The sequence below is a fragment of the Populus nigra genome, chromosome 15 (genome assembly GCF_951802175.1).
Source record: "Populus nigra chromosome 15, ddPopNigr1.1, whole genome shotgun sequence".
Taxonomy (NCBI): domain Eukaryota; kingdom Viridiplantae; phylum Streptophyta; class Magnoliopsida; order Malpighiales; family Salicaceae; genus Populus; species Populus nigra.
This window is the reverse complement of record NC_084866.1, coordinates 2655547-2772291: the sequence shown is the minus strand read 5'-3', so window position 1 is coordinate 2772291 and position 116745 is coordinate 2655547. Positions and strand designations below refer to the sequence as shown.

General features: G+C 31.6%; 8 protein-coding genes, 2 long non-coding RNA genes and 2 pseudogenes across 19 annotated transcripts; 6 read left to right on the top strand and 6 right to left on the bottom strand.

The window, feature by feature from the left end:
- The first annotated feature begins 13725 nt into the window (after positions 1-13725).
- LOC133673745 (protein ANTI-SILENCING 1-like) lies at positions 13726-21320 on the top strand. Of its 5 annotated transcripts, none has more exons than XM_062094626.1 (13): positions 13727-13982; positions 14933-15333; positions 16257-16425; positions 16515-16717; positions 16941-17315; positions 18126-18152; positions 18548-18640; positions 18909-18987; positions 19162-19267; positions 19697-19802; positions 19939-20055; positions 20187-20317; positions 20928-21320. In XM_062094626.1, exons 2-12 carry the CDS (start codon positions 14989-14991, stop codon positions 20235-20237), a joined length of 1671 nt encoding a protein of 556 aa, XP_061950610.1. In that variant the 5' UTR covers positions 13727-13982; positions 14933-14988; the 3' UTR covers positions 20238-20317; positions 20928-21320. The 5 variants fall into 5 exon arrangements, with proteins under 5 accessions (XP_061950612.1, XP_061950613.1, XP_061950610.1 ...); XM_062094624.1 differs by having other exon boundaries at positions 13727-14044; XM_062094627.1 differs by having other exon boundaries at positions 13728-14044; positions 19177-19267.
- Positions 21321-30754: 9434 nt separating this feature from the next.
- LOC133674561 (protein ALTERED PHOSPHATE STARVATION RESPONSE 1) lies at positions 30755-35075 on the top strand. The gene is made up of 4 exons (XM_062095742.1): positions 30755-32014; positions 32608-32783; positions 33092-33315; positions 34050-35075. Exons 1-4 carry the CDS (start codon positions 30937-30939, stop codon positions 34849-34851), a joined length of 2280 nt encoding a protein of 759 aa, XP_061951726.1. The 5' UTR covers positions 30755-30936; the 3' UTR covers positions 34852-35075.
- Positions 35076-37732: 2657 nt separating this feature from the next.
- LOC133673800 (uncharacterized) lies at positions 37733-38671 on the top strand. The gene is made up of 2 exons (XM_062094692.1): positions 37733-38277; positions 38380-38671. The coding sequence occupies exons 1-2, from the start codon at positions 37852-37854 to the stop codon at positions 38395-38397; spliced, it is 444 nt and encodes a 147-aa protein (XP_061950676.1). The 5' UTR covers positions 37733-37851; the 3' UTR covers positions 38398-38671.
- Positions 38672-44601: 5930 nt separating this feature from the next.
- Positions 44602-47030, top strand: LOC133674205 (uncharacterized). 2 transcript variants are annotated; one of them, XR_009835155.1, is made up of 4 exons: positions 44602-44882; positions 45001-45104; positions 45793-45877; positions 46009-46169. It is a non-coding gene; the product is annotated as an uncharacterized LOC133674205 (long non-coding RNA). The 2 variants fall into 2 exon arrangements; XR_009835156.1 differs by lacking the exons at positions 45793-45877; positions 46009-46169 and adding an exon at positions 46978-47030 and having other exon boundaries at positions 44608-44882.
- Positions 47031-47821: 791 nt separating this feature from the next.
- Positions 47822-48739, bottom strand: LOC133674666 (putative CCR4-associated factor 1 homolog 8). Its single transcript, XM_062095877.1, has one exon. The coding sequence runs from the start codon at positions 48737-48739 to the stop codon at positions 47822-47824; it is 918 nt and encodes a 305-aa protein (XP_061951861.1).
- Positions 48740-55879: 7140 nt separating this feature from the next.
- On the bottom strand, positions 55880-59501 carry LOC133674665 (putative pentatricopeptide repeat-containing protein At3g15130; annotated as a pseudogene).
- Positions 58383-61616, top strand: LOC133673781 (pentatricopeptide repeat-containing protein At2g20540). The gene has a single exon (XM_062094669.1). It carries the CDS (start codon positions 59514-59516, stop codon positions 61155-61157), a length of 1644 nt encoding a protein of 547 aa, XP_061950653.1. The 5' UTR covers positions 58383-59513; the 3' UTR covers positions 61158-61616.
- A 216-nt stretch (positions 61617-61832) lies between these two features.
- On the bottom strand, positions 61833-63127 carry LOC133673782 (uncharacterized). Its single transcript, XM_062094670.1, has 2 exons — positions 62940-63127; positions 61833-62608 (listed from the first exon to the last, which is right to left on the bottom strand). The coding sequence occupies exons 1-2, from the start codon at positions 63088-63090 to the stop codon at positions 61947-61949; spliced, it is 813 nt and encodes a 270-aa protein (XP_061950654.1). The 5' UTR covers positions 63091-63127; the 3' UTR covers positions 61833-61946.
- A 2851-nt stretch (positions 63128-65978) lies between these two features.
- LOC133673961 (DDT domain-containing protein DDR4-like) lies at positions 65979-70261 on the bottom strand. Of its 2 annotated transcripts, XM_062094909.1 has the most exons (11): positions 69949-70261; positions 69736-69846; positions 68894-68980; positions 68783-68820; positions 68601-68682; positions 68197-68303; positions 67964-68123; positions 67801-67893; positions 67550-67670; positions 67116-67158; positions 65979-66911 (listed from the first exon to the last, which is right to left on the bottom strand). In XM_062094909.1, exons 1-11 carry the CDS (start codon positions 70066-70068, stop codon positions 66344-66346), a joined length of 1530 nt encoding a protein of 509 aa, XP_061950893.1. In that variant the 5' UTR covers positions 70069-70261; the 3' UTR covers positions 65979-66343. The 2 variants fall into 2 exon arrangements, with proteins under 2 accessions (XP_061950893.1, XP_061950894.1); XM_062094910.1 differs by lacking the exon at positions 69949-70261 and having other exon boundaries at positions 68894-69561.
- A 13711-nt stretch (positions 70262-83972) lies between these two features.
- LOC133673722 (potassium channel KAT3) lies at positions 83973-92623 on the top strand. Of its 2 annotated transcripts, XM_062094594.1 has the most exons (13): positions 83976-84355; positions 86985-87200; positions 88245-88406; positions 88480-88537; positions 88641-88958; positions 89241-89480; positions 89641-89739; positions 89820-89852; positions 90748-90933; positions 91061-91138; positions 91646-91715; positions 91898-92047; positions 92369-92623. In XM_062094594.1, the coding sequence occupies exons 1-13, from the start codon at positions 84174-84176 to the stop codon at positions 92476-92478; spliced, it is 1902 nt and encodes a 633-aa protein (XP_061950578.1). In that variant the 5' UTR covers positions 83976-84173; the 3' UTR covers positions 92479-92623. The 2 variants fall into 2 exon arrangements, with proteins under 2 accessions (XP_061950579.1, XP_061950578.1); XM_062094595.1 differs by lacking the exon at positions 90748-90933 and having other exon boundaries at positions 83973-84355.
- On the bottom strand, positions 89540-93841 carry LOC133673723 (uncharacterized). Of its 3 annotated transcripts, XR_009835046.1 has the most exons (6): positions 93703-93840; positions 93051-93102; positions 92757-92901; positions 90767-91018; positions 90283-90372; positions 89540-89760 (listed from the first exon to the last, which is right to left on the bottom strand). It is a non-coding gene; the product is annotated as an uncharacterized LOC133673723 (long non-coding RNA). The 3 variants fall into 3 exon arrangements; XR_009835047.1 differs by lacking the exon at positions 89540-89760 and having other exon boundaries at positions 89917-90372; positions 90767-91006; positions 93703-93841; XR_009835045.1 differs by lacking the exon at positions 89540-89760 and having other exon boundaries at positions 89917-90372; positions 93703-93839.
- Positions 93842-97296: 3455 nt separating this feature from the next.
- Positions 97297-98364, bottom strand: LOC133674664 (L10-interacting MYB domain-containing protein-like; annotated as a pseudogene).
- Between the last annotated feature and the right edge of the window lie 18381 nt (positions 98365-116745).

Sequence of the window (116745 nt, the reverse complement as noted above, 5' to 3'; positions counted from 1 at the left end):
TATAAAAATATTCGTTGGCCGACAACTATCATTTTGGCCATTTCTACAGTTAAATGTAGAAATGGCTGTTAAGGAAACAAATAGCCATTTTGGCTATTTGTTTAGCTCCTCTTTTGGAATGCAAACAGTGAAGAAATAAAAGGCAAAGGACGTTTGGCTTCTCATTTAGCTGCTCGGTTGGAGTTGCTCTAAGAGCATCTCCAATGCATCGCATGAGACAAATAAAAAGGCAAATACTAAATATTATACTTTAGCTTTTATTCTTTCAGCTTTTTCATTCCAACACAGCACTCAAACAAATAGCTATTTTGGTTATTTGTTTGCTGGCCAACCATTTCTACATTTCACTGTAGAAATGGCCAAAATAAATAATTATTGGCCAACGGCTATTTTTATAGCTATTGCCCAACAACTTTTTTTTTTCTTTAAATGCAAGAGGAATTTTCTTTAAATGCAAGAGGAAAGAACTTGTAGTTTTAAAATTTTGTATTGTGCCTCAGCCTTCTCTCAAATTTAGAAAAACAAGAATCAATTATTCTCCGGTTAATTAATAACATATGTTGTGTTAATTAGCTGAAATTAAAAGGTATACTTGTTTAAAAACTTTTTCTATTTTCTTTTTTATATCTCTTAATTTTTTAGACCTTTTGTTGTTAATTTAATATTTGTAATGATTTTTATTTCTTTATTATTTTATGTTTTTAATATGGGTTAAGGAAGATAATTTTTATTTATGTTGTTATCTTTGATAAAATTAAGAGGAATTAATAATGGTAGTTGATATTGATAAAAAGATAGAGTGACATATTTAAAATTTATTTTTGATTGTCTGTTTTAATTTGAGGTCAATTATATTTTTTCTTGTTGAAAATGCAATTAAACTGGTATATCAATTCTCTTTTAGTTCCAAAAAATGGTCAAATTGTTATGTTAGAACAAGTAGGAGGCAATGCTTATTATTAATTCGCATGTATGAAAACTACAAAATTGCTAGACATTGAATGTGAGCTTCTTTTATACTCTCTTATAAGGTTTTAACTTGAGTTTTTTTTTTTTAATGTAGATGGATTCAAATTTTCCAAGCTCTTTTACCAACTTTCTTATGAGTGAGTCAGAAGATATTCTCTCTCAACCAAGTGATTCTAATCAATTAATTGATGACTTAACATACTCGAATTTAAATGTCCATTCGGCAAAAAAATCACAAAGAAGTAAAAATTTCTCACCAAATGAGGATTGTTTACTTGTCTCTGCATGGCTAAATACAAGTAAGGATCCAATTACAGGAGTTGAACAACAAACAAAACAGTTATGGGCTCGCGTACATGCTTACTTTGTATAGAATGGAGGAAACTTGAATAATCATTCTCAAATAAGCATCTCAAGTAGATGGCAAGAAATAAATAGAGAAATCAGTAAATTTGTTGGATTTGTTACTCAAATTGAAAATCATCAGCAAAGTGGAATGGCCGAAGAATCAAGTGTAATGTTAATATTCATTTCTATGTTAAATTGTTTAACACATTTTAACATTATTTAATTTATTTATTTTTTTACCAGATTAATGATGCTCGGCAAATGTATGCTTTTTGCGTTGGCAAACAATTTCAACTAGAACATTGTTGGGTTATCTTAAGAAATGAACCCAAATAGCAATTTGAGTGTGTAAGTCAATATCAAATGTCAAACAAGAAACAAAAAAGTCATGTCAATGCAAGTCCGGCTTCATCAACTCTATCTACCCCTAAATCTATTATTTTAGGAGAAGATAGTGAACCATTGATTTATCAAGATAGACCAATCGGTCAGAAGGCTGCAAAAGAACGACTTAAACATAGACAAGGAAAAGATAAAGTTGGGGAGGTATCTGTAACGAATCTCTTACAACAATTCAGGGATACTCTAGTTAAAATTGAGGATCAGAAGAAACAAGATAGTAAAATTATGTTAGAGCAACAAGCCATGATGATTCAACAAAGTCAAGAGAAACAAGAATTGGACAGGATTGAGAAAGAAGAACAAATTATGAAAATTGATATTTCTAATTTGGATTCAATTTCTGCAGCGTATTTTCAAAATAGAAAGTTAGAAATTATGCAAAAGAGGGGTTTTAATTTTTAATTAACTTTGATTGATTTATTGTAATATAATGTATTTTTAATTAAATATGTAGAAAATTTTTAAATATATTGTTATGAAATTGATATTAATTCATAATATTTTTTTGAAGTTCCTTTAACACTTAACAATAATAAGTAGGATTAATTAACTTAAAAGATAACAACCATAATGAAAAACAAAAAACATAAAAAACTTGAAAATTATGATAACATAAGAAGTTCAAATCTAAAGATTATACTCGTTGTCATATTGTTCCCACAAATGTTTAATCAAATCTTCTTGTAGTTGAGAGCTAGTTGCTCTATTCCTAATTCGATTATGAGGTTGAAGAAAATCATGTAGTTCTGGTATTTCACCATGTGACACTGATATAAAGGAATTGACTTCATGTTCATGGTCAAATCCAAGGTTCATTGCTCCTTCATCCTCAATAATCATATTATGCAAGTTTTCATAATATATGCAAGCGTTTCTTCATCCCAGTATCGAACAGGTCCACGTACAATTGCAAAATGAGATTGGAGCACCCTTCCACATCTTTTCTTGCAGACTCTTGCTTGCTTGCAAAATATTTTCTCTTTGCTCCTAATGGTCTTAGGATTGTCTTAACAAAGGTTGACCAGTTAGGATAAATCTCATCTGTTAAATAGTATCCCATTGTATATTCATGCCCATTAATTATATAATTGACATAAGCAATACGACCTTCAACAAGTGCAGCAAATATAGGTGACCGATCAAGAATATTAATATCATTTAATGATCCAAGCATTCCAAAAAAGGCATGCCATATCCAACGATCTTGTGAAGCCACCGCCTCTAGAATTATAGTTGGTTCACGACAATGACCAATATACATCTCATGCCATGCAATTGGGCATTTCTTTCATTTTTAATGCATACAGTCAATGCTCCCTACCATCCCTGAAAATCCAAGATGCTCTCCAATTGATAATAATCGACAAATATCGGCCTCGTTTGGTGCCTTTAGATACCAATCACCAAAAACTTCTACGATTACTTTGATGAAAGTTCTAAGACTTTTTATTGCAGTGGTTTCTCCAATTCGAAGATATTCATTAGTAAGATCTACAGGAATATCATATGCAAGTATTATGTGAGCTACGGTTACTTTTTGAAGGAAAGATAAACCAAGAACACCAAGATCATCTGTCCTTTGTTTGAAATATGGATTATAAGCTTCTACTGCATTTACGATCTGAAGAAAAAGACGACGACTCATCCTAAATCTTCTTCGAAATTGAATTTCAGTGAATGTAGGATTTTATGCAAAATAATCATTATATAACCTTAACTCACCTTCCTTTCTATTATGATTGACAATATTGTGACCAGGAATAGAGCCACGATACCCTGTTCTCCGCCCTTGATTATTCGATTCTTCTTCAACAACCACAGTGGTAGCAACTTGAAAAGCAAACACAGGAGTGTCATCATCAAAATCAAAAGCATCATAAAAATTAAAATTAGAATGATTCATGATGAATTTTAATGAAATATAACAAAGATTGGAGAGAAGAAAATGACAAGAAAAAATGTTAAGGTATATGAGAATATTTATAAATGGGTTATTTTTTCAAATTGTAAAATCTTTGAATGTTGGCAGTAATTTTTTCAAAATTTAAAATTTTAAAATTTAAAATGTTGGTGGTTATTTTTTCAAAATTTAAAATTTTAAAATTTAAAATGTTGGCAGTTATGTTGGCGGTCATTTTTTTAAAGTTTGAATTTGAATTTACTTTTAAAAAAGTAAATTTTTAACAATAATATATAAAACTTAAAATTAAAAATATTCATATAAATAAATTTTAAATTTAATTTTAAATTATATCTTTTAACTTTCATATTACTTCATTAATTTTATATTACTTTTATAAATTACTCATATTAATTATATAATTAATAACATCATAATTATATTATATATATAATATCTAAATTAGTTATATAATTATATTAAAATTAATTTAACATGAAATATATTAAAATATAATTGGCTTTTCTAAATAGCTTTTTACCATTGGAATGCACTTAATCAAAAAAGCTATATTTACACTATTCAAAAAGTTATTTTCTCTATTTGGCTCTTCAATATAGCATTTCTCATTGGAGATGCTTTAATGATATATCAGAAATAAATTAAAAAACAACCACCACTATTACAATAATAAACACTACTTATATCTCTACATATCTATACTCACGTTGTGTTTTGTTACGGGGTGTTTATGAATTTTATTAGAATAAAACTAAGGCTTGTTAAGTTCAAGCAAATGAATCGGCCTCGTTTGTTTGGTGTAAAGTGGTTTTCTGGAAATTATTTTTACAAACTTTCATGTGTTTGTTTGTAATTAGAAAAATTGATCAACGAAAAACACTTTTCAGTAAAGGAAAAATTTGGCTTGGTTTCTAGAAAAGTGTTTTCCTTTAATTTTGGAAGGAAAATATTTTCCAAAAATTATGAAAATTTTAAAAATATTATATTATTTACTAATTATAACAAATTTGGCCCTCAAACTTTTTATTGCTATATATTTTATTTTGAATCTTTTTTTCAATTTTACCTCTTAGAATTTGATTTAATTTGGTTTTTATATTAGCTTTGGTCTTCATTATTATGATTGTTATTTTCTTTTCTCTTATTATTTTTTTAATTAAAATTTTTATCTATCAAATTTAGTCCTCATTCTTTTAATTGTTACTTATTTTATTTGAAATAATTTATGAAATTGTTATTATTATTATTATAATTTCATCATCTTTCAATTTTTTTATCTGTTGGATTTAATCTTCATTATTTTGATTGTTGTTTATTTTATTTGAGATAATTTATGAAATTAGATTTTTTTCAATTTCATTCTCATTCAACTTTTTAATTTGTAAGATTTGTTCCTATTTGTTTTAATAAATTTGAAAAAAAAATTTAATAAGTTATTTTCCAACTCATTTTCCATGATATAACTAAACACTGGAAAAAATATTAGTTATTACAGGTATTTAGATCTTATTATAATATCTATTAGTTATTATTAAATTTATTAAAGATAAATAAATCTTTTTCTATTTTAAATACACAGTAAAATAACCAAAATATCATTGAAATATAAATAAATAAATTAACATCAAAAGGCAATTTTGTATTTTTACAGTGATTTTTTCGTTGTTATCAATTCAGTAGAGTGACAATTTAGTGTGTGTGTGTACATATATATATACAACCAAAATGTTCTTAAAAGCAAAAAAATTTAAAACTAGTATTAAGAGGTTTTTTTTTGTTATTGTCAAATTAGTTTAAGGGTAATTTGATATATGACCAAATATATAAAAAAAAAAGGTTGGGACACTGTAGTACAATCTCCAATGCGTGGGAGGCGTACACGCCCTTTCAAGAAGCACATATGACACCTTCCAACATCAAAAAATATCCTTTCATTGTGTCATTGAAAGCATCACCACATCATTTTCTTGGTTGTGCAGTGCATGTCGACGATGAGCCTTTCTTTTTCTTTTTTTCTTTCTTCACTCTTAAAATTACAATTTGATTCTCTTTGTTATTGATATTTCAACCTCTATCTTTATTCTTTTTATTTCTAATTTTTTTCTTGGTTTATTTGTAGAAGTTTTATTTATTTTTAATTTCATCACTCAATCCTGATTTTTTGTAAATTATTTTTTCCAATTTGATCTTCATTCTTTTGATTATTTTTTAGCCTTTTTTTAATTGATTTTTCTTTTCAACTTCACCCTTTAATCATAAATATGTTTGTTATTTTATATTTCAATTTTAATCCTTATTCTTTTAATTGTTATTCTTTGTTTTGGATCCTTTTATGTAATTGATATTCTTATTCCAAGTTAATCCTTCAACATTTAATTGGTTGGGATTGGACTTCGTGGTTTTTACTTTTTACTGATAGGGTGTTTTTGGTCTAATGACATGGGCCATAGGTTTAAAAAGTTAACGTGAGTTGACGTTGTTTTTTATTTTTAGTTTTTTAACTTACTTTCTTTTTAGTTTTGTGATTTTTTATGTTTTCTTTTCTACTAAATTATTCCAGTCTCGTGACCTAGGTTGTAGGTTTAGCGGGTTAACTTAGGTTGGCTTGCCTCTTATTCCCAGAGTTATATTTGTCATGTTAATTCGGATGTATTCGAGCTTTTTTTTTGTCCTATTTTTATCTAATCTCGCTCTTTCATATGTAATGGTCTAAAAATTAAGTTACGTTGTTTGTTCTCTTTTACATAAAATATTTTCACAAGTTATGGTTATCTTTTTTTTTTAATTTGGTCCATTTACTATCACTACTTATTTTTTATCATCTAATTAAAATAAAATCAACTTATTTGACATAATCTAGTCTATAACTTGAGTAGTAGATTTTTTTGCCTTATGTAAAGCTCATTTGCACTACTTGAACGTGATTTTTAACATAAAAAAAGCCTCACGATGTAGTATAGGTACGCGACTAGTAAAACCTAAAACATAACAACATTACAACAAAAGCATAAGGACGCAATCCTTTGAGAATGAGGTTCAATGGTGTAAAAGCAGCAATAGTGATTGTTAATTTATATATTTTATGTTTAGCAAGCAAAGAAAGTTTTGCCAGTTGCAAACAAAATTATGCAAGTCTCTGGGTTTTCATAGAAGACATTTTTGATATTGTAGTAGTTGTCCTTAGCAAACAAGAAAATGTGAATGAATCTACGTTAATAAAGTTATCTAGACCTCAAAAGACATGCCTTATAGGTTTTAAACCCTCTCGCTGCAAACAAAACCAACTGCAATTAAGATTGACATTTAAGTAAAAGGCAATGAGATAAAAAAAAGTTTCATCATCAATATGCATTAGGAAAGAAATAAGAAAAAAAAACATGGATTATAGTTATGGGTTGCACCGATGAAGGTGAGGATTGATGTTTATAAAGCAAATATTTTATGAGCTTGGAACTAAAAATAAGGCAGAAATTGACTCCAAAAAACAAAAACAAAGCCAAACTTTATATAGAGTTTCCACAAGCTCGTGAGAAATGCCAAAACACCAGCTTTGGTGTTAATATAAATAGAGTTCCTATAAGCCTGGTTTCTTTAAGCACATTTCATAGATCAAGCTTGTTTAAACATACATTTAAAAATATAACAAAGATATGGTCATTTAGTAAGAGCATTGTGTCGCCACTTGACAATAGATTATCGAATGGTACAAAAGACATCTCGTGATTTTGTTGAGCCCTAGTTAAGTGGTGAGAGTTACAATTCTTAAACATGTGGTGAAGTAACTTTAGCATAGGTTGCATGGGACCATTGATAGAAATTTTTTGTTTTGTTTTGTCTAAGACTATCAATAAAAATCATGTGAGCAAGATTGATGTAAACATGTTTTGTGTCAGTGGGAATAAGAATTATGATGAGTCTTATTGTAAATACATTTTTATTATATTATGCAAGTAATATTATAAGTTGTCTGTGTTAGCTATCTATATAGGTAAAATGTTCATTGAGTTTACGGTTAAAAAAAATAGAAAAATAGTACGCAAAGAGTAATAACAGAAGCAAACTCTAAATAGAGCTTCCACGAGCCTATGAGAAATGCTAAATATCTATTCTAGTGTTAATATAAATAGAGTTCCCATAATCCCATCTTTTTTAGTACATTTCATAAGTCACGCATACTGAAATAGAAATTCAAATATGTAAAATATAATTGATTGTAACGTCAAAGATCAAGGTGAGAATTTTAATAGATCATAACGATGGACCTATTAATGGGCAAGAAAGAGCTAGCTATTTGGATAGAAGCTATAAAATTTAAATAAGATGAGCTAGTTGTTTGGACGAGGGTTATAAAATTTAAATTAAACAAGTCAGTCATTTGGACGAAGGATATAAATTCAAAATATTTAGTTGAATGTATGAGCGGGGGCTATAAATTTTAAACAAATAGAGCTGGTGATTATTTTGAACTAAAAGGTGGTGTAATGAGTCAAGAATGGGCATATGAATAATTGAGATTTCAAAAATTTATGAATGAGCCAAGAATGGGTATAATAAATATTTGAGGTTTAAAAATATAGGAACGAGCAAGAATGGCAAAATGAATATTTTAAACTAGAAAAAAACAAGAATTAGCCATAAAATGGCTATTTGACAAAAATTAAATAAATGTATATATGGAAAGCTGAAATAGCATAAAATGTGTTAGGATGGAATAAATGTCTTGGGCTAAAGTGAAATAAATTTAAGGGAAACTTAAAGGGCATAATTTATAAAATGAAAAAATTAATGTTTTGATTAAATGAATAAATTAGTGGCTAGAAAAAGAGGCATGATGAATATGTAAATTAATGAAAGAATGAGTTAAAAAGCCCATATGAGACATAATGAATGTTTAAAATGAATTAATTAAATTTAGTTGATCAAATGGTAGAAAAGAGGTTGAGATTAACTAAATAAAATAATTAGCTGAAAAAAGCATAATAAACATTTGAATTAAAAGAACATGGTCGGTGAATCAAGATAGCTTCTACGATGTTGAAATGGGATTAAACAATTAATGAATCCAAATTTAACTAGATCATAAATTTAATGTATGACAAGATATTAAAGAATCCCTAAATGAATTTAAGTATAATTTAAGAATAGTGAAATGGAAAGTGATATGATGGATTTGATATACTTATGTATAGAAATACATTATAGATGATAAAATGACAAAACACGTGTAATTCAAGGAAGAGAGGCTCATTAAATTATGAATAGAGTGAAACAAGTGAGGATTATGGTATAGGTAAAAAAAAGTTAATGAAATGATACTCGGTGTTTATTAATTCTAGAATTTGATAAAGTGATTAGTTGTAAGGGATTTTAGAATAAAAAAAATCTTGTTTTTTGTTCTATGTGTTTTATAGGTGTATCCATCCAGGGTATCTTGAGTTCATGCTCCAAATCTTTAGTGGTTATTTTATTTTAGAAGAGATTTTGTAAAACTAGTTAAACTTATAGAGTAAATTATTATATGTAATTAAGCCATAAATAATATACGGATTGAAATAATAAAGAAAAAAAGGATGAATACCTTGTTATGGAAATAATGTATCTAGAAGGATATCATAATTTTATTATCTTGTATTTAAAATTATGTATCTTTATTATATATTGATGAAAGTGTGAAATTATGAGACTGGGACTACCAATATGATATTGTGAGTGTGTGTATAAATTTACACATTTCTCATGCATATTATAGCTAAGATTTACAAGGCATTACAATTGTAGTTCTGTATGCATTTAAGTTATAGTTTAGTATGTAAATGTAAGGTATACTTACATGTGTTTAATTATTGTTTACCTTATTAAGTATTTCAAGTCCGTCTTATTAACCACCATCTTATCCAACTCTCTAATTTTTTTTTCAACCATAAGGATTGTAAAGTGATGAAAATAAAATTTTGATCCAAAAAACAAAAGCTTCAAACTAAAAAGATCAAAAATAAAAATGAAAAAAATCATGCTGACAAAGCTTTGTAAAAGGGCACCTTATGAATAACATTAAAAAAAAATTGCATTTTTTATCACAATCAAAATTAATCTATGCAGTTTTAATTTTTTGTAAGCAACAAAACTGACTTTTATCTTGCAAGATAGAACATCAATAAAATATTGAGAAGTTTTTTTAACATCACAATAATCCCATAACATGCAAATTGAAACAATATATCAAGCCAAAATCCTTGTCAAAACAACACACAATGATGAAATTGAAAAAAAAAGTAATTAAATCATAAAATTCTAAAAAAAAAGACACTATTGAAATCCACATTGATTTCACTCACAACACACAATATATTGTTAATGAATATGTCTTGTAGCTAATAGTTGGTTACACGTATCACTGATTTTATTAATGTAAAACATATTTATTATTAATAAATATTTTATTTATCTTTAATATTTATTTATATTTGATTAATAAATCTAATGTATAATTAATGAATATAGAGTAAAGATAAAACTCATGGGACAAAAATACTTTACAAATAAAATTATAAAGTTATTATAATTATAAAATTCTTGTTGCATCAAAGTATTGTTCGGAACAATTTGTTTCTAAATGTTCATGGTCAATGTTCTATTAAGATTGGACATTAATTAGAGTTGTTGAGACTAATGCATATTATATTCCTTTCTTTATGAAAGGAAACAATTGCTCTCATAAACTGAGGTATATGGGATATCTAAAACTGATATACAAGTGTTTGTTAGATGACATAGACACAAAACTGACTCGCAAGAGAATTCTATGTGGAGATCACCTTGTCTATGAAAATGTTCTTGTGATAGTCGTATAAGTTATTCTTAGACTTGATATCACTGAACTATTTTATATAGAGAGTGTTATGCTTTGATCCCGACCACACATTGTTATAATCAAGAGTAACAAACTAGCAAAGATTGAGTATAACATAAACTATATGAATATATTTAAGTAATTAAGAGATGATTCACCACCCTAGGTGAATTAGGAAAAATGTTACATTTGTTTTCAAATAGTATTGATTGTGAAATTCTTGGCCATTGCGAAAAGAGTTTCAAAATTGTATTCAAAGAATCAATGCCTATAATGTTGAGAACTAAAATGATTTAACAAAGTAGACATACTCCAGTCCATGCTATAATGTTTAAATTGAAACATTCATGGTGAAACGATAATAATTACACTAAAAAACTAGTCGCTAAAAAGTTAAGTCAAATCGCTTATGACTTTCCTAATATTTGGAGAATCATGACATGTTACTAGACATTGTACTTGATCTTCAAATATAAATCAATTAAATATTGAATTGGTAATAAATTAAATTGTTTAATTAATTTAATCTTATTTTATTTAGAATTATAATTTATATTAAGGCCAACTTATTAGGGAACCTATTGGGTTATACACACAAGAACCATTGGTCATGAATTAAAATGGAATAATTAATCAAGTGTGACTTGATTGTAAATAAATTTTAGAAATCAAGGACTATAATATAATTAATACAAGAGATTACAATTATATACCTAGAAATAATCAAGTAAGGACTTGATTTGATAAATTTCTAAAACTAACCTAAAATAATATATGTGATATTATTTAAGAGGCAAATTGATATTTTATCATTTATATTATTTTTTAGGTTTTCTTATAAATAAAAAATTATGCCTTTTATTTCCAACATGTAGAGAAGAGTGAAAAAAGTACAATATATAAACACTTAAAATACAAAAAGAAAAAAACTAGTACTCTAAGTTATAATAATTTCTATCTTCTAAAAGGGTTTAGGAGTTTTCACTAGTGGTCCGTGTGGATTATTGTTAGTGGCCAGATATTTGAACGATTTGTGATTTTTGACAACTCAATCTTGAAGCAAATATTCAATATCCAAAGAACAACTGATTTCTAGGTAATCTTCGCATAAACCTTAAACAACTCTAGACATGTCAAACATGATCATTTGGAGTCTTAAAAAGTTTTAAATTTATTATTTCCGTTGCGTATGTGTTTCAGGAAACCCAACATATACTCCAAAATAAACTCACCACAACAATTTGTTTTCTTCTTAGAGCGTGTTTGGCAGTGTGGTAGTGGTTGCTTTTCAAATAACTTTTCATGCCGAAATACATGCAAATGATGTTTTTTCATTTTTTAAAAATCATTTTTGACATCAGCACATCAAAACGATCCAAAAAGTACAAACCACACTCAATTTTAGCAAAAAAAAAAAAATTGAAATTTGGTCAAACGCAAGTTCAACCGCAGAGCCAAACAGGCTCTTAATCTAATATGGTGTGTTTGGTACTGCGGTAGCTTTTGCGATTGTGATATGAAAAAAATAAATTTAGAAAACTCACTTTTAGTTATGGTTGTTTTGATTAAAATATGTGTTTGATTAAAATTGTGGTTGAAGATATTGTTCAATAAAAAGCATGTCCAAAATGTTTGGTTAAAATAATAGTTGAAATTGATGACGATAATAAAATAATCTAAAAGTATAAGTATTAATTTTTTATTTTACAGTTACATTAATGTGCATTTTATTATTAATATATTTAAAAAAACAATCATGCGAATTACAACATTAATTTTATTGTTCTATTAAATTTACTGTAATACCATCACAAACATAGTCCATATAAAACCACTAGTTTTAATGAGATTGTGAACATGAAACCACATCAATAAAAAAAATTCTTAGGAACAAAATCAAGATATGGATCAAATTATATAAATAATTGGTGAGAATTAATATATATATATAAAATTTACAGATATAAAAACTTAGATCTTGGCAAATTTTTAACTTATACAAAAACTATACAACTTTAGTTTTTTGTTAATTTGGTTTTTGTAGCAAATTTAACAATAATAAAACACAGTTTAATGAAAAATAGAGAAAAAATATAGCAAAAACATGTAGAAATAGCTTTTCATAAACTGAATTCAAAACACATTTAATAGTAGGGCCCATTAAAAAATAAATTTAAAAAATAAAAAAATAATATTTTAAAAAATAAAGAAATAGCTTTTCAGATAATTTTCATATATTAATATTAAAAATAAATTTAAAAAAAATAAAAAAATTATATTTTAATATATTTTTAAATAAAAAATATTTAAAAAAACAATCAAAAAATTAAATATCAAATAGAATTTTTATACGAAAACTTTTTTAAATCCTATAAAAATCTAAGGGGGCGTTTGTTTGCCCGAAAAATGATTTTCTGGAAATCACTTTCTAAAATTTCCTGTGTTTATTTGTCATTAGAAAAGTTGGTCAACGGAAAACACTTTTCAATCAAAGGAAAATTTGGCTTGATTTTCAGGAAAGTGTTTTTCTTTTATTTTAGACGGAAAACACTTTCCAGAAGTTGTGAAAATTTTAGAAATATCATATTATTTGTTGATTATATTAAATTTGGTCCTCAAACTTTTGATTAATATATATTTTGTTTGATTTTTTTTTAATTTTATCATTTAAAATTTGATTTAATTTGATTTTTATATTAACCTTGATCCTTATTTTTATGATTATTATTTGCTTTTTTCTTATTATTTTTTTAATTAAAATTTTTTATCTATCAAATTTGGTCCTCATTCTTTTGATTGGTACTTATTTTATTTGAAATAATTTATGAAATTGTAATTATTATTATTTTAATTTCATCATCTTTCAATTTTTTTATTTGTTAGATTTAATATCCATTATTTTGATTATTATTTATTTTATTTGAAATAATTTATAAAATTAATTTTTTTTCAATTTCATTTTCATTCGAATTTTTAATTTGTAATCTTTGTTCCTTATTATTTTAATAAACTTAAAAAAATAAAATATTAATAAACTATTTTCTAGTTCATTTCCCATAACATAATCAAATACGAAATTTTTTTATCTAATTTATTTTTCAAAATAAGAAACCATTTTTTTTTAATAAAAATTACTTTTAAACGGGCCTAAGTGAAACATTACTAAAATGCAGGGAGAAAAACATAAATTATGTAAAATTTTCAATTACCCGTATGTCCTGAGCCACATTCAAATCAAATCAACAAATTAGAATTAAAAAAGAAAGAAAGAAAGACCAAAAAAACGCAGATAAATTGAGCGGGCTTTCGCTAGGGTTTTCACAGAACAAAACCTCACTCGCTATCTCTTCTTCTTCTTCGAGTTTTTCCCCTGCGATTTACTATTCTCATTTGTCACCACCATTGCGGTTTTGAGCGAGCAGACGCATTACTCCGTGCACTAAACAGCACCGTTTGCTTTCCCTAGAACCTATAATACACAACTGGACTCAGGTTCTGTTTCCTTTTGAAATTCTTTTGATGATCATGTAATCCGAAGTCCGAGAAAGTACACAGTATGTTTTTGAGCTGTTTTTTTATATTATATTATTTGAATTTAATTTAGTAGACAATTTTTATTTTTATTTTTCACGGAAGGAGCTGCTGTTTACTTTATTTTCGGGTGACATGCATGAATGCAGTGTTATTTTGCATAATTTTTTTTTCGTGGTGTCAATTTTGTTTAATTATGCATAAATACAGAGAATTACTATGACATCGGTATGCCATTATGGAATTAGTTTTTGTCTCTAATAATTTGAAACATATCAGCTCTTGAGGTTTTTTCTTGCGATGTTGTTATTATACCACAGCAGCATTTCATTTCACCAAAAAGAGGGGGGGAACCTAAAAATTGATTTTGGAAAATCAGGGAGGGGTTGTTTTACCCCCCAAAATTGCCGCACCGTGGCGATATTCTTGAATGGAATTTAATAGTTAAGGGACTAACGGCGTACAGTTCAAACTCTAATGTTGTGTCCCTGCACTGTCGGATTATGTGGTGTAATGTTTGTCCAAGGGTTTTTTTTTTTTTTTTGTCAGAATGCTTAGAGTTTAAGTTAGACAAGCTAACCGGCAAATTAATGCGTGATTGCAGGGAAAACTAATTATGCATGGTGAATCTTGATGAATAAGTTACCTGTGGATTGGAAATGCTAATGTGTTTCCAACAGAAAGTGTTACATTTAGATGTCCTCTTAGAGCTTAAAATTTCTCGAAGAACATGTATGTTTATCGATGTCGTTAATTGGTGTCTACACACTGTTTAGAAATGATTAAAGTGTTCTTACGTATGGCTGTCCTCATGACTCTGTTTTAAAATACTGTAGCTATCTTCTGATATGGCTCTAGCTTCCTCGCTTATTTTTGAAATTTTTTTCCTCTTTTCTGTTTTTTTTTTCCAGCTTGATTCTACATGTTTTACTGAACACAACAATTTGGAATAGCCTGTTATCTGAGTATGGTAGAAGCAGAAAAAGTTGACTGCATTGAATTCAAGTGGTGTAAAAAGAGAGGAGTTGGTGGGAAAAAGAAAGATGTACAGTTTTATGAATCTTTCTTTTATGATGGTGTGGACTATACTCTTTACGATTCTGTTTATATGTACAAGGAAGGTGAGCCAGAGCCATATATTGGTAAGCTCATAAAGATATGGGAGAATGCTGACAAGACAAAGAAAGTGAAGGTTCTATGGTTTTTCCGTCCTCGTGAGATTTCAAATTATCTTGGAGATGAGAAGACTCTCAAGAATGAATTGTTTTTGGCCTCTGGTGAAGGTGTAGGCAACGCAAATGTTAATCCTTTGGTAATCATTTTAGATTATACCTTGTTTTATTATAATTTTGGCTTGTCTTCGGTAGTGACTTGTTATATGACTGTAATGACATATGGTTTGGATGGTTTATAAATTTCAATGGGGGAGTGGAGAAGCATAGTATAAATTTTGTGACACAATTGATATTGCAATAATGTCCATGTTTGGTCAAATGTACATAAATATATGCTGCATGTTGAAGTTCTACATGAAGCACTTTCATAACATCATACTGATCTAGTTACCTTGTAAGTGCTAAAAGGAGAATAGGTTTCATGGAGAAAAGAAGAGAAAACTAGAGGGTTCTATATTTGCAAAGACATGCTCAATTTTTGTTTTAATGTTTGGGCCCTATGTTCCTCAGACCTTCCATTATATTTGACACACGAAGTAGAATTTGGACATAACATCTTTGAGGGGCCTTGCCTGATCTCACATTGAGGGGAGAGAAGGCACGATGAGGTTTTTTTCCCTTTTTTAATTCATTTCTTTGATTATGTTGGGCTTATAGCAGTCCTCTATTTTTTCTCTGGATTGTTTTACTTAGGGTTCTTGTCAAGGAAAATAAGGTCATCCATTCTTAAAATTTAATGTATTGTTTTCAATATTTCCTATACTTTTAATTACATCTATTTCATTCTTAATTTGTAGCCAAATCTTCAATAGGTCCTTCTGGCATAATACGATGTCCACTGACAATCATACATACAAAATGTAATGCTTTTGAATAGAAATGAAACAGTGTATTTCTTAGCACCTTAAAACATCATCTTTGGTGTTTTCTGTTTATCTTTTACTGAAATTTAAGAGATTTTCGTACTGGACTTCAAATTCAATTTTTTTGCATTGGAAACATAATTGGTGCTTTCGAGCTGCTTGTTCTAGTCAGGTTAATTTCTCATGCATCAAATCAGGAAGCAATTGCTGGAAAATGCAATGTGGTATGCAGTTCAAAGGATAGTAGAAATCCACTACCATCAGATGAAGAACTTCAAGAGGCTGACTTTGTATTTTACCGTGCATTTGATGTTGGGAACTGTAGGATCTTGGATAAGATAGATGAAAAAATTGCTGGGATTGAAGGTATGTGTTTTTTTTGCCTTCAGTACTCCTGTACTATTCTTTTATAAATTGATTAACCTGTATGTTTGCTGTGTCTTCAATTGTTGCAGTGAAGTTCTTATTGAACAGAGTTGGTAATCAGAATTCCAGTGGTGTTCCAAAACTTGATTCGAACAAGAAAGAAGTCAGTGGAAATGCTGTGGTTACTGATGACACAAGGATTTTGGCCAAGAAAGAATCTTATCTTGGAGAGAAAGCTGCTTCTAGTTCAGGTGTACAGTTTGATGAAGTAGCTAAAACCAATGAAAGGCAGGTAGATATTTTTGGCGAGACTGGGAAATTTCAGACACGTATAACCTTCATTGGTCAAGAACAAATCTTCACTAATAGAAAATTCTGTATCTAATTTAGGCGCAGGGTTAGGTGAAATTACTAAAGATAATAAAAAGGAAAGCATATTGATTGACATCTCTTCAAGATCTAAAGATGATGTTGGCGAGAGTGACAGTAAAGTTGGTAATGTCTTTGTTGATCAGGTTTTAGTTGAAGAGAAATTGAAAGTTGCCAAGGCTTCTGGTGACTTGGATGACAGATCATGTAAGAAAGCAAAGCTTGATGACTCGGCAAAAGCATCTTATGATAACAAGGTGAAAAGCACACAGAAATTAAGACATGATTCCAATGACAGTAGTTCCAAGGCTGTGGCTCAAATAACCCCTGCTGCTGAAGATAAATCAAGGCCTAACCTTACTAAAGATCCCCAGGAGACCAACAATGCACTTTCCGAGAAGCCAAAGCCTGATGAGAAGCTAGCTAATGGCAAGTTTCCTGAAGCATCTCTAAGACAGCCTTCAGAGGAGGGCAGTAAAACTACCTATAAAATACAGGAACCCACTCGAAGGCCAGCAACTGTAAGTTGCATTGCCAGAAGTCCTTTTTTTCCCTTTATTTATCAAGGTCTGTTGTTAAATAACTTTAATGTTGTACATCCATTTACTTAGCATCGATGCTTCTATTAAGCAAAAATAATGCCTTTTGACTTAAGTGAAGAGCTAGAAGGATAAGAGTACTAATGCTGAACTGAGAAAAGATGGAAGACGAACAATAGGAACCTACCCCTTGAACACAAGGAGTTTTCTTCAACACACTGAAATACACTTGAGAGTTGAATCTGATTCTCAATTCATTATCATAAATAGTTGTCCTTAAAATACAGCTTAAGGTTTTTCATAGGTACCAACCGTAGAACAGTTCTAAAGAGAGTGGGAAAGAAATAAAACTTTCTATGGTTTACTGTTTAATTAACAAGTTAAATAACAAACTTCTTAAACAATAATAAAATTTCTAAAGTAATACAGTTACAGAAAAAAAACCTAAATAACCGATCCCAGATTGCCTTGAGTAGCTTCTGCATGGTGCCAACTATAATTTTTTGGAGTGTAACAGACTACTGTAGTGATGTTATAGAAAAGAAAGGGTGAATTCTGGAAAAAATATGTGCTATATATGTTTGAGATTTGGATTGCAGCAAAAGGAATGATGTGCTCAAGCCTCATTGGTTTCCTGTATCTCCTTCATTTTCAGCTCACTGATGTCTTGCATTCCCTGCTTTTGATTGTGCTCATCGACCTCTTATAGTGCCTGCTTTGTTGTTCTTGATGAGTAACCTGTGGTGAAAGTTAGATTTAGTACTTACATCTTTGTTATTGATATGTTGACAGGATAGAAGCAAGTGGTTTCGGGGACTTGTGAGTATTCTTTCTCAAATTTGTTTCTGCTCCTGATTTCAAGTGATTTTACGATCCCTACATTTTTATTGTTGATATTTTGCTTTCTTTCTTGAAGGACCACTAAACCAATGTGATTTAACCAATGTCTGTCAATACTCTTTAAAGGTTTAGAATTCAATGCCCACTGACCACAAAAAAAATCTATTGTTGGCCACTTGCTTAGCCTGTAGTTGAATGGGCACCATATATAGGGAGGCTCTAGCCCCAGAGGTAGACTAGTTGGGAGGCCCAACCAATAAAGCAAAGAGTGATTTTTAAGCTAGACGCTATTGTAGAATATTGATGTGATAAAAAATAAGTCAAAATGGGACACGCCATAATAATTTTTTAATCGCCTTGTATATTCTTACCAGCCATGGGAAGAAACAATGCAAACTGCTCATGAGCAAGGAACTCTTGTCCTGCTACAGAATTTGGATCCGTCTTATACTTCAGCAGAAGTAGAGGTGATTCTGATTCTAAAATTCATTTTCTTTACTAGCTTATCCTCTTCCATCCCTTTCTGTTTCACATCACAACCATGCTGTAGTAAAACACTTCATGTGCAGTTTTCCTACGGTAAAGTGGATATTTCAACCCCCCCTCACTCTTGGCCTTTGTTTCTAGGTTCCATGCTTGCTATGCTATTTTCTGTCATGTTCCAAGTAGTGGTTTCTTCTCGTTACGGTACCTTGAGAATGCATTGAGGCTCATAATTTCCTTGCCCTGGATCAGGATCTCATTTGGCAAGCCTTCAAGCAAAGTTGCACTGCGAAGATGATTCAAAGGACTGCACATTCCAGCCCTCACTCTGGTACAAATGAAAGTGGCTAATTACTAGTTAAATATCATAAATTTTTTAATTAAGGGCAATGTTTTTTCTTTTCATTTCTTTTTTGTGTCAATGTGTGGGTGGGGGGAGGGAATCTGGACACCCCCTATTCTGCCATACAAAGAATCACCTGTTACTGGATTTTGATTTTGTTAGTTGTTTATGCTCTAGGTCAGGCTTTTGTTATATTCCAAAAAAGGGAAGTAGCTGAGATGGCAGTTGCAAAATTAGACGAAGTTTGCTTAATGCTATCAAATGGGAGGTATGTTTTCTCCCTCTTTCAGCACTGGTGCACATCAATTAAATATTTCCTGCTTAGTGGTTCTACTTTACCAGTAGAAATTCCAGTCAAAGCCTCACCGGTTTTATCAATAGTAATGCCCTCCTGCTGCTCAGTCTGCAGTGTTCCCCACTGGTTAACATGGTAGTGTTAGCTTATATTTGTTGGCATTGGAGTGCCCGGGATTTATTTTCTTTTAATTGTTTCTGTATGTATGCAATGCTTGCCCTGGCCTTCTGGACATGTAAAGCACTTATTTTGACAGTTATGGGCTAAAATCCATAATTTGTTATGCATCAAGTCTGTTGTTATTTTTGATATCTGCTCTGTGAACTTTTAGTTTGCTTGTTATTTGACAGTTTATACTTTTTAGATTCCCACTTATTCTTCTATTCATGTTCATATTTACAGGCCTCTGGTTGGTAGCATTGCTGCTCCTTGTTTCCCAGGAAAGCAGTCAACCTTTTTTGGTCATCTCACTATCAATAAACTTAGAATCCACATGCAGCGTGAGATGGTAAATTTTATTCTTGCTCTAACCATGCTTGCACACACTACAGGCAATGTTCAAGAGTATAAACTTGTCATGTCGCTTCCCTCCTTCGTCCTTTTTTCTTCCCATTGCTGTGATTAAAAGATGTTCTTATGCACAGAAAGAAGCAGTATCTACTTCACATTGTTCTCAGCCCAATACACTTGAGTATGATATGGCAATGGAATGGTGCCTACTGCAAGATAGATCAGATCTGGCTTTGAGAAAGCTACGCCAGGTCTCTATAATTAATTTAACTATGTCTCGGGATTTAGTAATCTCTTAAGTTTTTTTAATATCAACAAGAATGCTGGGAAAAAGATTTTTGTATACTTTTTTGAAATGGGCATTTTGATTTTTTTTCCCCAGCAACAAGAGCAAGAGTTGAGAAAACTTAGGGCTACATTGAAGTCTAAATGAGCTGTGATGTCTCAGTTTATTGGCACTTCTTGACACATTTTTCAGAGAAAAGGGCAGGCTAAAAAAATTGTTTGTTTTGGGTAAGCACTCACAACATAGAAACATTGTGCCTTCCAATTATCCTTTTAGTTTATGCAAATATTATTAGGCCCATGCATGTTATTTTTCAATCTTTGGTCACGAATTCTAATTTTTCCTTTTCAAAAAAAAAAGAAAAAGAAAAATAAAACACCCATTATACCCTGTTAGAGGTGAGCCCGAAATGGACTTAAATTCAGTCAATCATCAGAAGTTAAAGGGGAGTTCACGTGCTGTGTGAGATTGTCCATTACACTGGATTATGAGTTAGGTCCCACTTTTTTTTAGCAACTTCTTTCCGTGTTGGACCCACTTCCTTTTGCGTACCTCCATAGCCATAGCTTAGTCTGATTCAGTGAGCTGCACACTTGCTTGTCTGCAAATATTTAAGCTTGTTTTTCCAATAGAGTGGTTGTGAAAGCATCAAGATCAAGAGAAAACAATTGCCAATTTTTGTCCCCTCCCCCTCCAAAAATTCTCATGTGGAGCCCCATGTCATCACGAGTTTATGTCATTGTCTACTATTTTCTCTAGTTCCTGCATGTTGATTTTGGCATTTCACAAGGGTAATTGATGAATTCTGAAATGCTTCTCTTGGCGACTTCTTTGCAGAATGGATGGAATGCATGTGGAAAGCCGGAACTCCACTAGTTAGATAACAAGGCACTACTTTTGTCGTGCGCCAGTAAATGTGTTGGATCAGTTTCGGGCATTGTTGGAACATGGAAATCAGGTCCCATTCACAACTACTACTGAGCTGGCTGGTTCACCTGATTTACATATGACTGATGTAAATGTTACCTTTACCAGCTTGGAGTTTTGTAAGTTACCTCGGTAACTTTTTTGCTCCAGTGGCTGGATTACATCAGCCATCAGGTGGTAATTCTTCCTCCCAGTCTCTCTTATCATGCATGAGTGCCATTTTATGTTTGGTCTCTTGGTCCATCACCTAGCGACTTGATGATCAAACTAATTGCCATCTGAAATTCCTGTCTGTTTTCTTCCTTTTGGGTTTCTTATTGGTTCTATACATTATGAAACCATCCCATTGCCCCTGGTCATAGCCTCTCGTGTTTCATAAATTGCGAGATGTTCTAGGAAAGAACAGTAGCCTGATAATCCGTAAGAGATGAACTCGCGAGTCTGGCGTAGTTGGACCAAGCTAACTAGCCGCACAATCAATTAAAATTATACTTGAAAATAGAAAATGCTATGGGTCTATGTAAAGATTTTCGTTCGCCTGATGCTCGCGTGTGGGATGTTGAATCCTGCAAGAACTTAACTAGGCATTTAGTCTGCTAAGTTATCAATCAATTCGATGCCATTTTAGAACAAAGGTGAGGGGGTGGTTCTTTCTCCACTAAACTTGGGATTTTTGCTTTAATGGTTCCTTTAAGAGTTGCTGTAGAAAATCCACGGGAAAGGATTTAGGTTTTGGCAACATTAACCTTTTATCTGCTTCACTCAAATCGGCTTGGGGAAAAAGCATTTCCACTTGTCGAGGTTCAATTGATGTTGGCCCTTGTACAACCAAGCAAAAGAATAATAATTTATTTGAGTCTTGTTTCTTGCAATGATGTATCCACCACCTTGGCCGAAAGCTTGAGACTTAGCTTTTGCGATAAATTGGGTAATTATTGCATAAAATACAAATAAATATTAAATTAAAACATGATGAGACTTCTTTTGGGGTGAAATAGCAGTTTGAAGATGTTGCAGTTTAAACATTTCATAACTGTGATATTTGGCTAGATATTGTGGTTTTAGAATTGTGACATTTGATTAAATATTGTGGTTGTGAATCGTGATATAAATTATAATCTTATCATGATTCTAATATTTTAAAAAATATTGTGGTTCAGAGGATATTGAATCAAATATGGTGGTTTAAAATTGTGGCATGTGTTAGCATATTGCTTTGAAAAATAGCTAGACATTTTGGAAAATGTTGGATAATAGTCGATTGTTTTGATATACAATTATATTGTTTTGACTATTGTCTAATTTTGGAAAATTTGTGTTTTGCGCTTGAAAAAGGTTTATAAAATTAGTTTTTATTAATCTGAAACTTAATTTACTTTATGATTTTAGAGAGGTAAAATTTTTACAATTAGAACAAAACTTGGACGGAGTTTTTTCTATATAGTAACTATACTCAAAAAAAATTCCTTCTTAAATTTTTTTGCAAAAAGCCATAATAATCCCACTCAACAAATTATAACTAAATTCAATAAATTTTCACATCATAATAGGAATGTAAAACACACACACACACATATATGCAAAATGAATAAAAAATAATTTAATAATACAATATTCAATTTAAAATATTTAAACATAACTCATGTATCTACGTCTATATCGTTTACTAAATGATTTGGGCTCATCAATAGCACAAATGGATCCAACTTCTGCACTTGCCTAAGTGGACTTGTCCTCTAGCACGACTTCATTAAGAGGTAATCTCTCTTTAAAGGTATTAAGTCCAGTGCAACAAATATTTAACCACCAGGATGCAACAGTGTGAACTTTGCTTTCTTCGTCAGTATTATGAAGATAAGATACGACTTTTTAACTATCTTGTAGCATGAAGCCAATTTAATATTAATAAAATATTAATGTTAAATCAAAAGATCAATACATAAAACTCAACGTTTAACAAATATTAATTATGAAAAGATTTGATTACTTATAAGATTTTGAATTTGTTGGGCATGTTGCTCGTAATACATGTATTGAGGTGGAGGAACTTGCTCGGGATCTAGAGTAATGACTCGACATGTGATACTTATGTATCAAATCATATACTTCTCATATGTAATCACTTGATACATCTTTGTAAATATCTCAATTTTTTTGTGTTATCTCATTATGATACATAAGCTTTATGTTGACTTAATCAATTGTAATTATCTTTTTTTACCTCGACGAGTTATGACGTACAATGCATTACTTGTGTCGATGTCAATTGAAATGTGTTGTCTGTAGTAGAACTGTTGCATTACCCGGTTTAGACAATGTAGCTTAATCATCTCAAAAAATATCAGTAGGACCATTTATGTCTATACGTCCATCCTATTAACGCAAAAAATCAGAGTAACTGTCAGTCTTTTATCTAAATAAGGCGTCCATATGACATGTAGAATATAAATTTTTTAAATATTAAATAACAATAATTCGGTGAACTTTAATGAATTTTATTAAATCATTGATTGAAAACAAAATACTTGGATAACATGCTACTTGTGTAGCTCATTCTGATAAAATCCCAACACGTTTTGGATTATTTTCATATACTCTATCAGCACACCACCTATCATTAAAAATATATCAATTTAATTGCATTTTATAAAGTTACAATTACATAATACAAATGCATATAATTGCAAAATAACATCGCAATACCTGCATCTGAGTGAGAGATAAGGTTTAACCCCCATAGCCTGGACAATTATAAATGACAATTAGGGTATCTGTGGTCTTCTTATATGAAGATGTTCCTACGACTATAATAGTTATTCAATAAAAATATTTTTGATCCTTTTTATACATATAAGACATAAATGTATGATGTATGTACAAACATGCCAAGACAATAGATCCCCAACTATATATAGTGATAACGTCAAAATCATCCAGGAGTGTTAAATAAATTAAAAGCATATATTTATCTATTAGGTTAGTGAATAATACACTGCCAAACAAATGGAGTATATATGTTATGGCATGCAAACATAACACATTAGAATTATCATAATGATTCATGCAAACTTAACAAATAATCAACACATTAGATTCATAATTTATTTTGTACCTCTGCAAGACCTCCTCGTTTGCATCAACTGGTGGTGTCATAAATGTCTCCTCAATCCACTTAAGATGTATGTTACCCCTTTTAATTTCAGGAAGGGGTGCTAATCCAAATGATCACTTGCATAACATAATTTTGTTACGAACACCAGAAAACGTGATTGCTCATCCATAAATGGGTAGTCCAAGCAAAATTGCCACGTCCTATAGTGTCGATGTCATCTCTCTATGCCTAAGATGGAACGTGGGTGTCTAATGTCTCCATCGCTCAATCAATGCATGGAACAAGCCGTGATCAAGTTTGATATGGTCTAGACAACTTATGTACAAAAAACCTATCTGCAACACATGGTTGGACTCACTTATCTAGTCTTATTTCCTTGTCTATACGACAATAAATAATGGTCTCATCCTATATAATAATTTAAATTATAAATACATACATACATAACTAAATTAAACATAAATTAAAAATATTTTGAAATTAAAAACTATCACAATGTCAGCGAATACGCCCTCTGATTGATGTCGATCCTGCAACCCCAAGATATAAGTGTTGGAGGGTCTGGTAGGCATGTACTGTGACTGATACTCTTAATGATCATAGCCATGCTCCCCCTGCTCAAAGTCATGCTCTGCATATCAATACTCATGTTCTCCTTGATTATCGTCCAAAAATAGATGCTCAGTATAAGCATAACGATCTGCCACTTCGAGTGTGTGACATCCTATCGAATAATATTTGTGATTGATGTGAAATTATATAAGTTTAATATGCATTAAAAAAATATAATAATATATCATAACATGATAAAAAATAAAAATAATAATATATATTTTGCATACAATTGTATTGTCATACATACTTTATTGATTAGAACATGTTTTTCTATTATGGCTTGTATTATTGCATATGTCATACCTATAAGGTGCATGACTTTCTCTTGCATCCATCTCGTTGTGCAAACGAGTTAACATTTATTAACCACACCCGAATTTCCATCTAGATGAGTATGCTTCAACTTGAGGTCTAGTGTAATTAGTCCAATCTAACTCGTCTGGTAATGGATGAAATGACATGCAATATACTGATCTATAACTCTGAATTATGTAATGATCATTAATAAACTATGTGAAGTCTATGTGATTCTCGGGGCACAACATGCAAGAACATGTGAACATAGCCATTGGAATGTCTACTATTTACCACACGTGTATGTTTTATCATTTTAATTGATTGATGATCTATAGCTATAAATCATGTAATGATTATCAACAAACTGTATAAAGTCTATGTGATTTTTGAGGCACAACATATGAACATAGTTGTTGGAATGTCTACCATTTTACCACATGTGTATGCTTTATCATTTAAATTGATTGCTTGTCTAACTTCTTTAACAACACCTGGTTTGATAGAAGTGTTGATGTAACATCCCACATCGGCGGGTGAGGAGTTGATAGATGTTCTTATTAGTAGCATTGGTTGCTGACTTGTTAGACGTATTTTAAGGCTATGTGCAGTCACCAATAACAAATCCATAAGGATAGGAAGGCCCAAAGCAGACAATATCTAACATGTTAGGCTAAGCTATTATATTTGGTATCAGAGCTAGCTTCACTGGCTGTCCGATTGTGCTGATAGGGTCATTGGGTTCATTGAAGAAGGGTGGATTGTAATATCCCACATTGGCGGGTGAGGAGTTGGTAGCTAGCCTTATTAGTAATGTTGATTGCTGACTTGTTAGACACGTTTTGGGGCCATGTGTGGTCATTAAGAACAAATCAGTGAGGGTGGTAAGGCCTAAAGCAGACAATATCTGATAGGTTGGACCAGGCTTTTACAGTTGACCTTAAACACTTCTTGCCGAAGTCAAATAACATTGCAGTATGATCTCTTGATCTATCCCCGCTCACTGTCAATTCAATCTTAATTGGCAAGGTCAAATATCACCATGTTGAATTTTAGCATTAGCTTTACATCTCCGCATAACCCAATAACTATTACACCTGTAAAATGTTAATTGCACTAGAGCTGAAATAGACATTGCACGAGCACTTTTGAGAAGATGATTAAATGATTTTAAAAGATTAGTTATCATATTACCATTCTGATGAACTCCATCATAACCTAAAGCCTTTTTTTTTTGTTCTTGTTCAAGCCATTTTTTATATGTTGAGTCTAGCTTACATATTCTTTCATACCACAAATCAAATTTGAACATTGAAGGTTCGTAACACATCCTTATCAAATCTTTTTTCGTAGCTGGGTTTTTGAATTTATAATTGAAATTGCTAATAAAATATCTGACACAATACTGATGGTATCCTATAGGTTAATGCCAAACTTATGCTACTCCATTATTGATGTCTGCATGTCTATCTGATGTTATACAAATATTTGTTCTAGCACCAGTAATGTATCTTTATAAGCAAAACAAAAAACATCTCTAATAAAAAATATTTTCATACATATGTGTGTCATAAACACTGATGAATGGTCTATAATACTTGACCTTCAATACAAGATTCAAATGACCAAACTACTTTTTCAAAAACCATCGCACTATCATCAAGATTTTCTTTATGCGTCTAATCAACAAATGTTTTAGAATTTGATTCCTTTATTGTCGATAACAACCTAGGTAATTTTTCAAAAGATTCCTTGTGTGAACTAAAAAGATGCTCAATGACCTTCTGTTTTGCAACCCATGCTTTGTCATATGAAACTTTATACTTGTAATGCAATTTTATTTCATCTTGTATGCTTGGAATTGTCATTGAAAACTTATTCATCACAAGGGTTGATATAACATTAGCAATAAATTTTACATCAAACTGATAATGATCTATTTTTGACAAACGTCGAAATACATGTGTCGTCCTTTTAACTTTGTTATCCCAAATGAATTTGATATTTTAAGATACCCTTCACGCAAATACTATTTACATTCAGGTGCTTGCATACATTGGAGCAAATGTAGAGTTCGACTGTTGGACATTGTATTTAAATGAATGTGCAATGTGTCATCATTTAACTGTATTAACCAATTTATTTTTACTGCTGAATGTTTGTCCAACCTCCCACTCATATCCTCCTAGCATACATATATGACTAAATACCCAATCACTAAAAACAACAAAATTAGACCCATTAACTCTTCAAATTCAGGAATAGGAGGTATGATTTCATCATCATCATCATCATCATCATTTAACATCACATTTGAGTTTAACGTCTAGGCTCTGAATAGTCAAATCTATGTTGATCAACAAATGGATTGTCAAACATAGTATCATCTATTATTTGCAGCAAATCATCTGACAATACACTGTTTTTACCTGTACTAATTGAATTTGAAGGATTGGCAGAAGTTGAGACATATATAAATTTTGGTTAACTATTCACATACAATACCAAATTCGTCAACTTATTAACAATTCAATGAAACATTTAATTCGTCATGATTTTATTGCATTCATGCTCTCGTCTATGAAATCATCAAGCATAAATAATTATATTATTAATTAATTCCAATAATACATACAAAATCCCTAATTCGAATTAACATCAATTAAGTGCAACACATATTTAATTGAAATTATTATTTCATCATTAATTTAATTTTTTTCATTATCAACCCTGATTAATGATATTCTTAACTAATTTCACATTTATTTAACAAACCTTAAATTCACCATAAATCATAAATTCAACATAAACAATTATATCATATTTAACTAAATAAAACATAAATTTTTAGCAATGTAGTATGTTTACCTTGTTTGTAGGACTAGAAAAAAGGTTAGGGTGGTGGCAGCAATGACAACAAAGAGAACGATTGATTTTGCACACAAAAAAATGTCCAATGATGCTTACAAACCTTTAATTGGTTAAATGAAGGTGTTTAATGAGTTTTTTAGAGAGATAGTGAGGGCGTCGGTCAGTTTAGGAGAGAGAGGTTGTGTTTGTGTTTAAGTTTGTGTTTGTTTTGTGTTATTCGATATGGGTTTAAATTTTTATTGAAGTCGCGCTTTAAAAGTGCGACATCTACTTTGTTGTGCTTCTAAATTGCGATAATTATTAAATATTGCCCTTTAGAAGAGCGTCAATATCAAGGTGTGTTATTCTGTCAATATTTTTTTTAAAAAAAAAACCTAGGTTTTGCTATGTGGTCTATCCCTTTGTTGTCATTTAGAACAAGAAAAAAATGAATGATTTTAAACATGTATTATTAGTTCATTGTCATCAATTTTCAAAGATTGAATCTCTAGCGTGTTTGATATTGTAGTAGTGGTTGTTTTTCAAAGTATTTGTTGCTCATAAATACATTCAAATAATGGTTTTTAATTCATTTTTAATATTATTATATCAAAACAATTATAAAAAATAAAAAAAATTAATTTAAAAGTTATTTCTTAACATAAAAAAAATAAAATGTTTGTAATGTCAATTAGTTTAATTTTTTTTATTGTTATATGGAAAGCTAACATGCATGTTTAATTAAATAAATAACAATTATACAATCAAATAAATATTATAAAAAGATATGGACATAAATCAAATACTAAATAAAATAATAAAAAATAAAAAATAAATATGGATTAATATATTCAATATCATGTCATGTCGAGCTTAAGAAAATAGTTTGAATAAAAATTATTAACATATAAAAAAGTATAAAAAAATTGAATTTTCCAACATCTAAAGAAAATGTTGCTTGCAAAGGTAAGCGTGCTTGATTTTATTTTTTTCCTTGTCAAAAGAGATGTCTACCTCATTTATTACATAATATACTAAAAGAGCTCAGTGCCTTTTTTACTGTTTACCTAGACTCAAAACATTGTGGATTGGAGTGGTGTAATGATAGTCTAGCCATTGCCACAAAGAGTTGAAAGTGTAGTGAGAGAGGGGTGGGGTTGGCTTTTCAGTGGGATGCATTTGGCATTGAATAAATGGGTGAGGAGAAAATGGTTACTTCAAATTTTGGTGGGGTCGCCCTGGGCGTTAGTCAGGCCCGCGCCCCCATGCGAGGACATCTGGTGCTTGGGTTGACCTGCCTTGCGCTTGGTCAGGTCAAGTGCCAAGTGCCAAGTGCCATGTGACGCTGGGGCTGACTTGCCCTTGCTTTGGCGTGAGCCAGGCCTGCTCCCCCACGTGGGGACACCTGGCGCTTGGGCTGCCTTGCCTAGGGCGCACAGCCGGACTCGCGCGTCACGTGGCGATATTTGATATTGATGCTAATACTTTGAACTCTAATGAAATAATAATCTTTTTAATACTAATACTTTGAACTCTAATGAAATAATAATATTTTTTATATTAATGCTTTGAACTATAATAGAAATAGTAATATTTATACTATAAATAATAGTATTTTTAATATTAATATCTTCAATTATAATAAAAATGATAATATTTATGGCACAAATATAATAATAATTATTTTTAATTTTATCATTCAAATTAATATATGGTTTTTTTTTATGGTAGTAACATGTTGGACCTCAACATGTCCATACCCAACCCCATATTAGATCTAGATGCGATAATATCCACCTTCATATTAGACTTGAACTTGAACGCGTATGCATTCACACCCAACACACTTTGAACCTGAATCATGAGTTTCTTTTCACTTTTTACAGTATTTTTTATAAAAATAAAAATAAATCCATCACATAACACGGAATCCAACTAGTTTTTATTAAAAAAAACAGACGACTCGTCGTATGCTTGCATGGTGTCGATGACTTCCATTTACATTGAAATAGGAGAGAATGTTGTACGGTGGAAATGGGTATAATAAAAATGCTTCCTGTTTTTATTTTATTTTAATTAATTTCCGAATGGAGCCTCGACGACTGAAATAATTGAGGGAATCAAGTTAACGTTTGAACACGAAAAGCTCGGCCCTTGTACTGTTTACCAACAGCTCAAACGCACAAAAATGCCTCGTGAACGAGAAAAATAAAATAAAATAAAATAAAATAATATTTAATAGCTATGCTTGCGCCTACTCATTCAAACGGGAGGTGTCCTTTTAATCATTATTATATTTTAAAACGCTTTAAAGGAATATTACTTTATGAGCTGGTACACTTCCTATGTGTTATCATTTAGAGTTTGAATATTGGTAAAATAATTATATTCTCCTAAATACATTAATATTTAAATTAAAATAAATAAATAAATGAGCTTATTCTTTATATTGTTTTTTTTTTTTAAAATGTTGTACGAAGAAATTTATGGATGCAAAAACACCATCTAAGAAATATAATTAAAATAATAAGAACATAATAACGTGTGGGCTGGCAAGCATTCTGTCTTCACCCGGTTAAGGTTTTAGTATTTTTTAATATATTGATATTAAAAATAAAAAATATTATTTTAATATATTTTGAAATAAAAAAAAAAACACATAAAAAGGCACAGGGAAACACTAGTTACACTACTGCTTAACTGCATGCTTCTTAAAACCCCACCAAACGACATAGTTTCCTTTTTAAAAAAATGTGACCGTTAATTTAGAATACAATACAGAACAAGCACACCTGTTCCTCCAAACCCAGCGAGTACTCCCCATTCCCCTACTCTCCTTAAGTACCCAAAACGAAACACACAAGAAGAGAGATAAACTCCCTGCTCTTCTCTTTCTTCTGCACACTCTTCACTGACCTCTCTCTCTCTGTACTACCTTGTCAGTCTCTCTCTCTCTCTCTCTCTCTCCACATGCTCTCCTCCATTATTATGAACCTTTTCTCTTCCTTTTAGAAACCTGAACTCGTATTCTTGGTTTCTTGAACTGTAATGGGGTGTGCACAGTCTAAGGTGGATAATGAAGAACCGGTTTCAAGATGCAAAGAGCGGAAAATCTTGATGAAAGAAGCAGTCACGGCAAGAAATGCTTTTGCTGCTGGTCATTCAGGATATACTATTTCCTTAAAGAATACCGGTGCGTCTTTGAGTGATTATGGCCATGGAGAAGCTGATCAAGAATCCCAGTTTCAACAGCCTTCTACCCTTGACTCTACATCTCAACCGCAGCCTCCACCGCCTCCGCCGTCTATGGACAATTTTCCTCCGCCTCCGCCGCTGCCTGACTTCTCTCCCAGTCCGATTAAAAGGACTCTGAGCATGCCTGAGATTGTGATGAAAAGGAAGGAGATGGGTGACTCTGTTGCGATCGAGGAGGTGGTGGAGGAGGAGGATGAGGAGGAGGAGGAGGAAGAGGAGGGGGAGGAGTTGCGGAATAGGAATCTTAGTAGAAAGACCAAGAATTATGACAATATCGAAAAGGTTACGCAGCGGGGCCCGCAAAGTAGTGGGAATGTGGGACCGGGGGAGGAGGATACTCGGCCGAGGACTCCACCAAGGACGGTGGAGAGTCATTCCTCGGTGGTGCCTCCGATGCCGGAGGCGAAGAACATGGCTTGGGATTATTTCTTTATGATGGATAATGTGCCGGATTCATCCTTGGAACCAGAGGAGGATGCGAGTAGGAACAGGGGTAATTTTGGAAATGTTGAGAATGTGGGTGTTGGGTTCGGCGGGGTTGGGGGTTTGAGGGGTGGGGTTGATGGTAGTGGTAATGAGATTGATGGGGTTGAGCCAAAGACGCCGGAGAAGGCGGAGGAGAATATGGAGCCTGTGTTGAAAGAGGAGGAGAAGGGTGGGGAGAAGAAGGAAAGGAAGCAGATTGAGCATTCGAAAACAGCACCACCGGATTTCAGGGTGGTGGGAAGGAAAGTTCCTAGTGTGAATTTGATGCAGGTTTTGAATGAAATTGATGATCATTTCTTAAAATCATCAGAAAGTGCACAGGATGTTTGTAAGATGCTCGAGGCCACCCGCTTGCATTACCATTCTAATTTTGCCGATAATCGAGGTATAATTGGCTTGCATTGGCTGCTTGTGTTTAAATTTTTTGTTTACTTGATGTTGTGTTTTGATTATTTAACATGTAGATACTTGACTGTTTATGTTTTAATAGTAAATTTTACGCACACTTGAACTTGCTTTGCTACGGGCCCATCAAATTTGCTAGCCATTTTATATAATTAAAGCTTCTAAAATGTGTATACTTGTTGTTTGTGGAAAACTGAAGCTGAAAGCATCTGTGCTTCTATTGAATTGATATGTAATTTGTCGGCATTTTGGATTTGTTATTCTGAACGGCGGCATCTGCTTTTACACCAGTTGGACTTTGTTATGGCATCTTCATCTTTTGTGGAAGCTTTTTTTGAGAACCTCAGGCTTCTTATTGGTTTTTTTCTTTTCAAAAGCAAGAAAAAGTTTATTTATCAACAATACTAGAGCCCCCTTTCCAATCACTTGAAAATTATGAAATACTAATGTGCTGTGCCTGTAGCATATTATTACTCTGCTAAGATGTTTCCTTGACATTTTTGTTTTCCTTTTGTAATTGATTTGTTTTTATTAGTATCTTTATTTTGCTGATATGGTATTCAACATTTGCAGGACATATTGATCATTCCGCTAGGGTTATGCGTGTTATCACTTGGAATAGGTCATTCAAAGGTGTACCTAGTGCTGAAGGTGGAGAGGATGAACTTGATTCTGAAGATTATGAAACCCATGCTACTGTTTTGGATAAGTTACTAGCATGGGAAAAGAAACTTTATGATGAAGTAAAGGTATGCCGCATCATTTATTAGTTTGATTTCTTATGTTTGCCCGTCATTTTGAGTTTCTTGTCCCAATTATTAGTTGTGCTGCTCAAACCTACCAGAAAACGGTCAGTTTCCTTATATGATCAGATTAAAAGTCTAAAGTTTCTAAACAGACTTTTATAGATGCTTGATACTTTCTTGTAAATCTCAGCCATGGTGCGAAGTAATCTTTTTTTTCTTTTGTTTCCATTTGTTTTTCTGGGGCAATGCTTATTTCATTTTGCTATTGTCATGTGCTGGGGTCTTAGTGAAGTTTGCTTAATGTTGATTAGCAAGGGGAGCTTATGAAGCTTGAGTACAAGAGGAAGGTTGCTTTGCTAAATAAGCAGAAGAAACGTGGTGCTAGCGCTGAATCCCTGGAGAAAACAAAAGCAGCTGTGAGTCATCTTCATACAAGATATATAGTTGACATGCAATCCATGGACTCAACCGTTTCAGAAGTGAATCAGATACGTGATCAGCAGTTGTATCCAAAACTCGTTGATCTTGTTGATGGGTAAGCTTTTGTTCTGAAAAAAATGAAAAATTGAAATTATACTTTTATCTGTTCTAGTTTCCTGACATATATCCCTCAAAACTTTACATGGTCTATTTGTATTCTTGTTTTTCTTTATAATTCGTGCCAATAATCTGCATACCAGCATGTTTATGAAGTGAACACTCTATATCCTGGCTAGAACAAGATCATGTGTGCAATTTATGACATTAGCTTCTCTTCTTGTATTGCTCTCCTAATGAAGTGGGCTGTATGATGTGGACTGAAAAGTTTGACATCTTAAAAGTTTGACATTTATGAACTGTTTGGTGGACTAGATAAAAACCTGGATTTGATTATATTCCTTTTAATCTTTAGGGGTGGGGTGTCATCCAATACTGCAATATAGATGTTAAATGCTGAACCACGTATGAATTTGCCCATTGATTTGTTGTTCTATAGCTATCTAATGTCTAAAGGAGGCAATAATAGGTGGTGTGTGTCCCATCATGTTGGCTACATGCAGCTTCTTCCTTTTTCCTGGTATTCTTTACTTTTTAATTATCTTAGTTTGTTATCACAATACCACCAAGTCTCAGTATTCTTTAGCTAGGTGTCTGAAAGGTAGTTCTTTTTAGTCATGGGAGATTGGTCTTATTGGAGAACCCAACAAAAAGTAATGCCATGATTTCAATAATGATGGCATGCCATTTCTCTACTTATTTACTAGTAAAACTCTGAATGCAATGCTGCAGGATGGCGAAAATGTGGGCAAGTATGTGTATGCATCATGACAGCCAATTGAAGATTGTCACAAACCTTAAATCCCTTGATGTCAACCATGCAATCAAGGAAACAACCAAACACCATCATGAGCGCACAATCCAACTTTTGAAAGTTGTCCAAGGATGGCTTTCACATTTTGAAAAGCTTGTGACCCATCAGAAACAATACATTCACACTCTTACTAGCTGGTTAAAGCTAAATCTGATCCCCATTGAAAGCAGCTTAAAAGAGAAAATATCATCTCCACCAAGAGCCCAGAATCCCCCTATCCAAGCCCTTCTCCATTCATGGCATGACTATTTAGAAAAGCTTCCAGACGAGCTTGCCAAATCTGCTATCTCATCATTTGCAGCTGTGGTAGAAACCATAGTACATCATCAGGAAGAAGAGATGAAGCTAAAGGAAAAGTGCGAGGAAACCAGGAGGGAGTTTATGCGCAAAAACCAGGCATTTGAGGAATGGTACCAAAAATACATGCAGCGGAGAACCCCTACCGATGAAACAGATGCTGATAGAGGGGAAGATGCAAACCCCAATCCTGTTTCTGAGAGGCAATTTGTAGTGGAGAGTTTGAAGAAGAGGCTGGAAGAGGAAATAGAAGCTCACGGGAAACATTGCCTTCAGGTAAGAGAGAAATCAGTTGGAAGTCTTAAAATTCGCTTGCCTGAGCTATTCCGTGCCATGTCAGACTATGCTCATGCCTGTTCTGATGCTTATGAGAAACTAAGGTCCATCACACAGTTGCAGAAATCAGATCGTAATCGTGCATAATAAAGTAAGTACTGCTTAAGTTAATCCTAGCCAGATGTTGCACAAATGTACCTTTTCTCCGAGACAGTCAGGTCTTGTTGCGATTGGCTAATGTTATTTTTGCTGTTTTGTGAAAAAAAAATTGGTTTTATATTCCTCCAAATGCATCTATGCACCTAGGGAAGGGGTGATTCTGTAGAAGAACACAAGTTATTTCATGTTTAATAGTCGCTAATGGTTACAAATGCCTCCTGCTTCAGTGACCTTTCAGGGTTCTGATATGATAGTATAATACTGTAATCTTGGCACTAAAGTCTTGCCACCACGTGCAGCTAGGATTTTGCAACAAGTTAGTGTTGGAATTTGGAGAGTCCAATATTTCTGCAGGATCTCCAAGTATGAACTTGCAATTCCAAATGACCCTGGGGAATGTTGCATCTAGTTTAGGTGGACTTGTGGAGATAAGCTAAAAAAGGAAGGATAATCTGTATTTTAATTCCTAATATAGATTAGGATAAGCAATATTTTAGTAATTGTTCATCTAGTTAGGTGAACAATTACCACGTTGTTAGTATTTTATTTTATTTTTTTTTGTTAATGTGAGTGTTCCGGTTAACTTGTGTATATATCGATTAATCTTACGAGCTTTAAAATTAATGGTTATATAAATTTTTAATAATTTCTTTGTGAGACTCAAATAATTTGTGAGAAATAAATTTAAGATTTAATTAGTTTTTTCAAGTTAATTGGATGATGGTAGTACTTTCTTTCTTCTGGTATATGAAAAACTTGAACAAGGAGCTCCATTGGTTACGAGATAGTGCAGGCACGCGGGTAGCAGATTTATTACTAAACTCGTATCTGTACTTGCTATGTTTGTGGTAATTTTGGCAGCTTTTAGTTAGTATTTTGAAATAGAAAAAACATGGATGGATAATTCAGATATAAGTATATTTGGTTGTAGAGATAAAAAAATAAAATATAAAAATAAATTTGTTTTTAAAATAATTTTTGTATTTTTAAAATAGGAGTTATAAATGAGACTTGTCTTCTTAAACAATATATATATTACTTTTGATTTTTAAAATATTATTACAAAATACTTTTAATTCTTAAGTTATCTATATATTTTCTTTTTAAGTAAAAATAACCATTACTATTATGAGTTAGAAATCACTCATTTTCTTGTCTTCTCAATCAAGAGCTCCTTTTCAAATTAGATACATGCTCTTCTTCTTATTTTTTTTTTTTAATAGATATATATATATATATATATATATATATATATATATATATATATATATATATATATATATATATATATATATATATTGCAGATTGGGGAAAACAGTGTGGAAATTCTAATCTAACCAGCAAAAATCAATAATGAACATTGTATCTTCATGAAAAGTGATCTTATCCATGTAGCTAAGGTTATCTTTTTTTTTTTAGTAGAGGGATAAAATAATCATTTCACTAAAGCAATTTATAATAATTTGTGTTTACTGTTATAGTGAAATAGCCACGCTTTATAGAGTTTTTGTTTATTAAATGGAAACTAGTTTATTGGCTTGCGTTGCACTGCATGTCAAATCATTTTTTTTTAATTGTGAAAAAAAATATAAAAATGTTAGGAAGCATGAAACCTAATATATATTGGATGATACATTTTAAAAATATTAAGATTGTGATATACCGGTCTCAATATTTTTTAAAAAAATATTGAGACGGTTATACATTGGATTGATAAAGACTGACCAATATAAACTTGTAAAACCCACGACTTGAGTCTTGAGACCATGATATCTATATAAAATACAAATTGAAATAAATTAGAAAGTCAAATTCCAATAAATCAAAATTTGAAGGATAAAAAAAATATTCAATTTAAAAAAAAGAAAAAAAAATAGCTCGAGTAAACCTAGACAAACATGTCAGACTTATGAGTTAAGTTACAAAATAGGATTATCCATTAGAAAACAAAACAAAAATACAAAAGTCAATTCTTAACCAATCCATTGTTGAAGTATAAAATTGAAAAAAAAATTATTTTTAAAAAATCAATGAAAAAACACCCGAGTCAACCTGTGTTGACTCGTCAAATCCGCAATTTGTCTTGTAAGATTGGATAACTTCATAAAAAAAACTTTGTTCATAGGGTAAATAATGATAAATCCGCAACTTGGCAAAAAAAAATTATCCTAAAAAAACTTATAGGGTTTTGGACGGAGAAAAAAAGTATTAAAGTTGTGAAAAGGTTAGCTAGCAGTGGCATGGGCTCCCTCTTCTAGACTTCCACTACCTTAATTCTATGGCTTTACTCCCAATTCAGCCACTAGCAGGTTATCGTCTCACTTTTCTTCCCTAAATAATTTACAACCGTCAACAGTAGAATATCTCCATCCCTTTGCTTTACAAGATAATATAATGGGTTTAATTATATTTTAAAAAATAAAAAAATTATTTTAATATATTTATAAATAAAAAATACTTTGAAAAAAAATTATTACCACACTCCTAAATATCCCATTAATGCATAATAGGATTTTTATTCATTATATTATAACAAAGAAAAAGTATAGTCATTGAAATATATGGATGAAAGTATGCTTTATTTTATTTTTTAAAAAAATATTCGGTAATCCACCAAGATTAAAATTCATGAACCATCCAAGATAATACTTAAACCAAAACCTTTTTCTATCTTATGCCAAGATTCATTCACTTATACTCTTGTAATTTATATATATATATATTTTATTAATATAAATATCTAGATTAGTTTCCGTATATCTTAAATAATTTCATGAGTTTTGAAATTAATAATTATATAAGTTTTCAATAATTTAGACTCCTTTTTTAATTTATATTTTAATTCAATGCATGCATGTATTCTTCAAATCGTGTCCAATATCTAAATAGAATAAAGTCAACATTTTTATGTATTTTTAGGTGATTATACATGGCATGCTCTAAAGATAGCATTTTGAAAGCCAGTTTTAGTTTTAGAGCCAGTTGTCAATGAGAGTCAAGCCGTTTGCACTTCGTAGTTTATCCATTTGTTTGACTATTTTAAGCATCGATCTCATCATTAAGCTCCATGATCAAGATCTTATATATAACCTTTTGGTTCTCAATCTTTCTAGGGAAATGACGATGTTCCATAAATGGGGTGGCTCTGGAAGAGAAACTGTCTGTTCAGGTAGGACTCGAAGCGTCAAGGAAGGTCCAAAACCCAGATGGCAAGTGTTCTGGAGAAAAATAAGCGGAGGCAGGAAGAGAATACTCAATGCGGCTCTTGTTACATCAGTACAGGCTTCTTATGATCCGGATGAGTACTCTCAGAATTTTGATCAAGGCACAGATTGGACTAAGCCAGAAGACCTTTCAAGATCCTTTTCTGCTAGATATGCTGATCCTTCAAGAGCCTTGCAGAAGAGTAATACTGTAAGATAATTCACCTTGCTGTTCATACATTTTCCATGCTGCCCTGTGTTCTCTCTCTTTCTTTTGTTTCTGACTTTGTTGATGGATTCTCTCTATCACAAGATCGAAACCCTAGTTTAACAGTGGGATGATTGATGGGAGAGGCAAACTGATAGCAAATGGGATGATGAAATAAGGCAGATACTTCTCCATGTAAGCATTTGGGATTGTTGTGTAGAAATAGGCAGATCCCTTCTGTCCTACTCCATTATCTTGCTTTTGGTCGAGCTCGAGCTCGATCCAAGGCAATAAGACAAAAGGAAAGGATAGATTGCTTCACCTTTTCCTAAATCCTACTTACTTTACTCACGAATTGGTCACGATGCCTTTCTAGTGGCAGCCCTTGTTTTTTCAACTTTTCCCTGTTCTCGAGTGGTCAGCCAGCATTCTTCGGGGTGTTTGGTATTAAGTTTTAATCTGTTTTTTTTATTAAATTTATTTTATTTTGTTTTTAATAATTTTTTAAATATTTTTGAATTGATATAAAAAATAAATTTGAAAAAAATATATTATTTTAATATATTTTCAAATAATTAAATACTAACATTGAGAATCTTGCAGCATCGCTGCTTGTTTTCTTCAAATTCCAGGCATAAATAATTCAAGGCACGCTCTCAAATTCCTCCTCTGTTCTATCACATAGATTTCGGTGATGTGTATCCTAAGATTCGCTGTCAATTAATAATTATTTAAGGTATTATTGTTTATTTTTATGTTTTAAAAAGATTTTAAAAAAATTAACATTTTTTATTTTTTTTTATTTAAATTAATATTTTTTAGTGTTTTCAGATCATTTTAATGTGCTGATGTTAAAAATAATTTTTAAAAAATAAAAAAAATATTATTTTGATACATTACTGAATGAAAAACACTTTGACAAAAAACCACATTCTCAAACACACTTAAAGAATAAATCCTGACATCTACGGTTAACGCATCTCTAAAGAGAGGAAAAAAAGTTTAAAGATAAAAAATATTTTAAAAAAACAATTATCAAATAAAAATTCAAAATGATTTTTTTCAAAGAAAAATCATTTCTACATATCTATTAAAAGAGTTAAAATTATTAAATTAAATTATTTAAAAATTTATTCTTTCATCAATTAAATATTTATCAATGGTTTCTTTTAAGTCTACATACCTATTATATCATACTTTTATCAAACTTGTTTTTATTTTTTAAAATTTATTATTAATCTAGTTGGAAGTTGTGTAACTACATGATAGATTTGTGTCATTTATAACTTAATGATTAATAAATTAAATTTTAAAATGTAGACTCGAAGCACAATTTTTAATTATTGTAATTTAATGAATTCCAATCATCACACTAAATCTTGAATTGTTTTAAATCAAAACTTCTTTAAAATTTTATTTTTTTAAATCAAGCATCAACTAGACATAAAAAAAAAATTTATACACAATAAATACATAAATAAAATAAAATAAATCATAAATTTTAATTGAAAAAAAACATAATATAGAAGGATTACTCAACAATGAAACCTCAACCTCTTTTATCGTATTTGTTATTAAGAGTGCAGATTACTCAACAAGATTCTCCTCACATTGTATGAAGTTTAGCAATGATCACCCAGGGACTAATAATATATCTTCATTTTACTTTTTATAAATGAACGAGAATTACTATATTATTGCTTGCGTTACACTCAGGTTTGATAAATTTTTTATTAAACTTTGAAAAAAATATTCAAACATTATTAATGTGTTTTTTAATGTAATTTTTTTAATTATAAACTAAAAATCTGAATAATTAATAATATCATATTATTTAATTTTTATAATTTATTTTTTAAAAAAATTAAAAATAAAAAAAAAGAGAAATTCTAGGTGGGTAAGATATTTTTATAATTTTTTATGGTCATCAATTCAATTTTTTTCTCTAATTCTTGTGTTAGTTTCTTTTTTTTAAGTAAATTGAATAATTAATTTAATTATTCCATACACCATGAAATCTAACCAAGTATCCATTTTAATCATATTATTAGACACCGTTTGGAAACGCGGTGTAATCTGCATTCCTAAAAAATTTTAATTTTAATTTTTTGCTAAAAATTATTTTTTTATGTGTATTTTGGATTATTTTGATGTACTGATCTCAAAAAATAATTTTAAAAAATAAAAAAATATTATTTTTATATAAAAATTAATAGCAACTACGCTTTAAAAACAAACTTTCAAAACTTTTTTTTTTTTAACAGAATTGATGTCGTGACAAATCATTTTGGCCAAAGGGAGACGAACCTTTGCAACCAAAAATTGGGCCTAGAAGCTTGTTGCCCGCCAAGAAAAGGTTGAAGGCTTGAAGCTAAAGCGACCATGGCATCATTTCTTCAAGGCTAAAGTAGTCTTTGAACACTAGTACAAGCCAGCCTCTCATATTTAAAAACCTATGATTGATCATTTTCGACTACCATCTTGTTATAATATCCTTTGTCTATTTAATCAAAATTACCCTTTTAGGCCATTTTAATTAGAATAATAGAAACTGAAATATTAAGATTTAATAAGAAAACTGAATGATCAACGAGAGTATTCGATAAGGGACTAATTTATAATGTTTCAAAATAAAGGACTAAATTTGTAATTAACCCTAGAGACTATATAGAGTAACTTGCTCTTTCATCCCTTGGTTCCATTCAAAGCAACTTCCGATGAAAAGAAACTAAAGGGAGTGGTAAAATTACTGTAGCATTGGCACTGCAAAATTATAATTTTACTTCTATCAACAAAACACAATTCACCTTGGAAAAAAATAATCATAGAAGTCTTTTTGTTGTTTTTACGCAATAAAATAACTAATATGCCTTAAGAGGCAACAATTAAGGAGCTAACGAGCATGATTATTTTTATTTTTATATATTAAGATATATATAAAATATTAATTAATTTTAAAAAAAAGTTAGTTGCACATGATAATGATAATCATGTAGACACACATGGATGCTCATATGCTCTTTGAACGACACGTTGCTTTCATGGTGACATTTTAATCCTCGTGATGTCACCTTTATTTCTAGACAACATCTATGACAAGAAGAGGGTAAGGTTTTGCACCCGTGATCGTTTTTTTTTCTCATTTCTTTTTTCCTTTACCCTTTTCTATTTCAGAATCTTCTCTTATATATTTTCAAAACAACCCTTTGATTTTTGTATTTTTTTAGATTTGATCTTTATTTTTTTATTGTTATTTTTTATTTTAAATAATCTATAAAATTAGAATTTTCTTTTGATTTAACTCTCCTTTGATTTTATTACCTTTCAGATTTTGTCCCTATTATTTTGATTGTTAATTTTTTTTAATCATTATCTTGATTAAATTATATTTTCAATTCATCCCTCAATATTTTATACAATTCTTTTAATTGAATAATTTTCTCAATTGTGTCTCTTAATATTTTATTTCATTTTATTTTATATAAGATTTGGTCCTTATTTTCCTTATTGCTATTTATTTTGTTTTTAATATTTTTTTATTGGAATTTTTTTTTCGATTTTATTTCTCAATATTTTATTGATAAATATTTTTTTAACCTTTTGAGTCATGAATTTGAAAGATTAGAACATGTTGGCTTAGATATTTTTTAAGGTTTTTTTTTACAGATGAGTTTTTTTATATTTTATATTTTTATAAAATTATCTCAATCTCATGTTTCATGTAAAGAGTTTTGCATTTGAACCAAACTTAGCCCAAATTAATATTTTATTTGTTTTTTTTATTATATTATCAAATTAATCAAAGTTTAATCTACCTTTCATATTTGTCTTACTATTCTATTTTAAGATAATTTTCGCCACATAAACTTCTTTTTCTCGCGCTGGAAAACAATTTAGTTGGGCCCGCGCGCGTGCCAATCTAGTTCTCTCCTAAAACGAAGAATGATTGCCTCAGTGGGGACCACAGTTTCTCAACCTTCCAGAAGGTTGTTTCAAAAATAATTTTTAAATCAATCAACCACGCGACGGCCACAGGCATCCTAGATAGCGGTAGATGTAAATCACTTGTTTCTTGTTTCTTGAAGAATCTCTGCTTGTGAACTTGACTTCGTGTACTTCCGGTCTTTACAGGCAATTTCTTGTTTTTATATCTAGATTTAATTTTTTATGTGTATATTTGTTATTCTCACGGTATTTTAGCTGTTTATTAAACTTGCAGGGTATTTAATAGATTCAAAAATTAATTATAGTGCATGTAAACTAATCCGGACACCCCAAGTTATATATATATATATATATATATATATATATATATATATATATATATATAAAATCTCTGCTTGTGATTTATGGTTTTAAAAGGGTTAGTGTTCGACAGTCATTAGCAATTAAATGATAATGGTGGAGGACAACTCGTGATTTGTTTTCTTTACAGTATAGATTCAAGGAAAGGATTTCATATATATGGTGTTAAAGATTAATCCAGTGGATTAATTAGTTTGTTCTCTGCATGTTTAAGTTGATTGATTTCTAGTGCAATAATTAATAAAAACAAATAGTCTGTTGAAGCTGTTGTAAGAAAAAGCTTTTAAGTGTTGATATGTGTTGGGTTTCCGAGCGCAAAATGAGCCTAAGTTGGCCGCTGCTAATTTAAAAAGATAAGTGTTCGAGAATGCTAATTTAACCATACAAAAACATTAAAATATTTAATTTAAAGAATTTTTTTTCAAATTTTAACATAAAAACAAGTTAAAACTCACTCCCCCCCCAACTGTGCCAGAATTCTAATTAAGTATGTGCCACTCTGTGACGGGTTTGCACAAGGAAGCTCATATAGATAAGTTATTTCATCCAGGCCCAGGACCTGGGAGCAGCGGTTGTTCTTGTAAGTTTGACAGGTAAAACCCATGTCTAAGAATCGTTCTTTGATTTTGGCAGGTCATCCTGCGCTAATCGGACGCCATCGACCATTTCCTGTCTCGCCCCAAGCTGCAGAGAGGTGGCTGCGTACATCACATGCAGAAGGCAATGGACAGCACCCCGGATATTGATGATGACTCGAAAACCAAAATGATGATTTATTTCAGGCATGAGTTTCACCAAATTGCTTTATTTTCAACGCTCATTGAATCCATCTCTTAGCTGTACTTGCCATTTATTTCCCTTTGCTTAACTGAGGGATTGTGTCTCCTATTGTGGCTCTCCAGGCACACTGCATTCTTTCTTGTGGCTGGAGATGAATTCAAGAATGAAAATGGGCGTGTTGCTTGTCAGCATGGTGCCAGCAAGTGAGCTGCTGTGTAAAGAAAGGATTCATCGTGACAAAACAATGGGAGATAACAATCCTTTTCAAACTTCTTAAAGATATCTCAGTTGTCCGTAGGCAAAGCTTTCCTCCAGTATCATCGATAAATTTTGAGATTTTCATATTAGTTCTGCTTGTGTTCTGATGAAGCCTGAAGTGAACAGACTTTTACAGAGTGAGACTGTAATCTAGAAACAGATGCAACCACGAATTCAAAGAGAGCCAAGTTTTGATGCATGAGAATACCTTCTAGTTCCTTAAATTCCTCTTGTGCGGTGGTGTAATTTGATTTGGTACATGGTAACTGAAGAGCTCCTAGTTCAATACTTTCCACTAATCAAGTATTCTTTGTAGATCATCTTTTCTTGAAAAAAGAAGTAATATTTTTTAAAAAATACATGCTAATTCTGCATGATGATCTTACGAATCTCTTTTGAAAGAATCCAATGAAAAAAATAGCAACCATTGATAGATTGAAGAACTATTAATCTCAGTTTATTCATCTTCTCTTTAGATTTTTTTTTCAGTTTTATTTTTCAATATTAAATTAATTAAGAATTGAGTTTTGTAATTTTTTTCGATTTATTTTATATAAAGTTTTAAGTCTCATGAAATTAGTTTTTTTTTAATTTAATTCTCAAGCATTGAGTTAGTTGAGAATTGGGTTCTATAATTTTATTTATTTATTTTCTATGAGTTATATCAGTTTTATAATCTAAATTATAAGTTTGACAAATTAACTTAAGTTGACTTAAATTGTTTTTATTTTTTTTTCTCGAATATTTTTTTTAATTTCATTTAATATGAAGTTGATTGAAAATCAAACTTTATAATTTTTTTTATATATGATCACAATCTCGTGATAAAAATCGAGGATTTGCTAAGTTGGTCCTGATGAATTTGACATGTTTACTTGTTTTTTAAATAATTGTCATTTTGTAAGGACATGAAATTTTTTATGCCGTTTCAGAACATTTAACAAAGCTATATTAAAAACTTAAAAGACAATCTATGTAGAGTGGGTTATATATACATGAATATAGATTATAAAAAAAGAAATGTGAAGTATGGTATAATTATTTTATATCGAAAAACAATTATATATATATAACGTAGGCTATAAAATTTAAAGTTTCTCTGTTACACTCTAAACCGAACTCTCAGCCGTCAGTTCCTTTCAGCTCTTCCCTCTCTCTCTTCCTCTCATTCTCCTCACCAGCCGGCTGCAGACCCGCTGATGGCAGCAGCTCCAGCAGCCCGTCTTCCCTCTCCTTTGTGCTTTGGATTTGTCAACTTCTAGCTAGTAAGTAACTTTCCAACACTCACATTTTAGTTTAATAATTATTGAATATTTTTGTTTATAATTGTAAAAATATCTCAGGTTACTTTTGATAAATCGGAAATTTGTATGGATTGATTAGGGATTTCTCTTGTTTCTATGCATAAGAGGAGGGCGACTAGCAGAGAGAAGAAAGCTTAGAGAAAGAAGATAATGTCTGAAGTTGTTCCTCTCTTGAGGCATCAGGTTAGGAATTTTTCTATAAAGTTCAGCTCTCTGTGGGTGTAAATAACGGCATAATTCTACGGGTTTGGTGTAGAGTAGTTAGGGATTGGAGATATTCGTTTTACTAGCAATGAAATAAACAGTTGTTCTATGCACTCCCAGGTGTTTGAAAATATTAGAATTCGAAATTTGGTTGCGCCAGCATCTTTAATAGTATTAGAAAGGAGGTTTTTTTTGTTTATAGCACCCGGAACTGTGCATCTGCTGCTAGTAGCTGTGCATACACAATAAAATAATTAAAAAAATAATAGTTTGCAATTATAAACATCCCTGTGCTCATCAGATATGGGAGAAGTGGTCGTGCACAGATTTCAGGGAATCACAAATAATGGTCCTATGATAAAATAATGCCCTGTCATTTCTTTTTTATGTGCTCTGCTCATAAACCTAAACTTTAAAATATTCTGATGTTAAGTTACTGGTTACATTTGCTAACAATCATAACTTAAAGTACTTTTGAAGTTAATCACCATGCTTAAATGGATAGGTAGTTTGTTTTAATTTTTTCATTTAGCTAGCTTTGTCACTACCAGCCTTGTCAATGAGCCAGCTCTTAAATCTTGGTCAATTTGGAGCATGCATCTAGTAGCATCCCATTTTGATAGTATGTGTTGCTTATTGTAAATGGGCTAAATTAATTCTGATCAAGGTTCCGGTGTTATCTACTGTGGTAAATGGAGGATACCTTGATCTCAAAACTCAACACGTGGCTACCCATTGCCATCCTTAGTTCGGTGGGTTTTTTTTCCGCATCGCTTTCTTCTACTATTCAAATTTCAACTAGAAATTTAGGGTGATGGTTCTTTTTTCTTTGAATAGTTGTTTTATAGCACTATTTTTTCTTTCCATGTCGAAAATATAGCAGATTTTATCGAGAATATGACGAGCAAAGTTCAACAATCAGGGATCCATAAGGATGATAAGAGCCACTGCATGCTTAGAAAGGGTTGTTTTTCTAAGAATTTTATTTGGGCCTATTTAATTTCTGGCACATATAAATTAGTGAGAATTGCAATATATATATATATATATATATATATATATATATATATATATATATATATATATATTGTCATTGTTTGCAGTTACTCACTTTGAATGGTGATTTTTACAAGCATTCATTGTTCAAGTTGATGTAATCATACATGGACAGCTTCGATACATACACTGTGGGCAAAGATGGATCCATAATCTTAATTTGGTGATACATCTTCTCTTCACTGCTAACTGATTTGTGTCCGTACATTTGCTTCTCTTTTTTTTTCAATTTTATTAGTAATAAGGAAATAACAAATTACTTGTAAAATTGAGATATCTCTTCCACTATACAACATCTGTTGGTCCTTGCGTGGATAACCACCAATCAAGCAAAGGAACTCCTCTCTCATACATCTATCCCAAACAACTTTTAGTTGTTTTTCGGGGGGTCATTGCTAGTTAGCAAGAGTAGGGATTGGAGATCCCCTTTCCATTTAGACAAGTTTCACCTTAGATGTTGCACTTTGGGTCGTTCGCAGCTGTTTTACAGGTTTATGGTCTAGCAGCACATGCATATGATTGTTTCACAATGGCCACGATGATACCATAACTGGGATCACAGGCTTGTGCATCCTTATTCGAGCTCCATTTTAATCCATCAAAATGTGGTATCAAAAACAAAACATGCTGTTGTTCAGGAAATTCACGTGATATGAGTCCTATTACACTTAATTTTTTAGTTTTATTTTGGAATTTCCTCCTTTAACTTGCTGTTTTGAGACACTAGCTGGAAAGACCTGACCGATAGCAAACTTTTTTTCTTTGCTGCTTTTCGGGCAACTGGATTCCATTACAGCACAAATCAATATATTGTTGTTGATAAAGGATTTCTTCCACAAGACTTAGAGGCAGCAACCCCTCTCCCCATCCTTGCATGAGTTTTTTTCCATTGTCCTGTTTTATTTATTCCTGAGCGCAACCTCACTATCTTTACAATTTAGTCATACTCCTAGAAGCATGAATGTTTTTACGAGTTCATTCCTGGTAAATCAATCAAGCCAATCTGTCAGCTTCCTTTATGGATTTCTATAGAAATGGCAGCTGATGGTCACAGACTACAAACACTGAAGGGCAATTTGGATCCCTCAAACTCTGTCTAATCTTTTCTCTGCTTTCATTTGTTAACCAATCATAGGTAACTACTGCATTGTGCTGCCATTGCACATACCATCTCTTTCTCATAAGCCCTAAATGTGCAGGATGAGGATTTGGAGGTCAACAAACAGGATTGCGGTGCCAACAAGAGCAGGGGTGCTGATGGCTTGGTGATAGGAGCCAACAACAAATAACTGACACGGTAAGGGACTGGTGGTAGCATAACAAAGAAGTTTGTTAGGAACCTTTCGTGTTTTTAATTTTACTTGCCTTTTGTTTGAATATTTATTTATGTGATAAATGGGAAAGATAACAGTCATCAACATGTGATGAAATCTGATTCTCTTCTCTTGTCAATTTGCATTGCATTTAGACATTGAATTAGGTTTATTTAATATTCTTATAATTTCTTCAAGAATGATATTGATAAAAGATAATAAAGGAAACGAAGAAATATATTTTCTTGAATAATCAAATCATAAATGTTTACATTTTGAAAGCATTTATCCAAATTGCAAACACCAAATTCTTACAAAAAAGATATCCTACAGGACATGACTAAAAGGTGGAGCAGCTTGCATGAAACCATAACAATGGGGAGGAATGCAACGCTGGAACGGTGCTGGAGTGCTGAAGTATGGAATAAAGCAGCGCCCATTGGTATTAGGCACAGCAATCGGCTTGCAAATTCTAGCTGAGATGCCATACAAGCAGCCCATGCAAAGAGTCTCATCAATTTTGTATACCATCCTCATCTTTGTGTACACACGAGCCGTCAACAAAGAATCAGATCCTGCTTGATGTGCCCCACCAACTCTTTCCACGTTCAAGATTTTAGCAATGGCTGCCAACCCTAACTCACCACCACGTAATCCCTGGCAAAAGCGTGCCTTGTATTTGATATCCACCACGTCACCGAACACAATACCAAGTAGAGACGTAAAACCAGCCAAAGAATGGGGCAATGGCCTGTTTGTCACTGTCCTCAATGTGTGTGACAGATCATACAAGCCATGGAAGGTAACCCAACAAAGGTTTCGATGCTTGGCAACAACACGTGACAACAACTGTGCGAACATGTCGAAATCAATCCCATCTCTTCTCAGCTTGTCAAAATCGATGCCATTGTCTTGCAAGAACTGTATAGACTGAGAGACAAACAAATCCTTTGACAAATCGAACCGCAAATTGAACTCCCAAGTGCCCCCGATTTTGCCACTTGCATCTGCAACGGTGATACCAAATTGGATTAACCTTAATGGATCAACATTATGCCTCAAATCCTCGTAACGAGTCAAGTCAGTGGCGTCTATCGGAGTGTTTCGAAAGAAACCAGGAAACTCTGTATCAAAAGAGACAACTGGAAATCTGAACAGGGCAGCGTCCAATCTGAAAATCTCTCGCTGAAAATTTTGTCTCCACACCGCAGTGATTTTGGCGGCAGCACCAACACCAGCAGCCATTCTTCTTTATTCACTCACGTTTCAAGATCTGAGAATTGATGTTTTTGTCAAGGAAGTGAAGAGTGAAAATTAGGGCTTGCTGTTTCTTACATATATCTTAAAGGAGTCCGAATGGATGGAGGATTGTTTCTTTGTACCGACTTATAACGGCCATTTTATTTTTAGCGCGTTCCTTATTGATTTCGGATTTGTTTGGTAAACTACATTTTCATCCGTATAGATTCATAAATGATCAACCTCTACCCCTATACTTGAGATTTTCCGTTATTAATCCAGAAGTTTTGAAACTAAAAGTTTCGATTTCACCTCTTACCGAAAGTCTCCCCACTTTCATTGTTTCTTTTTGATTGTCCGTGTCTTCATATTTTTTTCAATTAAGAGTTTTTTTTTTTTTTGAATTGTGTGTCCGTTAAGCATGTATATGTTATTGTGCGAGAATGTGTTTCTAAAAAAAAAAAAAAGATGAAGATGTTAATCCTGTTTTAGGAAGGGAAATTTTTGTTTTTATTTTCTTAATATGAAATTAAGAAATCCCAAAACACAATAGTTCTAAAATAACAATAAAATAGGAGAAATCAAATCTATTTATTTCTATGAAATATAATTTTACTCTATTTCTATTATTTAATGTTATCATGTGTATGTGATTCAGGCTTTCTTAATAACATTACAAGTATAAAATAATAATTAAAGTAGAAAAAAGTTTCTTTTCTTCTTTTTTCTTAAATTGTGATTTTCATTTTTTTTTGTCCATTCTTTTTAAGCATATGCATAATAGGTCCCACAATAAATAAAGTATATACAACAGTGGAGCTGAGAAATATTTTTGAAGAGGATCTGGGCTGAATTGGTCTGAAGGAACAGTTCCTAGGGAAAGTATTAGAGCTGAGCTTGTTTTTAAACCTTTGTGTTTTTCTAGAATTTCATGACAGGGAATCTTGATATTAGATTATTGATGATCAGCACAGGATATGATATCTCAAAACACAGACAACTCGAGATCTTCACTCACTGAACTGTTGCATGATCTGTTAAAACATGATCCATCTGAACGTCCAACAGCTTGGCCAGCTCTCAGTCATCAGTTCTTCAAGTATCCGAGTTAACTGCACTTCAAAGCAAATTTATGGTGAAGAGTTCATCTTTGAGGGTTATGATTTTGTTCGTTGTATAAAGACGATGATTTGTCAAATCCAAAACTTGTTTCGGGAGAAAAAAAGTGTACAGAAAAAAGTACTGTAGTGGGCTTGATTCTCTCCTTATTCTTTGCTTTGATAAAATGGTGTTGAAGAGCCTTCAAAAACACTTTTCAATGTTTTCAGGCTACAAGTCTTCACCGGGTGCTGTTGCTCGCACCCTGGAAGATTCCTTGCTCAACAGTGGAAGCTGGGGAGGGGAGAGGAGGCTAAGCCTCAAGAATTAAGGTCCCTTTTTCACTTCAATCCAGTCTGTAAGCTTGCTCATCTCTCCATAAAGTCTATTTCATCTCTCCATAAAGTCTATTTCAAATCCCATCCTCGTTCCCTCTCCTAGCTGCAAAGTGTTAATTTCTGTTGGGAAAACTCGAGACAATTAACCGGATTAATTCAGTGGAATACAATTTGCAATTCACAAGTTCCAATCCTTTTTTCCTCTTTGTGCAGTAAAAAACAGAATTAAAAAATGAACAAATATAATGCAACAATCACACAAATCAACACCAAGATTTTTACGTGAAAAACCCGATGCGGGAAAAACCACAGGACCGGAGTCCACCTAAAAACTTCCAGTATCACAAATAATAGGTTCACAACTGTTCTTCCTCAGATTCAACTAAGGGCTACAACATATATATATCATCAAGAACAACTTATTCTCGGATTATAACAAGATTAAAGAGAGTAATGTTAGAGAAAAGCTCACAACACTGACAGCCCCGTTTTCTGTCAAAACGACCAGCTTCCATACCACCAATCTTCAATCCAACCGTTCAGAATGAAGAGGAACGTGTCTAGAAGCTGCTATCAAAATCTCAGCCCGATCCAATGGTGAACGAACTAGAAATCGAAGAAAGAAGACAGACTGTTCTGCTGCCTCCTTTTCTTTCTTTCTCACATTTTTCTCCTCTGTTTTTCTCTTTCAAATCTGTTCTCTCTACTGTCTACAGTAGCCGACCATTTGATTTTAATTCCAAGAGACAACAGCTGTCTCTTGACAATTAATGTGGTGGTCCCACCATCACATGGTGCGGGACCACACACAACAAATCTCCCCTCATGCACCATGTGAGGAATTCGCCATACTGGCGATCAACATGTAAGCTTCAATTTAGGAGGCTCTGACAAGCCTGCTTCTTTTCTACAAAACTCAAACTTCTCTCTCGGTAGAGGTTTAGTCATCATGTCTGATACGTTGTCATCAGTATGGATCTTCTCAACAACAAATGACTTCATCTCCATAGCATCTCGAATCCATTGATATCTAATCTCAATATGCTTTGATCGAGAGTGAAAAGTAGGATGCTTACTGAGATGGATTGCACTTTGACTATCACAGTGCAACACAAAGTTCTCTTGAACTAGGCCAAGTTCATGTAAGAACTTCTTCATCCATAACAACTCTTTGCCCCCTTCAGTAAGAGCAATATATTCAGCCTCTGTAGTGGATAATGCAACATATTTTTGCAGCCTTGATTGCCATGAGACTGCTCCCCCTGCAAACTTCATCAAGTATCCTGATGTGGACTTTCTAGAATCAACATCACCAGCCATATCTGCATCTGTGTATCCATCCAACACAGGTTTATCATTACCAAAACATAAGCTGAAACTAGAAGTACCTTTGAGATACCTGAGTATCCATTTCACTGCTGACCAGTGTTCTTTACCAGGATTGGAGAGGAATCGACTAACCACACCAACTGCATGAGCTATATCCGACCTTGTGCAAATCATGGCATACATCAAGCTACCAACTGCGGATGCATAAGGAACCTTTTTCATCTCATCTCTTTCTTCATCACTTGAAGGACACTGCTTAGAACTTAATTTAAAGTGGCTTGCAAGTGGAGAACAAACCGGTTTGGAATTGCTCATGTTGAATCTCTCAAGTACCTTTTGAACATATCTCTCCTGAGATAGCCAAAGTTTCTCCTTCTTCCTGTCACGTGTGATCTTCATGCCAAGAATCTGTTTTGCCGGTCCTAAGTTTTTCATTGCAAAAGACTTGCTTAACTCTTCCTTCAACATCTGAATCTTCTTAGCATCATGGCCAACAATCAACATATCATCCACATACAACAAGAGAATAATAAAGTTTCCATCTGGAAACCTTTTCATAAATACACAATGATCAGAAGTGGTCCTGTCATAACCATGATCCACCATGAAAGAATCAAACTTCTTATACCATTGTCTTGGAGCTTGCTTTAACCCATATAGGCTCTTTTTCAACTTGCAAACTAACTGCTCTTTACCTTTTGCTTCAAACCCTTCAGGCTGTTCCATGTAGATCTCCTCATCTAAATCACCATGGAGAAAGGCAGTTTTCACATCAAGTTGCTCAACTTTAAGGTTCAAACTAGCAGCTAAGCCAAACACAACTCGGATTGAAGACATCTTGACCACTGGTGAAAAGATTTCTTCAAAATCAATACCCTTCTTCTGACCGAAACCTTTCACAACCAATCTTGCCTTGTACCTTGGCTGTGAGCAATGTTCATCAATTTTCAACCTGAACACCCATTTGTTCTTGAGTGCTCTCTTACCTTTAGGAAGCTTCACTAACTCAAAGGTATGTTTTCATGCAAGGATTTCATCTCTTCTTGCATTGCTTTCAACCACTCACTTTTCTTCTCATGTGACATAGCTTCATCAAAGCATTCTGACTCTCCCCCGTCAGTAACCAATACATACTCATGAGGAGAATATCTGGTGGAAGGTTGACGAGATCTAGTTGACCTTCTCAATTGTGGCTCATCTGGAGCTTCCTGCATAACCTGTTCAGGAATAACATCAATATCATCATTAGCTGATTCAGGATCACCAACTAATGGCTCATTAAGAAAACCATCATTTTCATCATTTTGCAAGTCTCCCCCATGATTAACAGGCATCAAAGGTAACTGTGGAGTAGGTCTTGGATTTGAATTAGATGGAATAAAAGTAGTAGACTATGTTTTCTCCTTCAGTTCAAAGTCTTCAATGGTTTGATATTCAAAGAAGATAATATCTCTGCTTCTCACAATTTTCTTCTCCTTTGGATCCCATAACATATAACCAAACTCATCATCTTCAGAGCCCAAGAAAATACATTGCTTTGTCTTGCTGTCAAGTTTAGACCTTTCATCCCTTGGAACATGTACAAATGCTTTGCATCCAAACACTCTCAAGTGTGCATAGGAAACATCCTTTCCTTTCCAAACTCTATCTAGAACATCAAACTCAAGAGGAATTGATGGAGAAAGGTTGATCATGGCAACTGCAGTCTTCATTACCTCACCCCAAAAAGGACTTGGGCAGCTTTGCATGAGAGAGCATACACCTAATTCTTTCAACAATGGTTCTGTTCATTCTCTCAGCCACTCCATTATGCTATGGAGTCTTAGAAACGGTCTTCTCCAACTTGATATCGTGTTCCCTGCAGTACTTCTCAAAAGGACCCCTGTATTCACCACCATTGTCTGCTCGAACACATTTAAGCTTTCTACCAGTTTCTCTTTCAACTCTGGCATGGAAATCCTTAAAGACATCAAGCACCTGATCTTTGGATTTTAAACAAATAGCCCAAATCTTCCTGGAGTGATCATCAATAAAACTAACAAAGTACAATGCACCTCCAAGAGACTTATCAATCATAGAGCAAACATCAGTATGAACTAAATCAAGAATATGTGACCTTCTATGTGAAGGTGATCTTTGAAATGCAACTCTATGTTGTTTACCAACTAAACAATGAGTACATGTGTTCAAGTTTATACCTTTTAAAGAAAGGTAGTTCTTCTTGGCAAGGATGCCAAGGCCTTTCTCACTCAAATGTCCAAGCCGCTTATGCCATAGATCAGTAGAGCAATCTTCAATTGCATTCACCTCCCCTTTGATCACCTTGGCTTGTGACATGTAGAGACCCATCTTCTTTCCTTTAGCAACAATTAAGGAATTTATGGAGAGCTTCCATTTACCATCTCCAAAGTAATTGTGATAGCCTTCTTCATCAAGAGTACCAGTAGAGATCAAATGTAGGCGCATATCAGACACATGCCTAACATCTTTGAGTAGCAACTTGCACCCAGTATTGGTTTCCAACCAAATATCTCCAATGCCCACAACACTAGCCATCCCTTGATTTCCCATCCTAACTTGACCAAAGTCACCAGCAGTGTAGGATGTGTAAAAATCATGTCAGCGTGTAACATGGTAAGAAGCTGCTGAATCTGCAACCCAGGTGGTATCTTGACATGCAAGATTAACACAGCCATCATCACACACAATGACAACATCACCATCAGATACAACTGCAGCTGTACCATTCTCTTCATTCTTGTCTTCATCTCTACCATTTTTATCTCTTTTATACTTTCTGCAATCTTTTTGCATATGCCCAGGCTTGTCACAATAATAACACTTAAAACCCTTCCTTGACTGAGATCTTCCTCTTGGCTTCTATTTGCCTTTTCTATTGCTGGATTCTCCATCTTGCTTGCCGTGAGAGAACCTGCTTTGACTTCTCCCTCGACTTTTTGTAACAAATGCATGAGACTCGGAAGTGTTTGTCCCTTTCCTTCTCTTCTCTTCATTGAGGATAAAATCTTTCACTGTTTTCAAAGTGAGCTTTCCATTCGGAGTAGAATTGCTAAGTGACACTACCAAAGTCTCCCAACTATCCGGCAATGAACTCAATAGGATTAATGCTTGCATTTCATCGGCTAACTCAAGGTTCATCAATGACAGCTGATTCAAGAACCCTTGGAATACATTTATATGTACTGAAGCATCTTCACCATCTCTATACTTCAAATTCATAAGGTCTCCAATTACAAAAACCTTGTTTTTTGCACTCTCCTTGGCAAATGTTTCTTCCAACATCTTCCAAACTTTATAGCAATCATGTTCTTGAGAAATATGATTAGTGGACTTAGAAGATACCCATTTTATAACATTAGCGGTAGCCTTTTTATTAAGTCCATTCCATTTTGCATCATCCATATCATCGGGCTTTATTCCTTTACATTCAACCAGCAAAGCCAAATCATTGCAATATAAGTGATCCTCCATCATTGTTTTCCATAGAAAATAATTTGAGGAAGTGAGCTTTATCATACCTGAATCTTCCTTTTCCATTTTAACTGCACAAGAATTCAATTTACACAACTAAATGCTCTGATACCACTTTGTTGGGAAAACTCGGGACAACTAACCGGATCAATTCAGCGGAATACAATTCATAATTCACAAGTCCCAATCCTTTTCCCTCTTTGTGCAGTAAAAAACAGAATTAAACAATGAACAAATATAATGCAGCAATCACACAAATCAACACCAAGATTTTTACGTGGAAAACCCGATGCGGGAAAAACCACGGGACCGGAGTCCACCTAAAAACTTCCACTATCACAAATAATGGGTTCACAACTGTTCTTCCTCAGATTCAACTAAGGGCTACAACATATATATATATATATATATATATATATATATATATATATATCATCAAGAACAACTTATTCTCGGATTATAACAAGATTAAAGAGAGTAATGTTAGAGAAAAGCTCACAACACTGACAGCCCTGTTTTCTGTCAAAACGACCAGCTTCCACACCACCAATCTTCAATCCAACCGTTCAAAATGAAGAGGAATGTGTCTAGAAGCTGCTGTCAAAATCTCAGCCCGATCCAACGGTGAACGAACTGGAAATCAAAGAAAGAAAACAGACTGCTCTACTGCCTCCTCTTCTTTCTTTCTCACGTTTTTCTCCTCTGTTTCTCTCTTTCAAATCTGTTCTCTCTACTGTCTACAGTAGCCGACCATTTGATTTTAATTCCAAGAGACAGTAGCTATCTCTTGACAATTAATGTGGTGGTCCCACCATCACATGGTGCGGGACCACACACAACAATTTCACATAACCATTATAGGAGGCAAGATGATTGTAATACAGAATCACTAGTAATCTCCGCGAGAGCATGGGTCATCCCTGTGAAATTTATTTGCTTCTCTCACCACAAATACCACTCTCAAGATCTTAGATAAACCTTTGATGAACTCGTGACAATCCCCACAAACTCTCGAATCAGCTTTCCTCCATCTTCAAAGGCCCTACCTCCAAACTCATCTTCAAAGCCCTCCCCTTCATCCTCTTCTCTATTTCCTTCAAGATGTCATGTATTTTCTCTGTGAGGATGTGTATCATCTCTACTATAGAAAAGGCGAACCTCCTTGTTAATCTCTACCCAACCTACGTCTTCCTTTAACTTCTTTGACTTCACAAATCTATTATCCTTTCACATTCTTTCCAATAGTATGCATCAACATAAATGTTGGACAGTACCATCACATAATTAATAGGATATTCTCTGTATTCTAACCTCAAAAGAATGTCACCTACTTCTCTGCCTAGTCCCACACTTTCTCTTATCCTCTCACATTCTTTACAATAGTCTCTATGTACTCTGCAAGCACAAACCAATGTCTTTCATGTGCCTACATTTGCCTTTTAAGTGCCCAGCTCGACCAAGAAGATCAACCATGCATGCATGGTGTTGTTTTTCTAGCTTTGATCCTATAGTCGTTACATGACCTTGAAAAGTGATGGGATTGAATCTTGGCCCATAGGCCCACACACGAGATGAGTCTGCAGGCCCTCACTTTACAAGCAGGCCTAAGGCCTAGTAGACAGCCTATAACCTCAGGTGGCAACCCTGTATCTTCACCGTAAGTTGCTCCCCTGTATCTTCAACCTTCATGTGATTGCCCATGATGTAATATTCCCCTGTGTAGGCCTTTAAAATGTTAAACTGTAATAGTGTAATATTCCTTGTGCAGATGCTGAAGAATTGAATTGATAGAATGATTTTATAATGTTTTGCTTAGTATGATGAATTGAATTGATGGGATGATTTTAATGATTTTAGTGTAAAGCTGATGTTTTTCTTAGTATCCTGATTAAAGTCCTTTCACCGAAATCCATCAGTATTGCCCTGGATAGGATTCCTGATGATCTTTTGTAAAACTGTAAAAGCATTGAGTTCGTTTAGTATGATGAATTGATGGAATGATTTTAATGAAATGTGTTTGCCTGATTGAATGTGCCTGTGGAATGTGGAAATTAGAATGTCTCTCTGCCTGATTTTACAAAAAATTTAATTGTATAGTATATGTACTGAACTAGATTGAAAGTATTATAGTTTTGTAAATTGTAATATATAACAAAAAGTTTGTTAATTATTAATTAATAAAAAGTTATTTAAATTATGTATGAATTTTTATTTGAAGCATGTATTTTAAAGTGCTATGAATTTTTATTTGAAGCATGAATTTTTTTAATGTATTTTAAATTTTTTTACAATTTTATGATTTTATAATCTATTTTTACAATCTAAATTTATTTTGTATTTTCTACGTCATGTTAAAATCATGATTTTAAACATTTTGGGTGGGAACATGTTTGGACGGGGACCCTCAATCATTAATCTCGTCATGTTGGACGGGTATACCCTCACAAGCCTTTTCCTCCAACCTAAACGACCTGGTGTCGAGAGGGAAGACTTGTTTTGCTGGTTCGGCAGTTGTCCGAGCCTAACATTCTTAATTTCCCAACCCATTTCAGCCTTGAAAGACGCGTTACTTTACTAGTCCTGAATGACTGCAGCCTAAGAGCACTGCCAAATAAATCAAATCATCAGGCTCGGTAATAGGATTTTTATTATAAAATAAATTACACAGTTTAGTAAAAACTTTGGAAGAATGAATGGTAGGTTGAAAAAGTATTTGTAAATATCACACAATATAATTGTTTTTTTGAATATTGATTTTGTTATAATTGCGGTTGTTTACTCAATGTATTTTATAAATTCATTAATTTTAATAATAAAATAATTTAAAACTTTATAAAATTTTAATAATAAAAAATAAAATTTAAAATTCAATAGTCAAGAAAAAAAATAGATAAGATAATGTAATAAAAAAAATAAAAAGAAAAGAAATGAAAAGAAAGATTGAGAACACATTGGGAATTTTTTTTATACACTTGATATCATTAAAAACATCTTAACAAGATAATTCTAATTACATCTTAAAAAACATCAAATAAAATTATAAGGTATAGTTAGAATTGTATCAAGAAGATAAAAAATAAAACTTGCTCATAATAATTTTTTTCTTCTTATTTTCTCTCATGATATGTCAACTTTTCTTTTAGGCCATTAGATATTAAATCTATCTCTTGGCATTAAATCTTTCATTTTATTTTAGGATGATTTTTATATATGTTAATTAATTAATGATATTTAAACTGAGTTTTATTAATTTGTGTAGGAATGAAAAAAGACTCCGTACTACATCATTGCATTTCATTGAAGCGACGAATTGCCTTTTTGCCAAGACCATGCTTTCCATAGCCAGTGATCATAAATGTCCAAGAAATCACATTTCTAGCGGGCATTTCACCGAAAAGTCTCTCTGCTTCATCTATCATTCCACACTTCAGATACATATCCAAAACTTCCTTGCATACTGAGATGTCTGCGCCAGAGGAGAATTTAATGGCATGTGCATGCATTTGCTTGCCTTAATGAACAAGCGGCAAACCTATCTACTTGAATGCCGCTCTCTCTAAGCTGCCTAAACGAGTCCATGGAACTCTGCTAAGTTTCCTTCTAGAGCATTACCATGAATGAGTACCGTCCATGATATCACATCCTTCTCTTCAATACGACTAAACTCCTCGCCTCAAAAAACTTCCCACATTTCACATATAGAACAACAAGAGCGCCAGCAATAGCAGTATTAGCAGAATACAAGAACCCGCTAGCAATCAAGAGACCATGAGTTTGGTTTCCTTTTTTGATTGCACCAAGACAGTGCAAGCCTTCAATGTGCTTGCAAACGTAAATTCGTCAAGAATTTCCCCACCTTCTTTCATTTTTTCGAAACAAAAGTAGAGCTTTCTCATAAAATCTTGCAAGAGTATATCCTGCTATCACAGCATTCCAGCTTACAAGGTTCCTAATAAGCATGACTTCAAACATACGGGCGGCTTCAGTGGTTCTTCCATAGTTTGAGAACATGTAAGTGATAGAATTCCCTACCACATTCACCATATCAAATCCAGTTTTCACACGAATATCATGAGTTTGTCCTCCGATGTCAAAGCTATTCAACAAACCACGGGCTTTGAGACTCATCGAAAAGGTGAAATCATTCGGTGTCGCACCCGATAAGCCCATTTTGGAGAAGAGTAATAATAACTCTAGGGGGCTCCCAATTTGTATGTGCCCACGCATAAGAGCTCTCCATGAAACCACATTTCTTCCAAGCATTCTATCAAACACATCACAAGCATCATTCACTCTACCTCATTTTCCATACATAACTATAATAAGATCATTGCTTAACGTCAAGTCGAACCCAAACCCCATTTTCACTAAAGCTCCGTGCACTTGCATTCCTTGATCAAGAAACAAACTTTTTGAACAAAACCGCAAAAAGTTTACAAACTTCTGCCTCGCCTAGCACTGAAAACAACCCTCTATTCATTGATTGCCAAATAGACTAAAAGCTCCCTTCTTTACAGTCAATAATGGCAACAAGAATTGGTGCCTTGAAAATCAGAGAACTAGAGAATTTCTTTGTACCCATTTTGCAAAACTGCAAAAACATTGTAGAGTTGAAGAGCATCCATGCTCATGTTATCAAGTACTCACTTTCGCAGAGCAGCTTCTTGGTGACAAAAATGGTAGATGTGTGTGATAAAACTGAGGATCTTGGTTACGCCAGCTTGCTTTTTAAGCAAGTGAAGGAACCAAATGGGTATTTATACAATGCAATGATAAGAGCTCACACACACAATAAAGTGTATACTTTAGCAATCTTGTTTTATAAGGAAATGCTAAGGCTAAAAGACCCGGAAAGTGAGAACCCAATTTTCCCTGACAGATTCACACTCCCCTTTGTTATTAAATCTTGTTCAGGGCTTGTATGTTATAATCTAGGTAAGCAAGTCCATGCCCACTTGTGCAAGTTTGGGCCAAAGTCTAATATTACTATGGAGAATGCTCTAATTGATATGTACACAAAGTGTGCTAGTTTGTTGGACGCACATAAGGTGTTTGATGGTATGGTTGAAAGAGATGCAATTTCGTGGAATAGTATTATTTCTGGGCATGCTGGGGTGGGTCAGATGAGAAAGGCAGGAGCTTTGTTTGATTTAATGCCTTACAGGACTATAGTATCTTGGACGGCGATGATTTCTGGTTACACGCGTCTCGGATCGTACGCCGATGCGTTGAATGTGTTTCGTCAAATGCAAATTGTGGGCGTTGAGCCTGATGAGATTAGTATTATTTCTGTTTTGCCAGCGTGTGCGCAGGTAGGAGCTCTTGAAGTTGGGAAATGGATACATATGTATTGTGACAGAAATGGGTTGTTGAGGAAGACATCTATATGCAATGCTCTTATGGAAATGTACTCAAAATGTGGTTGCATTGGTCAAGCTTATCAATTGTTTGATCAAATGTCCAAAGGGGATGTGATTTCTTGGAGTACCATGATTGGAGGGCTTGCAAATCATGGGAAAGCTCGCGAAGCCATTGAATTGTTTAAAAGAATGAAGAAAGCAAAGATTGAACCAAATGGTATTACGTTTCTTGGTCTTCTATCAGCTTGTGCTCATGCTGGTTTTTGGAATGAGGGGTTAGCGTACTTCGATTCCATGAGTAAAGATTATCATATAGAGCCAGAGGTTGAGCATTATGGCTGCTTGGTCGATATTCTTGGACGTGCAGGGCGCCTTAGTCAGGCTCTTGATGTTATAGAGAAGATGCCTATGAAGCCTGATTCGAAGATATGGGGTTCATTATTAAGTTCTTGCAGGACTCATTCTAATCTTGATATTGCTATTATTGCAATGGAACACCTTGAAGAGCTTGAACCAGATGATACAGGAAATTATGTTTTGCTTTCCAATATATATGCAGATCTTGGCAAGTGGGATGGTGTGTCAAGGATGAGAAAGCTTATCAAAAGTAAGAGCATGAAGAAAACACCAGGGTCTAGTTTGATTGACATCAACAATGTGGTTCAAGAATTTGTATCATGGGATGATTCGAAGCCATTTTCAAGAGACATTTTCTGGTTGCTAGAGTTGCTGACTTCTCATCAGGACACAACTGATCCTCATTTAATTGAAATAATGCTTGAGGATGGGAGTGAATGTCTGGGTTAACACAAGAACCTCCAATGGGAAATGTCCACGTAGCTACAGCTTAGAATTGGTGCTGGACAAAGAACAGTTCCTTGGCAAGAAAGAAGCTCTCGATCTCATACATAAAATTCATGATCCCATCCAAAGAACAACTGGGATTCATAAAGTTTATGGCATCTTGCAGAATCAGAGCACGCAGCTTGATGGGAATCTTTTCTTCTGGTGAACGGTCTCATCTGGAAGCCTTTTGAATTCGTATGATAGACAAACTCGAATATTCATTGATTGATTTCAAAGGTGTACGTGCAACGTCTTTGTACACGCTCTACTGTGCCATGTTAGCAATATGTGAAGTGCACCTTGACCAAAATGTCTTTGATTCTGATTTGTAGCTTGCCAATAGGTTTCACAGTGCCCGAACAAGAAAGTTATAATTCGTTATGATTAATGTTATCAAGGCACAAAAATGCATAGGTCAAATGGTATGTGTGAATGGGATCGTTTACCAGGTTCGTGCAACAAATCCAGACAGCTCGTGATGAAGTGCAAAACCTGCACTATGAAATTGGAGCTTCCACCCCCAACCCACTTGAATTTCAAAGCACAGTATAGCAGGATAAGAGATGTTTTGCAAAGCAGGATCTTTTTTCCATAAATGCATGTCCCATATGCGGATCAAATCACAGAGAGAAGTAGTGAGTGCAGAAAATAAAATCATCATAAATTTATTCAGAAACCAAAGGTTGTTCCAGAAAGAATGAACTAATACATGTTAAGAGAAATAACATATTTGATCAAGTAGCTAAATTACTAGACCAAGGCAAGGCCGCAAATGATTATTACGGCATACACACTGCAATCCATAAATGCTGCATCCATGGCCCTTTGAATCACCAAACCTACCTCCATCACGTTACCTGCTTGTTCAATCCAATCAGAACCATCAGTTGAAGGAAACTTGTTTTCTGCATCTACAGCCCTTTCAAAACCTCTTTGATTGTTGAAGAGAAGCGGCACTAACACAAGGGTTAAATTGGTTAACAAAAGTAGATAAAGAGGCCTAAAACCAATAATGCTCCTCACAAAGTTGCTGCCCAGTAGAGGAAATCCTAAATACGATAAGACAACCAAAAGGCCTACAACTACAGAACTAAGAAGTCGGGATTTCTCTGATGCTGCGATGGCGGAGCTTATTTGATTTGAAGTCACAAAACTACTTATATGTGGTCGTGGTTTTATCTTTTGCTCTGTTCCTGAAGATGACCTGGTCGATTTCTGAACCGTGGATGTGGCCAAAGATGATTCTACTTTGTTGCTTGTTTCCACAGAAGGAGCTAATGATGCTCCCACACCTGTCTCAAATCCACGTAAAGATATTTCCACAGTGCTTCCATCGCTTCCAGAAGCAATCGTGGTGGGCTCACTATTCACCAACGTAGAATCAGAAACTCCATCTTTCCCGTCAGGAGAAACTGCAACAAAAATCAAGTTCCGAAATTTAGAATCCTGAATAATCTATAGATATAAAAGCACGATAACCTTTTAAATTCTTCATAATCCTAACCCGTAGATCCCTAAAGTAACTGTTAAACAGATTACATTCATTGTCTGGCAGCAGCAACTAAACCTTACCTTTCAAAACACAGCCTTCGGGCAATGTTTAAACTATGATATAATGATCAAGAAAGCATCAAAACAAACACAGCCTTACCGCTTTCGTAGGCTCTCAGAATCTACTAAGAAAACAATGGGGCAATTAGATTTGACATATGATATGAGACGGGGAGAGAGGGAGCACCGTACCGGTGATTTCATCGGAGATAGGAGGAAGTGAGTCCTCGGAAATCGACTTTTGGGATGGGATGGCTTGGATCTGACCGGTGATGAGGGCTAAACGGTCAGATCCTCTATCGACGATCTTTCTCCTTCTGGATTCTCTAGTTGTGGATGCCATTATTCGCCGTCCTGTAATGCTTGACGGATTCGCTTTGATTTATATTTATATTTTTTTTTCTCTTCATGTTTTGGTTGCTAGGTGGGATTGTTTGGGCTAGGATGGGTCGGGCTAACTGACGCTTAGGTTGGGCTGGTCTAGTCTGGGCTGGGTTGAATGAAGAAATCTTTTTCCTATATTGGGCCTTCTAATTTTAGGTTTTTGTGCCATAAAAATCTTGTTACGTATTGTTGGACTGCGAGAATTTTTGGGTTGTGATTTTTGTTTTTAAAGATTTGGAAATAATATTTTTTTTTTGTTTTATTAAAAATCGGATATGATACCAAAAAGGCTTTAATATTTTTTTTTTATATTTAAATATTTTTTAAAAAAATTATTTTTGATATCAGCATATTAAAATATTTTAAAAATATTTTAAAAAAATTCAAACTTTAAAAAAAAAAATAAATTGAAATTCACTCTAAAATGTACTTCAATCTGCAAGGATGCTATTTTATTCTACGAGATAATGCTTTTTAGGGAAAAATTGAAACTAGATTAGAGTTTTTATTACATCAAGTAATTTTTTATTCTAGAATTAAAAATATTTTGTGTCCGATTTTCGTTATAGATTAGGATTATCTTCATATAGTTTTTTTATTTATACAAATTTTGGGACACGATTAGTTTTATGAGATTTAATTAATTCAGAGATTTATTTTTATTTCATGAAGAATTTTAGTGCAGTATGTTAATTTACCAATTTAATTACATGTGTTCTGATTGTGAAGCATCATATTAACATAGAAATGGTCAATATTTATATTTATATGTTTTTTTTTTCATGCAGTTGTAACTTAGACATGAAATACATAATTATTAATTTAGAATCAAATTATATATAGAATTCAATTTAATTTCATTATTTGAATTGAAATAGTAATCTATCATAATTTTTAATTTTAAAATAAAATATTAAATTATAGAATTAAATTCAATCATATAAAATTTAATTGAATTAAGAATCTTAACTAATCTCCTCCTTATTTAAAAAACAAAAAAAATTACAAGTATTCTTATATTTATTTTGCCATTAATTCCTTATTAAATGTTAGTGGTGGAATTAACCGTTTCAAATGTTCAGTTGCAAATGCAAAACGCTCCACCAAAGTAGTTTTACATTAAATTAAATGGTTCAAATACATTAAACTACATGAACTGCTGCTGTTCTATGTCCAGACAGATACAATTCCCTCTGCAAACTGTTTCCGTGTTCCTTAAACACCCTTGTTTAGTTCCCCTAAATTCCCTAACTTTCTCTATGTGAATTCACACTTCCATTGCTCTCTGATCCAGATTTCTGTATCAAGATTTAATCTTTCTCTCTCTAGAGATCATGGAGAAAGTAGAGAAGGCACAGGGAGAGAAGAAACTGTAGCCATTGAGCTTATTCTCTTTCAAGTCTATGAATGCTATGTTTATTTGGTAACTTTCTCTCTACATGTCCTTAAAAGAAAATTGAGTTTTCAGCTGTATGGATAGGAGAACAGAACTTAGATTTGAATTATTGTAGTTGGTTGCGAATTGGATTTGGGTTTTGATCATTTTAGCGGGAAGAAGAGACGGAAAGAGAGTGGGAAAGAAGAGACAAGAAAATAAAATTTCTCTGCAGACGAGTTATTATTATGGCTGAAAACCTTGAGACATGGAATATAAGCTCGTCGGATCCATATTTATATGAACTTCCTTCGGCAATTTCTGCTCCCAAAGTCAAAGACTTATGGTGGACTGGAGATCCTGTAGATTTTAGTTATTTGAATCCAGGCATGCTGTCACTAGTGAAGGCAAGTTTCTAATAATAAACCATACTTGTCAGCATGAAAGCGAGGAATCTGCTCGTCGGCGCAAGCATTTGAAGAGTTTAATATATTGTGCTGCTAGGTTCCTTCAATGTCTAAGTGAAGCCAGATTCTTGAGGATAAACACTTGCGTATTGAGGTTCTTCCTGATATCATTCGTTCCCGTTCCTGTTTGTTTTGTTTTTTTCGATGACCTTAGGCTTTTTGTTGCCGCAGATTTTCTTTACGCAAAAAGACTTTCCAATGGTTTTCAAGAAGCTACACCACTTGGTTCTGCTAATCGATGGTTCATATGCACACCAAGTTCCAATCATAGCCTCTTTCCTCAAAGGATTGCCTAATCTAAGGAGACTAATAATAAGATTGTGGACAGAAATCCCATGAACTTTCTGATCCATACGTTAGTTTTGCACTCTTAATCCAGACCTCTGTTTTCCACTTGGGAACACATTTTTGGGCTTTAATCTGAGACGTCAGCCAGGATTTGAAAAAAGTAAAGACAAAAACAGTGCAGGCTGGCTCAATGGTGCATGCAGAATGCTGGGAGGAGAAGATTATTGCTATCGTTTCAAGATTTTATTTGAACTTAAAGCAGATATTTGATACTGCATTCTTCTCTTGGAAACTTCTGATGCATCATGCACATTCCCGGAGTAAAATTTAATTTTATTCTTTTTTTATTATTATTAATGTAGATATCTTGATCAGCTTATATGTATCTTAACTACTTTCACAGGTCCTGAAATTAACGACCATACAAACCTCTAGTATCCTTAAGATTTACAGAATTCAAATTGATAATTTCTAAAAAATAAACAATCTAAACAAACAACCTGATCAGTTGAGGGTTTTTGAAAGGTCATTTTGACCTTATAGCCATACAATGGAGGTAAACTTTCCTTCTATAACCCCTCGCAATTAAGAACCAATTTATAGCACTGCAAAGAGTAAAACTATCTCTATGAGGAGCGGAATGAGTGGGTTCAAGATACGTTGGGTACCCTGTCAAAAAGAGCTTCGCGATGATTGTATCAGTTTGTAGCCCGGAAATTAGCGAAATCCCATGTTTCCAATTATCTGACAACCTCTTTTACAAGCCTTTAATAAATTAATTATACATATGATTCTTCCATGCTAGGGAGGAATTCCATTTAAACAGAGCAAACAAAAGATGTAAATCCGTCGGTGCCTACTTAGTGGTAGCTTTACAACTCTGTACAGGACATCTTTCTCTCTATAAATCCTAACAAATCAGGATCTCAGAAAGCACAGGGCAGGGGGTGCAGATTAGAGTTTGGATTCCTAGACGGAATAACAGGGATTGGCACATTTTCAAAACTTGCTTCAAGATATGTTTCTGCATCGATATCTCCTCCCAGCAAAATTCTCAAGGATAATCACTTGCACAAACAGGTTTACAAACTGTCACTCGCCCCTTCTGAATTACAAACTGGAGACAAATCTTCATGTCCAGATATCTCGCTGTCGCTATGTTTTGATGAAGTTTCATCATCTGAATCAAGCACATTAATAGAGTCCAGGGCAGAGTTACGCATGGGTCTTTGCCTCAACCTATTCTTTGTGCCAAAGTTTCCAGCTTCCACAACAGGATGGCTTGCAACTCCAGCAAGTCTTGAACTCCAACGAGAACCAAACTTCCGAGCAATGTTCTTGCCACCAAAAGTTTCATTTTCTTCATCAGATTTGCCAGATCTATTCCCGTTATCATAATCCATTTTGTCATCATAATCATCATCGCTGTCATCATCATCATTACCTGCTTCATCAAGCTTGCCACTTTCTTCACTATCCGAGAAGTTTCCCTTTTCAATAGTACCTTTGGAGTCTGCACTCATGTCTGAATCACCTTTTTCACCAAGACTTTCTGTTGAATTTATGCCCATGTTTGAACCCCCATTAGAAGTAATTTCCTGCTTAACATGTTTCCTGTCATTGCTCTCCTCTTCAATTGTGTTCCTTTTCCTGGATAATAAATTGAAGTAAGCAACTAGAAAAGGTTATGTATTGTATTCTCAATAAGAGGGACAAATTGCATTCAAGGTATTAAAGAACTTCAGAACAGCATTAGCAAAGAATTTTGTTGGTACATTCAGAATATAGAAATGCAGTTCACAAAGCAACAACGACAAAAGTATATTTCATATAGGGATAACAGCCAACTCTTACTTTGTTATTTTTATAGCCTCATCAATCGCACGGTCATAATCATCTGCATATTGGATCCCAAATCAAAAGGTTAATTGTAAGTAATGCTCAAGTACAACCAAGGTTCTCGGATCAAAAAAATGTTTGAAACAAGCAAGAAACTATGGTAAATTGAAACTAAAAAACAAAGAAAAATATTGGTTAGCTTGTGACATTTCATGCATGACTTTTTTCTCCATCTTAATCAGAATTTGAGATCCCGTAGAAGTTTAGTAATGCACTTGACCACAGGGAGGCAGTTATAATTCCAAAAATGTTCTGCTGGTCTGTATGATTATTTGATATTTGATGTCATTCAGCAAGACAATGAAAATGAAGCAAAAACACCAACAAATATTGATTATATGCCCCACAAGCAGGCCACAGAATGAATACAGATGAGATGCACATCATACCAAATGTATAACTGATAGGTCTGCGACTGCGGCAGGAACGAGTAATCCCAGCAGTGTAGGATCTAAAACCGTTCAGGAGCTCTTCTTGCCTTTCTTTTTGTTTGAGGGCCCTATCTTTCTTCTATTGAATACAGTGACAATGAACAGATTACTTATCATCAACATGAAAGATTAATAAACTAGCACGTGATAAAACTGTGACAACACCCACACTATTAAGACATGATTATAAAAGAAATACATAAGCATACCTTCTGAAATTTTTGAATAATAGGCAGGACATCAGTTTCAATAGTCTTGCCAGCTGCAACATCTGCCACAACTTTGCTAGAAGAGAGTTCATTCTGCCATTACCAGCAAGAAACAAAGTAACTAAAATTTCCAGCAGTTGAATAAGAAGAATGCTAAACTTACCACAACTTTCTGAAATCCCTCGAGATTGGTTGCAAGTATTTCCCATTGCAAGCAGGTAGCTGGCAGATTTTTTGATGCTTTACCCTTCATTCTATTATTAGCCCTGGTCATGTTTACTTCCTTGTATAATCTATGGCCAATGGTAGAACTTCCATCATACCTGTACGTACAATTAATATTATCAACACTCGCACAGCAAATTAAATGAAATTCAGAGCATGCACAAGAATTACCAGTAAGAGATTGCAGTTCCATCTCCCCCAACCTTATCTTTCCGGAAAAAAGAAATTTCAGTTCCATCTTTCAAGGAAGTATTAACATATGATGCAATATCATCTTGCTGTAAACAGGGTGAATGGGTTACACCAAATTAACAAGGAAACACAGAAAAACTACAACATCTCATTCATCTTAAATATATCCACCCAGATAGAGAACGTGATTTTCCCCAAATACACATGATCACTAAGCCTTAAACAAACCAAGCATGCACAAAATAAAAATACTCTGAAAAACAAACGAATGCAAAAGTACCAATCAGAAATACAATTATCTAGAACATCATCCAGTTAAAAACAAGATAAAGAACTGCCGACATTTGAGAAAAATGTTGAATCAGAAAGGCAAGGCATATTACTTCAGCTCTGATTTCACAGAGTGCTTTCAAAATCAGCAATCTATTAGTTGGATCTAGTTCCTTGTATTCAGATATCTCCCCTCTGCACATGCCACAGTAGCAAATGATCTGAGTTAGTCTAAATGAAAAATGAAAACATATCTTTTAGGAAATGGCATGAGACAAATTATCGGTGATTTTACCCTTTGGCTTCCTTCAGTGGTAACTCGCCTTCAGCAACCTGTAATAAGCAGTGCAAATTTCAAATTCTATGAAAATCCTCACTACACAGTTGAAAGTTGAAAGTTGCTTACCCATGGCCACCACGTGGCTAGTTTCTTACAAAGTGCAGTCACCCATGCATCAGATGCTTTCAGTTTTTTACTCACAGGTGGTATCCCCTGTTGAAAATTCCACATTCATAAAAACTTATAAAGATATTATCCACTTTGAAAAATTTCCAAGGAAATTGAAGAACATTGAACATGAACTACATGAGGGCAAAGCTATTCCTTCTCGCTTTGCAAAGTGTTATACACACAAACTAACGACACTGATCCCTTCGCAGAAGGTCCATAGCCATTGGATTTTTGGTCTCCGCTGGGACCCAAAGGTGTGTCCCACGCATCCAATGGCGCTGCATCCGTTCAAGTAGGATTGGTTCCATGTGACTACTTTCATGTCATGTAGCATTATTCTCTCGCTTTCTACAGCATCTTATATGAATCAATTACCTTTCATCATCCATACGCATGATTTTCAACTCTAAAAATCAGTACAGCTTCCTTGATGCATCAAATCCAGTAATACAAGAAAACACAACACATATCATTTAAACTAGAAATAACAACGCATAAAAACACACTTTCGACAGGAGAGAAAAAATAATCATAGCCATCAAATTTGTGAGCCCCCACATGCAGGTTCCACAAAGCAAGAGCTGTGGTTATCTCTTGTCGCGATCCGTGTCTTTGATTTCCACCTATTTCTTAAAATATACATCATGATAAGAATTTCTAACCCCAGAAAATTACTTCAGTGATTTTATTTTTAATGAAAGCATTCTTACAGTTGTTTTATATATAATAATAACTGCATTCATAAAAAAAGAAGCAAAGCAAGCATAGATAAATAAAAACTGGGGGGAAAAAAGAACCTTTAATAGCTTAACGTGAAGCTGAGCAAGTGATTTATTAGGCTTAACAAGACCACTCTCAATCTCCTCTGCTGTTAACTTCAAATCAACCCCAAGGACTGGCTCAAATATCTGTAAAGAAAACCCCAATTTCAAATCTTTAAATAAAATTATACACGAACTTATTTAAAAAGGAGGTTTTTTCAAAAGAAGAAGAAGGATTGTTGATTTTACGCTCAAAAAATTAAGAATCGAAGCGAGTTCCCAGCGGCCACGAATCTTGTCGATTTCCGATTCGAAATAGGAATCGTCGTTCAAAACGACAACGTCTTTTGCCTTGTCGCCATGGATCATTTTGCAGAGAGAGTGAAATGGAAGAGGGGATTGGCGGAGAGAGGGGATGGGAAGGAGGTAATATTTTGGGGATTTGTTTCCCGCCTAAATGAGTTTTACTGGCCTGACCTGTTAACTGTAAGGATCGTGGTTGGGTTAATTTGCCTTTTCTAGGGTTATTGATTAGTTAATTTCAGGCCATCTCTTTTTGGACTAGGACGACTCCCTTTTTGTAAGGCGCAGCGTTTTTGTTGTTTTGCAGCTAAACGCAATCGTTTTGGACATTTGCTTTTATACCACCTTTGTTTGTGTTGAAAATCGCGAGTAACCAGTGTGCAGACTCATTTTATTAATCTTAATATGTTTTTAAATCTAAATTTTACTTATATATATATATATTCAATTATTTATTGTGTGTGTGGATATAATAAGAAAATTTTAATATATGCATATTTATATATATTAAATATACAATTCAGTATTTTTAATCAATTCTAAACCTTTATTAAAAATATATTATTGAAATTCCATATCTTTTCATCGCAATTTTGTAAATAAAAAAGTCTTTTAATCACATTCATTAAATCAATTACATTATTTGGATAACTTCACTGTTCTCTCTTCTTCTTCTTTTTCAATTCAATCCTTTTTTTATTCTTTTTTTTTATCAACTTCAGCCCCAATTCTTTTTTTAACAACCATTCATGTTACCTTTAAATTCATCAAATCAATTAGATCATATTAAAATAACTTTTATACAATTTAATTTTAAACTCAAGATAAATAAGAAGTCAAATTAAAAAGTTTATTTCTATTAATTTCATCATCAGTTTTTTCTTAATAATTATTCATGTTACCTTTAAATTCATCAAGTCAATTGAATCACGTTACGATAATTATTACATGGTTTAATTTTAAACTCGAGATAAATAAAAAATCAGATCAAAATGTTTATTTCTATCAATTTCATTGTCAATTTTTTTACAAGTTTCCCCCGTTACATGGAATCTATTAAGTCGACTAGATTACATTAACACAACTCTCACATAATTTAATTTTTAACTTAGATTTGATATATTAAATCATGTTTAATAATAATATATTAAATAGTTATCTGCAACCTCTATATTTTTTATTATACTCAAAAAAAGAAAATTTATTCTACACGCAACAAGTTTATAAACTAGTTATATTTATATAACAGAAGACAAGATTACATTGATAGTGTCACGCATGGAAATCTTTTAGCATTTTTATTTTGTAATTTACCGAAAAAATAATTTGCTGCGAGTGGTTTTTTTAACACGTAGACAAATCAAAACAATATTAATTGTGGACATAATCCTTATTTTTTCGTCCTTGTAAACTACCTAATTTATTGCACTTATATATTGTAGCATTAAAAAATATAAACTACCTAAAAATATACAAGGGTGGGAAATTCATTGTAGCATTAAAAAAGAATTTATTATAAAATATAATAGTGAATTAATGTTTCTGCCCTACATCAAATCATTTAATAAGACTAATATAGCGGTAAAATAGTTTTCTCCATGTGATCTATTTTTTATTTTTGTATAGATATTTTTTTCTATTTTTTAGAACACTAAAATATTTTTATTACCCTTAAAAGCAAAAAAAATCAAATAATTGGTTCCCAAGGGCTTTTTTTAGATTTCACACTTTTTAGCAAAGTAATTTTACTAAAATAACCTTTATTTCAAAATTAATTCAAGCTTTTGTTGGGGGTAATTTTGTATTTTCAAGGAGGATTTTTAGTTATAATAAGGTTGTTGGGGAGTAAATTAGTTTTTTATAACAATTAATAAAATATAAAAAAAACAATTAGGAATGTTAGAGGACGCCGCAGTGGTTCGGCATCAACTGATGTTATAAATTTGTTTGGTTTGGTCGAGCAAATTGTTGCTAGTCATTTTTTTTTCTTTTTTCTTTTCTCTTTTTTCACTCAAAATTTGAATCTGACATTTAGAATTCTAGGTTAATCCCTTTAGTTAAGTATATTTTAGTATTAGTCCTTATTTTTTTAATTTTTTTTATTCTTAGCCATATTCTAAGTTTTTTTTTCAATTGCTTTATTCAATCTAGATCTTTTATTTTTTAAATTTGGTAATGATTCTTTTTTTTCTTCAATTTTTTTCTTGCCTTTTCTATAAACTTCAATTATTTTTAATTTTATTTTTTAATAAAAAAATTAATTTTTTAAACGTGGTCCTCGTTCTCTCGACAATTTCTTTTCTAATTTTTTTATTAAATTATTTTTTTTCAATTTAATCTTTATATACATGACAACAAACAGTACCGTTGGATTATGGGGCCCTATACTTGAGATGGCCTGGAGAGAATATCCGTACAAAGCTAAAGTCAAGGGATTTTTCTTTGGTTTTCTTTTGTGCTTTCTAAATTCTAGCTTGAGGCCTTCTTCTTCTTCTTTTATTAGAAAGTAAATTTATTTTAAGGTCTTCAGGTATTGACAATTTTCTCCCGGGGCAGCTGTGGACCGCCTGTTTATTTTCATATTTTAAAATTATTTTTAAAAAAATTAAAAAAAAATATTTTTTTTATTTTAAATTAATATTTTTTAGTTCTCATGTATATATTTTGATATACTATATTAAAAATAAATTTTAAAAAATAAAAAATTATTATTTTAATATATTTTTAAATAAAAAAATAGTGAATACCAGGGAAGGGAGAGGGATTTCACGATATATTGAGGGCTTTTGAAACCTTCGTGAGCTGGGCTTTGGGTTGTTTGTATTAGTTGCAGTTTAAAGTTTTTTAAAAAATTTATTTTTAATATTAGTTTATTAAAATAATTTAAAAATATAAAAAATTAAAAATATTTTTAATATCACCTCATTAAAACTTTCGTGAGCCCGGCTGCCTGTGATTAGCCTGGAGAACTGGTGCTCGTAGGGTTGCATCCTCTTTCATGCTAGTTCAGTGTTAAAGGACAGCGATGGACTTGACTTGCCGCACCTGCCATCGTCTTTTTTTCTCTGTGGATTTTTATTAGGATTGGAATGATTAGGTAGAAGACCATAAGAAAATAGAAATCAAGCACGCACAGCGCGTAATTTATGTGGCTCGGCAAATTCGCCGACGCCCATAGGGTTGCAGAGATCTTTTACTCATCTGGGAATAAAGTTTACAGTAGTTTTTTCCTGTCGGCAGCACTCTACACCTTTCTGGATTACACCACACTAGCTAATCCATATTTATTATGATGATATACATACAAAGATGGGGGCATGCATGCATTTTAAAATCGTAATCCGAAAGAAACTGAAATCTTAAGGAAATTTAATCTTTCTTCTGCTAAAAAACTTGACTTTCCTTGTCAGTTGCAGAATAATTACTCCAATAAAGTAATTTTAAAATTTTTCTGGGAAAAAACCACTGACACTGACATGCATGCATTAAGGAAGACTAGAAATACCTGTAATTAATGGCGGTCTTGCCAGAAACATGTGAATTTTTAACTAATTAATTTAATAGTGATCAAATAATATCTGGTGAGTCATCACATGACAGCTTTTTCTTGAACTTTTTTTCTTTTTTTTTACCTTCTTTACGCTAAAAAGATGTTTTTGAAGAATGTTCCTGAAGAAGTGATATCGACAAGAGTAGCGTCTGCAGAACAACAGGATGTAGCAGTAAACCAGCATACTGCTGCAGCCCTTGCACGTATTTGCTCCTATTTTGAAACTCATAAGCATTTCAATTATCCATACCAGTTTCAGGTAAATGGAACTCTCTTTTTCATGCTCGCTTCTCTCTTCTTTTTTTAAAAAGGATAAAAAGAACTTCTCGGGCATCGGATTATATCTGGAGGGCATGATCTTTCACCACATGAAATATGTTTATTCTTTCCACTCAGATGTGAATCTTAGTTTTCAACATGATTCTACATTTCAACATGTCTCTGTTAATGCTGTCAGATTTTTTTTTAAGATAAAAAGAACTTCTCGGGCATCGGATTATATCTGGAAGGCATGATCTTTTACCACAGTTACCTTTCTTGTATATGAAATATGTTTATTCTTTCCATTCAGATGTGAATCTTAGTTTTCAACATGATTCTACATTTCAACATCTCTGTTCATGCTGTCAGATTTTTTTTTCTTTCTCATTATTGTCGTTGACAAAAACAGTTGCTCAGTAAGAGAACATGAGGTAACCTAAACCTGACATGAAAGTACCTTCAGAAAGTGATATATAGCACCTGAAAAACAGAACATGAAAAAAAAGTGGCGGCCCAGTTGGAGAGACAGGAGGAGGCTTCACTCCTTTCAAAAGTAGAAACCCTTAATTTCTTTGCCATATTGTCAACTTCGCATCAGCATATTGATGCACCGGGGAGAAATTCGAGCCAGCAGTACGTACTATGCCATAGCTTTGGACTATTTCAAGGGTTTGGTGATATATTGTTGACTTTATGATTTTGATTCAATCACCCTTCAAACAGGCCTGTGGTTCACTTTGGTTCAGGTAAATCAAGAAGGATGATCATGACGTTGCTGGACTGTGTTGTATTCAGTTGTTATTCATGAATTTTTCTTCACAAGAGGAAGCTGTTAAACACTTAGACAATGCGAAGGTAACTGCACGATATTTCTCGTCACAGTACCCCCCTTGTTAAATTGCAGAGTAGAAACTGCCTTGTGTTTGAGCAAGAAAAATTCCATAAAGACGGGGATCTACAAAAGCAAGATCTTATGGCAACTATCGAGGAAAGTGACACGAGTAGAGGCGACTTCCAATTTGAGGACGCAAGCTTTCCAATAGCATTCAAATGAAGAAAAAACCTCATTGAAAGGAACATATTATGAGAGAGAAACTTGTAAGAAATGTTCCCGTAAGTTTAGTATATTTGACTCTCTAAGCATGCTATGAAGTTTATTTGACAACCAATCAGCTCTCCGAAGATCTCTGGCATGATGGCTATATTTATTGGCGCAAACTCTACGCAACTATGACGCGTATGGATACAAACCTTGAAATAAAAGACAATTCTAAACAAGTCAGGTAGGCGCGCATGAGAGAAATTGCACGTGTTGGAATTTAGGTGGTGGCGCTCGATGGTAATGATACTGATGAGTGTGATGTTTTGATTCATTTGAAATTTAGGCTATGTTCGTTTTTGAAAAGTAGCTGTGGAGAAATTATTTTTTAAATATTTTTGTATTTGTTTATTATTATAAAAGGTGGTTAACGAAAAATATTTTCTAGTAAAAAAAAATTTAATTTGATTTCTAGAAAAGTATTTTTTTTTTAGCAGTGTTTATTTTTTGAAAAGTGGTTTTCGGAAAAACACTTTCCAAACTTTCATGTGTTTGTTTGCCATTAAGAAAGTTGGTCAACGGAAAATATTTTCCAGTCAAATAACAATTTAGCTTGGTTTTCAGAAAAGTATTTTCCTGAAAAATTTGGGTGGAAAACACTTTACGGAAGTTGTGAAAAATTTAAAAATGTCATTATTTGCTGATTATATCAAATTTGATCCTCAAACTTTTGATTGCTATATATATTTTGTTTTGAATATTTATTTTTTAATTTTATCTTTTAAAATTTAATTTTTATATTAACTTTGGTCCTTATTTTTATAATTGTTGTTTGCTTGTTCCTTATCATTTTTTTATTGAAATTTTTTATTTATCAAATTTGGTCCTCATTCTTTTGATTGTTACTTATTTTATTTAAAATAATTTATGAAATGTTTATTATTATTATTTTAATTTCTTCATCTTTTAATTTTTTTATTTTTTATTTGATCTCTATTATTTTGATTATTATTTATTTTATCTGAGATAATTTATGAAATTATATTTTTTTTCAATTTCATTCCCATTCAAATTTTTAATTTATAAGATTTGTTCCTCATTATTTTAATAAATTTGAAAAAATAAAACATTAATAAGTTATTTTTCAGCTCATTTTCCATAATATAATCAAACACTATAAAGTGTTTTCCAACTTATTTTCCATTACACTACCAAACATCGGAAAATACTTTCCCGGAATTCACTTTCCAAAAAAAACTACTTTCCAGCGAACAAACGAGGCCTTAGCTCATTGATTGAAGCAAAAGCTACCTTTCAGTTCCTCAAGTAAAACATAGGGGTGAACAAAAAAAATCTAACTAATTAAACCAAAAAAAATAAAAAAATAAACAACCAAAGAAACCAAATAGAAAAACAATAGAATTAACCAATTAAAAAATTACAAAAAATTTCCGGTTTGATTCGGTTTCGGTTTTCAAAGTCTGAAATCGATTGAACTGAACCGATTCAACCAAGCCAACACTTAAAAAAAAAACAAGTATAAATAAGATATTTTTTTATAACCCTAAACCTAAAGTAGCATTCTTTAAAGACAATCAACCGCCCCCTCCCTTTGTCCTATGCGTCTCTCTTCTCTCTGATTTTCCTCTATACTCTACATCCCATAATTGTTAGGAATTGTTAGGCACCTGCTGCTCCATGCTTCTCTATCCTCCTATCAAAGGCACACCTTTCTTCACTTTTGATTTTAATTCTTTTAGTTCTCCTAAAAGGCACGCACCTCTTTACTTTTACTTTTGCTTTTAATCTTTTTATCCTTTTTCTTTCTATTTCTCGCATAAACTTGTAACTTTTATATAATTTTTTATACCCATGTAACCGAAGAAGATTATTATGTCAAACTAGTAAAAGACTTTTCTGTGCTTTTCTTGATGTTGGTCTTGTGAGGACAACAATTGGGCATCGAGTTTGGTTATTAATTGAAGAGATCGAGTATAAAATACCACACTTCAATAGATGGTGTGGATCTATGTAAACTATTTGTAATTGGTTTCCTCTCGTTCTGATTTCACATTTGAATAATTGATATCTTTTAATCTTCCCTTTTTTTCCAGTCAAATGACTTCTTTTCTTTCCTTTTGTTTTGTGTATCTTTTGCGCAAAGTTTAATTTTTAGGTAAGGATCTAACGAAAAGAAAATTAGGATTGGATTTCTAGATATTATGCATGCCTAACCGATTTAGCTTGTTAAGAAAATAGGCACAAAACTGTGGAAATAGAAATAAGACGAACCAGTTTAAACTGGTTTGGAAGAAGGAAAAAAACTGAACCAAACCGAACATGATCGATTTGAACTGGTTTCGATTCAGTTTCCGTTCACAAAATTAAAAAATAATAATTTCGGTTTGGTTATTTATTTTGGCCCAAAACTAGACCAAACCGAAAATGCTCACTCCTAGTAAAACATGACTCATGTATTGGCATTGCCTGAATTCTACAAGTTATTTGAGGTAAATTGTGATGTATTTAAGATAAATAAAGAGTTACTAGCCAGGATGAACGATCAATTTTCTTTTTCAATGAGAAGTTAGCTGACTAGAAAAAAACTACTTCATATATGATTTGAAATTTATTATCATCATAGACCATGAAGCTTTTAAATATATAAATAGGCAACATAAGCTTGGTAGTAGGCTTGCAAAGCGAGTGTTATTTCTCCAGAAATTTATTTTTTCATTAAAACACCAATTGGGTAGCCTAAGCAAAGTGGTTGGCACGCTCAGTGCATGAATTGCTTAACTCATTACTACATGTACACAAGTGACATGATTTGATGCTTTTCGAGAACTATATTTAAGTGATTCTTCGTTCAAACAAATTTATGCAGAATTGATGGATGAATGTAAGCGGAATAATTTAGTGCTTGTGAATGGATATGCATTTCAATATTTATGGATGGATGGATGTAAATATGTTAAGTTGTGTTCCCTCTATGGAGAATCGATATTTATCTTGAATAAGATTACAAGTTAAGCATAGCTCCTATAAATTAGCTAACCTACCATATACATAGTATCCTAACAACTAGCCTACAACTAGTATCCTAACAAGGAAAAGAGTAAGATATCTACAAATATAAAAGGTAATTGCCAAATCTTTTTTTAAATAGACAACAAATTTCTTTGACATCCCCTCTCAAATTGATGTTGGTAAGTCCACGAGCATCAATTTTCTAACAAGAAAATGATGGCGCTAACAAGTCATGAATCTTGTGAAGATATCTGAAATCTAGAGAGTAGTAGTGATATGCGGGAGGGTAATAACCTGATGGTCAAAGGCCTTCTGTATGGAGTGACAATCAACCTCTATGTGTTTCATGTGTTCATGGTAGACATGATTGATAGCAGTTCGGATGGAACTTGTGTTGTTAACATGCTGGTGTGTAGGTTAAAAAAAAAACCAAGTTTTGTGAGAAGACCATAAAGCCAAATAATCATAAAGTAAGTAGCAGATATGGCACGATACTAGATCTCAGTAGATGACTTGGAGACAATCATGTTTCTTGCATTTCTAAAAAAAATACATCAACTAGTAGTAGATTTTCTAATATTTGGGTAACTAGCCTAATTAGTTTCATTGTACGTGTAGAGCTAAAGTAAAGAACCAGTAGGGAAAAATAAGTCACGACAAAGTGTGCCAATGAGATATCGATGGATATTTATACAGAATTGATGGATAGAGGTAAGTGAGATAATTGAGTGCCTGTGAATGGATATTTATTTTGTGATTTGCAATTATATATTTTGAATTGCTCCTTACAGGAATATATCATCCCCGAGTTGCACTGTGAGGGACACTTTAGGTGTGACTGACAAACTTAGAAAACTTTGAGCAAGAAAAGTTGTGTTACTTCTTTAGAGAATCATTATTTATCTTAAATATGATTCCAAGCTAAACTTTAGCTCCTATAAAATATCTAACTTACCATATACATATTTTCTTAACAACTAAAGTACAACTAGTATCCTAAAAAAGAAAAAAATAAGATATTTACAAATATAGAAAGTAATTGTCATATTTATCTTTAAATGTACTGCTAATTCCCTTGACATGGACAATACACTGGCCCCAACATCATCATATTACTATTTACGTAAGTTGTAAGGCTAAGTATCTAGTTTTGTGAAAAGATGTATTAATTGTCAAAGATCCAAGAAGTTCTTATGGAATGTGATGATGTACAACCTGTTACTGGTTGTGATGCTTTGTGGCTGGATGTTAGCATGGACTTTATGTTAGGCTTACCTCATGCCTAACAAGCCATGGATTCTATTTTTGTTCTTATGGACATGTTCTCGAAGATGATCCATTTTATAGCATGTTCGAAGACCATGGATGCATCCCGTAAAATCCATATTTACTTTAACTAGGTGGTTTGCTTACATGGCATCCCTAAGCCTATTTTATTAGATAAAGATCTCAAGTTTATGATTAACTTCTGAAAGATTTTGTGGAGAAAGCTAGACATCCAATTGAACTTTAACAGTTTTTATCATCTTTAAACAATGATGGTTAATTGTAGCCTCAAAAACTTATTGTGAAGTTTGGTGGAAGATAAGCCAAAAATAGTAGGATATGACCTTGCCGCTAGCAAAATTTGCTTATAACAAGTCTTAGAATCAAATCACCCAAATGAGTTAATTCGAGATAGTCTATGAGAATAACATTTCTATAATGCTTAAGCTAGCACCCGTTTCTTTCATATTGAATGATTGAGCTTTCAAGCTGAAGGTATGCTAGGCAACTCGTAGGAAATTCATGAGCAGGTCAGGAAAACAATTGCATACAACAATTCCAAGTATAAGGCTTTAGCTGATGCTCATTGCCGAAGAGTGATGTTTGAGGTGGGTGATCTTATGTAGGCAGTACTCATTCATGACACGTATTTAGTTAGAGAGCACAATAAGCTGAAGGAAAGTAAGATAGGTTTTCACGAGGTGTTGTAGAAGACAAAAGATAACACATGTATACCTCGCATCCCTAGTCATCTGAAGACTTCTATGTCTTTAATATACATCACTTGACGTCTTTTATGTACTAGTGGGGCAAGGTTAGGCCTAAAAGGAGGTCTAGTCGCTCTAAAGTAATATAGTGACAATAAGAGGTCATAACTTTTGATTTTTTATTATTTTTCTTTTTGTTTAGGGATTCTGATGTTATTACCTAATAGAGGTCAATTTTGGACTTATTTAAGAAGATGTAAACCTCTTAAAGAAGCATAATACATTAAGCTTTTATTTTAGAAATAAAACGACTTAGGGTGCTCGTGTTGTAACCCTAGTCTCGACCAAACTCAGTTTTTATATGCTTGTTGTTAACGTAATTATGTTTTCGCCTGCATCATAGTGTTCTGTCTTTTTTTGCTAGTTATTTTTTTTAATTGTCCTTACAAATTGGGTTAAATGGGGTTTTGAGCTCATAATTTATTTTGAATTGCTTCCTATAAGATTCTCAAGGTGTTGAAAAGATTTTATAGTGTTAAATTAATGTTTGATTTGGCAAGATAGGTTTTGGTTTTGTTATTTATCAAAAATTAAAATTTCAAGGGACTAAATTTGACATAAAAATAAATATATATAACCACCTTTTTTATTATGTTGTCAATGCCTTTTCTAAAAACATTTCATTGGGATTTTTTTAATTTTTTTTTGGTCCCTTAATTTTTCAATTATGCATTTTAGTCCAAAACTGTATTTTCTTTAATCATTTACTTTACTGCTTATACGAGCCTCCGTTAATTCCTTTGTATCAGTCCTTAAGTTTGAGGCAGAAGAGAAAGGGTTGTCGAAAAACAGTAGAGAAAAGAGAAAATATTTGGTTTTGCCATTTTTTGGCACTGAAAACAGTATTTCTTAATGGGTTTGTCTTTTTTAGAAGAGATTAATAATGGTAGTGTTTTTGAAAAAGTAGATTGGGATCCGTTTAGTTTTTTTCTAATTCAATTGATTTTTGTTTTTTAGAGTAATTTTAGGGTGTTTGGGGTTAGAAATGCGTATTAAGGCTTATAGGATGCTTTTGAGATATTTTCATATAAAAACAGGTCAAAATAGGTTTTTAGGGTCCAAAACGTTACACCCCAATTTTCCAACCACACTTTTGTAGTGATTGAAAACTTGGTTTCAAGATGATGTGTTGTTTTATTTATTTATTTAAAAAAATAAGATGATTGACATATTATCTGTTTCTATGATAAAAATAAAAAAACAAAGAAATCAACCTAGGCATTCAGGCTTGGTTTTATTTTTTTCCTTGAAAATGGAAAATGCTATGATCTAAATCCCATGTTGAGTTGGTTAACTTGGTTTGACCTAGATTTATTCAAAATATCATCATCCCAATATTCTTTTAAAGAAAATGTTAGATCGATGTTGTTTTAAGCTTTTTTCTTAAGAAGCAAATCGAGTTTGCCCTAGTCGACCGAATAGCTAGGCAACACCTGAAGACCCGGGTCCATTCAAAACATCATCATATTAATATTTGTAAAAACAATATTAAAACAACGATCTCTAGAGTTTTTTTATAGTAAAACTTGATTTTGACCTGGTCAACCAAGTTATGGTTGGAGGCACCAAATTGATTAGGTCATATTAGTTTAATTTCCATGCAATTTAATTTGAAACCTAAGCCAAGTAAGAAAGCCAAATTGAGGTGACCCACACAATTTAATAAGATAAAAAAGTTTTAACTAGAAATATACATTTTTATTTTTATTTTAAAGTGTCTAAGATTTTTTTATGTTTAGAGTGATTGTCTTTTATTTTCATTAAATAAATGATATAAAACAACAAAAAAGTATTTATTTGTAAAAGTGATCGATATTAATGAGAGTTACACTAAAAAATTATTTTGTTTCAATAAAATTTAAATTATTGTTTTTTTCTTATATAAAAAATGTTATCATATAAATAAATAAATAAACTTTGATGGGTACTCATAGACATGATTAAATGTTTTATTCAATGTCTATCTTTTAGATTTCCGACTTTGTATATGGTTAAAAAAAATAGCATTTTAATAATAATGATATTTATTGGGGCATTATTTTGAATTTATAATCATGATTAATCTTCTTACCCGGTAATGATTTTTTTTTTTTGAATTTTTTTTATCTGACCTAAGCAAAGCACCGCCTAGATAACTAGTTTGCAACTAATTGGGACTTTGTTATTACTGTAAAAAAACCTGAAGTTAAAAAACATAGAGTAATTTATTGGGAACATTAAAGGTTATTAGTTTTAGGGTTTTTGTTTTTGCACAAGCTGAGCTGTGCATGGGATTGATTTTCCTCTACACTCGTCAATAGAACAAGTCTTCTAGGTTTCATGTTTCATGCAGAAGGTCGTAAGCAATAAAAATAAAATAATATTGCCCGCGCATGCATATATATATATATATATATATATATATATATATATATATATATATATATAAATCTTATCCACACCTAACATTTGAATATATGGTTAAAAAAATGGGAAAATATATATAATTGGGCTTATTGTATAATTTTTGAACAATAATATATTTAGAAAGTCAACTTTATCCTTTTGAATATAAAATTTAATTAAAATGTTGATATGATCAAGAGCATGTAGTCAACCCTTTTCTTTTTTTTACAAGTTTTAATTTCCTTTTTTGTTATCCTCCCTCGATAACAATTAATATATTAGTATTTTAGGCATGTAAGCCTTTCCTTAGATTCAATGTCTGGAATGTTGGGTATTGTTTTCTAAATTCCACCTAGTTTGGGTTCGTGGGTTTTAGATAGTAGTATTAATTTTTTTTAATTAAATATTTGTTGATGATACCTGGATATCAATTGAAAATAATAATTTTATGTAAATTTATTATAATAATTCATTGACGGCACGTTAAAAATATTATTTCTTTAGAATTTCTGAATGTTTGTGTAACTAGATCTTGAATAAACCTTAAAAATTTATATACCTTAATCTTTTTAATTATGTGTCCCTAACCAAGTAATTAATTGTGTTATCATACCCCATGAACACAACCTAAAGTTGTTTGTCCTGAAATCTTCCATATCATATATGTTTTTAAAATTAATAACCAAGTGACGGCGTTTCTGTAAATAATATTTAAAAATATAATAATAATTATTTTTTAAAGTATTTTTTATTCAAAAATATATGAAAATAATTTTTATTTTATTTTTTAAAATTTATTTTTTACATTGACCTATTAAAATAATTTAAAAATATTAAAAAATTAATTCAGAATTTGACGAAAAAATAAATTAAACAGCAGCTAAACATGCACTAAAGTGTGGTTTACTAGTGGAGTCCATTTTGTCAATGTTTGGTGTTATTCGGAAAAGAAAAAAGTTTAGTGAACTTGCGCACGGGTGTGTCCTAGAGCGGGAGAGTGCCGCCACTACAGAGTAGAAAAGCTATGCTGTGATTTTCAACGCTGCTTTCGTTTTAGTTATGTCTCCACCCAGTAAAATTAGTGCCGGTAAAATTAGAGTTACTGGCAGGCTATTGGTTTAATATATTGCCAGGAAGCAGCACTAGTCAATAGCACCATATAATAATAATAACAATAAATAAAGTAACGATTTAGGCGGTCTAGTGATAAAAAGTTAGGATCAAAAAATTTAATTTTTCTGTGATTTCAGGTTTGAGCTCTGTGGTTGCTTATATGATGATCACTGGAGGCTTACATGATTGTTAACTTAAGGACATGTGAGATTAGTCAATGTGCGTGCAAACTGACCCAGACACTCACAATTAAACTAAAATAAATAAATAAATAAATAAAGTCACTTATAATTGCTTAGACATGGCGGTGGAGCTCCAATGATGCCAAGGCGTGCGTGCCGCTATAATTGCAAGGAAATGTATTACTATTAATTTATTACTATTGAATATTGATAATAATAATAATAATAAATGCCATTGGCGCGCTTGCCGCTATAATTGCACGGAAATTTATTAATCGGAGGCTAAGCCTTGTCAACTCTCCACATTTTATTTAATAAAATAGTTTTCAACGTCTTGTACATATATAGAAAAATCCAAAATTAATAAAAAAAAACAATCTTCCCAGCATACAATATTGATTATTATTCTATGAAAGGTCATCACCACCCTCCTCGCACTATTTTTTCTTATTCAGAGTCCAAGACACAAATGGAAGACGTCTTGTACATACAGAGAACGAAGTCCTCTTTCTGAGCTTCTCTCCCTCTCTCTCTCTCCCCCCCTTTCGCCTAATATTTACGCAGGGGTCCGGCCAATAATGTCCGGATCGGAAAGAAGGTCACCGTTGCCATTTCCGTTTCGAAGGCGTTCGAGTGGAGACGTCACAAAGAACTTAGCCTCAGTTTCCAGCAGCCTCTTACCGGCTTTTGGAACTGTTGTTGATGATGGTTACTTACACCTGAAGAAGTATGTTATCGCTCCATATGATAGAAGATACCGGTGAGTTTACTTGCTTGATTTCTTCTCCGTTTTAGTTTTATTTTTTTCCGGCCACCTTCTTTAATTCAGTACGATTTCTTGTTCATGAATATAAAACTCCATTCTTTTCAGCCAGATATTTGTCTATATATATATATATATATATATATATATATATATATATATATATATACTTTAAAGGGACTATATATATGTATATATGAAAATAGCATTAAAATTGATGTGCATGACTAACGATTTTAATTTGAAGAAGAATATAAATAAATGAAAATAGCATTAAAATTATAGGATAAAAAAAACTATATATAATTTACTTCTATATTGAGCGGTACTGGGCATAGCTTGTAGTTGGCGTCCGTGAGTGTTCATGGTTCATCCGTGAGATGGGGTAATAGGGGCTAAATTTAAATTATTTAAAGCGTCGGACCTCTTAAATTAACACATTTTTAATTTATTTTTTTTATCGGGAGGGGAGGAACTTGGTCTAGTTCGTCGCTATTAATACCTCTTGCTATCATAAATCCAAATTTCAACGAACATTAAATAGATGGGGACCAAGGAGTACTCGGGTCAATTAAATTATTTGACTCTTACAAGAGTGTAGAATACTCTTACAAGCTTAGATTTGCTGGTAGGGATCTGGTCTCGAGGTATCCTGTGGAATATTATATTATATGTATGCTTCAAGAAAATGATTTGTCTTATGAACACATTGATTCGAAGCTCAAGGTGGACGATGATTTACTTGAGATTTTATGGAAAGTAGCTGGGCCTTAAGGTATGAAAATGGGCTATACCCATTTTCTCAAAAATAAAAAATTTCATTTTGATTATTTTTTTTTATAAAAATTAAATCGAATAAAAAATAAAAAATAATAATTCAAATTGTATATTGCATAATAACTCACGAAATAAACCTAGCTCGCTATCTAAGATCATGCACCAACCAGCAAATTTATTACAAAACTTTAAATTTGTCTAATCATCAATTTAGTAAATTATATTTAAAATGTGAATATTTTCATATTTAATAGTATCATGGAATGAAATAATTAACAATACGTCAATCAAGAAAATAATATGGACAAATTTAATAATATGTAAAAAAATCATTAGCTTCGTCATGATCTAGTTGGTGAACTAGGGTTCACGTGATAATGTCTCCACTCACATAATCATAAATTCTTTTTTTTTTTTTTCAAAATAGGGATTTGAGACTTTTTAGAGATAGGAAATACTAATACCAAATGAATCTCTAACTCAACATGGACAAAATTCCTTGTTTCTAAGAAAATATGGTTTTATTTTTGATAATAAAAAAGAAAAAAAACAATTTGATTAAAAAATTTCCTGATTAGTCATGCTAACATTTCTAACTTCCATGTTCCAATGAGTCCATCGAATGCACCGAGCCAAAATTGATTCACCAATTCGAACATTTGTGGAACAATTTTCATGACATGAAAAATAATAAAATTCAGATTATTAAATTATAAATAACTTTTTAACTAATTATATAGATAATCTTAATCAAATAATAAATATAAATATAAATATTAGTATAACATAATTAAGATAAAAATAAAATAAACAATACTAGAACAAAGACAGTCATTAGGAGCAGGCTTTCGTTTTTCCGGTATGGTAAAGCAGTACAAAAATAAGGAATCAAGGTATCAGGTGTGCCTATGAGAACAAAGACAATCATTAACACATTGTTTATCAGAGAAGAAATGATAATTTCAGTTATAACCCCATATGGCAACATAAAACCTCAGATGCAGTCAAATAATTAATAAAATTAAGAGTCTGTTTATTTTTATTTTTTAAAAACATTTTTTTTAAAAAAAATATATATATATATATATAATAAAAATTTATTTCAAATTAATTTTTTTTATTATTTTCATATCGTTTCAATGTACTAATATGAAAAATAAATTTTAAAAAATAAAAAAATATATTAATTCGATATATTTTCAAGCAAAAAATACTTTAAAAAATAACCACTACCACAATACCAAATAAATTTTAAAAAACCACATAAAAAATGGATATCAAATTACCGGTAACCCTTAAACATGTCATTTACCAAGCTTTTTGATCTTAAGACGCAACGGGAAAAAAGAAAAAAAGAAACAAAGAGATTGGTGTTGGTGATTGGAGGGGGAGAGAGAGAAGTGGGCTAAGGCTTTTTTTGTTTAGTTTAAGAGAAAAATATGTTAATTAATGTAGAATATATACTTATGAAAATTAGTAAAATTCACAAGTTTACATTGAATTCAATCCAATTTTATTGGTATTTGAAATTTTTAATTGATTTTGCATATTAAATATAAATTAAATTGTAAAATCATATAATTTTATAAGTATTTTAACAACATTCAAATTTTGTCGTTTCTCTTTTTTTCTAAATATACTTAATAACTTGAATGGAAATACAAGTCATGGAACTGATTGAGAGTAAGAATATACAAAATTAATTTAATAGGAATTTCTATAGGAACTTCGCGTCATGCAAAAATAATTTTTGACAAGTACAAATGCTACAATGTTTATCTAAAGCTTTTTACCGAGTAATTAATTATATGCTTCATTCGTGACAAGAATTAATGTTAATGTGATGCAGGTGGTGGCAAACGTTCCTTGTGGTGTTGGTGGTATACTCAGCATGGGCATCTCCTTTTGAACTGGCTTTTAAGAAAGCCGCTACCGGAGCACTTTTGCCCGTAGATTTGGTGGTTGATGCCTTCTTCGCCGCTGATATTGTCTTAACTTTCTTTGTGGCTTATTTGGACAATTCGACCTATCTTCTTGTGGATGATCACAAGAAAATTGCAGCACGGTATGATTCCAAATCATAGCAACACATTCATTTAATTTCACAACAAATTACTCCAGTTTAGCCCTAAAAATAGAAGAAGCTGTCATAAATTTATGACAGAACTATCACTGGGTGGCTTCTAACGGTAGGGTATTTCTGTCAAGTGATCAAAGGTTGAAAGCATCTGAATCTTTTTTCTTTTCTTTTTTTGAAAAAAAAATCTATGCGTTCAAACAAATCATGCTAATGTCGAGTTAAAAAATAAACTCTGCTTGAACCACTGGGTTCAAGATATCCCTATGGCTCGATAGTCAATTTAATTTGCAATGACTTGAATTACAACAATTGCACAGTACTCATTGCAATGCGTAACCACCATTACCTAAAGTTATGCTAGAATAACTCTCCTTGTCGCCAAAGAATATTTTCATGTTTCTAAACCTTTTCTAAAAATCTTTTTGAATTTAGTTTCTAAAAATCTTTTTTACATTTCTAAGAACCTGTTCTCTGACACTATGCAATCATGGATTTCTTGTAGGAAACAGTGAAGTAAATGAATAAAAATATTGAAAAATAATTTAATATCGATATTAAAAATAAAATTCAAAAAATAAATGTACTGGTCGTGGCGTATAAATCTATTTTTCTTAAAAGTAGAGTGCATTCTCTGAAGAAAATTTTTTAAAGCAGCAAGTTAATGGTGATAGACTCTCGAAGATACAACTGCTGATCCTATACAAATGTGAACTAACAATGCATGATCTCATATGAATACTCAAACTTATAACAATTATAGAGGGAGAAAGCAAGTTAAAAAGTTGGAGGAAAATATTATTTAGCTCGAGGATCCTTGAAGATGTACTCCTAATTATGGAGGGATTTGAGATGTCTATTGTAAAATAAACCCTAAATTAAATTCATAATAGAATCGGCTAAGATTTAATCTAATGATTTGACACTTTTTCCGTTATAATCTTTATACCGAATAATTTTTTTTAACATTTATTTTCCTAGTAATAAATTTGTTTTGAAAGATAACACTTCTCTTCTCCCATGTTTTCTCAGGTATATCACCAGGTTATTGTTCCCCATGGACGTAGCCTCAACTCTACCATTTCAAATCATTTATAGAATCATAACTGGCGAAATGCACGAAGGAGAGGCCTTCGGTTTCCTCAACTTGCTTAGGCTTTGGCGACTCAGGCGTGTGGCTGAACTCTACAAAAGGTAAATCTCACTACTGTCTAACAGAGAGGAGGGTGTGCTTATTCTACACTAATCATCAACTTATTTTCTACAGGCTAGAGAAAGACACACGCTTCAGCTACTTTTATACCAGATTAATGAAACTAATCACTGTAATAGTCAATTCCTTCACCGCCACTACAATAACTTTTGAGTTTTATACGCCCTGCGCCATTCATTCATTCCCATCAAGACTTGATCTTTCATCCATGGCAGGTTACACTATTTGCGGTTCACTCGGCAGGATGCTTCTACTACTGGCTTGCTGCCCATCATAAAACAGCAGGCAATACATGGATTGGAGTTCAGGTTAAAGATTTCAAACACAGAAGCATTTGGTTGGGTTACACTTACTCCATTTACTGGTCAATTGTCACTCTAACCACTGTTGGCTACGGAGACTTGCATGCAGTAAACACAGGAGAGAAAATTTTTAATATGTTTTACATGCTATTCAACATTGGCCTCACAGCTTATATAATCGGAAACATGACAAATCTCATTGTCCATGCTGCGGTCCGTACTTTTGCTATGGTAATTTCTCTTTTACCCTGCCTATATGTTGTATCTATGCAACAGATTCTGTCAAAGGTTTCTGCAGGACTCTGAATATCTATAAAATTTGGAATCTTCTAGAGTTTAATCCACTTGCTTGCTAATTTTACTTAACCAAACACGCCTTAACAACCTAAAACTGGAACGCTCAAGTCACGGTCGAGTCTTCCGTCTATATAACAATCCTACAGCTAGAACAATCAAACAGAACACAAATGCATTGTGCTACTTAATAATCTACTATTGTTTGGTGTTTCGCAGAGGAATGCCATCAATCAGATATTAAGATATGCAAGCAAGAATAGACTCCCAGAAGGTTTGAAAGAGCAAATGCTAGCACATATGCAACTCAAGTTCAAGACAGCAGAGTTGCAGCAAGAAGAAGTGTTAGAGGACTTACCAAAAGCAATCAGATCCAGCATTGCTCTACATCTTTTCCATGATGTTGTTGCAAGCACCTACCTATTCAAAGGAGTTTCTGAAGATCTTCTTACCCAGTTGGTAAATGCCCTTTGCTCTCCGTAAAACTTGTATCAGTAAAGACACTGGTATAGCTACTGTTGTATTAAGACACCGTTGTATTAAGACAGAAGGTAGAAATTATGATTGATACCTATAACAAAGTAATGCTAACTCTGGATTTTCTTGTGCTTTCTTCCAGGTAACAGAAATGAAAGCAGAATATTTTCCACCTAAGGTTGAAATTATTTTACAAAACGAGATTCCCACAGAGTTTTACATCTTAGTATCTGGAACGCTGGTACGCCCCATGCTCACATATCTATCAAGTTCATCCATGTAAAGTAAGATATAAAATCTGAATTGTGACTCAAATTGCAGGACGTGCTGGTGTACACGAATGGAACAGAGCAGGTAATTTCAAATACATGCATCAAAACATCACTTCCTGAAATAAATTGGATTTTCTAGTACCAAATAGTCAAGAAATAAATTATCTGATAATCATATCGCTAAAATATGTTAGTGATTGAGTGAATACCCCATTTATTGGCACAACGATGACACCTTATGCATGATGCATGTTCTACATAGTGCATATAAGTTGAACTAGGTTAGGCCATCCTGGGGTATAACAGATGAAAGAGGAAAAGTCTACTGCAGATGATTGTAAAGGGGATTCATCCTGCGTATATGTAGCAAAGACTCTGCAAGTACGTTTTTATCATCACCAGTCAGCAGCTATTCTTTTTATTTAAGAAGTGGTCATTTGGGGAGGCTTCGGGAACTTTCCTGGCAGTCAAGAATATATTTAGAAAAGAAATCATGCTATAGTCACACATACCGTTTAATTGAGACATCACTTTATCCAAAGAGCAGATGCTAGGGATGCAAATCCCTGAAGGGTAATGCTTCACAGATCCTGTCTCGAATCCTGTTGTGGCAGATCAACAAAAGAAGGTTCAGGAAATCACTATATATAAAGTTCAAGGCACAATATCGGAAAATAAATTCCAGTCCTACCTGTGATAATAGTGCATAAATGATAAGTAGATGTAATAGAACTGGGAAATAATAGGAGAAGACAAGGAGTCACAATGCAAATATATTAAGCAGAATAATGTTTATGGCCACAACAAAAGGTACAGAATATTTCTTAAGTGATCTCTGCACATCTCATCTATCCTAGTATTGATACTTTCTTGAATTTAAAGAAATAGGATAGCATAGGCAAACTAATGTGAGAAAGCTCTCAGGAAATGATAGCGAAAATCAAAACAAATCTACACTATATGTTCATGATGTTCAGGTTTTGTCAAAGATAGGACCTTCAGATGTGGCAGGGGAAATAGGGGTTGTGTTTAACATCCCACAGCCTTTTACTATGAGGACCAAGAGACTTTCCCAGGTCATCCGGCTCAGTCATCATCATCTCAAGCAAATGGTGCAGCCCCATAGTGAAGATGGAAAAACAATTATCTCCAACTTCACTCAGGTTAAAGAACTTGTTTGTCTCATTGCATGACCAAATATAATCAGTTGTACGCCCACCAGCACATGAATCGGAACTGCAATTTAAACTGAAGATGATGTAGTTATTTATAATGACTCTTTGAGTGCAGTACATGAAGGACTTAAAACAAGAGATGCAACAAGAAATACCCTCTCTCAAGGAATTGCTGGGAGACACAACTGTAGAGGTATATTTCTATCTTCAATCAATTTAACTTGTGTTAAACAAATACTTTGACTAAACAGAATCATCTTAATGCACTTATCTGCCAGTAAAGGCAAAGGTTGTTTTCAACTATGCATAAACCTTTTATGGCATTGGAATTTGAATTGCTTTTAAATGATACAAGAGAATAGTGTATTGTCCTCATTTCAATTGTAATTGAAGTTACCAACGTATAAACCCAAAAAAAGAAAGAAAAGAAAAAATCTTAACAGCATCACTCAAGACATTCAGAACTAGCTTTGAAATTGCATGTATCATAGCAGACTTTTCTGATCCGGCCTTTCAGATTTATTATTTATCAATACTGGCTCCCAGACATGTATCGAAGTCACTCCAAAAGATGTTTTGGATTGTACTGAATGTTATAGTGTTTCTGGTAAATGCATAATACCAGTTTGGCCAATATAAAATCTGGAAAGCAGTTCTAATTAGTATTCTCTATATAACGGTCATTATCTTTTCCTTGCAGCAAGCAACAGCAAATGAGGAGTTGCCAAGTTCTGATGCAGTAAATTCTCAAAGAGAAACAAATTTAGAAGGTAAAAATGACACTTAAACCAAAACTGCTCAAACATCATAGAGCAGCCAAGCAGGAAAAAAAGGATGGGAAATAAAGATTGTTAAATTTACATTTAATCTTAGATTTTTTTTTTGGGTGGATAGGGGGTTTGGTGATTTCACAACTAATGAAAGATTTGAGCTTCATCCCATGCGTTTTCAGGAACACCAGAAGATTCTACTTCATTAGCAAGCAAATATCCCACACGAGTGATAATACATGGGCATCATCCAAATGAAAGTCCAACGGGGGACACAAACGGAAAGCTCATACATTTGCCCGATTCTATAGAAGATCTATTCAATGTAGCAGGTAACATGGGTGTGAAACGAGTATCTATTCTCAGATGCTGATATCGGTTTTAACAATTAATAAAAAATATAAGAAATGTCTTCAAACACTAAAAAAGAAGCATATATACAATTGACAAAATACTAACTGGAAAGAGATTTTCAAAAATTGAGGAGCCAAAAGGCCCAAGACAATCTCCGTTCCCACATCAAAGAAAGGCCAGATAAATGCATGAAGAGCATGACAAGTTCGCATCATGTGTCCTATATCACTAAAAGTCCGAATTCATTCATTGTTTGCTCACAAATTGAAGCTAAACCTTGCTAAATTTGACGGATGCAGAAAAGAAGTTCGGCAAGCGTGGAAACAAAATTCTCATGGAGGATGGTTCAGAAGTGGAAGAATTGGATGCTTTAAGAGAGAATGATCGATTGTTTATTTTTGAATCTTAAAACACAAAACCAACATTCCATCATCAGCCTCCATGTGCAGCTCATTTCAGTGAATTTTGTAGAAACATATTAAAAGTTTGAGATGTATAATATATGACAAGGGGGGGAAATACATGCTCCTATGTTTAAGTACATATTTTGTGACTGTTGATGGGTCTGTGCCTTTATATACTTAACCGATACAGTATCTTCAAATGAATGGAAAACAATAGCTACACTCTGAATGCCAAGCTCTACTAAAAACATAAAAGGTAACAGCACAAGACTTGTAAGCTTACAATTCTTATTGAGCATGCCTAGTACAGCATAAGCAGCTTTCTGAAACCTTTCCTTCTCTTCCTCCAAGCTTTTCTTCCTCTCGAAAGCAGTATCTCTGCATTCCCTATCTCTTCCATAACCCCACACGCGGTTTGATCAATTTCACTGCACAGAGTTTAAACTCAGAACTTGAAGCAAAAGAGAAGTTACAAACCGAAAAAAAAAAAAAAAAACCACTTATGCCATATTTCTTCAGAAATTAAAACAGTAACAGCAATTTTAACAATTTCTTATGCTGATTATGATTAACTCACGTTATCATCTTAAGCATGTTGTCCACTCCCATCTGAAACTGCCGTGACGTATCTGCATACAAGAGAATAGAATGATCAAAAAGCAACATAAAATTTCACGTTCAATTTCTTGAATAAGAAACATGACATTTAATCTAATTAGGGTTATATTTATTTCACTAATATTACTATATTAGTTCAAGTTTATTCAAAATTCCACGTGACCAAAAGTCATGAGATAACTGTTTTTTTATTTTTACTAAATCGGGAAAATATGCTTATTAATCACAGCCAAACAGAGATCGATGTGCAAAACATTATCATTAACAAACCGACTTCTCTGAGTATTATGTCATTAATTTTTTTTCTCGACTTATCTAGCTTAACCTCACTCGATCACACAGATTCTAGTAAACACTAACAAGATTTTGTACGGCCTGAATTATTTTTGAAAAAATACCAGAAATCAAGGGCGTGAAATCGTACGATATCTAAACCTAAATAAAACCGATTACTGGAAGCAATAAAATTGAATTAATAAAAAAAAATCTTGAAAATGATAATTTATGGTGTGATTATAAGAACAAAATCAACACGATATTCAAAATAACAACGAAATTTGAATAAATAATGGAGAGAAATGAACGTGAGGCGGAGCAAGAGAGAGACGGACCGTAAACGAGAGAAGAGATTCTAATGAAGTAGCAGGAAGAAGAAGGCTAGGATTGCAGAGATTTTTTAAAAGCTTCTTTTTGAGAGAGAGAGAGAGAGAGAGAGAGAGAGAGGATGCTAGGTGTGGAACCAGAGGTAGCGTGAAGTGAAGGGAATCAATACAGCGGGATTTTTAAAATTTCTACAGGATTGGGAAATGTCAAATACACCCTCCATTGTGTTTTGTGTTTAGAGTGCGTTTGATATTGTGGTGGCTGTTGTAGTTGTGGTTTGAAAAAATTAGTTTCATAAAAAGTGCTTTTATTTGAGGTTGGTCTGAAAAAATATATGTTTGGTTAAAACTGTGATTAAAATTGAGGTTGAAAAAAAAGTTGTTTAATGTGTTTGGTTACAAATTATGGTTCAATTTTATTTTATTGTATAATTACCTAAAAGGATTTAATTCATAATATTAATGAAGTAACATTACAACCAATAAATTTTTGCAAATAGACCTAAACATATTAGAGCAATAATTTATAATTGTGTCATTAAACTTGCAGCAATCTCATCACGTACATACTTCATTCACGAAGGCATTTAGTGTCCTTCACTTTGTGAATGTGAAGCCACATCAGGTAGAAAATCATCGGGCACAAAATCAGGATGGCGATCGAACTCCATAAATGCCACATCTTGCATTGAAGTTCTTCTAATGTAATTATGAATTGTCATGGATGCGACAACAATTCTAACTTGTGCCTTGTAATTATAGGCCGGCATATTCTGTAGGATTCGTTATCTTTTTTTTCAAACTCCAAATGTTCGTTCTATCACCCAACGTAATGAAGAGTGCATACAGTTGGAAATTTCTTCACGAGTTTATGGTTGTCCTCGCCTCCTAAATTCTTGCAAATGATATCTCTGACCTCTATATGGACCTAAAAATCCATATTCATTAGGATATCCCGAATCAACCAAGTAGTATTTCCCTGAAAAAACATATAATTGTTTTAAACTGAAAATTACAAAAAAAAAAACAAAATAACATTAATTATCATATATACACATACACATATTATTACCTTCCGGTGGCTTAGGAAATTTTATACATGGATTGTCAATTGCCTCGAGAAAAATTCGTGTATCATGTGCACTACCTTCCCAACCCGCCCAAACAAATGTGAATTGCATGTCAAAGCTACATACAGCCATAACATTCTGGGTCGGCACACCTTTTCGGCCGATAAATGGGATTTGCTTTTCAAATGAAACACATGCACGGACATGTGTACCGTCAATAGCTCCTACACAATTCTAATATACGATAAACCAGCAAAATAACATCAATTTGAGCTGACAAAAAAATTAAATTTCACAAATTCATGAAATATGAATCACCATTAACAAATACAATGTAGGACATTACCTTGAAATGTGGCATATACCTCGGATTGTTCACAATTTCCCTCGGTGTGTTTACGAACCCGGAATCTGCAGGTTGAATTAAATCTGTAGCGAGCGAACAAACTGATCTAAGAACCTCATTAAAGTACCTACTAATTGTTTCTCCCGAATGTTGGAATCTCTCCTGAACTTCCCTGTTGGAAGCACCCAAAGCTATTGTATAAAGAAATATTCCAACTTTTTCAAAAACACACATTCTTCTAGATGCCTTTAACCCATATTGGTTTTCAAGTATAAAGCACAGACTCTGAAATGTTGTCGTATCCATCCTAAACATGTTTACACAGCGCGTCCAATGTCCATGTAATATTTCTATCAACCATTGCATTCCAGTGTTGTACGAATCCATACAAGGCTCTTTATATATATAAGTATTATAATGTAAAGCTACGGCACCTGCCGTGCATAAAATCAATTTCTGATCATCGAACTCCCTTTCCCAAAACAACTCATCTGAATCATCATTGTCGTCGTCGTCATTATCAGAACTATAATTACCACTACAATCTCCATCGTTTACAGAAGAATTACCATAATTAACATAATCGGCAACGTTATTCAGTACGTCATCATAATCCCCTTCAAAAAGTATTGAAAACCAGTGTGAATCCATATCTATCATGCCATACAAATTTTTTTGTGAATAATTGAAGATTGTACGACTTGTTACAGCAAAAAAACAAATGGATAATGCATTTTTGCAAATAAGTGTTATTGTTCACTTTCTCCATGTTTAATGAAATTTTGCTCGACTTGTAAATTTTATAAGGCTATATTTATTTACAATTCAGTCTTTTACCTCCTTTGAAAGTGAAATTGAATTTCTTTTTCCAAAATGCATATTATCTCTAATTAAAATTTATAATTCCCCTTGTTATACACAACATAAAAAATCGAATTTCAACATATCAAAATTGAAATTCCAGAAACAATGAACAATTCACACACAAATTGTTTTTCCTTTCATTTCCTGCTTCCACTATTTCATTTCTTGTGCTAACTATAATAATATGTCAACTGTACCATACATCACTAAAAATTGCATTTCCAAAACTGAGCCATACGATTAACTATAATATTTTCATTTCCCTATTGCCTGATTCACAATAATAACCATGTTTGCCACCTTCCCCTAAGATTCAAACCGGTTCTACTTATGGAATGCTGCTTCAGCATATTGAACAAGATAATTATGACATTATGTAAAATAATATACAATGACAGAGGTCTCTAACAAAGCTAACGATTTTCTACCCTTCACTATCCCAATGCACACCATAAACAAACATTTAAAAACCTAAGAAACTACACTGACTTTACATGAACGCCATAACATTAACCAATCGGCTGCAATCTAATGAATTAAATGGAAATTACCTATTACAGATGTATAAATAGAAGCAATCAGCAATACCAGCAATTAGAAACAACCACTCTTCATTGCAGGTACTAACACATTCGGTTTCTACCCAAAAAAATTGACAGTATGCAAGTGAATAACTTCCCATACTTACTGGTATTTATATACAAATACATAGGAATGGAAGTAATATTTCAAAAACTGTTACCTAACTTTCAAAAGCTACCATTCAAGAGCAAGATACCAAACACTCAAATGTTGCATACACCAACTGAAAATTTTAAAATTAGCAACCTAGACCTACCATTCAAAAGCAACTAACCAAACATTCAAAGTATAATACAAACAAGCAGTAGTCTTGGTTGCATAACTTATTATCACCAACCATTCAACTTCAAAGTAACCGAACTGCAAAGGAGTACTTTAACAAGCTAAACATAACATTCAAAGCTAAGCATCCACATATTTAAGGTAACATTGAAAGATAAGCATCCATATAATTAAGGTCTACAATTCAGAAATTAACATCCATGAAATTCCAACCCAACATCACTATTTAGTCATACATATATAACAAAACATACATGGTAGTGGGTTCCAAAAACTTAGCTATGGAAATACACCAAAACATGGGCAACTCCTTCTAATTCCAGTAACATTTGCAGCACAGGAAGTCTGTAAAACCAGTGGAAAATATTTCAGACAACTAAATATATTACTTGTCTACAGGATTCAACATAAATACAAAGACATGAATAGGGTAAAAAGCTAAAAACTGACCTTGTCCATCTAAGCTTGTCTGTGTTGGTCAAACATTATTTTTAGCCATGACATTTTTCTGTCAATACAACCCATTGCAGCCCACATCTCCCTCTTGCTCCTCGCACAGAAGAATTTAGTTGCAAAGGTATGCAGTGCACTACCAAAGGCAACTCCATCAATAGAGTGCAGTTCTTCAATTATCTCTTCAATGCTACAACCTTTTTTATCTCAACAAGGAGCTATGATCCCTCTAGGCATAGAGACAGTCTCAATAATTTTATCCAGACTTGCAACTAGCACTGCTCCCATTCCAGTTCCTCTTTTTTTTTTTGCAATTGAGGAGTAGTCTGATGTGCACTCTTTCTCTTTGAACTGCTGGGGTTGCTGCTACTGTTTGCGACATTGCTTCCATCAACCATGTTGCTAACATCCCGACTGAAATCAAGGATTGCATCATCTTCAGAGTTGCCACTTCTTTCTTCCATGTTAGTATCCTCATTGGTTGTACTTCTCATTCCAGCCGCCACATTATCTTCATCTGATAAAAGTCCTTGTGAGGGAGTCCAAGCATATTCTCCCGTGGCCACTATGTTAGTAAACATGATATCGTGCTTGGCACACAACGAGGGCTCTATGCCGACATGCCTAAACTTCTTTGCTCCTCTCATTTCCTGTGCAATGACAGCTGGATGTAATTAGGAATGCTAATAGATGAATAAATAATACAACATGACAAAAAAAATTATCAGGGCTATTGCAAATTAGCAACTTAACCTGAATTTTTGATTGCCACCATTCATCAGTTGCTGAGATGGTCCCAAGTTCAGAAGACCAACCAACTCCAGTTTCAGTTATTAATTTTTTCCATACCCTCTAGTCCTTTTTAATCCCATCCCATTTGTTTTTAAGCTGAGATTTTGATAATGAAAGGCATGTCTGATCTTTGAACGACTGTACGATAAATTTCCAGCCAGCTTTATCAAAATATGTGTTTGGTCTCATGCCTCTCTCAATAGCTGTAATGCAAATGTCGTAAAACGTGTGCAACATTGCCTTGCTCCAAGAAGCTTTATCATGTGTGTCAGACTCATCCATTGCTGGTTGACAATGCAATGAAAAATTAAACAAACAATTAACCAATGAACAAGAGATTGAATGCTGATAAGGCCATAATACAATAGCAACAGAACAGTAAATTACATGTGCAGAAAAAGGTAAACCAAAGAATAACAAAAGGTTGAATGTTGACAAGGAATGAAAACATAAATAAAAAAAATTATCTATAGCAGCTTGGTTGACAATGCAAGAAAGAATTCAAAGCACAATTCACTATAGCTGACAACAGCTTTAATGCTGATAAGGGATGAAAAAAAGAAACTAAAGAACTAATTCAAAAAAAGATTGAATGATGTGAAGTGTGAACTAAGAAACTTGACAGGGGAAAGAACATAAAAACCTACCCACGGTGGAAAAAACCTATAACTGTTTTTCATCAATTAGCAGGGGATGTTTTAATTAGCAACTGAAATTATTTGTTTAATTTACTAGTATTTAGAAATCAGCAGCACACAATAACAATTTAACATAGCAAGCAGGGGATGTTCTGTATATATATTAGCATAAAAAACAGGGGATGTTCTACTTTAGCAATTGAAATTAATTGTGTCATTAATTTATGTTTATTTGGTAACAATCAGCAACACACAACAACAACAAATAACCAACACAGAAATAACTGCAGATACATGGAGGGAATAAAGATAATGAAAAATTAGCAGTAATCGTTGACGAGAGTAAAATACAAGTTAATTAAAAAAGGCATAAACAGGTCAATTTCATTGCAATGAAAAAAAATCAAATTAAAATTACTAAGGGGACCAGTGAAGTAAGCACAGTACCCGTTGGAAATTGCAGCTGAGGTGTTTGAATGAAGCTTGATATCTGTGGTGGGGTTGTTGCTTGCAGGAACACAGGTTGCTCGTCGTCTTCTTTTTCTTTTAATAAGGAGAAACGAAGGAAAAATTAGCATATAAACAAGTGATTAAACAGAAGAGGATAAACATATCTTCATTGTAATAAACAACAAGTAACCTAAAATTTCTATAAGAACAGACCAGTGAACTAACCCTTTGGAAATTTGAGCTCTAGTGCTTGAATCACACTCGATCTATATACATGTTTCGGGGTTGTTGCAAAGGGTTGTTGTTGTTCTTCATTTCCTTTTGTTAAAGAGAAATGAATGACAATTGAACGTGCAGAAATAGAAAGAGCCATCAGTTAATGTTTTGGGTTCTGCAGCAGTAATGGTTAGTGGAGTTGTTGTGTGTAATTAGGGCTGATGGGAAGGGAAATCAATGCAATTAGGGCTGATGGGAAGGGAAATCAATGCAAATGGAAGAACAAGATTGAGGATGAGAAGAGCAATGAGAACCGAACAAGAATGTTTTGGGTTCTGCAAGTGGATTTGTTGTGCGCAATTAGGGCTGATGAGAAGGGAAATCAATACAAATGGAAGAACAAGATGAGAAGAGAAATGAGAACCGAACAAGCACAGTGTGTGTTTTTGATAATTCCACATTTCTCATCTCTAGAATGTTCAACCACATGTTGAAACTTGAAAAAAAGCAGTATTTTACTGCTTTCAAAAAATTATGGTCCTGCCGCATTTAAATGGTGGGACCCGTGTTTTTTATTTATCATATAATCTATAACCAAACGCCTCTTCAGTGCGTTTTTGAAAAAACACAACCTCTAACGCGTTGCCAAACGGGTTCTTAGTGTGGGTAATCAAACGCTGGATCGTGACCTCCGGTTTCTCTTCTTCCTCAAGAGTCTTAAGAATTATTAAAAAAACAAATAAGCCATGTGATAATTTTATTGTTGAAGATTTAATGTGCATTTTTTATGAATTATTGTGAATTGAAATAATTAATTTTTTATAAATTCTAAATTTGATCTTTTAATTATTATTATTTTTGGTATAATGGAGTATTTTTAAACCCAAATTAGCATCTAATTACTTTTTCTTTTCTTATTTGTAAAAACAATGTTGAATTAAAATACAAGGGATCAAAATGAAAAGGGAAGGTAAAATAGATAAGGCTTTAAATTTCATATAAAAATTTTAGTATGGCCCTTGTTTCTTGTTTTATAGATAATTGGTCCTTTAATTATCAAAAATTTAATTTTGATATCAAACTTCAGTTTCCTTAACTTTCAGTATTTCTTGTGAGAGAAAAGAGAGCAAATTGTTGAATTCTAGCATGAAAAAAAAAGTCATCGTTTACACCAATTTCGACCATCAAAACTGTTAAATTGGTGTTAATAGGTTTCATTTGGTGAGAGGAGTTTTATAATGATTGTTTTGAGCCTCGATATTGCATAGAAAAACATATCCAAATCGACGATGAAAATATTTATTTAGTTTAATTTTGTGATTTGAGCTATTTTTTGAGTTTATTGGGTTGCTAAATTGGTGTTTACATGTTCTAGTACTAGTTTTAAAGTGCTTTTTGCTTTAAATGGATTGAAAGATGGGGGTTTTAGGTAACAAAACCTTAACCCTAATTTTTAGCCCACAATAGTGGTGATCAGAATCTGAACTAACACATGATGCGTCGTTTGTCTTTTAAGAAAAACTAGGTGAATGATAGGTTGTTTGTCCCTTTAAATGTGGGAAAAAAAGTTCATGCACACGGGCCTGAACTTAAATGCCCACCCGCACGGGTTGTTTCTTTCAAAGGCTCGGTGCACTGAGCCATAGACCCGCGATGCTAGGATCTTTTTTGGCCATTTTTTTAAAAAAATATAGATTTATAAAAAAAAATGTTAAACTCGGTTGAGTATGTGACTTATATCACAAGTTTAACGAGTTAAGCTACAATATCCAGTTTATTGTTTATTTTCTTTTTTTCTGTTTCGTGTATTTTTTGTCCCTTGATTTTAAAAAATATAATTTCATCATTTGTTATTAATGATTTATTTTTTTATTTAACCTAATTTTTAAATATATATATATATATATATATATAATATCACCCTTTTTATCTCAATTTCACGAGCATGCCATGTTCTTTGGGAAAAAAAAAGATACTTCGTACCAAAATATACATTCGTTTTATTGTTATATAAATCTATTAAATGAAAAATTATTCATGAGATAAAAAATTTATTGAATCCTATGACATGCATAATTTGCATCAAGAGTTTGATTAATTGATCCAAGTTCACTTTAATTATTTTTTTAAGAAAAAAATGAGTGTGTTTTGTTTTTGCCAATTGTATCATTCAACATTGAGTTAATTAGATATTTAGCTTCCGATGTTATTTTTGTCAAGATTATCCCCACAAGCTTCCCATATTAATTTTAAATTTATTGTTAAATTTTTTTTTTTAAAAAAAAAAGCATGCTAGCAACACTTGAATTTTTTTTTGCATTTGAAAAAAAATTACTTTAACTAATAGCGTAACGCCGGCTAATAGGCTAGTTTAGTGTCGAAGAATCGAGCTCTTCGGGTCATGATCCTTGTAGGATCAATTTTGATATTTTTTTCTAAACATACGTTTCATTTAAAAAGAAATAATTGGTTTTAACCTAAATTGATTCAAATTAAACTTGATCAAATTAATTAAATTACAGGATAATTCATCCAGTTACTAAAATTTAATCGAGTTAATATCAAAACAATTTCAAATTCAAATTGAACCTAGATTAGACTATGAATTATGATTTATGAGTTTGTCAAGTAAACTTGTCAATTTTAGTTAAATTTAATAACTATGCTTTCTATTCATATACATGATAATTTATCTTTTCTAAAAGTTTAATTATAAATTTTGATTTCAACAGAAGTACTGGACCGGTTAGAACTAGGTAGGCTGAGTTTTGGTGGATTAATTTTTATATAAGGGCCTCCATTTATGGTTCTACATGATAATTAGGTCTGTTTTTACAAAAAAAAGAAAAAGTAATTAGATATTTTTAAAATATAAAAATAAACGAATTTTTAGTGTTACGAGACAAAGAAACAAAATATGGTTTGAGGGATGGAAATAAAAATATAAAATAAATATGTTTTTTAAATATATTTTTTAATGAATTTTTATCATTTGAAAACAGGAATATATTCTTTTTATTTGATTTTTGTTATAAAAAAAAAACAATGATAAAATGTTAAAAGATGTTCTTTTTAATTAATGACAGCCTAGACCCAATGGAGGATTCAATGGAGGAAAATCGAAGATTCCCATGAAATATAGTATGCCATGGATATCTTTAAGTCCAAGTAAGTTAAGATTGATTTGGCTGAGCTCATGGATTTGGAATTATTCGTTTTTTTGTTAAGTAATCAATTTACTTGGTGCAATGATCCATCATCAATGTTCATCTAAATTAATTTAAGATTCTTAGAAACACTTGGCAGTTTTATATATATATATATATATATATATATATATATATATATATAGAGAGAGAGAGAGAGAGAGAGAGAGAGAGAGAGAGAGAGAGAGAGAGAGAGAGAGAGAGAGAGAGAGAGAGAGAGAGAGAGAGAGAGAGGGGGGGGTTTGGCTTTGAAGTGGTGTTTAAAAGTGTAATTATATCAAAATAATATTTTTTATTATTTTTTAAAAAATTATTTTTGATATTAGTATATTAAAATGATCTGAAAACACTAAAAATTTATTAATTTTAAATATAAATAAATTTAATTTTTTTCCAATACAATTTTAAAAAACAGAAAATGGGCATCAATCCATGTGTTCGAGAGATATTCTGTTTATTGTGGGCTAATTAAAGCATGAGAAGTTGAAGAAGCCCAGGCCCATCTAAAGCTTAGAATCCAATATGCATTGTAGCAGCAGCAGCACCTTGCGCTAGCTCAAGAGAACAATTTTTCCAGTCCTTGTTAGTCAAGAATTTACAAGACCAATGCCAAATGTTCTTGAAAGACTAGATTAAAACAAATTAAAATAACCCTTTCGAGATCTGCAATCTACCTTTTGATGCCCACAAAAGCAACGATTTGATGGCAAATTTTGCTCTTAATCCAACAATTAAGCATCGTCTAAACTAAGTATCAAAATCTTATCGAGGAGACAATCCCGGACAAAAAAAATAATCTTTTTCTTAAAGTAAACAGATCATGTCTCTTAATTCTCCACGCCATGGGATTTCTTGGAGGCACCTCCAAGCACGTGTGGTTTTTATAAAAAGTGGAAGCATTTTCCTTCTTTCTCTGTTTTTTTCCTGGATTCTATCATTCAGACGGTGTCGGATTGACCAGAAACAGTTCATATTGATCAGTGTTTTCAATGCCAAATTCCAGAAATAATATAAAGGTGTTTATAATTGTGCTACGATTTATTTTTTTAAATGTTTTTTTTTTTTGAAATATTTAAAATAATTTAAAAACACTAAAAAAATAATTTTTAATTTTAATTTTATTTAAATATAAAAATAAATAGTATCGTAGTAGTGTGTGAGTGTCAGTATGTGGGTGCGCATATTAATATCTTGGACTGGACTCCACTGGTTGCTATACAATCTTTAAAACGGCTTGTATTAACCAGGCTTCAATGTATCTCTTTGTATCGATGCGGACTCGCCATAACAAATCACTTGTAATGGATTTTCCGAGGAATAATCTTGGTGTTATTCCGAGTAAAATATTTATCGCTTGAGAGATGGAGTGGAACTGTAAAAAGGGAGTGGCGAATCAAATGATAACCTCTAGTCAAGTTTTAACTCTAGTCAGGTTAATCAACTTTGATGACGTTGAAACTGAAAGGGACTGGCCATTCACGTCGTTGCAGTTACTTGACGTCGTTAACTGTCCTTTTAGGGTAGTAGGGTATGGGTTTTAAAATGTTATTCGGTTGTTTTACATATTATAATAATAATTGTTTTTTAAAATATTGTTTTTAGAAATATATTAAAATATTATTTTTTTATTTTCAATGTTAAAATATTAAAATAATCTAAAATCATTAAAATATATATTTTTTAAAAAAATAATATTTCTATGTAAAAACAAATAAGATAATAAATGCATGTCATGCATAATTCATGGTTTTTATTAGATAATTTGTTTGTTTTTAGCTTTAAAAGTGTTTTTAAAAAATAATTAAATTGTTTTATTTTTTTAATTAATATTTTTTTAATTTTTTCAGATCATTTTAATGTATTAATATTAAAAATAATTTTAAAAATATTATTTTAATATATTTTTAAATAAAAAATATTTTAAAAAACAATCATTACTTTTCTTCCCAACATCTCAAAAACATTAGGGTTGTTTATAATAGATTAACTATTCATGAGTGTGTTGTACAGTAACAATGACATGATGAATTTTGATTTATTAGTAGTAGTTTTAATTATAATTATAACCTAACCACGTGGAATGACGTGGCCAATGGATAAAAAATCACCACTACGAGTATCTAATTAATAGAGTTTAGTCCTTAATTATATAGCCTTCGTTTAACATAAATGATCCATTGTTTAATTTCTTTCAATGAGATTTTAGTAGAGTTGACTCTCAACGATTTCTTAAAATATTTAGCTCTAGAAAACAACCCGTTACGAAGCTAATCTTGACGTGGAGAATAAAAATTATATAATTTGGAAAATTTCTATTTTATCTCAATGTATAATAATTAATAGAGTTTACTTTCTCAATCCTAAATTAGGTGTCTAAAGCTCGCAATTTTTAAGAAAATTATTAAAAAATATTAATTATTTTATCAGTATTTTATCTTTCTACTCCTACCTCATATTTTGTTCTTACATTTCCACTTCAATTTTTATTTTTAGAAAATTTCGCTCCATTTGTTTTTGCATTTCAAAACCGTTTTTTTAAAAAATTAAAATTTTTTTATTTTTTTTTGTACTTCAAATTAATATTATTTTAGTGTTTTTAGATCATTTTAATCCGTTGATGTCAAAAATAATTTTTAAAAAATATATTATTTTAATATATTTTCGAGTAAAATAAAATTAGTATAAAGTTAAATTTATATATTTGTTATACCATGATTTGATATTTAAATTAGGACTGCCAAAGAAGAAAAATAGGATACTTTTGTTTAAATACCGAGAGAGAGCATGAATGATTCTATTTTACAGTGAATAGACTTATTGAATCTGTACATTATAGAATCGAAAAATTAATAATTTGAATTAAGAATATAAGCATGACTACGTGGATTATTGCTTGTCACGACTACTAATAGACCGTGTCTGCTAAAATTAAGATTTTACAGCATTAATATACACTAGTTTTGCTGCCCGCCTGCTGTCGCGGGAATTTTTTTTAGAATTAATTTTTTAATTAATAATATAACAATAAAAATAAATATTCTTAGAAAAAACAAATAAAATTATAGAAGGATTTTTCTTTTTCAGAATTATATTTTCTGATACATTTAATTTTTTCTTACAACAAAATAGTTTTTTTCTTAGCAATATATTTCATTGAATAAAAAGTCTAAACAATTAGAAGAAAAAAACAATCAAAAAGCTACCATGAAAAAATATTTTATCAAACAAGTTATTCTTTTATCGTTTATGCATTTTTTTTTACCAAAATATTTTTTTTAGTAATGGCATGTTTTTTGAATTAAAAGTAAAGGAAATTAAAATATTTTTTTTGTGAGAAATTAAATAACCAAGAAAAAAACATCTCTTCAATTTAAACTACATTTCATTATTAATATATTTACTTTCCTAAGATTAAAAACTTTTTTATCATAAGTATTGTTTTAAAAATAAAAAATAAATTATCATGATACGAAAAGCAAATTTCAAAACAAAAAACACGTTGAAAATCATATTTTGATATTTTATAAGCAATCGAAGAAATAAAATGATAGTTAGATTGAGAAAATCATTTAAAAACTTTACAATAAAAACATGAAAAATTTTAAAATTTAACTTTGACCACAAACCTATAAAAAAATATGCATAGAATGTTCATATATAATAATTAACAAAATTATTTCTAATATATAGAAATATTATAATCTAGTTTAAAAATAAATAAATGAATGCTATTTAATGGAATGATATCTTAAATATAAATTTATTTATTTTATATAATTAATTTAAATTAAAATTTAAGATAACAATAATAACAACAACAATAAATAATAATAATAATAATAAGAGGCTTTTTCAAAAGAGCTCAAGTGTTGGAGTCTAGATGACACAAATGAGTTTGACCCAGTGAAAAGAATGTCAACTCCATGTACTTGACTTTAGTTTCTTTGTCATTTTTGTTTAGTATGATGGATGATATGTTGTTCATCCTATTTTTTAAAAAAAATCAAAGCAGATGACATATTATCCATTTACACAAATTACAATCATTTAAGATAGCTAAAATGTTAAGTTTCTACTTTTTTATATAAAAAACCTAATTTTCAATATTGTTTTTGCTTGAAAACACTTGAGAAATACTCTAAAAACCTCAATAAAATTATTTTTATCATCAAACCACCCTTTAATCTGTAAAAAAATAAAAATAACATGAATAAAAAATTTCTCAGGTCATGATTTTTTCCAGTAAAATAAAGAACAATAAGCATTTTATTGACACTCCTCTCGTCGATTGAAACCTTTTAATACTAAGATCAATTTTTTTTATATGTTGAAATGTGGTCAAAAAACCACTTTATCTTGTCTCTCTTGTTTTTTGATGATTTTCTATCTTTTCTTTTTAACTTATGGATTAAAACATAAATAAAATAAAAATTTATATCAAAACAGAAAAATTCTAAAAATAAAAGACAAGAAATGAGTTAATGAAGAATATTTGGACCAAAATATTTTTTTATGTGAATTTGAGTAACACCCCACTTTTTTTTTCCTTGCTTATATTTTTTTTATTTTGACCCTTTTTTAAATCATGTCTTTGTTTTGTAGTTTTAAATTATATCTCATTAAATTAGCCCTTGATTAAATTCACATATCATATCAAAACTTTTAATTCTAAAAAATACATAAATAGAAGAAACTATAAACTATTAAAATATCACATATGCGAGAAAGCAATTGAAGAAACAAAAATTCATCAATCAAGATGAAAATGTGTTTTCAATGTTCCGATCTACGATCAATTACTAGTTTATTATTCCTCGTTTCATTGTGGATCGAATTAATTTTTTAAAATGTTAAAAAATATTAAAAGCATGAATAATTTTTTTAATTGTGTTATTGAACATGATTTAATGGATTCATTTTGAAACATCACAACCTTTTTGCCTACATCTAATTTTCAATTAAATTGCGAGGGAGCTAGTCTAATCTAAATAGATAGTTTTTATGTGTTCAAATGCAATATTGATAAATGATAAAAAAAAAAGAGCTTAGATTTTTTTGAAAAAAACTTTAAGATGATAATTTAAAAAAAAATGTTAAGATAATGATAAAATAGATCGATTTTAGTCCCCTAACGACCCGCATCATGGACTCCATTGAATTTAATAACTTTTTTATAAGCTTTTTTTTAATTATATGATAAAAATATATGGTCGTAAAATTGAGCACCCTAAAAATAAAAACTTATTTGAGATAGTGATAACCATATAGAAAACAAACAAAAATAAATGAACCTCGTTAAACCTATGAACCGGGTAACCCGGGCTAGCATGTCAAACCCGTGAACCGGGTTATGAACTTCAATGAGATTATAATTTGTTTTTTTCAAAACCATTTTGTATTTAACTATATGATAACAAAAGTAGACAATTTCAAAATTAAACACTAACCTAATATTGAGACGTTGAAAAAAATAATTAGAAAACATCAAAAAAAGTTAAACTCGTCATATTTGCGAACTAGGTCAACCAGCTAAATCTGCGAACATGTCAATGGATTTTATAAAGTTTAATACCATAGTTTTTATCTTAAACTATTCTTTTTACAATGCGAGAAAAAAAGAGTCAAGTTCGATAAATAAAGAGAGAGAGAAAAAAAACACCCCAACAAACTAATTTTGGCTTTGTATTTTTTTTCTTAAATAAAAATAAAATTGAAAAACTGAAAGACAAATATAAATTAAGATATTTAATATCGTAATAGGAGTAATTTACTCAATTGTATTTAATGATTTTATTTATTAAAACCAATTTGAAATAAAAATCTACACACATATAAGACTTCTTGAATAAAATAAAAGGAAAAAATATATCATGCAAGGTTGCATATATTAAAACTATTATAAGAAATAAATATTTTTTATTCATAAAAAAAATTTAATGTGTGTGTGTGTGTGTGTGTGTGTGTGTGTATATATATATATAACAAAAATTCATATTAATCTCTTAAAAAAATTAAACATATCCAATATAATCAAAAAATAATCATTATTTAAAAAATGATAAACAAGCAAAAAATCACAAAAAAGTGAAATACAAACTTAAAAATTATTTTTTAAAATATAAAAAAGTTATAAATTAAAAATAAATCAAAACTATAAAAAAAAAAGAGAGAAAGGAATGAGGTCAGGCCAACCCGAGTTAGCACGATAGACATCTAATCTAGACATTAAAGGATGAGCTAGTCCGGATCAACTTGATAAACTCATGTTATAGGTCATAATGTCGGAATAATTCAATAGAAAAAGAAACAAAAAAAAACCACAAAGTTATTTCATAAAAAAACAACTTCGAAGGACAATATAAAAAAACAAACAAGACAAAAAAATAATCAATCATTGACTCAGGTCATCAGACTTTAAGCATCATATATGACATAATTATGAAGCCCAATTCAAAGGAAATGAAATGTGTAAGTATGAGATAAAAAAATACAAACAAAAAATCCAAAATTTAAAATAGAAATTAAAATAATAAAATTTAAAATTGAAAAATAAATAAATTAAAGGGCAACAATAAATTTTTACCTTGAGATTTAAACTGGAAAGAATAAAAATATTAATAAAAAGAAAACAAAAACCAAAAGAAAAAGGATGAAAATGAAAAAAAAACACTATTAACTTCAATTGAAGGGTGAAATTATAAATAATTAAACCTTTATAAAAGGTTAATGAAAAAAACAAGAAATCATAAGATTAAGGATTAAATTAAAAACACCAATATATGATAAAAACAATTGAACATGTAGAATTTTTCAACTTGTTTTTAAAATTAAAAAAATCATAAATATAAATTAAAAAACTTATGGACACATCCAATTAAATAAATCATGAACTATTGTGTGAATAAATGAAAAATAAATTATTAACGATAAATAAAAACATAAGTGGAAAAATTAAGAGGCAAATTAAGATATTTAATATTACGACACAAGTTATTTAGCTTGATATGTTTAATAAATTTATTTATTAAAATCAATTTATAATAGATATCGAGATATATATAATTTTCTTTAATAAAATTAAAAAAATATCATGCAAAACTGCACATGTTTAAATAATTATAAAAAAATATATTTAATATAAATAAAATACATTAGCAAATTTGTAGATGAGTCATACTAACTTGTTAACAATTTAAACACACATAGTATAATAAAAAAATAAATGCTATCTGAAAAAAAAAAGACTAAATAAGAGAAAAACAAAAACATGGGTAAGATGTATTAATTAAAATATTAATTTATTTTTTAAAATATACATATAAAAATAGGTATTAATTTATAAAGTTAAAAAAAATAGAAAAAAATAAGGCCAGGCCATGCGACTAGCCCAAATAAAAAGGGTGCATGGAGGGGCCAACATTGTATTTTTTTAAGTTAAAGGGGTGTACGACATGTGGTTCATCCCAATGTGTTTTTTTTTTTAAAAAGACAAGGCATTTGAGATTTTAAAATCTAGTCACCATGGTGTCTGATAAAACAGGGTCATGGTTTTAACATTTCAAAAATTCATTTTCAACCTGTTTTTGACAAAAAAAAAATAAATCCATAAACCACCATAAAAACATTGTTTAACCAAACCATGACATCAAAAAACACAAAAAAGGCCTAAAACCCAAAATCAACCCGAAATGAAAATTTTTCCTAAGCTCATATATGTTTTTTAGGTGTTTTTAAGGTAAAAAAAACACTTAATCTTAACCCCCTCGTTATATTGAATCTTTTGACATAAAAATTGAATGTTTTGGTGGCGTAAATTTTCCCCAACAACAACTTTTTATTTGTAAGCCGAAATCGACGAGCCTCTCTCTCATTTACCTAAAAGAGGAATGAAAAAAAAAAGTTTGGTATCAATGTATTTTTTGAAAGTTATAGGAATTGGGTATCTAATTGCTTAAAAAGATGAAGGGTGAAAATGAAATTTTCAAACAAATTACATACCTACCACTAATGTTACCCTTTTTTTGTCACTTTAGTCCCATCCCTTTTAATTTAACCCTCACTTCTAAAAAAAGTCCAATTAGAATCTAATTTAAACTTAAAAATGCTCAATTATATATATAAAAAATTCAATCATTAAATTTTAGCTTTATACTAAATGACGAGAGCCTTAACGGCACTATGGCCCATTGGCCCTGGTACTTTTACCATATCTTTTAGTTTTATTGTGATGTAATTTGCATGGCATATGAACAGGTAAGCAAATAAAATCGACAAGACATCTTGGGCACATTTTCATACAAGCAAAAACACTTTTCTCTACCAAAGAAAATGTAGTTTAATTGATAAAATTTTAAATTTATTTTTTTAAAATTACTGGTTAAATTCCAATAAATTTCAGGTTATTGAAGCTTTATATAATTATTAATTTTAGAATTTATAATATAATTATTTATTTTAGAGCTTATAAAATTAGTTGATGTGTACACAAACTGATCCAAATATACATATTAATAATAATTAAGAAAAAACTCACTTTCTCTGGTCAGTGACATGATTTTTGTGTTTGGTATTGATACTAGGTCATGATCTACAAGTGTCGACCCAAAAAAAACAAAAAGATGCTATTAATCACATGAATGCAACGGTGCCACAAGAATCTCATGGAGGGTAAAGAAAATAAAAATAAAAAAACAAAAGAAACGATTGATAAAGTTAAGCTGTCCAAACTTAATAATTAGCCTTTCAATTATTCAAAAAAAATGTCTAGTCAAACAACACAAGTTTTATCCTCTTGGCAAAGACAAAATCAATTCTTCCATCAACAATCTAGTACGAATTTCAAACTTGTCCAAACGGGCCGATTAACTGAACCTGCAACCTAGTTAAGTCAGTACACTGACCGCAGGTAATGGCCGTGACCGCTCGCCAGCCTTGTCGTTTGGTGACCACTCGCCCTTGATAGGGGTAAAGAAGTAACTGAACTTTTTCGCTTTTCCATGTTTCCCTTTTGTTTTTACTTCAATGTTTGTTCTCTCCACTTGCTTGCTTTTAGCAATATTCCGGTACCATTTGTCAGTACCTCTTTATCTTTATTTTTTTTATTTTTAAAAAATTTTATTTTACTTTTATTTTTAAATTAATATTTTTTTAGTATTTTAAAATTATTTTGATATGTTAATGTTAAAAATAATTTTTTTAAAATAAAAAATATATTATTTTAATATATTTTCATGTAAAAAATATTTTGAAAAGTAATTATTACCATACTTTTAAATATTTTTGGTATGATTGTGATTGTTGTTTAAAATATTTTTTATTTAAAAATATATTAAAATATTTTTTTATTTTTTATTTTAACCTATAAAAATATATTATTTTTTTTTTCGCAAAAACTCGACACAATTGCATTGCCCGGATACACCATCTTTCCTCGTGTTTTACGCACATCTGATCACCACTGTAAGAAATAAAAATTAACCACTGCTCTACCTAACCTTTTATGGACTTATGGACTTTCTGCTGTATTTGAATCAATTTTTTTCTAAGTTACTGTTTTGTTATCTTAAAATAAAAATAAAAATGATAAAAATATTTGGAGAAAAGAAATGAGATAGAGATATAGTTGTATTTAATAATATTATATAAAATAGAATAAATAATTGTATATATTATTTAATTGATAACAGATAGATTAAATAAAATATAAAAAATTATTACACCCTTGATATATATCATTATCAAACTTGTAATGTTTGAAATAATAAATAGAAATTATTGTTTTTTGGTTTATTTTTTTTAACGAACTTAAAATAACAATTTCTTTACTCATAGAAATAATATTAAAATAGTTGAAAAGGTTACATAATAATTTCATCACAAATACATATTTTTGTTGTTATTCAATCTCCACCCCTCCATTATTAAAACCAATTTATCCGAGAATATGACTAATTTATTTCTCTATATTATATATATATTTTTAATTATTATATTAATTTTTCAACAATGATATTCTTTTTTTTTTGTCGTAGTGTTAAAAAACTCACTCATTTTAGTAAAAATATATCTTTTTCTTTGACACAATCACTCGTTGGTTCATTAATTTGATTTAATTTATAAACATATTAATCTACTCTAATTCATTCATTGTTACAAATTACTAAATTGTATAGAATAGCTTATAATTTAATTCAGGCAACTGATTTTTCCATATTGTTTTAATAAAGTAAAAAACCAAAATTTTAACAATTATACTGTTAAAAAATATTTTTAAAAATTAATACACACACATGTAACAAAGCATGTTTGAGAATGGGCAAAATAAAAACATATAAAATATTTAGGCTTAAAACGTGTTTTGGAGTGTGGTTAAGGTTGCTTTTTAAAATGTTTTTTACTCATAAATATATCAAAATAATATATTTTTTTATTTTTTAAAAATAATTCTTGATATTAACACATCAAAATGTTATGAAAACATCAAAAAAAAATTAATCTAAAGCAAAAAAATAAAAAAATTTTAATTTTTTTCAAAAATATTTTTAAAACATAAAAACAAACAAAATCTTGAATCAAGCTCAAACATACAGGGTAAAAAATAAATAGATTAAGTGTTTTTAACTTGAATGATGCGTAATTTATTACTATCCTTTTGAGCTCTCATTGATTTTAGTTGTTTTTTTTTAGATTTAGTGAACTCAAGGAAGACATTAATTTTTGGTTTTATTTTTATAAAAAAAGACGTGAAAACATTTGTTGTAGTGGACATTTCGAACCTTAACAGTGTCATGATGTCTCCCTGTTGTTTTGTCATCGAGTAAAAGAAATTAAACGCGTTTTTCTGTATTGAATAACAATTCATAAGGATTAATGTGAAATATTGGAAAGTGGAAAGTGAAAAATTGGAAAGTGGAAAATTGAAAATTCAAAGTTGGGTTTTTACTTGACAAGTGAGACGAAGAGGGATGAGAAAATCTACATGATTGTGGGGGAAAATAGGATAAATAAGAAGGATAAAGAGAGAGAAACTAGTATTAGAGATAGTTTGTTTTATGAAAAGTAATTTTTGAAATTCTTTTTTTAATTTTTTTATCATTGAAAAAATTAGTTAGTAAAAATTATTTTTCAATCAGAGAAAAATTTAACTTGATTTCTAGAAAAATATTTTTATTTTATTTTTTATGAAAAACACTTTTTAGAAGTTATAAAAAAAACTATAAATGTTATGTTATTTGCTGATTATATCAAATTTGATTCTCAATCTTTTGATTGCTATATATTTTGTTTTGATTTTTTTTTAAAATTTTATTCCTTAGAATTTGATTTAATTTGATTTTTATATCAATTTTGGTCATCATTTTTATAATTGTTATTTGTTTTTTTTATCATTTTTTAATTGAAATTTTTTATCTATCAGATTTAGTTCTCATTCTTTTGACTGTTATTTATTTTATTTAAAATAATTTATGAAATTGTATTTTTTTATTTCATCATCTTCAACTTTGAAAAGTTTTTTCAACTTATTTTGCATGATACCATAAAAAATAAAAAAATAATTTACTTTTTAGGAATTAATTTTTCAAGAAAATCACTTTTTAAAAAGAAATTATTTTCCAGTAAACAAACAAGACCTGAATGATAAAAATTAAAGAGTTTATAAAAAAAAGTGTCGATTGCTTAATTACCGTGGTTTCTTGCATGTTGATATTGGCATTGTTATGCAATATATTTTTTTAAAATATTTGTTTGGTATCAAAATGTTTTTCTAGATAAAGTATTAATTTAATATTTTTTAAAACAAAATATATTTTTAAATTTATTTTAAAAGTAAAAGTTATCTCACTCTCAAACATTCACGTACATAAAAAATATATATATATATAAGTGTTAATGGCGGTTGCTAAATGTTATTGCCACTGGCATTCCCATTAATAATTTGAATTTTTTTTATTCTAGTTAATATCATTTTTTTTAATTATCAGATATTTTCGCGTTTAATTAATAGGTCTATTTGGGATAAGTTTTCAAAATATTATTTACATAAAAAATGTATGTTGAGAGAAAAATTCATTCTCGTTTCCTCCTTTTAAAACATGTTAAACTTAAAAAAAAAAAAAAATAAAGAGTAAATACCCTATGTTAAAAGAAAAAAAAAAGATGTCCAAACCTGTAAAAAACGTAACTATCAATTTACCGTGTTGACGAGATTTGTTTAGCATGTATGCATGAATCTTTCATTAATGAAGTGAGATTTGGTGGGTAATTTAATTTTTTTTTTAAAATAAAAATCTGTATACATTAGTTATTTTTTTATTATTTTATTAACATGAATATCGAGTTAGTTTGTGTATATCTTGATTAAATTTATAAATTTTAAAATTAATAATTATATAAATCTCAGATAATTTTAAAAAAAACTCAAACTATTAAAAATAAATTTTAAATACGTATAAATTAAACTATTTTTTTATCTCTCATTACATCAGTTGACTATTATTGAAGGGGAGGGTGAGTATTAGAATATAATAAATAAAAAAAACTAACCATGACCGGATTTTTACTGTACACACTCGGTCTAATTCATACGATCGTTTTACCCTTGTTAGTCAAAACCGTTTCGCTTAGTTAAGAGAGTAATTCAATTTTTTTTTTCTTGGAATGCAAATGTCACTATCAAATTGATATAACGGTAAACTCGTACTTTTACTAGACAGTAACATTATTAAATTACTCTTAAAAATTATTTTCAATTAACCAGAATTAGGGGATTTTTTTTAGTTTTTTACATTATTTTAAAATTTAGAATGATTAAATGGCCTCTAAAGTCAAATTTTCTAAGCCTATCATCCGTGGGTGTTTTATATCATTTCCCACGTATTTTTTTTTTAGCTATTATCAAGTTGGGCTAGGGCAATTCATTTTTTATTAATTTTTAAAATTATTAAAAAAAGTTGGTGACGCATGCGAGACCGCTTCGTGCTATTCTAATAATGTGCAAGCCATATTTCAATGGAGGAACACCAGCTTTTACAAGGAGTTGGAAGCGCGACGGCGATCCCTTTCCACGGGACAACACTTGTGGTGGTTATGGTGATTGTTTGTCGCTGGCCACCCTTTATTTTTTTTTTCTTCTTCTCTCTCGCCCCCCCCACCCCCCATGAATTTTGTGTCTGTCATTAAAAATATCATATTTGTCTTCTTATTTTATAATATTTCAGGTTTGACCCTCGATGTTTTGATTTTTAGTTTTTTTTATTAATTTTAATTTATTTTCAATTTTATCATTGGATCAATTATCTTTTTTTTTTCAAATTTGATCCCTATTCTCTTGATTTTTTATTTTTGTTTTGGATTTCTTTGTAAATTTTATTTTTCTTTTCAAGTTTTCCATTCAATTCAAAATTTGATGATATTTTAAGTTTGGCCTTCAATTGTTTTATTTCTAATTTTGAATCTTAACCCTATAACAAATTTTAATTTGTTTTCAATTTTATTATTAGATCCATAATCTTTATTTTTTTTATTTTTCAAACTTTGTCCTCATTCTCTTGATTTGTATTTTTTAGTTTAGATTCTTTTGTTAATTTGATTTTCTTTCAATTTTTCCTTTATTTCAAAATTTTAGGTTATCCCCCTCCCTCTCTCTCTTCAAATGAGATTTTTATTCTTTAATTGTTATTTTTTTTGTTATCTCTTTGTATAATTGATTTTTTATTTCATCATTCAACATTTTATTTATTGGAATTTGATGTCCGTGGTATTTTCAGTAGTTTTTAGAACCAACCCGAGAGTTAATCCAGGACAAGTACTGGGGTCACGAATCGAGTGGGTTGACTCACGTAACTCAAGTCAACCAAATATTTTTATTTCATCAAAAAGTATAAATAACATCATTTTTTTAAAATAGAATGAATGAAATAGCCAATTGGTCTTGACTTGGTTTGCCCCAAGTTTACAAGGACACAAGTCAACTCCCGTGTTTAATTGTTTTACATTAGATCAATTCTTTCCAATTTCTTTTGAAACCTAATCCAACCTGGGCTTCGAGACACCTAAGTAACGGGTCAACCTGTCAGGTCAATCAAAGTTTTAAAATAATGGTTTTTCAAATGAGATGCTTTTGGTTTAGCGATTGATTTGGATCATAATTTTGA

Coding starts and splice junctions, on each gene's coding strand:
- LOC133673745 (XM_062094626.1), top strand. CDS start 14,989: ATGGTAGAAGCAGAAAAAGTTGACTGCATTGAATTCAAGTGGTGTAAA. Junction 17,316..18,125: donor CCACTCGAAGGCCAGCAACT/GTAAGTTGCATT, acceptor ATATGTTGACAG/GATAGAAGCAAGTGGTTTCG. Junction 19,268..19,696: donor TTAATGCTATCAAATGGGAG/GTATGTTTTCTC, acceptor TCATATTTACAG/GCCTCTGGTTGGTAGCATTG.
- LOC133674561 (XM_062095742.1), top strand. CDS start 30,937: ATGGGGTGTGCACAGTCTAAGGTGGATAATGAAGAACCGGTTTCAAGA. Junction 32,015..32,607: donor TAATTTTGCCGATAATCGAG/GTATAATTGGCT, acceptor CAACATTTGCAG/GACATATTGATCATTCCGCT. Junction 32,784..33,091: donor AACTTTATGATGAAGTAAAG/GTATGCCGCATC, acceptor AATGTTGATTAG/CAAGGGGAGCTTATGAAGCT.
- LOC133673800 (XM_062094692.1), top strand. CDS start 37,852: ATGAGAGTCAAGCCGTTTGCACTTCGTAGTTTATCCATTTGTTTGACT.
- LOC133674666 (XM_062095877.1), bottom strand. CDS start 48,739: ATGGCTGCTGGTGTTGGTGCTGCCGCCAAAATCACTGCGGTGTGGAGA.
- LOC133673781 (XM_062094669.1), top strand. CDS start 59,514: ATGGCAACAAGAATTGGTGCCTTGAAAATCAGAGAACTAGAGAATTTC.
- LOC133673782 (XM_062094670.1), bottom strand. CDS start 63,090: ATGGCATCCACAACTAGAGAATCCAGAAGGAGAAAGATCGTCGATAGA. Junction 62,609..62,939: donor TATCTCCGATGAAATCACCG/GTACGGTGCTCC, acceptor TTTTTGTTGCAG/TTTCTCCTGACGGGAAAGAT.
- LOC133673961 (XM_062094909.1), bottom strand. CDS start 70,068: ATGATCCATGGCGACAAGGCAAAAGACGTTGTCGTTTTGAACGACGAT. Junction 68,304..68,600: donor TCTGTGAAATCAGAGCTGAA/GTAATATGCCTT, acceptor CCCTGTTTACAG/CAAGATGATATTGCATCATA. Junction 67,894..67,963: donor AGGGATTTCAGAAAGTTGTG/GTAAGTTTAGCA, acceptor TGGTAATGGCAG/AATGAACTCTCTTCTAGCAA.
- LOC133673722 (XM_062094594.1), top strand. CDS start 84,174: ATGTCCGGATCGGAAAGAAGGTCACCGTTGCCATTTCCGTTTCGAAGG. Junction 88,538..88,640: donor GATTAATGAAACTAATCACT/GTAATAGTCAAT, acceptor CATCCATGGCAG/GTTACACTATTTGCGGTTCA. Junction 91,139..91,645: donor TGGGAGACACAACTGTAGAG/GTATATTTCTAT, acceptor TTTTCCTTGCAG/CAAGCAACAGCAAATGAGGA.